Raw genomic sequence first — 144179 nt, forward strand, 5'->3', positions numbered from 1 at the left:
CCTTTAGTTTGAATTAGGAGGAACTCCGAAAGTTTAAATGTTTTTCTCCAATATTTTTTTCAATTTCATCAATTGCTAGGCTGTTCGCTATCTGATCTCTGTGCACATTAGTTCTTTTAATGTCTTCCCACTGCATCACTGACAGTTTTCTTAAATGTCTTCTAACAACCCTTTGCTTATCTATTCTGCTTTGGAACATCCTGAGGTCATAAAAGATGCTGCATTAATGCAAATTCTTTCTTTAAATCAGTTCATCACAGATGCCAGCCTGCAACATAGTAACAATGACAACAACTTCTTGCATTAAAATAGCACCTTTAACATAGTAAAACATCCAAAGGTGCTTCACAGGAGTGTTCTTAAACAAAATTTGACACTGTGCCGCATAAGGAGATATTAGGACAGTTTATGAAAAGCTTGGTCAAAGAGGTAGGTTTTAAGGAGCGAGGAAGACCGAGAGATAGAGAAGAGGAGAGGTTTTAAGAGGAAATTCTGGAGCTTAGCGCTTTGGCAGCTGAAGGCATGGCTGCCAATGGTGGAACGATAAAAATCAGGGATGTGCAAGTGGCCAGAATTGAAGAGTACAGAGATCTCTGAGGGTTGTAGAGCTCGAAGAGGTTACAGAGATAAGGAGGGCCAGGCCATGGAGGGATTTGAAAAGAGGATCAGAATTTTAATTGCTATAATTCTGTTCTAATTGGCACCGAGTTAGTTTTATAGGAAACAGAACTGATTAGCAGAACTCATCCCAAAACATCTGGACCCATCTTTGTTGATAATACTTTGTATTTCCAGCATTTTCTGTTTCTGGTACAGTAGGGGCTGTTCTTTTGAAGGTGGAGTTGAGGCAGATTGTTGTGACCTTGTTAGGGTAAATGAAGCACAGCAGAAGTGTTTTTTTTTTTTTATTTCCAAAATATACTTTATTCATAAAAATCTGTAAAAATTACATTGCCAAACAGTTTCCAAACAGCACGAAAAAATACAAACATTACAAAAGAGATCAGTTTCTTTCAATAATGTCATGAGTTTCTTCCCAACCCTTCCGTTTCACAATTGTCATGTCAATTACAGTTTTACATTTACAGCAATTGAGAATATTAACAATACAGTTCGAGGGGTTTCCCATGGTTCCAGCCCCTCAGTCCAGCTTGGTGGGGGAACCTTACACTGTGGTCTTTCCCCATTGAGCCTTTGCTGCGGCTGCCCCAAGCTTTAGTGCGTCCCTCAGCACGTAGTCCTGGACCTTGGAATGTGCCAGTCTGCAACATTCGGTGGTGGACAACTCTTTGCGCTGGAAGACCAGCAAGTTTCGGGCAGACCAAAGGGCGTCTTTCACCGAATTGATAGTCCTCCAGCAGCAGTTGATGTTTGTCTCTGTGTGCGTCCCTGGGAACAGCCCGTAGAGCACAGACTCCTGTGTTACAGAGCTGCTTGGGATGAACCTTGACAAAACCCACTGCATCTCTTTCCACACCTGCTTTGCAAAGGCACATTCCAGGAGGAGGTGGGCGACCGTCTCTTCCCCACCACAGCCAACACGGGGGCACTGTGCGGAGGGGGCGAGACTTCGGGTGTGCATGAAGGATCTGACGGGGAGGGCCCTTCTCACCACCAGCCAAGCTACGTCTTGGTGCTTGTTTGAAAGTTCTGGTGATGAGGCATTCCGCCAAATGACTTTGACGGTCTGCTCGGGGAACCATCCGACAGGATCCACCGTTTCCTTTTCCCGTAGGGCCTTCACAGCAGAAGTGTACCAATCAAAGTATTCCCATGTTATCACTGTGCAATGTGGGGAGTTGTGTTTAATGTTTTTGTCCTGATGTTCCTACCACCTCTTGGAAATTCTGTCTCAGGATTAGCAAGTGTGAAGCAAAGTATTGTTTTTTTGTGTGAAATCTTGTTGAGCTTGTTAAGAGGCTGTGAAAAGTCTATTAAGAATCCCTCTTCATATTTCAGGAGTCTTTTTGATCTGTCTCTTTTTAATGTTCATTCTACATAAAAGCTGCCATTGGTTCAACTGTTTGATCCTTTATTATGTCTCAGTGGCAGCACTGGTCCCACTCCAGAGACTAGAGTGCAAAATCTAGTCTGACATTCCCAGAGCAGTACTGAGGGAAGGCTGCACTCTCTGGGGTACCCTTTTTCAGATGAGAGGTTAAATCAAGGCCCCGGCTGCTATCTCAGGTGAATGTAAACAATCCCATGGCAGTATTTCAAAGAAGAGCAGGGGAGTTATCCCTGGTGTCCTGGCCAATATTTATCCTTCAATCAACATCACAAAAAATAGATTATCCAGTCATTATCACATTGCTGTTTGTGGGAGCTTACTATGTGCAAATTGGCTGCAGTGTTTCCTACTTTACAACAGTGACTACACTTCAAAAGTACTTCATTGTCTGTAATGTGCTTTGTGAGGTTGTGAAAGACACTATATAAATACAACTCTTTCGTTTTCTTTCTTGCTTCCTTTTCCCTCTTTCTTTCTCCTTTCTTTCTCTTTTTCACTCTTTCTTTCACTCCTCTTTCTCTCCCTCTCTTTTTCCCTTTACTTCTTCCCTTTTCTCTCTTTCGCTTTTTTCCCTTTCCTCAAAATCCAATTTCAGCAGACTTTTCCCCCCCACAGATGCTACAATATGGTTCGCTCAGATAATCTGAATATGAAGTTTCTGCTGAGCTAGTGCGGTTGAGACTTACTTACGAGGAAGAAGAACATGGGAGGAGTACTTCCTTCTATTGCTGACAAGTACAGTTTCAACATATCTGCTTTTATATTCTTAACCTGTGTGGTCTGTTTGATGCTGACATTGGATACAAAAAAAAACCCGGAAAATTATATCATCATCCAATGTTAACATCCCTAGAAAGCCTAAAAATACAATACATTCATTTGTGTAGTAACTTATCATATTGTCAATATATCGTAAAGCTTTTCACATAATTAGTTACTTTGGAGTGTAGTGACTGTTGTTATGTAGCCAAATACAGTGTCTATTCTATGCCAGCAGCATCCTACAAACAAGAATGAGAGGAAAGGACTATTTAACCTTTTTTTTTAGTGGTTAGTTGAGGGAGAACCTTAGTTGGTGATATTGGTTGAGGGCAGAATGATTGGCGATGTTGGTTGAACAATGAATAGTTTTGTACTCTGTAATAATTTGGGGTAGAATTTTAGCTGTATCACCAGGAGAAATCCAGGCATATCTCCTGGCAATGCAACGGTAACTTTGTTTGTCAGCCGGGATTATGGGCTCAAGTCTTGGTGTGAGACTCAAACCCACAATCTTCTAACTAGGAGGTGTGAGTAGTACCAACTGAGCCAAGTAGACACATCAGTTATACTTACAAAATAAAAGTAGCAGTACTATTTTAAGGAGCACAGCCAATTCCAACTCAGCTGTAGGTTGTGTAGAATATGCCTTGATCAACAAACGACTCCATAACTTTCATTGGCTGTTTGTAGTACTTTTAAAAGTTTTATTCAGTTCATGATTTTCTTGTACAATTACTTCTAACCTTAAAAAAACTGATGGAAAGGGGTGGGGGTGGGTGGGAATCAAACACTGCAGGGTGACAACAGGGTCAGTGTAAACTGAGTGATAAAGTCTGAGGGAAGGACTATTTAACCTTTTTTTTTAGTGGTTAGTTGAGGGAGAACCCTAGTTGGTGATATTGGTTGAGGGCTGAATGATTGGCGATGTTGGTTGAACAATGAATAGTTTTGTACTCGGTAATAATTTGGGGTAGAATTTTAGCTGTATCACCAGGAGAAATCCAGGCAAAATCTATTTCAGTCAACAAGAACTATCAATCAATAGATTTAATGAGGAAAACAACCATTTACAAGGCTAAAGAAATTCTCCTGAGTGAGGAGAGATTATACAATTAATACCCATTATTAGAAAAGAAATCTCTGCCGAGCATTATCCTCTCCTGAAAACAGATTACTTCCGGAGTCCTGGATGACTGAATTCCATTGTTGCTGAGAGAGAAGTTGGATAAGATCAATGTGGATAAGAAGAACTAATTTACTGGTCCCTCATACACTGGTATTAAATGTGATCTGCCCCTACGTGGGAGAGAATGAGGCTACAGAATTCATGCTTTAATTGTTTTGCTATGATCGCTATTGTAAGTACCAGACTTAATCCGGCAGCAGGCAGGGAATATTTCAATCTCCGTCGTCTTCCTATTTTATCTTTCAGAAAATAAATAAGCTGCTGAAACAATTACAGGAAATTAGCTGCTTGTGTGTACCCAGGGCATATCTGCTAACGTAATAGAAAGAGCCAATGATTGCAGTCCAATGACTTTAATGAGTAAATGCACCAAATAGTGAGGTACACAAACTAGAATTTCTCAAGTTCAATCTGTGCTAAGCTAGCTGATCTCAGCAGTTTCAACATTACAATTTGCACCTGGGCTAGGAAGTGGAAAATTCAGTGAGGATTTCCACTCTGAATCAGTACCTACTGGGAAGTACATGTGAAAGAAAGACTTACACTTATATAGCACCTTTCACATCATCAGGACATCCCAAAGCGCTTTATAGTCAATGAAGTACTTTTTGAAGTGCAGTCACTGTTGTAATGTAGGAAATACAGTCGCCAATTTGCACAAAAACAGCAATATAAGATGGTCAGATAATCATTTTTTTGTGTGATGTTGGTTTAAGGGCCAGGTCACTGGGGATAACTTCCCTGCCCTTCTTCAAAGTAGTGTGACAGAATCTTTCACTTTCACCTGAGAGAACAGACAGACACACGTTTGACAGTGCAGCACTCCCTCAGTACTGGAGTGTTCAACCTGGAAGTTTTTGGAGTAGGACTTGAACTCCCAATCTTCTGATTTAGAGCCAACAGTGCTACCAACCAAGGCACAGCTGAGAGTTGTGGGAAACAGGTGTCAGGTAAGGACAGGATTGGCTTTGGCTGTGTCACTCTCCACAGTCAAATAGTTTCTTGACACTCACTGAATAATGCTGAGGCACGAAAGGGTTGGCTGGCAATCATTGAACTATAATGAATACAAGAGTATTCCTTCAGGAGAAGTGGAAAAACGTGTGAAAATCCAAAGACAAAATAGGGTTTAGAGCAGTGTCCTTAGCAGACGTACTACAAAGAAACAGAAAGATTTATGGCACAGAAGGAGGCCATTCAGCCCATTTTGTCTGTGCCGGCTGAGAAAGAGCTATCCAGTCAGCTCCTGGTCCGTAGCCTTGGAGTTTATGACACTTTAACTGCATATCAAAGTGTCTTTTTTAAATGCGTTGAGGGTTTCTGCCTCTAACACCCTTTCAGGCAATGAGTTCCAGACCCTCACTACACTCTGGGTGAAAAATATCCTCCTTAACGCCCCTCTAATCCTTCCAACAATTATTTTAAATCAATGCTGCCTGGAATATTGACCTCTCTGCAAAGGGAACGAGGTCGATCATGTCCACTCTATCTAGGCCCCTCATAATTATATACACCTCAACTAAATTTGAAACAAACCCAGTCTATCCTGTGTAAAATTCTGCTCACTGCTATAATATGGATATCTTTACTTTGGAAAGAGGACAACGTGCAGTTAAATCAATAGCTTGGATTGTGCACCTGAACTACGGAAATTGGTAATGTTTATACTCACTGAACAATCACCAGGAACAGTGCATTAATTAAAATGTTAATTATTTTCCACCTTCATTACTTGTCACTTTCATTCATGAAAGATTAAAATTTCCTAACGTTACACTTAATGTTTCAAGTATTCTTATGAATCTGTAGAGTGCATGTATTAAACTTGGCACTGAAAAGGTTATTTATTGATATGATACTCATCCTAGTTTCAAATGCTAATGCTTTAATTAGTATGAATCGTGCTGTAGTAGCATCGTAAAGAACATCATGGGACAGGATGTCAGAAATGCTCCATCCATCAATATTGGTGACCACGCTCTGGAAGTGGTTCAAGAGTTCACCTACCTAGGCTCAACTATCACCAGTAACCTGTCTCTCGATGCAGAAATCAACAAGCGCATGGGAAAGGCGTTCGTTGCTATGTCCAGACTGGCCAAGAGGGTGTGGGAAAATGGCGCACTGACACGGAACACAAAAGTCCGAGTGTATCAAGCCTGTGTCCTCAGTACCTTGCTCTACAGCAGAGAGGCTTGGACAACGCATGTCAGCCAAGAGTGACGTCTCAATTCATTCCATCTTCGCTGCCTCTGGAGAATCCTTGGCAGCAGGTGGCAGGACCTTATCTCTAACGCAGAAGTCCTCGAGGTGGCATATATCCCCAGCATATACACCCTACAGAGCCAGCGGTGCTTGAGATGGCTTGGCCATGTGAGCCGCATGGAAGATGGCAGGATCCCCAAAGACACATTGTACAGCGAGCTCGTCACTGATATCAGACCCACCGGCCGTCCATGTCTCCGCTTTAAAGACGTCTGCAAATGTGACATGAAGTCCTGTGACATTGACCACAAGTCGTGGGAGTCAGTTGCCAGTGATCACCAGAGCTGGCGAACAGCCATAAAGGCGGGGCTAAAGAGTGGCGAGTCGAAGAGACTTAGCAGTTGGCAGGAAAAAAGACAGAAGTGCAAGGAAAGAGCCAACTGTATAACAGCCCTGACAACCAATTTTATCTGCAGCGCCTGTGGAAGAGTCTGTCACTCTAGAATTGGCCTTTATCGCCACTCCAGGTGCTGCTCCACAAACCACTGACCACCTCTAGGCGCTCACCCATTGTCTCTCGAGACAAGGAGGCCAAAGAAGAAGTGTAAAGAACTATACAAAGCCATTGGAAATGCCATCAACTGTAAACTACCCAATTCCTTGATAGTTCCTAAATAAAAACAAGAAATGCTGGAACCACTCAGCAGGTCTGGCAGCATCTGTGAAAAGAGAAGCAGAGTTAACATTTCGGGTCAGTGACCCTTCTTCGGAACCTTGATAGTTCAATTGCTGAACACACAGCCTAGTGTGGAACTGACACAGCTATGCCCTAAATGTAATTCCCAATCTGTGCTGAGTTAATTAATCTCAGATGGATTCAGGACCACTTGAAGGGGTAAGCGTAAATATCAGTTGAATATGCTGCTCTTGATACCATCCAGTGACTTCTTTATTTAGAGATACAGCATTGAAACAGGCCCTTCGGCCCACTGAGTCTGTGCCGACCAACAACCACCCATTTATACTAACCCTCCAGTAATCTCATATTCCCTACCACCTACCTACACTAGGGGCAATTTATAACGGCCAATTTACCTATCACCTGCAAGTCTTTGGCTGTGGGAGGAAACCGGAGCACCCGGCAAAAACCCACACGGTCACTTGCAAACTCCGCACAGGCAGTACCCAGAATTTAACCTAGGTCCCTGGAGCTGTGAGGCTGTGATGCTAACCACTGCACCATTGTGCCTTGAGTGTTGGGCACCAAACCTCAGGAAAGACATATTGACCTTGGAGAGAGTACAACGTGAATTCACAAGACTGGTAGCATGGCTTAAAGGGTTACATTATGAGGACAGGTTGCATAAACTTGGTTTGTTTGCCCTTGGGTTTAGAAGGTTAAGTGATCTAATTAAGTTGTTTCAACTTTTTTTATTCTTTCATGGGAGCTAGGTCAGCATTTATTGGCCATTCCCAATTGCTCTTGAGAAGGTGATGATGAGCCACCTTCTTGAACTGCTGCAGGCCACGTGGTGTCGGTACACCCACAGTGCTGTTAGGAAGGGAGTTCCAGGATTTTGACCCAGCGACAGTGAAGGAACGGCGATATATTTCCAAGTCAGGATGGTGTGTGACTTGGAGGGGAACTTGCAGATGATGGTGTTCCCATGCATCTGCTGCCCTTGTCCTTCTAGTTGGTAGCGGTCGGGGGTTTGGAAGGTGCTGTCGAATCTGATAAAGGAATTCAATAGGGTAAATACAGAGAAAGTATTTTCTCTGGCAGGGGAATCCGGACAAGATGACATAATCTTAAATTTAGAGTTAGACCATCCAGGAGCAAAATCAGGAGGAACTTTTATCACAAAAGGTCATGGAAATCTAGAACTCTCCTCTCCCAAAAGGCTGTGGATGCTGGGTCAATTGAAATTTCTGACACAGATTGTTGAGGTAAGGGTATCAAGGAAAATGAACCGAAGGCGGTTAAATGGAGTTGAGGTACAGATCACTCATGATATAATTAAATGGCAGAGCAGGCATGAGGGCCTGAATGGCCTGCTCCTGTTGCTGGGTTCCAAATTCTCTGATGATTAGCTCCTTAATGAGCTAAATGAAATACTGATTAAGCGCAACACTGAAGGATATAAGGAGAAGTATAGACAAGGAGGATCAAGTCCTGTGTGGATCCAGTGATTCCTGTCACGTTGGAATAGCAGTAGTGTTGTCTGTGGAATACAACTGCAGACAATAAAGATTTCTATCCAGCATAGTAAAATGATATATTCCAGAGCAGCACTTAAATTGAATAAACTTGCAAAGTTCTTGTACCATATCTTGTCAAATTGGTCCGTATCTGCATTGCTCAAGGTGTATAAGTACTTTGAGATGATGTTGACTTCCAGCAGTATTTTACAAATCACTTCATTCACAAGACTATCACCATAATTAGAGCTATTCATCAAAGTGATCTTTTTTGTGCCAGTTCCCAGTAATACAGCATGAAAAATAAGTACACATGAATAGATGGAATTGAGGAAATGATAGAAATCAAGCTTTTGCTTTCAAAGCAGGTGCCTGCAAACTCATTTTGATATTTCAGATAGCTTTCATATATTTCAGAGAGGCATAGATGTTCTCTAAGATCAGAGCATGTTTACTGCCAATTTCTTGTATAAAACATAACTGATGATAATGGCTAGTCGTTGTAATGTGGTTCCCCTCCCCCACTCTAGTTACATGGCGAGGAGTCGGTAGTTAATGATGATGGATGGATGAGATAGGAGCAAAATACTGCTGATGCTGGAAATCTAAAATAAAATCAGAAGGTGTTGGAAATGCTCAGCAGGTCAGGCAGCATCTGTGGAGAGTGAAACAGTTAATGTTTCAGATCTGTGACCTTTCACAGAACTAATGAAAGGCCACAGACCTGAAAAATACGAATATACGAATTAGGAGCAGAAGTAGGCCATTCGACCCTCCTAGCCTGCTCCGCCATTCAATAAGATCATAGTTGATCTGGTTGCGTCTCGAATTCCACACTCCCATCAACCCTGATAATCCTTGATTCCCTTGCCGAACAAGAATCTATCTAACCTCACCCTAAAAATATTCAATGACCCCGCCTCCACCACATTCTGAGGCAAAGAGTTCCAAAGTCGCACAACCCTCTGAGAGAAAAAAATTCTCCTCATCTCTGTCCTAAAAGGGTGACCCTTAATTTTAAGACAGTGCCCCCTAATTCTGGACTCCCCTACAGGAGGAAACGTCCTTTCCACATCCACCTTGTCAAGACCGTTCAGGATCTTATGTACTTCAATCAAGTCTCCCCTCACTCTTCTAAACTCCAGTGAAAACAAGCCCAGTCTGACCAACCTTTCCTCATAAGACAACCCATTCATTCCAGTCATCAATCTAGTAAATCTTCTCTGAACTGCCTCCAACGCATTCACATCCTTCCTTAAATAAGGAGACCAAAACTGCACACGGTATTCAAGATGTGGTCTCACCAATGCCCTGTATAACTGAAGCATAACATTCTTACTTTCATTTTGAATTCCTCTCATAATAAAGGATAGCATTCCATTAGCCTTCTTTATTACTTTCTGTACCAGTATACTAACTTTTTGTGACTCATGCACTAGAACGTCTAGATCCCTCTGCACCTCGGAGCTCTGCGGTTGTTCTCTGCTTTTTGTGTTCTTCCTGCCAAAGTGAACAACTTCGCATTTTCCCACATTATACTCCATCTGCCAGATACTTGCCCATTCACTCAACTTATCTATCCGTTGAAGAGGCATTGCGACTAATAACCAGAAAATCATTTTATTTACTGATGTTGGTTTACTGATAAATGTTGACCTGCCCGCTCGGACATTTCCCCTGCTTTTTTCTGAATAGTGCCAATGGATTTTGTACATCCAACTGAGAGGGCAGATGGGCCTCAGTTTAAAGTCTTGTCTGAAAGATAGCACTTCTGACAGTGTAAATCGAAAGTTTCAGCACAGCATGGGCCCACAACAGCATTGAAAGTTATGACCAAATGATCTGTTTTTTTGATGTTGAGGAATAAATATTGGCCAGGACACTGAGGAGAATTCCCTTACTCTTTGTCCAATACCATGTGCTCTGAATGTAGTACTCCCTCAGCCAATGTCACTGAAGCAATTTAATTGGTTGTCTATCACATTGCTCTTTTTGGGACCTTTCTGTGTGCAAATTTACTGCTCTGTTTCCAATTACAACAGTGACTACACTTCAAAAAGTATTTCATTGGTTGTGAAGTGCTTTAGGACATCCTTGGGTCAGGAAAGGCGCTACACCAATGCAGGTTTGTTCTTTTTCTATGCTAACTATCATCACTAAGGTATCAATTATGTATTCAGTAGCTTTAGAATCATGTTTAAACTGGAAAGAGGTGAGAAGTTATTTCAGACAGGCAATGGAAAGACAAAATGGAATAAAAGAAGCTCGGAATTTAGCTCTTGTTACATCTGACCGTGGAGTGCTTGTAAGTGATTGAAAATGCGTATAAGTGCAATGTTTCTGCCAAAGTTACAACAGGAGATCAGATGAACCCTTCCCCACAAAAATCCATCTGGGACAGATAGGATGGTGCTCCCATCCTGTGGCTTTTAAGGGTTCAAAGCATTTCTTTAACATCATTTGAGCTACCAGTAATCATGAAGGAACTAAAAAATAACTATCTGGAAGTTGAGAATAATTCACCAGTATCTTTCTTAAAGTCAGTTTTAGATTAGATTAGAGATACAGCACTGAAACAGGCCCTTCGGCCCACCGAGTCTGTGCCGACCATCAACCACCCATTTATACTAATCCTACACTAATCCCATATTCCTACCGAACATCCCCACCTGTCCCTATATTTCCCTACCACCTACCTATACTAGTGACAATTTATAATGGCCAATTTACCTATCACCCTGCAAGTCTTTTGGCTTGTGGGAGGAAACCGGAGCACCCGGAGAAAACCCACGCAGACACAGGGAGAACTTGCAAACTCCACACAGGCAGTACCCAGAATCGAACCCGGGTCCCTGGAGCTGTGAGGCTGCAGTGCTAACCACTGCGCCACTGTTTTGAATTGTGAAATTACACATTGTTGCAATCAGAGGTTATTTTCTGCAGATGAGTTGGTTTGGATTAAGGCTGAGAATTGGAGAAGGGTAAAGGAGCAACTGAATTCTATGTAACCCTTATTTGGGTTGAGTTCCCTTTGGGTGGATTTTTAACGTCGGTGCATATTCTCGCATAAGCTTCCCTGTTTACGGCATTGTAAAGCAGTCATTTCAATTTAGATTAACCACTGTGTTAAAATGACACAGGAAGGTACTTAATGCAAACAAGTTAACCTAGAATGAGGAGTAAGTTCTTCTTTGGCCTCCTTGTCTCGAAAGACAATGGGTAAGCGCCTGGAGGTGGTCAGTGGTTTGTGAAGGAGCGGCTATAAAGGTCAATTCTAGAGTGACAGACTCTTCCACAGGTGCTGCAGATAAAATTTGTTGTCGGGGCTGTTACGCAGTTGGCTCTCCCCTTGCACTTCTGACTTTTTTCAAGCCAACTGCTAAGTCTCTTCGATTCGCCACACTTTAGCCCGCCTTTATGGCTGTCCACCAGCTCTGGCGATGACTGGCAACTGACTCCCACGACTTGTGATCAATGTCACAGGACTTCATGTCGCGTTTGCAGACGTCTTCAAAGCGGAGACATGGACGGCCGGTGGGTCTGTTACCAGTGACGAGCTCGCTGTACAATGTGTCCATGGGGATCCTGCCATCTTCCATGCGGCACACATGGCCAAGCCATCTCAAGCGCCGCTGGCTCAGTATGGTGTATATGCTGGGGATGTTGGCCGCCTCCAGGACTTCTGTGTTGGAGATATGATCCTGCCACCTGATGCCAAGGATTCTCCGGAGGCAGCGAAGATGGAATGAATTGAAACGTCGCTCTTGGCTGACATACGTTGTCCAGGCCTCACTGCCGTAGGGCAAGGTACTGAGGACACAGGCTTGATACACACGGACTTTTGTGTTCCGTGTCAGTGCGTCATTTTCCCACACTCTTTTGGCCAGTCTGGACATAGCAGTGGAAGCCTTTCCAATGCGCTTGTTGATTTCTGCATCGAGAGACAGGTTACTGGTGATAGTTGTCATAGAGCGATACAACACTGAAACAGGCCCTTCGGCCCACCGAGTCTGTGCCGACCAACAACCACCTATTTATACTAATCCTACATTAACCCCATATTCCCTACTACATTCCCACAATTCTCCTACCACCTACCTACACTAGGGGCAATTTACCACGGCCAATTTACCTATCCACCTGCAAGTCTTTGGCTCTGGGAGGAAACTGGAGCACTCGGCGGAAACCCACGCGGTCACACAGGGAGAACTTGCAAACTCTGCACAGACAGTACCCAGAACTGAACCCGGGTCGGTGGAGTTGTGAGGCTGCAGTGCTGACCACTGTGCAGCCTTGGTAGGTGAACTCTTGAACCACTTCCAGAGCATGGTCGCCGATATTGATGGATGGAGCATTTCTGACGTCCTGTCCCATGATGTTCGCTTTCTTGAGCCTGATGGTTAGGCCAAATTCGTTGCTGGCAGCTGCAATCCTGTCAATGAGTCTCTGCAGACACTCTTCAGTGTGAGATGTTAATGCAGCATTGTCACCAAAGAGGAGTTCCCTGATGAGGACTTTCCATACTTTGGTCTTCGCTCTTAGGCGGGCAAGGTTGAACAACCTGCCACCAGATCTTGTGTGGAGGAAAGTTCCTTCTTCTGAAGACTTGAACGCATGTAAGAGCAGCAGGGAGAAGAAGATCCCAAACAGTGTAGGTGCGAGAACACAACCCTGTTTCACGCCACTCAGGATAGGCAAGGGGTCTGATGAGGCGCTGCTATGCTGAATTGTGCCTTTCATATTGTCATGGAATGAGGTGATGATACTTAGTAGCTTTGGAGGACATCTGATCTTTGCTAGTAGGGTCTGAAGAGACCACGTCTGCTGACGAGGTCAAAGGTTTTGGTGAGATCAATGAAAGCAATGTAGAGGGGCATCTGTTGCTCGCGGCATTTCTCCTGTAGCTGGCAAAGGGAGAACAGCATGTCAATGGTGGATCTCTCTGCTCGAAAGCCACACTGTGCCTCAGGGTAGACACGCTCAGCCAACTTCTGGAGCCTGTTTAAAGCAACTCGAGCGAAGACTTTCCCCACTATGCTGAGCAGGGAGATTCCACGGTAGTTGTTGCAGTCACCGCGGTCACCCTTGTTCTTCTAGAGGGTGATGATATTGGCATTGTGCATGTCCTGTGGTACTGCTCCCTCATCCCAGCACAGGCAAAGCAGTTCGTAGAGTGCTGAAAGTATAGCAGGCTTGGCACTCTTGATTATTTCAGGGGTAATGCCATCCTTCCCAGGGGCTTTTCCACTGTGAGTGAGTGCTGCCGTTATTAATGGTAAAATCAAAAAGGTATCATCCTAGATATGTCGAGTCTGATTGGATGCATTCCTGGTGGTTTCATCACATGATCTCCCATCTCTGACTGCCCTGCCCCACAGCCCCGCTATTGGTTGCCCGGCGTGTCCACCCTTGCAGCCCACTGCCTTCCCACGCCAATTGGAAAGTGAATGGACTTTCATTATCTGTTTGGATTATTTTTGACTGTTGAGCAATCTTTCTTCCCATCTGTAATATTTTTATGACCAATAAACAAATGTGTTATTCTTTTATGCCCCTATGATTTTTCTCTCTGGTTGGCCTAGGCAGTATCATAGAGATTAATCTTTCATTCCTGCCTCAGCTCATCTGCTGCTGAAACACTCATCCATGCCTTTGTTACCTCGAGACATGACTATTCCAATGCATTCCTGGACAGCTTTTCATCTTCCACTCTGCTTCTTCATCTTAGGCAGTCCTTTGGGACCAAGGATAACTTGCTTCCACTCTGGCTCAGTGTGTTCTAACATGGCTAAAGCATTTGATGTGTGAACCGCAGACTATCACATGTGGGGCAGATGATGTTTGAAGAGTTGGATAGGTGAATTACTTCGGGGGGAGTGGGGGTGGGGGAACTGTGCGCTCCTTCCGCTGCCTGGACCTGGCTTTCACGTGCTCCCGTTAAAATCTCACAAGGTGCTTGGTACCTTCCCGAATGCAGTTTCTCCACTTTAAGCGGTCAAGGGACAGGGAGTCCCATGAGTCGGTGGGTATGTTGGATTTCTTCAGGGATGCATTGAGAATGTCCCTGAAGTGTTTCCTCCGTCCTCCTCGGAGTCCTTGTTTTCAAATCCCTCCATGGCCTCACCCCACCCTATCTTTGTAACCTCTTCCAGCCCTACAACCCTCCGAGATATCTGCACTCCTCCAATTCTGGACTCTTGCCCATTCCCAAATGTAATCATTCTACCATTGGCAGCCTTCAACAGTGTCTTCAAGTGTCGCGGCCCTAAGCTCTGGAATTCCCTCCCTAATCCTCTCCGCCTCGCTATCTCTCGTTCCTCCTTTGAGACGTTCCTTAAAACCTACCTTATTGATCAAGTTTTTGGTCATATGCATCTGCTAAACTGTCTCGGTGGGTATTTTATTTGATAACATTTCTGTAATGTGCCCTGGGACATTTTACTATGTTCAAGCTGTTATGCAAATGCAAGTTGTTGTTGTTGTTGTTGTTGTTGTTGGGGAATCCAGACCAATTCATAATCCTGGAGGGTTGGCAACCCTGTGTCATCCCTCATGACAATTCACATATGAAACAGAGATGCTGTTTGCTAGCTGTGTTTGCCCTCTAGTGGTGTGTATTTATGTGTAGTTCAAACTGAAATTAAATGAAGTGTTGAAAGTGAAAGCCTGAAAATCCCCTCTAAAAGATGGCATTCATTTTTAATGGACTGAGGATGAGTTTGATGCAGCATCGCAACAATGATTTGTACATTTTAACTGTTCAGTCATGCGCAGGCCTGAGAAATGAGTGGCAAATGGCTAACCAGGGAAATTTCACTGACTTCACAAACTACCTCGTACCAGTCTTGAACCCCAGGTTGCACTATAGGCTTTTGAGACCTGATTTTAACTCACTCAAAACCCATTCAGTTAGACAGAGTTCTGAGGGTGTGGGAGCATAGTAATTACTTATGGCATTGGACTAACACCCCTGTAGTTTTGAGTTTCAACCCATCATGACAACAACACAAAACCGAAATACTGCGGATGCCAGAAATCTGAAACAAAAACAGAAAACGCTGGAAATACTCAGCAGGTCTGGCAGCATCTGTGGAGAGAAAAGCAGAGTTAACGTTTCGGGTCAGCGACCTTTCATCATGATATGCTCTGGAACCAGATCCAATAACTCTGCCAATTTGTGTTCTGGCCACAGGACAATTACCCATGAAAGCTGCTAGCCTCAACTAATAATGTCGCTCTGCAGGAAAGAGGCTGCCAAAGAGACCCGCACCATGTGGTAAACTCTTAATAGCCTCCAAAGTGGTCAAGCAGGGTGAGGAGGTGTAAAGAATCTCCTTTAATTATTTAAAAGATTCCTCAAAGTTCAGGCTCGAGTGTGTTGTCCAAATGCAAGTTCATTATTCAGACACAAATTACAGTAATTATTAGTTACACAATAAATGTGTAAAGAATGTACCCTGGGTGGGGGACTTCAATGTCCATCACCAAGAGTGACTGGGTAGCACCACTACTGACCAAGCTGGCCGAGGTATGTCCTGTACACAAAAAAACAGGACAAATTCAACCCGGCCAATTACCGCCCCATCTCAATCATCAGTAAAGTGATGGAACGTGTCATCAACAGTGCCATCAGGTGACACTTGCTTAGCAATAACCTGCTCAGGCACGCTCAGTTTGGGTTCCGCCAGGGCCACTCAGCTCCTGACCTCATTACAGCTTTGGTTCAAATATGGACAAAAGAGCTGGATTCAAGAGGTGAGGTGAGAGTGACTGATCTTGACATCAAGGCAGAATTTGACCGAGTATGGCATCAAGGAGCCCTAGCAAAACGAAGGTCAATGGGAATCAGGGAGAAAACCCTCTGCTGGCTGGAGTCACACCTAGCGCAAAGTAAGATGATTGTGGTTGTTGGAGGTCAATCATCTGAGCTCCAGGACATCACTGCAGGAGTTCCTCAGGGTAGTGTCCCAGACCCAACCATCTTCAGCTGCTTCCTTCAATCATAAGGTCAGAAGTGGGGATGTTCGTTGATGATTGTACAATGTTCAGTACCATTCATGACTCCTCAGATACTGAAGCAGTCCATGTAGAAATGCAACAAGACTTGGACAATATCCAGGTTTGGGCTGATAAGTGGCAAGTAACATTCGTGCCACACAAGTGTCAGGCAATTACCATCTCCAATAAGAGAGAATCTAACCATCTCCCCTTGATCTTCAATGGCATTACCATTGCTGAATCCCCCACTATCAACATTCTAGGGACTACCATTGACCAGAAACTGAACTGGAGTAGCCGTATATATACCGTGGCTACAAGAGCAGGTCGGAGGCTAGGAATCCTGCGGCGAGTAACTCACCTCCTGACTCTCCAAGCCATGGACACACCATCTACAAGGCACAAGTCAGGAGTGTGATGGAATATTCTCCACTTTCCTGGATGGGTGCAGCTCCAACAACACTCAGAAAGCTCGACACCATCCAGGACAAAGCAGCCCGCTTTATTGGCACCCCATCTACAAACATTCATTCCCTCCACCACTGATGCACAGTGGCAGCAGTGTGTACCATCTACAAGATGCACTGCAGCAACGCACCCAAGGCTCCTTAGACAGCACCTTCCACACCGGTGACCTTTACCAACTAGAAGGACAAGGGCAGCAAATGCATGGGAACACCACCACCTGCAAGTTCCCCTCCAAGTCACACATCATCCTGACTTGGAACTATATCACCGTTCCTTCACTGTCGCTGGGTCAAAATCCTGGATCTCCCTTCCTAACAGCACCGTGGGTATACCTACCCCACTTGGACTGCAGTGGTTCAAGAAGGCAGCTCACCACCACCTTCTCAAGGGCAATTAGGGATGGGCAATAAATGCTGGCCTGGCCAGCGATGCCCACATCCCATGAATGAATAAAAAATAAATAACCTGGCTTCCTGCAGACCTAAGGTGATCAAGGCTTGGCTTCTGTAGGCTGGACTTCTTTTGACTGCCTGTGAGCTCGCCTCACTGTTCTAGGAAAACCCTTACTTATCCCTCCCTCTAGAGTCCAGAAACTTCTCCTTTGATGTCAAGTCATGTCACCTGATAATCAGCTCTGTGTACTGAAGTGAGGTTCTTTCTCACCAAACCTCCAGACACTGATATAATGGCCATCCTGATAGTTTGATTGCTAATCAGTTTAACCCAATGTTTCCTGTCTGGCAATACAAAGGGACAGGAGATGCCCTGGGTATCCCAGATAGATCATGTGATGACTGGCTGGCTGTAACTAAACTCCATTATTCAAGTTAGGCTTCGATGTTAACACAAATCCTTATCTTATCACCACATCGAGATGTGATTAACTTCGTTGGGACACAAAGCAAATTCCAACGGGAGAGGGTTGAAGAAATGTTGCTGTTGGATTTTACTGCAGCATCATGCAATACGGGGCTTGGAAATCTTGAATCATAGAATTGTATGGCACAGAATGAGGGCATTCGGCACATCGTGTCTATGCCAGCTCTTTGAAACACCTCTCCAATTATTCCAATATAGGGTCTAGAGTATTTTCATAGCTTAACTCTATGGTTAAATATTTGTGTAAGAACAATGGGGGGGATAAGTCTTTACGGTAGAAACAAGGTCAGAGAGTGACGGAACCATCTGTGAGGGTCTATGTACTAAACTATCATGAGACTAGGTGCAATCATGTTGGCTGAATTAGATCATGGCCTAATATTGCAAGACAGAGGCTCTCTAGGAGATATAAAAAGAGGAGGGTTTTTGGACGTTGGTGGCACACCTAAAAGAAGAAGATTGACTACGGTCAACAGAACACAGCAAGAGGAGAAGAAGAAGCGAAGACCACGACCCAGTGGATTCAGAAGCAAGAACTATCAGTGCTGAGTTGCAACTGCACACCTATTGCTTTGGCTAAGTATTAACCAAAATACTGGGGATGCTGGAAATCTGAAATATAAACAGAAAGTGCTGGAAATACGCAGCAGGTCTGGCAGCATCTGTGGAGAGAGAAGCAGAGTTAACGTTTCAGGTCTGTGACCTTTCATCACAGACCTGAAACGTTAACACTGCTTCTCTCTCAATCGATGCTGCCAGACCTGCTGAGTACTTCTAGCACTTTCTGTTTTTATTAACTTTGTAAATCTTAATTAAGCTTAATAAACTCTCTGCCTTGATTAAAGAATGTGAATCTGTACCTAGTAGGTCTATCTTGGTCAAGAATCCCAAGAAAGACAAATGGGCAGTCCTCTGTTTCACCTTTAGTTAAGTAAAATTCACATGCAAATTTACACCAATGCCCCGTTCTTTCCCCATCGCCCTGAAAAATTTCCTTTCAAGTATATATCCAGTTCCCTTTTGAAAGTTACTATTGAATTTGCTTCCTTCACCACTGTACTTGCTCACCTAGATTGGATCCCTGCCCTTGTTTTCAAATCTCTCCCTATCTCTGTAACCTGCTCCAGCAACTGGAGCTTTGCTGCTAGAAAGGAATTTCATAGCTTTTGTCATTTCTAACAGCGTGAGAAGGTCATCAAGAAAACAGTCGATGGCAACCTGTAGCAGCCTGTTGGTTGCCTCTTCAGTGATGGATGATGAGCGATTGAGGATGTGGTTAAGGTGCTCTGCCCATCTTTCCAGAATTTGGGCTTTTTCTGTGGGCAGTGCTGCAACGAAGATTGGTGATGAACTGGTAAACTGGAGCCCATTGAAAGATTTCAGAGCATCATAAAATCTCTTCCAGCCTTTCTGGTTGGCATATACTGGAGTTTGTCTACTTTCTGATTCAGTCAAGTGTCTCACTGAGCATGCATTGGACAGTCCCGCTGATGTTTCGGTGGCATCGTGCTTGGTGCCCGTGATTTTCATCCAGGGATGAAGTATTAGTGGTGTTACCATTACAGGGGAACTATTAAAAAAACAGTTCAGTGGCCCATATAGAGTGATTAGAAGAGTGGGGAAGGTAGATTACTTGTTTACTTGATTACCCCTGATCGCCGAAGGAAGAACCGGTTGTGTCACATCAATATGTTAAAGCAATATTATTGCAGGGAGGAGGATAAGCCAGTACAGGTATGTCAGGTAATCGGGACTGTTGAGAAGGAAAAGGATAGTGAGGATGAGGCAGAAGGAGGCCTAGATCATTCTCAGATTGAACCTCCAACTATCAGACTAGTGAATACAGAATGGGTAGGAAAATTGGACAACATGCTTTGAGAATTAGAGGCAAAACAATGTGAAGACCTAACCAGGCTTTTCACAACATTTAAAAGAGTCTGTAGGGATAAGCCAGGATTGTACAACCTTAGCCACACATGATGTGGATGTAGGGGAGACTGTTCCTTCAAAACAACATCCTTACCGCCCAAGTCCAGACAGACAGGCCCAAGTGGAAGCAGAGATCCAATGCATGCTGGAGGGCAGCTTAGCTGAGCCTAGTCAGAACAGCTGGAATTTGCCGTTGGTCTTGATGCCTAAACCTGGTGGGTCTGCCCAACTTTGCATAGACTACAGAAAAGTCAATGCGGTAACAAAGGCAGACTCCTACCCAATTTCTCAATGAGAAGACTGTACGGACAGAGTGGGTAACACCATGGGCTGAATTTTAGCAGTCCCTCGGTGCCATGGGTGGTGGCGGAGCTTCCTGCCTCGACCCACGAAGCCAGGAAGGCCCCGCGGTGACAAGGCCTTGGTGCGGCCCCACTCGCTGCTTGGTGGCGGGACCTTCATTAAAATATTGAAATGAATTAAATTAAAATGCACATTATCTTACCTGCCACCGGTGGCTGTCCCACGCCGATTTTACGGCCAAGCGGCCACAACTCGCACACCTTCCGAGGCGACCCACTGGTGGGGAGGGGGGAGGGAAATTATCAGGGTGGGAGGTGCAGGGAGCAGGGAAAACTATTCCTATTGGTTGTGGGGATCGTGGGAAGGGGTTGAAGGTCAGAGATACTGAGGTTCGGGGGGGAAAGTTCAGAATTTCATAAAGTGTATTTGTGGGAGGATAGTTCAATTCATGTCTTTAAGACTCAGTGGGGGGCGGGGGTTGTGGAAAAGAGGATTCAATGTTAAATTAAAAGTTTATTAATTTGTTTAAACTCGCCAGCACCTTTAAATATTTACATATATCCTGAAGGTCTTGAAGCCTTTTAAAAATGGCGCAGTGCCTGCGCGGTGGCGCTGGATGCCGTTGTCATGGATGCAGTGGCTGCATCATCTCTGCATCATCGGGGGGGCTACTCCGCCCCCTCCCTTTAAATCAGTCCCAACGCATAATATCGCGGGGGCTGTGCAGCAGAACCTCCTTGTCGAAAGACCACCAACTTCACAGTGTGCCACTGCGGGAAACACAGTGTTATCGCAGACGCTTTGTCACAAATTTAACCGTGTTATGTTACATGGATGCCGATGGTTCAAAGAAAATGCTGTAAATTATCAGTAGAGTGAATGGGTGCATGAATGTGAAAAAAAAAGTTAGTTTTTTCCCCAGTTTCTTTTAATTTTTTTACAGGGTAATGAAACGCATTTTAAAAATTGCATTACATTTCGCCAAGGGTGGAGGTGTCACGGAACTATTTATTTTCTCCTCTGTTTAAAACTGTGTGCCTTTAAAAACTAAGAGGCACAGTGTGCCTCAGCTACACCTGTTACCTAGGCAACAGCAGGAGAGTGAGGAGGTCACATGGTTATAATGTTTCAATTGGACTGTGTAAAAACCAACGAAAACCAGTTTTGAGAAACACCAGCGAAGCATGCTTGCCTTGAAAAATGACAATTCTCTCAGCAGAAATTCTACAATGAGCCACTGGCTCAGTTAATTGCATAAGGAGAAAAAACCCTTTTTGAAGAGAACATTCGTATTGCTGGAGGTAGCAAAATTCCTTTTCCTTTACTTCCAACCTAAGAGTCTTTGCTTCAATATAAACACAAGAAATGCTGGAAATACTCAGCAGGTCTGGCAGCTTCTGTGGAGAAAGAAGCAGAGTTAACATTTCAGGTCAGTGACCCTTCTTCAGAACTAGCAAATATTAGAAATGTAAAAGGTTATAAGCAAGTAATGCGGGGCTGGGGCAAGAGATAACAAAGGAGGTGTAAATAACAAAGAACAAAGAACAGTACAGCACAGGAACAGGCCATTCGGCCCTCCAAGCCTGCGCCGATCTTGATACCTGCCTAAACTAAAACCTTCTGCACTTCCGGGGACCCTATTCCTCTATTCCCATCCTATTCATGTATTTGTCAAGATGCCTCTTAAACGTCGCTATCGTACCTGCTTCCACCACCTCCCCCAGCAGCAAGTTCCAGGCACTCACCACCCTCTGTGTAAAGAACTTGCCTCGCACATCCCCTCTAAATTTTGCCCCTCTCACCTTAAACCAATGTCCCCTAGTAACTGACTCTTCCACCCTGGGAAAAAGCTCTGACTATCCACTCTGTCCATGCCGCTCATAACTTTGTAAACCTCTATCATGTCACCCCTCCACCTTCGTCGTTCCAGTGAAAACAATCCGAGTTTATCCAACCTATCCTCATAGCTTATGCCCTCCAGACCAGGGAACATCCTGGGAAATCTCTTCTGTACCCTCTCCAAAGCCTCCATGTTCTTCTGGTAGCGTGGCGACTAGAATTGCACGCAATATTCCAAGTGTGGCCTAACTAAAGTTCTGTACAGCTGCAGCATGACTTGCCAATTTTTATACTCTATGCCCCGACCGATGAAGGCAAGCATGGCGTATGCGTTCTTGACTACCTTATCCACCTGCGTTGCCACTTTCAGTGACCTGTGGACCTGTATGCCCAGATCTCTCTGCCTGTCAATACTCCTAAGGGTTCTGCCATTTACTGTATACTTACCACCTGCATTAGACCTTCCAAAATGCATTACCTCACATTTGGCCGGATTAAACTCCATCTGCCATTTCTCCGCCCAAGTCTCCAACCAATCTATATCCTGCTGTATCCTCTGACAATCCTCATCACTATCCGCAACACCACCAACATTTGTGTCGTCTGCAAACTTACTAATCAGACCAGCTATATTTTCCTCCAAATCATTTATATATACTACAAAGAGCAAAGGTCCCAGCACTGATCCCTGCGGAACACCACTAGTCACATCCCTCCATTCAGAAAAGCACCCTTCTACTGCTACCCTCTGTCTTCTATGACTGAGCCAGTTCTGTATCTATCTTGCCAGCTCACCTCTGATCCTGTGTGACTTCACCTTTTGTACCAGTCTGCCATGAGGGACCTTGTCAAAGGCTTTACTGAAGTCCATATAGATAACATCCACTGCCCTTCCTTCATCAATCATCTTTGTCACTTCCTCAAAAAACTCAATCAAATTAGTGAGACACGACTCCCCCTTCACAAAACCATGCTGCCTCTCGCAAATAGGTTCATTTGTTTCCAAATGGGTGTAAATCCTGTCCCGAAGAATCCTCTCTGATAATTTCCCTACTACTGATGTAAGGCTCACCGGCCCATAATTTCCTGGATTATCCTTGCTACCCTTCTTAAACAAAGGAACAACATTGGCTATTCTCCAGTCCTCTGGGACCTCACCTGTAGCCAATGAGGATACAAAGATTTCTGTCAAGGCCCCAGCAATTTCCTCCCTTGCCTCCCTCAGTATTCTGGGATAGATCCCATTAGGCCCTGGGGACTTATCTACCTTAATGCTTTGCAAGACACCCAACACCTCCTCCTTTTTGATAATGAGATGACTGAGACTATCTACACTCCCTTCCCTAGGCTCATCATCCACCAAGTCCTTCTCTTTGGTGAATACTGATGCAAAGTACTCATTTAGTACCTCGCCCATTTCCTCTGGCTCCACACATAGATTCCCTTCTCTGTCCTTGAGTGGGCCAACCCTTTCCCTAGTTACCCTCTTGCTCTTTATATACGTATAAAAAGCCTTGGGATTATCCTTAATCCTGTTTGCCAATGACTTTTCATGACCCCTTTTAGCACTCCTGACTCCTTGCTTAAGTTAAATAGGACAAGGTTACAGAATTGCTGACCAGAAGGTCATGGAGCAAAGGCAAACAATATGTTAATGGTGTGTTGAAAGATAAAGCATTCGTACAGATGGGGTGTTACTGGACTGTATATTGAACAGCCTCAAGTACAAACATGAATAAAAAAGTGGGTAAGCAAACTGAACAAACTTAAATGAAATAAAATAAAACAAACACAAAAAAAAATTTAAAAACGGAAGAAGAAAAAAAAATAACTAAAAATAATAGTAAAATGGGGGGCCCGTCACGCTCTGAAATTATTGAACTCAATGTTTAGTCCGACAGGCTATAGTGTGCCTAGTCGGTAAATGAGATGCTGTTCCTCAAGCTTGCATTGATGTTCTAAGGGGACGCAGGTGTGCCGGGTCGTGATAGGCCGCTCAGCTATAGCTGCCAGCCTTTCCACACCCTGGGGGGGGGGGGGCCTGGCAATCGGGCACAGGGTGCCCAATTGAGGGCCACGCCCGTCTCCCAAACCAAATCCGGGATCCAAGACGCCCTCCCAAACAACCACACTAGCCTCACCAGGGCATGACCGATTTCCCCTGGTGAGGCAACCCAAACTTACCTTCAGTAACGGTTCCTTGGTATCCCCCTCGGTCGGCTGGGCTGCAGTCCTAGCAGTGGCCACCGCTCCTGGTGGTGCTGCTGAGACTAAGAGCTGCCGGCCCGCTGATTGGCCGGCAAATCACTGAGGCGGGACCTCCTCCCTCAAGTGGGTGGAAGTCCTGCCTCGGGCCAATTAAAGCCTGGGGATCCGTAAAATATGGGACGGACCCCCAGGCTGGGCGGAAGCGAGCTCGGCACCAGTATTTATGTCGGAGTCCGGCTCCCGTCCGCCCACTGTAACATTCCGGCCATACACTCAAATCAATAGTTAACTGTTTTTTTAAAATTCTGTTTTAAAAGTTTTCTGCTTCTTAAGAATTCGTTACGTTCCTGATGGGTAAGGTACCCTAGTGTAAAAATAATCAAATGTCACTCGAAGTCTCCACATGGATTTGATGAAACAGTCTTTTCTTGACCGACATTCGAAGCACCTTGGCTGCAGCAGGCATCCAACTGTTCTTTCAACACCATTGATTTGAGTGTACAGAGTTTGTACCTTGTGGATCAAAAGCTAGTCAACATCCCACCTAAACATACAAAAATCTTACAACAGCCATCAATGGTGGAGTGATTAAAATTCAGAATTGGAGGAGTGCAGAGATTTCAGAGTGTTGTCGGGCCAGACGAAGTTACAGAGATATAAAGGAATGAGACCACGGAGAGAAAACAAGGACCCAAATCCAACGTAGGTCAGCAAGCACAGTGGAGGTGGAAGTAGATTCAATCGTATCTTTCAAAAGGGGATTGGCTATGTACTTGAAAATGATAATTTTCAGGGCTATGGGGAAAGAGCAGAAGTGTGGGAATAATTGACTAGCTCTTTCAAAGAGCCAGCCCAGGCATGATGGGCTGAATGGCCTCCTTTTGGGCTGTATATTTCTATAATTCCCGCACCCACAGTACATGATGCTGCAGTGAACTGCCACAGAGGCATTTCATCACCACACCCTCCCTGTCCCCCTCCTTCAGGAGAGTGCCCCAATTGCCCTGGCTGCCTGCCCAAGATATGTAAGCAGAGTTTCCGACAGTGCAACAGACTGACAACAGAGGTGCAGAAGCAGCTCGGAGGAATTTCCTGGCCAAAGATTGCCCTACCTGCTCTCACTGGACATGAGCAGTTTCCTGCTTCATTTCCAATGTAAATGACAACAGAAATGGCCCAGTTTCAGACGTTGGCACCAGCAAAGAAGGACAAGGAGTTGACACAGTCAGAAAATCTATGGAAAAATAAAGCTCAGCCCCGAAATGATCCCATTTATAACCCACCTCCCCTGCTCTTCCAAAAGAATAGTCAAACAAGGTAAGTTATTGGCAAGCTAATTTATTCTGCTAATAGAAAGACAGAAAATGAACTTGGATTAATTAGTCTCACAAAAGTCCTCAGAACCTCCCAAAACAATAATGGATAATGAATAATTTTTGAACTGCTGTCATTGTCGTGAAGTAGGGAAACGTGGAAGATAATTTATGTAAAACAAAATCCCACAAAAAAGCAGTGAAATGAATGAACGGGCCATTTGCTTTTGGTGGTATTGGCTGACAGATCATTTGACAAGGAATATAAAGACAGTAGGAAGGAACATAAGCAAGGAGTCAGGAGGGCTAAAAGGGGTCATGAAAAGTCATTGGCAAACAAGATTAAGGACAATCCCAAGGCTTTTTATACGTATATAAAGAGCAAGAGGGTAACTAGGGAAAGGGTTGGCCCACTCAAGGACAGAGAAGGGAATCTACGTGTGGAGCCAGAGGAAATGGGCGAGGTACTAAATGAGTACTTTGCATCTGTATTCACCAAAGAGAAGGACTTGGTGGATGATGAGCCTAGGGAAGGGAGTGTAGATAGTCTCAGTCATCTCATTATCAAAAAGGAGGAGGTGTTGGGTGTCTTGCAAAGCATTAAGGTAGATAAGTCCCCAGGGCCTGATGAGATCTACCCCAGAATACTGAGGGAGGCAAGGGAAGAAATTGCTGGGGCCTTGACAGCAATCTTTGTATCCTCATTGGCTACAGGTGAGGTCCCAGAGGACTGGTGAATAGCCAATGCTGTTCCTTTGTTTAAGAAGGGTAGCAAGGCTAATCCAGGAAATTATAGGCCGGTGAGCCTTACATCAGTGGTAGGGAAATTATTGGAGAGGATTCTTCGGGACAGGATTTACTCCCATTTGGAAACAAACGAACTTATTAGCGAGAGGCAGCATGGTTTTGTGAAAGGGAAGTCGTGTCTCACTAATTTGATTGAGTTTTTTGAGGAAGTGACGAAGATGATTGATGAAGGAAGGGCAGTGGATGTTATCTATATGGACTTCAGTAAAGGCTTTGACAAGGTACAAAAGGTGAAGTCACACGGGATCAGAGGGGAGCTGGCAAGGTGGATACAGAGCTGGGTCGGTCACAGAAGACAGAGGGTAGCAGTAGAAGGGTGCTTTTCTGAATGGAGGGATGTGACTAGTGGTGTTCCGCAGGCATCAGTGCTGGGACCTTTGCTCTTTGTAGTATATATAAATGATTTGGAGGAAAATGTAACTGGTCTGATTAGTAAGTTTGCAGACGACACAAAGGTTGGTGGAGTTGCGGATAGTGATGAGGATTGTCAGAGGATACAGCAGGATATAGATCGGTTGGAGACTTGGGCAGAGAAATGGCAGATGGAGTTTAATCCGGACAAATGTGAGATAATGCATTTTGGAAGATCTAATGCAGGTGGGAAGTATACAGTAAATGGCAGAACCCTTAGGAGTATTGACAGGCAGAGAGATCTGGGCGTACAGGTCCACAGGTCACTGAAAGTGGCAACGCAGGTGGATAAGGTAGTCAAGAAGGCATACTGCATGCTTGCCTTCATCGGTCGGGGCATAGAGTATAAAAATTGGCAAGTCATGCTGCAGCTGTACTGAACTTTAGTTAGGCCACACTTAGAATATTGCGTGCAATTCTGGTTGCCACACTACCAGAAGGACGTGGAGGCTTTGGAGAGGGTACAGAAGAGGTTTACCAGGATGTTGCCTGTTCTGGAGGGCATTAGCTATGAGGAGAGGTTGAATAAACTCGGATTGTTTTCACTGGAACGACGGAGGTGGAGGGGTGACATGATAGAGGTTTACAATTTTATGAGCGGCATGGACAGAGTGGATAGTCAGAAGTTTTTTCCCAGGGTGGAAGAGTCAGTTACTAGGGGACATCGGTTTAAGGTGAGAGGGACAAAGTTTAGAGGGAATGTGTGAGGCAAGTTCTTTACACAGAGGGTGGTGAGTGCCTGGAACGTGCTGCTGGGGGAGGTGGTGGAAGCAGGTACGATAATGACATTTAAGAGGCATCTTGACAAATATCTGAATAGGATGGGAATAGAGGGATACGGTCCCCGGAAGTGCAGAAGGTTTTATAGTTTAGGCAGGCTTCAAGGTCGGCGCAGGATTGGAGGGCCGAATGGCCTGTTCCTGTGCTGTACTGTTCTTTGTTCTTTTTGACAGCCCGTGCTCTTTTTCATATTGTACTTAAATCTTTAATGTCCACCTGAATAAGCAGATGTCAGTTTAATGTCTCATCTGAAAGACAGCACCACTGACAGAGCAGCACTTGATCAGTGCTGCACTGAAGTGGATAATGCTTCCTGACCCATGTAGCAATGATATACACTTGTGTCAGGCAAGCCCCGCCCACCTGCCAAGAATGCGAAAAATTAAAGTGAATTAATGGTGAAGAAAGCACTTACTTTAAAAAAACAATTGGAGACTTTGACTGGAGAGAGACATTAGCATGTCAACAGACAGTACTTCAAAGGACAAAGGGACTTGCTCTAATTTAATCCACAATGGACTTTTGATTACGTGATGTTGAAGGGGGAAAGGCTAGCATTCAAAGTTAACTGCTAAGATGGCTGAATACACAAACAGATGTGATCGGACCGGTTTGGGTCACAAGGTTAACTGACTGTTGGAGTTTTTTTGAATTTGAACTTCAAACAAGGAATTTGAAATCAGAAAAGCTGTTTGCTCCTGGACTAAGAACGCCTCGCTCCTGTCTGCTCTCATCTCACTCTCACTAGCTTCGGAAACTATTGAAGACATATGAACCCCAAGACAGAAAAGTCTCCTACAGAGAACAAGGTTTTAGAAGAATACTGGACCCCAACGAAAAGCAAGACTACCTACAATCAAGGACCCTACAGCGAGTTCGAAGCACAGTAAAAAAAAACCTCTTCAGAGATTGTCTCAAACCTCTCCATTTTATTTTTCTTCTGCTCTTTTCTGTTCCTATTTGCATGTGTGTATCCTGTATGCATGCTAGCCTGGGCATGTCGTATATCTGTAGGTGCTAACCATATTAGAGTTTAAGTTTAATAAATTTCACTTTTCTTCTTTAAACCTAAGAAAACCTGGTGTGCTCATTTCTTTGCCTCATAATTGGAAAGCTGTGAACAAGGATTCACCAAAGGGGGAGCTCAAAACACAGTGTGTTTAAAATTAAACCCTGTTACAATAAAACCAAGTGTAGACAGTAAAAGACCTCTAAACATCTTTCTTACCTGGTTGTAACAAAAATTTGGGTGCTTGCATCCAGAATTGTACCCATAGCCAAACAAGAGAAATTGGAAGTGGGAAGCCAAATTGTTCCCAATCAAAATAAAGAGCAAGTTTAATACAGGTTTTCTTGTGGTTGTGTGCCATTGAATACTAACATGTTTGCAACTGAAGCGAGTAGCTCTCCAAGCCAGGGTGAAGTAACTTGGGATAAGTTAAAAGCACTGTCTATGGAGTAGTTGAGAAAAATGCTGAGCAGAATGGGATCACTAGTATGTGGCAAGGCTAGGAAGTCTGAACTCCTAAGACTGGTGGCCCACCATTTTTCTCTTGAATCTGAAGAAGCAGAGGCAGTGTTAGAAGTAGACCCATCGAGGGTACTTCTAGCAAAGATACAATTGGAGCAAAGAAAACTTGAATTAGAAGACAGGGAAAGAGAGAGAAAGAGAGACAGGAGAGGAAGAAAGAGAGCCTTCCAAAAGGAACAGGAAGAGAAAGAAGGAGCCTTCCAGAAGGAACGGGAAGAAATAGAGAGAGAAGAGAGAGAGAAAGAAAGACAGGAGAAGGAAACAGTGAAAGAGAGGAGAGAGAGAAAAAGAATATTCGAGGAAGAATCCGAACAGAGAGAGCTGAAGCGGCTTGAGTTAGCTAGGGGGTGACAGAGTAACCCCACTGAAATCATGGCCAATATGGAGGAGCATAATTCAGGATTGGGTACAAAATTGCTAAAACTCGCTCAATTAATTCCAAAATTCAATGAGGACTATGTGGAAGAATTTTTTGTGTCTTTTGAGAAACTGGCAAGGCAGCAAAAATGGCCAGCTGAGACCTGGTCTCTTTTAAAACAAAGCAAGCTAATTGGAAAAGTCCATGAGGTTTATTCCTTCTTGCCAGATGAGAGTTCATCAAATTATGAACTGACCAAAAATGCTATCCTCTGGGCATATGAATTAGTACCCGAAGCCTTTCGCCAAAAGTTTAGAACCCTCAAAAAGCAAACTTATCTGGAGTTTGAAAGAAGTAAGCAGCTGGCTTTTGACCAGTGGCTGAGGGCTCTTAAAATATAGCTCAGCTATGAGACTCTCAGAGAAGTAATTCTGTTAGAGGAATTTAAAAACTCTCTCCCATTCTCAAAAAAGACCCATGTAGAGGAGCAGCGGGTTCAGGGAGCTCGGCAAGCGGCCTCTTGCCGATGAGTTTGCTTTAATTTATGTCAGTTTCCCAGGGGACAACCTTTCCTAATCACTCCCACAAATCCAAAATGGACAAAGGGTGGGAAGGTGATAGAAGCCCAGGCAGTCCTGGGAGAGAAAGGAAAGCAGGAGACACAGGGGGCCCTCCTCCAGCCAAAAAGGAAGGTGCTGTGAGGAAGAGCGAGACCCGGAGACCATTGTAATAAAGCAAGGCAGTTAAAAGCTGACTGCTGGAAACTAAAGGGAAAACCGGTAGGGTTAATCAGGGCACATCCGCTTAGTGAAGATGGGACCCTGATGGAAAACACAGAGCAGGCTGTGGCTTTAACTGCAGGAAGATGGCAACCCAGGAAGCTTACTCCGGCCAGTGCAGGAAAGTTTAATAGGATTCCTGAAGGTTATCAGGGTTTTGTGTCTGAAGGAAAAGTAACCCCATACCCCTCGAGTGGGGCAAGCAAGCCCACAGTGATTCTCAGGGACCCAGGGGCCACTAGATCCATTTTACTGGGAAAAGGCCTGACCTTTCCCCCAGAGAGTGCAGTGAACACTAAAATGGTAATGAATGGTATTGGAGGGCAGTATATGCCTGTACCTGTACACCGGGTGCACCTGGAGTGCGACCTAGTTTCGGGACTGGTGACCGTAGGGATTGTCCCTAGTTTGCCTGTGGACGGGGTTGACCTGCTCCTAGGTAATGATCTGGTGGGGGTGAAGGTGGTAGCACCACCCCCCCCCCTCCCCCAGTGAAAGAAAGACTGCAGGAGGTCAGGGAGACAGGGCAGTGGCAGGAGATGGTTCCTTGCAGTGTCCCTGAATGTGTAGTGGATCAGGCCATGATCAAACCAGCTCCCCCAGAGGAGACTGCATTGGCACTGCAGGCAGATGACCATGAAGTTTGCCTGACTGAGACTTTCTTTGGAAAGTTAGGAGACCCAGGGAATGAATTAAATGGATTTTCCCTAGCTGAGGCTCAGTGAGCTGACCCAGTATTGCAAGCGTTAGCACAGTCTGAACGTGAAGCAGAGAGAGTCCCTAATTGCTACTATTTAAAGAATGAGGTACTGATGAGGAAATTGAGTTCTCCTCACAGACCTGAGGGCAAGGAGTGGACAGTGGTTCACCAGTTAGTGGTGCCACAGAGGTACTGGAGAGAAATATTAAGAAGGGCCCACGAGACTACAGTGGCTGTACATGCCAGTAAACAAAAGACCAAAGCCCACATAAGACAGCAGTTTAACTGGACAAAACTCCACAAAGATGTGGTGGAGTACTGCAGGAGTTGCTACATGTGCCAGGTTGAGGGGAAACCCAACCTACAGTGAAACCTGCATCCCTTAGTCCTGTACCAGTGTTAGGAGGACCCTCCAGCAGAGGGCTGGTGAACTGCAAGGGGTTCTCGCCGAGAACAAAAGGGGACAGGCAGGTACACGGCTGGCAAACATTTAGAGAGAGAAGGGGGAAAAGTGACCAAGAGGGTAGGTTTAAGGAATTCCAGGAGGAATCATGGATGAAAGCCCCTACTGTCTGGTCAGCCAACCCCAAACAATTTGAAAAATTCGACCCCACATCGTCTGACATAAATGCAGACCCTAGAGGCACCCCACCAAAGTTGCTAACAGCATTTACAGGAATCTGCAGCGACAAAGAGAAACCTCTAGGGGGCACAGAAACCATGACGGTGGTGCCTCACTGAGTCGAAGTGTCACAGGAGAGTGCAGTCAAGTCTGCACAAATACCTGCAGGTAGGAGTGTCCTAGAGAACAAAGGGGAGGGTAACAAAGAATCCTCCCCCACTGTCAAAGGAAAAGGGAACAACCCATCCCCTGAAGTCAAAGGTCTTTGCATGACTCTGAGAGTTCAGGATAGACCTGCTCACTACTAACTCTCCTGAAAAAAAGGGGGGAAAATTAAAGTAGCATTGGCACCCAGAAAAAAACATTTTTAATAAGCTTTAATATTGGTGAATGAATGGAAATGAATGAGAGAAGTGCATGGTTTTTCTTTCTGTATCTTATATTTCTCTCACACCCTGTAATGAAATACGCCTTTTTTTTTTCAAATCACATTTCATTCCCCTGGGTATGGAGGTGTCAGGCATATTAGAATTATTAGAATTAGAACATTACAGCGCAGTACAGGCCCTTCGGCCCTCGATGTTGCGCCGACCATCTGACCTACACTATTCCATTTTCATCCATATGTCTATCCAATGACCACTTAAATGCCCTTAAAGTTGGCGAGTCTACTACTGTTGCAGGCAGGGCGTTCCACGCCCCTACTACTCTCTGCGTAAAGAAACTACCTCTGACATCTGTCCTATATCTTTCACCCCTCAACTTAAAGCTATGTCCCCTCGTGTTTGCCATCATCATCCGAGGAAAAAGACTCTCACTATCCACCCTATCTAACCCTCTGATTATCTTGTATGTCTCTATTAAGTCACCTCTCCTCCTCCTTCTCTCTAACGAAAACAACCCCAAGTCCCTCAGCCTTTCCTCGTAAGACCTTCCCTCCATACCAGGCAACATCCTAGTAAATCTCCTCTGCACCCTTTCCAAAGCTTCCACATCCTTCCTATAATGCGGTGACCAGAACTGCACGCAATACTCAAGGTGCGGCCTCACCAGAGTTTTGTACAGCTGCATCATGACCTCGTGGCTCCGAAACTCGATCCCCCTACTAATAAAAGCTAACACACCATATGCCTTCTTAACAGCCCTATTAACCTGGGTAGCAACTTTCAGGGATTTATGTACCTGGACACCAAGATCTCTCTGCTCATCTACACTACCAAGAATCTTCCCATTAGCCCAGTACTCTGCATTGCTGTTACTCCTTCCAAAGTGAATCACCTCACACTTCTCCGCATTAAACTCCATTTGCCATCTCTCAGCCCAGCTCTGCAGCCTATCTATGTCCCTCTGTACCCTACAACACCCTTCGACACTATCCACAACTCCACCGACCTTCGTGTCATCCGCAAATTTACTAACCCACCCTTCTACACCCTCATCCAGGTCATTTATAAAAATGACAAACAGCAGTGGCCCCAAAACAGAACCTTGCGGTACACCACTAGTAACTAAACTCCAGGATGAACATTTGCCATCAACCACCACCCTCTTTCAGCTAGCCAATTTCTGATCCAAAGCTCTAAATCACCTTCAACCCCATACTTCCGTATTTTCTGCAATAGCCTACCGTGGGGAACCTTATCAAACGCCTTACTGAAATCCATATACACCACATCCACGGCTTTTCCGTATTATTTTCCATATTATATAAGCCCCACCATCTGCTAAGAATGAGGAAAATTAATTTTGCCACATGAACATTGATTTTAAACTGTTGATGGTGAAGAAAGAACTTGCTTTAAAAAACAATTGGAGACTTTGGCTAGAGGGAGACATTAGCATATCAACAGACAGTACGTCAAAGGACAAAGGGGCTATTCCCTGCTCCGATTTAATCCACAATAGACTTTTGATTACCACGTTGAAGGTGGAAAGGCTAGCAGTCAAAGTTAACTGCTAAGATGGCCGAATACACAAACAGACATGGTCAGACTGGTTTGGGTCACAAGACTAACTGACTGTTGGAATTTTTTGAATTTGAACTTCCAACAAGGAATTTGAAATCAGAAAAGCTGTTTGCTCCTGGACTGAGCACACCTCTCTCCTGTCTGTTCTCATCTCGCTCTCATCAGCTTTGGAAACCACTGAAGACATATGAACCCCAAGAGAGAATATTCTCCTACAGTGAACAAGGTTTAAGAAGAATACTGAGCCCCAACAAGAGCCCCTACAATCAAGGACCCTACAGCGAGCTTGAAGCACAGTAAAAATCCCACTTCAGAGACTGCCTCAAACCTCTCCATTTTATTTTTCTTCTGCTCTTTTCTGTCCCTATTTGCATGTGTGTATCATGTGTGCATGCTAGTGTGGGCATGTTCTATATCCATAGGCGTTAACCGTATTAGAGTTAAAGTTTAAGGTTTAATAAAAGGTTTAAAAAACTGGCGTGCTGATTTCTTTGCCTCATAATTGGAAAGCTGTGAACAAGGATTCACCAAAGGCAAAGCTCAAAACACATTGTGTTTAAAATTAAACCATGTTACAATAAGATCAAGTGAGGATAGTAAAAGACCCCTAGACACCTTTTTCACCTGGTTGTAACACTTGGGTATTGAAATCATTATATTTTCCACTCTAACCTTTTTCTAATATTGATGCAAGAAAGGTTAGGGGAAGGAAATTCCAGACGAACATAATCTTATTCAAAGTACTTCTTCATTCTTTATGAAGAAAATATAACCTCGGAATTACTATTGTAGGTATTAGTGGACAGAAGTTTAATGCCTTCACATGGAATTCCTGTGTCCATTATTTGAGCCCATTTACTTTAAATGGTTTGAAACCTCCACTGAAATCACAGACGGGAATATTGTGCAAATGCATGTCCGCTAATATTGCCAACTGTAATTTCTGTCATGTCAACAAATATATTTATGAACATATATGCCATGAAATTATGGTTGATTATACTAGCTGGTCAACATTAAACAAAATATGTCTTTTCAGCCCAAAAAAGGAGAATATATTGGAGGGAATGCTTCTGCTAGATTTATTTTCCCCTTCAGAGTAACTCTACATTTTTTGCTTCAACAATCATACCCAATAGACATGGCATTTCACTTCCTTCCTAGGATGGCATCGTACAGTTTCCCTGTTCTTTGGACTTGCACATCCTTAAATCCGGTTGATTCCAGAAGGCTGACATACTCTGAGGCCATTCGTTCTTTCCCCTCCGTCTGCACCAGCATATTCAGAGAGTACAACTGAGAGGTGAGAGGGCCTCTTCGGTCCTCGTTCAACACCGTTTCAATCAGCAGCACTCCACTGCCTAATTAAAAGTGACAAATGTCACAAAATATGTTAATGGATCACAGGATTTTTCACAATTAATGTTCAATGAAATTAGCAAGTAGCTCTCGCACATTTCAACTCCCCAGCCGGAATTTTCCAATTGGAACATAGTAACATTACATACAGGAGCAATGACCCAGTGTATGTGGATCCTGACCTAGTTTTCAGCAATTCCAGCAGACTCCTTACTCCCAAAAAGTATGGCAGGAGTACGCTGAAACAGTTTGGGATTGTCAGCCTTAAATGAAACATCAAAGATGTGCAAGGCCACATTTTCTTCAGAATATGAAGAATATCTGTTAATTCTACACATTGTTCTGGGTACACATACCCGGTTTACAAGCTTTGTTAACTCTGGTAAGCAGCTCCAGGCACCTATCCTCAGACCAGTCATGAATTATTCTAGCCAGAATGTAGAGGTCAGCCTCAGGTATGGGGTCTTTGAAGAAGTCTCCTGTATTTGAAGAGAATGTGGTGTTAGGACAGCAATGCGGTAGGTACCATTTTTTAAAAAAAAGCTTCTACAGTGGCTTTTTTCTTGAAGGCATTGACTCTTATCTGTATCTGGATCCATTGATTTTTTAAAAATTCATTTACAGGATGTGGGCATTACTGGTAAGGCCAGCATTTATTATCCATCTCTATTTGCCCTCGAGAAGGTGGTGGTGAGCCACTTTCTTGAATACACCTGAATGGCCTGCTAGGCCATTTCAGAGGGCAGTTAAGAGTGTGGGTCTGTAGTCACATATAGGACAGCCTGCATAAGGACAGCAGAATTCTTTCCTTAGAGGACATAAGTGAGCCAGATAGATTTTTACAAGTCACCAATTTTATAGTTAGTATTACTGACAACAGCTTTTTAATCCGGATTTTTTTAAATAACTAAATTGTTATGGTGGGATTTCAACTCTTGTCTTTGGATTATTAGTCCAGGCCTCTGGATTACTAGCCCAGTAACATAACCATTATGCCACTGCACCCCTGGGGACAGTTACGATAAGGATAGACTCTGAAGAACATGTTGGCTATGTGACCTCTTGGACTGGTTTCTATCACCTGAGGGGGTTGAAGAGGAATTTTCCAGCATATTTTTGTCCCTTATTGACCCTGTTTTCTTGTCTCTCCCAGGAGATTGTATGGGGTTCGATGATCGGAAGTATCTGGTCATGATGGCCCAGGCATCCTGAATGTGTGGCAGGCACGATGGATGGACCAGCCAGTCTTTCCCTGTGTGTAATATTCATAAGTCTTGCATCTTCTTTAATAGACATTCTTCGGGGGTGAATTCCTGCTGTCCTTTCTGCAGTTAATCAGGAGAACCAACACCACCCTCCCACAAATGAAATTCCAGCATTTCTGCCTAAGCATAGACTGTAAGCACGAGCGGGTATCACAGCTGACTTCAACTCCACACTAGCATACATTTACTTTCCAGCAAAGATTCATCACATAGAGTGGTAACGCTGACTAATTTTGCTTTTCTTTAACAAGGGACACCGAGATCAACTGTAGCTCCCTCTCCTTCCACTTTGGGACTCCCTGTGGATGTGAAAAATGCCATATAACAACAGGTTCTTTCTTCTTCTTCCTTTCACAGATATATTTAATATCAACAGCAAAAAGCATTTGCATTTATATAGCGGCTTAACAGTAGTAAAACTACCCAAGGTGCTTCATGTGAGCGGAAAATTTGACATACAAAAAGCAGTCAGAGAAAATCTTCTCCTTTAATAACTTCCACTGACAATGCAATAGATTGAATCCTGGCAAAGCTTTTTGCATAAAAGGGGAAACCATCCTTTTAGGGCACCTGGCGATGGGCAATAAATTCCAGCATTCCCAGCAAAGCCACATCCCGAGAAAGGTGCAAAAAAAAAAATAGGCTTAAGCTTGCAAACCGGAATAAAGGAAATAAACCCTTTAAGTATTTGAAATATCCCAGATGACATTTCACTGAGAGTCTGGGAAATTCAGGTCGCTACCTACTGGCAATCAGGTAGGTGGGAACAGGGTACTGAAGGTGGGATGGGACAGTCACGCAGTTCAGAGTGGGGGAGGGGGGTCCAGGACAGGAAAGGCCTAAATTAGCTACAGGTGGGCGACCTGGTCATCTGCTGAGAAGAGCAGGTTAAAATTGAAGAGGTTGGGAACCAGGCAGGACATAGGTGGTACTTGTAGATGCCACATTAAGGCCCTAGAACATCATCAACGCTGTCTTAGAAGGATCCTGTGAATCAAGTGGGAGGACAAAAGAACAAACATAAGTGCCCTCTGAGACACAGACATGGCATGTGTAGTGGCCATGATAATCTCATCTGCTAAGGTGGATGGGACATGTCATCAGAATGCCCGACACAAGTAGCCCAAACAGGTGCTCTGCTTAGAGCTACGCCAGGGACCCCGGTCACACAGGGACCAAAGGAAACATTTCAAACACAATCTCAAAGCTTCCATGAAGGTCTGCTCTATTAACATCGACACATCGGAAGCAGATGCACAATCACGACCAAAATGGCGACCCATCATCAAAAAATGGCGTCATGACCTTCCAATCAACAAGAGCAGCCACTGAGAGAGAAAGGTGAGAGAGATAGAAAGAGAGGGCAACTGCTATACTGGCCAACAACCGATGTCCTCATTGTTGAAGAGCCTGCAAGGCTAAGACTGGGCTCATAAGCCATCTGCGAACCCACAGCCAACACTTCCACCAGTCATCCGCAATGAAGAATCATCCTCAACACGAAGGATTGTTGGTGATGATGAGTTGACTGGTCGGTTTTAATTGCTTATCCGCCAAGTATCCACCCAGTATTGTCCAAAATAAAGCAATGTTAACATTGTAGAAAACATTTTGGTAGTATACGGAGTTCGAAATAACATACTAGGAAGTCAGAAAATACAGAAAAATATTTCAAGGTAATAAGCTTCCACTGATGGATGTAAATTGATGACCTTGCAGGCCACTAGAAACCCATTTATTAGTGGAAAGACCCAGTAGCAACAAAAGTTTACATTTATTTGGCAGATATCACTTAAAAAAAATGGTCTCGGGCAGATTTCATGACTAAAGGTGGGGGCAGGGGGTGGGTCAATGTTATATGTGACTACATTATGTCTGGATGAGGTGGGTTTGATGGACTGGATAATCTTTTATTTTATCATATGTAGTTTGCAAGGGGATACATGGATATAGGACAGGAATGCAATGTGGGAGACCAAATGCACAAATGGGATAGATCTTTAGTAGCCTTTGGAAGGTTTGGAGGGTTGAGTTTTTGTGTTCTAATGCAAACCAGAAGGCTCAATGGTGTGCTGCTGGATACAGGATTTGCTTCTCTCGGAGGGGGGGTGGGGGAGGACTTACATTGTCAATGGAAATTCCGAAAAGGAATTTCAACCCCTTGCACCCAATTTCTCAATTACCCAACTCCACTACTTTATGCGATAGATTCCAGATTTAGTGGCTCACCTTTTACTGAAAGTGAATAGTCTAAGTAAAGACTGCTAATACTCATAGAACTGAATGATGCAGAGCTTGGTAGAACTTAATGTAGTTATCACACAAGCCATTTGAGACCGTCTTAATCAACTTGTCCCTAATAACCAAAATAGTATATGAGTAATTTGACACATGACATGTGCTAAGTGTATCATTGCTTGGGAGGAACTGGTGATTTTGGAGCTATGGTTCCCAAAACTCTCCATCAATTTTTTTTTCTCATCTCATGTCTGGGTCTGTTGTAGACTAATTGATTGAGATTGATGGCTATAGTTAGACAACAACTCCAATATCATTGTACCATGCGCCTACTAGGATGGTAAAAGGCAAAACAGATTTACAGTGGTCTTTTCTGCCATCCAGCAATTCCTATGGTCCTATTACCTTCATGAAATGTAATCCGTTTTTCATCTGGTGGCACAAAGTGTTTTCTTGCCATTTCCAGGACTTTAGGAAGGTCGTAGATAGTTACCCTTGACTCCGGATATGCGGAGATACATTGCTTTGCAATTGCACCAGTACATCCTTTAAAACAGACAGAAGAATAACACCATCTGAAGCTTTCCCTTTTAGAGTTTAAATTGGTAATATTTCATAGATTTATTTGAATCAAGTCATTAGGCAACTGGCAGTAATGAAGCAATTACACGAATAAAGTTATGACAAGCTCAGGAAGAATAGCTTTATCAGTATAATAGTAAGCAGATATAAAAAAAACTACAACTGTCCATTTTGGCCAATCCCGCCCCTCCAAGCTCACTGTCCATTTTGGCCAATCCCGCCCCTCCATGCTCACTGTCCATTTTGGCCAATCCCGTCCCTCCATGCTCACTGTCCATTTTGGCCAATCCCGCCCCTCCAAGCTCACTGTCCATTTTGGCCAATCCCGTCCCTCCATGTTCACTGTCCATTTTGGCCAATCCCGCCCCTCCATGCTCACTGTCCATTTTGGTCAATCCCGCCCCTCCATGCTCACTGTCCATTTTGGCCAATCCCGCCCCACCATGCTCACTGTCCATTTTGGCCAATCCCGCCCCTCCATGCTCACTGTCCATTTTGGCCAATCCCGCCCGTCCATGCTCACTGTCCATTTTGGCTTTAAAAAATGTTCCATTTGTAGTTGGCTATTAAATGGCTCTGATGGCAAAGACCTGAGTGATTGACTGACGTGATCCAGTCAACCTTTGGCATATCTTGCAATGCCACAACCTGGAAGAGAATTGCTGAGGCAGGGACTCCTCAGTGGGCATTGTGGTCAAAAAGTAACAAAAATAAGTTGCATTTATAAAGCGCCTTTAACATAGTAAATGCCCCTAGGCATTTCACAGGAGCATTATGAAACAAAATTTGATACCAAGCTACATAAAGAGATATTAGGACAGGCTTGGTCAAAGACGTAGGTTTTAAGGAGCGACTTAAAGGAGAGAGAGGTAGAGAGATTTAGGAAAGGAATTTCAGAGCGAAGGGCCTTGGCAGTTGAAGGCATGACCGCCAATGGGGTGTGAGAAGGAGCGAAAGAAATTGGGGATGTGCAAGTGGCCAGAATTGGAGGTGCAGAGATTTTGGTGGGTTGAAGGACATGAGATAGATAGGCAGGGCGAGGACATGGAGAAACTTGAACACAAATGTGACAATTTTAAAACTGAGGTTTCATCAGACTGGGAGTCAATGTAGGTCAGTGAGCACTCACATCACTAAACTAACACAAAAATATTCAGGGAGAAGATGATACAAGGGAACCAAACCCCTCTTAATTGCTGGCCATAGATTGGCACCAGCAGAAGGCTGGGAATGAAAGGAAGGTGTCATTGACAGTGCCATCAAGCAGCACTTGCTTAGCAATTACCTGCTCAGGGACGCTCAGTTTGGGCTCTGCTCAGCTCCTGACCTTACAGCCTTGGTCCAAACATGGACAAAAGAGCTGAACTCAAGAAGTGAGGTGAGACTGACTGCCCATGACATCAAGGCAGCAGTTGACCAAGTATGGCATCAAGGAGCCTTAGCAAAACAAGAGTTAATGGGAATCAGGGGGAAACTCTCCGCTCGTTGGAGTTGTACCTAGCGCAAAGGAAGATGGTTGTGGTTGGTGAAGGTCAATCATCTCAGCTCCAGGACATCACTGCAGGGGTTTCTCAGGGTAGTGTCCTAGGCCCAACCATCTTCAGATGTTTTATCAATGACCTTCCTTCAATCATAAGGCCAGAAGTGGGGATGTTCACTGAAGATTGCACAATGTTCAGCACCATTCGTGACTCCTCAGCTACTGAAGCAGTCCGTGCAGAAATGCAGCAAGACCTAGACAATATCCAGGCTTGGGCTGATAAGTGGCAAGTAACATCCGCGTCACACAAGTGCCAGGCAATGACCATCTCCAGCAAGAGAGAATCTAACCATGGACTGCAGCAGTTCAAGAAGGCAGCTCACCACCACCTTCACATGGGCAATTAGGGATGGGTAATAAATGCTGGCCTGGCCAGCGATGCCCACATCCCATGAAAACAAAAACATGATTGATGGGGCATGATGATGCTAACAAAGAGAAAGAAACTAATTATTTATAAAAATAATATTTAATTACATTTTTTTCAAAAGTTCCTTAAAGACAAGCATTTTGGGAAAAGCATGTGTGGCCAGTTACTTACCGCCAAGATCAAAAATGTTGGTAAAAGTTGAAAGGTCAAAGACCGTCACCACATCCTTTCCACAAATATTCCAGACTGAATTCATCAGCTGCATGAACTTCAACATTTCCTCCTCGGACCTATGGTATCACAGCATTAAGATGTTGATATACATTGGAAATTTTAGTGTGATTATGTGTAACTCATTCATATGCTATTCTTTTTTTCTGTTACTTTAACGGAGATGATAACCCAACACCTCAGTTAAAATAACAGGCAAGGAAATTGCCTAAATGGGGTAAGATAATATGCCCACTGCATAGTAGCAGTGTGAAACGGCTAGCTTCACCTGTTGCTCAAATTTTTGAGATACCTTACCCTTCCAGGGTAATTTGAGGCAGACTGGGCACTTTTCAAGTCCAAAAGTGGCAGCCCTAGGCCCATTTCTGACTATGCGTGATACACAGTGAGCAATGATCCGATCGGAGAAGACATTATCGTGCAGAATAGCTTTGCTGTGCCCTATTTCAGCATCAAGCGTGCATGGTGAGCAAATAGCTAGAATCGTATTTACGAGATTGCCGATAAGGCCAATCTTACTCCGCTTGGAGCTGTAATCGGCTCGACCTTTGAGAAAAAAAGTAAAGTGTACTGTACCTCCCAATGACTGGCGGATTGTATTAAACAGCATGTCCCTTCAGCTGCTCACAATAGGCAGAGTACTGACCGTACTAAACCAGCCCATACTTGCAAAACTCAGAACACAATATCGAACGTTAGCTGTGATTCCGCGATTGGACAGCACCTCCTGAGTGTGTTAAGAATTACACTAACAACTATTTTAAGATTATCAGTACAGCTCGCAATGTGGCTCACTTACACTTGCAAGAAACCACATATATTCATACACAGGGACCTGTCCTCTGCAGGCAAAAGTAACATGTCCAGGCTTTGTGCCTTTTTTGAATTGAAAAAAAGCATGGGGGACAATAGTTCCCTGGCACATTCGCCACAGCAATGCCTCGACCAATCAGAGCCGACTTGCCAACCAATCAATACCCTTTGCTCATGCAGTATGAATTGTTGCTCCCCTTTAAAATTTGGCATTCTTGTGTCTGTCCTGATGAGTGCAAGATGAAAAACTTTGACAGCATGTCTCTTTTTTCAGCAATCCTCAAGTTCTGTACTATCAAGTGACTACTAGGCGAGTGTATTATGTGATACCGAAAAAAGGCAGGTAAATAGAGTTGAGATGCAGATCAGCCATGATCCAATTGAATGGTGGAACATGCTTCAGACGTTGACTGCATTATACCTGTTCCTAACCATCTGGGCCACTGTAACCTTTCAAGACTTACTAGTCTCTGAGAGGTGATGGCAGTACTAGCCCAGGAAATCCCAGAAGATCTGTGAAGAAATTACGGGCTGTGATAGCATAATGGTTATGTTATTGGGCTAGTAATCCAGAGGCCTGGATTGATTAGCTATGAGGAGAGGTTGGAAAAACTCGAATTGTTTTCACTGGAACGACGGAGGTGGAGGGGCGACATGATAGAGGTTTACAAAGTTATGAGCGGCATGGACAGAGTGGATAGTCAGAAGCTTTTCCCAGGGTGGAAAAGTCAGTTACTAGGGGACACAGGTTTAAGGTGCGAGGGGCAAAGTTTAGAGGGGATGTGCGAGGCAAGTTCTTTACACAAAGGGTGGTGAGTGCCTGGAACTTGCTGCCAGGGGAGGTGGTGGAAGCAGATACGATAGTGACGTTTAAGAGACATCTTGACAAATATATGAATAGGAAGGGACTAGAGGGATAAGGGCCCCGGAAGTGCAGAAGGTGTTAGTTTCGGCAGGCATCAAGATCGGCGCAGGCTTACAGGGCCGAATGGCCTGTTCCTGTGCTGTACTGTTCTTTGTTCTTTGATTACCTGGGAATGTAGCAGTTTTTTAAAATTTGCTCAAGGGATGTGGATGTCCCTAATTGCCCTTGAGAAACTGAGTGGCTTGCTCGGCCATTTCAGAGAGCATTTAAGAGTCAACCACATTGCTGTGGGTCTGGGCCAGACCAGGTAAGGACAACAGATTTCCTTTCCTAAAGGACATCAGTGAACCAGATGGGTTTTTACAACAATCGACAGTGGTTTCATGGTCACCATTAGACCAGCTATTAAATTCCAGATTTTTTTATTAATTGAGCTCAAATTTCACCATCTGTCATGGTGGGATTTGAACCCTTGTCCCCCAAGACTTTAGCCTGGGCCTCTGGATTACTAGTCCAGTGACATTACCGCTACACCACCACCTCCCCTATAAGGAATTTAAATTCAGTTAACTAAATAAATCTGGAATAAAAAGCTAGTAACAGTAATGGTTACAATGAAACTACCGAAATGTCATAAAAATCCAACAGGTCTTTTAAAAACAGTTCTTTTACAGGCGGCGTTGAAAAGCAATTTAGCAGGCCTTCTCAAAATGCAGGAACAAGATGAAATCACACAATGAAATTCACCAATTCTTTAAGAGAATTGTGAGAAAACGAGATGAGGTTGTAGTCTTCTGCACTTCCTTGGAATTCTCTCCTTTTTCTGTCCTTCTTTGGCACTTCAGCAGCACTTGACTTTTCTCCTTCCATACTTGATGCATGCAGACTCTAACAGCCGAACAACTTGGCAGTTTTCCACCCAGACATTCTGTGCCTCCTGCTGGGCTTGTCCAATCAAAGGAGAGTTGTCAATTTTTCTGCTCCTGTTGTCATGGTTTTTGCCTTAAGCTCAGCCCGAACCAGGTTGCAAACCATTATACTATTGCGAATCAGCCCTCACTGTCCCCTTGATTAGACATTTATTAAGCTTACTAAAAATCCCTTTTTTAAAATTTTTTTTTAACAGAAGAGTCACTTTCATAATACTTGTCAAGGGCAATGATGGATGAACAATAACTAATGGCCTTGCCAGTGATGCTCACATCTCGTGAATGAACAAATTTACATTTTGTCAATTAAAAGATTTTCCACTGAGAATTTTTAGCAGGTGAGCCTAGTGTACAGATGGTGTTATGAAATTATTAGTAATTTTAACATCAATATAGAATGTCTGCACTCATTCCAACTGCCAGTCCACTCCGTGGGGGAATTTGATCCTGGTGGCGGGGATCTTGATGCGCAGAGAAACTGTACTGGGATCCGCGTGTCACCTCTTCTACAGAAGACGCGTCGAATTTCGTGCCAATCAGACACTTAAGTGGACAGCGACGGGCCTTCCATGTGATCAAGGACCCATCTCCAGAAGTCTCGCCCATGCAAAGCTGTCGGCCAATCAGAGGCCAGCAGTTGCAACACCACTGAGGAGGCAATGGCTGCTGCTGCAGGTTCACCCACCGAAGGCCCTGGAATGTCATTGGAACCAAGTCTCAGGTAGGTCAGAGCGGGAGTGGTCTTGCGGGGTGGGGGTCGTGGAGGAAGGGTTGGGGGGTCGACAGCAAGGGCAGGAGGTTGGCCCTCAGTGGGCCCTCCCTTCCCGATGCCGGATCCCTCATTCAGGCACTTTTAATGAGGGAACGCCCCCCCTTCCTCCCAGAACAGGGAAGCAGCCCACACAGTTTTCTATGCTGTGCTTCCCATGCGTCGACAGGGCTGCCCTTCGCACAGCCAATTGCGGCTGCGGCAGTAAGAGACCCTTAATTGGCAATTAACTGCCCAGTCAAGGGTCACAATAGGTGGCAAAACGGGAAGGCCATTCACAGGTCTTCCCACCCCAGACTAAGTTTTGGCGGAGGCAGACCCCCTGCCACCATCCCACGCAATTTTATGCTCTCCCCGCCTCCAAGTATAAAATTTCACCCCCTCCTCGCATCCCACCGCCCCCCCACCCCACCGAGTGTTAGAACTGTCAGAAACTTACATGAATGTTTCATGAGATCAATACTGTAGTCTATCTTAAAATAATTGGTAAAATAAAAGCAAAATACTCCGGATGCTGGAAATCTGAAATAAAAACAAGAAATGCTGGAACCACTCAGCAGGTCTGGCAGCATCTGTGGAAAGAGAAGCAGAGTTAACGTTTCGGGTCAGTGACCCTTCTTCGGAACTGACAAATATTAGAAAAATCACAGGTTATAAGCAAGTGAGGTGGGGGTGGGGCAAGAAATAACAAAGGAGAAGGTGTAGATTGGACAAGGCCACTTAGCTGACCAAAAGGTCATGGAGCAAAGGCAAACATATATGTTAATGGTGTGTTGAAAGACAAAGCATCAGTACAGATAAGGTGTTAACAGACTGAATATTGAACAGCAGCAAGTGCAAACATGAAAAAAAACAGTGCGTAAGCAAACTGAACAAACTAAGATGAAATGAAATGAATGCAAAAAAAAAGATTGTAAAAAATGTAAAAAAAGAAAAAAAGAAAAAATAACTAAAAATGAAAGTAAAATGGGGGGCTGTCATGTTCTGAAATTATTGAACTCAATGTTCAGTCCGGCAGGCTGGAGTGTGCCTAATCGGGAGATGAGATGATCCTCAAGCTTGCGTTGATGTTCACTGGAACACTGCAGCAATCCCAGGACAGAGATGTGAGCATGAGAGCAGAGAGGAGTGTTGAAATGGCAAGCAACCGGAAGCTCAGGGTCCTGTTTGCAGACTGAGCGGAGGTGTTCCGCAAAGCGGTCACCCAGTCTGCGCTTGGTCTCCCCAATGTAGAGGAGACCACATTGTGAGCAGCGAATACAGTATACTACATTGAAAGAAGTACAAGTAAATCGCTACTTCGCCTGAAAGGAGTGTTTGGGGCCTGGGATAGTGAGGAGAGAGGAGGTAAATGGGCAGGTATTACACCTCCTGCGATTGCAGGGGAAGGTGCCATGGGACGGGGACGAGGTGGTGAGCGTAATGGAGGAGTGGACCAGGGTGTCGCGGAGGGAACGATCCCTTCGGAATGCTGACAGGGGAAGGGAGGGGAAGATGCGTTTGGTAGTGGCATCACGCTGGAGGTGGCGGAAATGGCGGAGGATGATCCTTTGGATATGGAGGCTGACGGGGTGGAAAGTGAGGACAAGGGGAACCCTGTCATGGTTCTGGGAGGGAGGGGAAGGGTTGAGGGCAGAGGTGCGGGAAATGGGCCGGACACAGTTGAGGGCCCTGTCAACAACCGTTATGGAAGGTAGCATCATCAGAGCAGGTGCGTCGGAGACAGAGAAACTGGGAGAATGGAATGGAGTCCTTACAGGTGGTAGGGTGTGAAGAAGTGTAGTCGAGGTAGCTGTGGGAGTCGGTGGGCATATAATGGATATTAGTAGACAGCCTATCCCTAGAGACGGAGACAGAGAAGTCGAGGAAGGGAAGGGAAGTGTCAGAGATGGATCATGTAAAGGTGAGAGAAGGGTGGAAATTGGAAGCAAAGTTGATAAAGTTTTCCAGTTCAGGGCAGGAGCAGGAAACGGCACCGATACAGTCATCAATGTACCGGAAAAAGAGTTGGGGGAGGGGGCCTGAGTAGAACTGGAACAAAGAATGCTCGACATATCCCACAAAAAGACAGGCATAACTAGGACCCATGCGGGTACCCATAGCGACACCTTTTACTTGAAGGAAGTGCGTGGAGTTGAAGGAGAAGTTGTTCAATGTGAGAACAAGTTCAGCCAGGCGGAAGAGGGTGGTGGTGGATGGGGACTGGTTGGGCCTCTGTTCCAGGAAGAAGCGGAGAGCCCTCAAACCATCCTGGTGGGGGATGGAGGTGTAGAGCGATTGGACGTCCATAGTGAAGAGGAGGCAGTTAGGACCAGGAAACTGGAAATTGTCAAAATGACGTAGGGCGTCTGAAGAGTCACGGATGGAGGTGGGACCAGACTGGATCAGCGGAGAAAAGATCGAGTCAAGATAGGAAGAAATAAGTTCAGTGGGGCAGGAGCAGGCTGACACAGTGGGTCTGCTGGGACAGTCCCATTTGTGGATTTTGGGAAGGAGGTAGAAGCGGGCTGTCCGCGGTTGCGGGACTGTGAGGTTGGAAGCTGTGGAGGGAAGATCTTCAGAGGAGATGAGGTCTCCTTGGTAGTTAATTCATGGAAATTTCTTCAATACATGTAAAAGCAATGTGACAGAAAGGTAAAGCAAAGTCATTCTTAGATTGTAATGAAAGAAAATTCTGCCCATTTTCTATTTGCCCATTTGAATTTCAGTTGTCAAGGAGTTTAAAAAGTAGCACAGAAAGCTATAATAACCTACCTATACAGAGATTCAAAGAGTTCCTTGGGGGAAATGCCAAATGTCCTCTCATGTTGCCTTTTCCCTTCCCTGAAGCAAAACATTAAAAGATAAACTATATTGCTGAAATAAAAGGTGTGAGATCAAACCTTAAGAATTTTCATGTACAAAAAGCTTTTAAGTTCATTGGGAGAAGTCCAACTTCTATCTCACTTTTTTTTGGACACAGGATCACAACAACACAAGACTTAGGACCAGGAGCAGACCATATATTTTTTTTGATTTAGAGATACAACACTGAAACAGGCCCTTCGGCCCACCGAGTCTGTGCCTACCAACAACCACCCATTTATACTAATCCTACATTAATCCCATATTCCCTACCACATCCCCACCATTCTACACTAGGGGCAATTTACAATGGCCAATTTACCTATCAACCTGCAAGTCTTTGGCTGTGGGAGGAAACCGGAGCACCCGGCGGAAACCCACGGGTCACAGGGAGAACTTGCAAACTCCGCACAGGCAGTAACCAGAACTGAACCCGGGTCACTGGAGCTATGAGGCTGTGGTGCTAACCACTGCGCCACCCAGAGAATCATAGAGTCTTACAACACAGAAAGAGGCTGTTCAGCCTGTCATGTCTGTGCCAGCTCTCTGCAACAGCAACTCAGCTAGTCCAACTCCTTTTCTCCCCATAGCCCTGCAAATATTTTCTCTTCAGATAATCATCCAATTCTTTGAAAGTCATGATTGTATCTGACAGTCTCAGGCAGTGCATTCCAGATCCCAACCACTCGCTGTGCAAAAAAGTTTTTCCACATGTAATCTTTGGTTCTTTTGCCATTCGCTTTAAATAAGTAAGTGTCATCTGGTTCTCAACCTTTCCAACAATGGGAACAGTTTCTGCCTATCTGTCAATCAAGACCCCTCATGATTTTGAACACCTCTATCAAATCTCCTAACCTTCTCTTCTCCAAGGAGAACAGCCCCAGATTCACAAATCTATCTTCATTACTGAAGTCTCTCATCTCCAGAACCATTCTCAGAAATCTTATCTGTATCATCTCTAGTGCCTTCACATCCTTCCTAAATGGCGGTGCCCAGAAATGGACACAATACTCAAGTTGAGGCCGAACTAGTGTTTTGTAACGGTTGACCATAACTTCTTTGTTTTTGTACTCTATGTCCTATTTATAAAGCTTAGGATCCTGTTTGACTTATTAACCACTTTCTCAACCTGCCCTGCAACCTTCAACAATTTGTGCACATACACCCTGTGGTCCCTCTGTTCCTGCACCTCCATTATAATTGTACTCTTTGATATTGCCTCTCCTTGTTCTTCCAACCAAGATATATCACTTCACACTTCTCTGACTTAAATGTCTGTCCTTTCCACCAGCCTGTCTATGTCCTTTTGAAGTTTATCATTCTCCTCCTCACAGTTCACAATATTTCCAAGTTTTGTATCATCTGCAAATTTTGAAATTGTGGCCCGCACATCCAAGTCTAGGTTATTAATATAGATCAAGAAAAGCAGGGTTCCTAATACCTACCATCCCCACAGCTCTGCATTTTTTTCCCTTTTCAAGTATTTATCCAATTCCCTTTTGACAATTACTGAATCTGCTTTCATCGTCTTTCAGGCAGTGCATTCCAGATCATCATAACTCACTGTATAAAAAAGTTTCCTCATCTCTTTAAGGCAGACTAGCTCTCACTACTGCCCTGCGTGTTACCAAATAATTCTGGGCAAGTACACATTACTGGAATGGAAATTGCATCCCTTGGGCAGAATTCAGCATGATATTGATAGCTGCACTGTTGGGCTGCAATGTGCTCTGATTGTAATTCAGAAATTGCTTCATTATACAAATTAAGTAAAGTTTACCGGATAAAATATAAACATTTTCTTTTTTGTCCAGGCTACTAAATATTTTACTTTCATCACCCCTCGTAGAGTAACACTTCTCCTCCGAGAAGGGTGGGCGGGTCGCCCAAAGCTAAGCTTCTGCCCCCAATGAACCAGCTGCAATGAAGTGTGTGAAGGTGGCATAAATTTCTCTCCCTCTCTGTTGGCAGACAGCTCAGCTGGGCATTACCATCCCACCATCCTAGCTGTGATTGTCTACACAGGAGTTGCCAATGCTCAATGCAAATCCATATTGTTTTAAAGAACCTTAATAAATGATCTGAACTGCAACAGAAAAGGTATTGTGTAACCACAGCAAAAAAACCCTAAGTCTTTCTTACCTGATGGCATCAGTCAGGAAGGCAAAGGATTGGTAGGTGGTCTGTGAATAGTATGCGACTGAAAAATAGAGTGTTCTGGGACTTGCCTTGGTCAGGTAAATCCTGGACAGATCTGTATTACTGTACAAGACTGTAAATTGGAGAATTAAAATGTCATATTTATTCACTATCAGTTTTCTGTGCAGTGTATGACAAAGCAGAGACCTGAATTTCTTTTTCAGGCAGAATGTTTCACTTTGATTCTCATTATAACAACAAAATAGGTTTCAATTCTATCCAAGACTAATATGTTCGCTCTCAGGCATCCTGTTGGGAGGTTGGGGATGGTCCAGGTTGTCTAGGTGACGTCCCATTCTGGCATCACTCAACCACTCCCGTGGTGAGTAAATGTAAGGGACACTATTGATAGCATCTGTGCTAGAGATGCAGATAGGCTGGTCGCCACCTCCGACCTAACAAGAATGATGTGAAGGCAGAGGGGCGAGCATGGAAAGAGGAGAGCCTGAGGGGAAAAATGGAAAATTACTCACTTATTCAAAGGTCATATATGGTTATGAAACTTCTAATGTCCTTTAGCGAAGGGAATCTGCTGTCCTTACCTGAAATAAAAGCAAAATACTGCAGATGCTGGAAATCTGAAATAAAAACAAGAAATGCTGGAAATATCCAACAGGTCTGGCAGCATCTGTGGAGGGAGAAGCAGAGTTAACATTTCAGATCAGTGACCCTTCTTCAGAATCAGCAAATTTATTTATTTTTATTTAGAGATACAGCTCTGAAACAGGCCCTTTGGCCCACCGAGTCTGTGCCAACCAACAACCACCCATTTATAGATTAATCCCATATTCCCTACTACATCCCCACCATTCTCCTACCCCCTACCTACACTAGGGGCAATTTACAATGGCCAATTTACCTATCAACCTGCAAGTCATAGAGTCGTACAGTATAGAAACAGGCCCTTCGGCCTACCGCGTCCATACCGACCATAATGCAGATCTATACTAATCCCACCTGCCTGCATTAATTCCATATCCCTCTATGCCTTGCTCATTCAAGTATCTGTACAGATGCGTCTTAAATGTCGCTACTGTTCCTGCCTCCACCACCTCCTCAGGCAGCTCATTCCAGATACCCACTATTCTTTGTGTGAAAAATTTACCCCTTTGATCCCCTTTAAACCTCCTCCCTCTCACCTTAAATCTATGCCCTCTAGTTTTAGTCACCCCTACCATGGGAAACAGAGTCTGGCTATCTACCCCTCTCATAATTTTATATACCTCTATCATGTCCCCTCTCAGCCTCCTTCGCTCCAGGGAAAACAGACCCAGCCTATCCAATCTCTCTTTATAACTCAAGCCCTCCAAACCAGGCAACATCCTTGTGAATTTTTTCTGCACTCTCTCTAGCTTAATCACATCTTTCCCGTAGTGCAGCGACCACAACTGCACACAGTACTCCAAATGTGGCCTAACCAACGTTATGTACAACTGTAACATGACGTCCCAGCTCTTGTACTCAATGCCTCGGCTGATGAAGGCAAGCATGCCATACGCCTTCTTCACCACCCTGTCTACCTGTGTTGCCACTTTCAGGGAACTATGTACTTGCACCCCAAGGTCTCTCTGCTCAACAACACTCCCCAGGACCCTGCCATTCACTGTATATGTCCTGCCCTGGTTTAACTTTCCAAAATGCATCACTCCACACTTGTCTGCGTTAAATTCCATTTGCCACTCCCTTGCCCACTTTTCCAGTAGATCTTTTTCCTGTTGTAACCTTAGATAACCTCTTCACTGTCCACTATACCACCAATTTCGGTGTCATCTGCAAACTTACTAATCATGCCTCTTACATTCACATCCAAGTCATTAATATATATGACAAACAACAGAGGGCCCAGCACCGGTCCCTGCGGCACACCACTGGTCACCGGCCTCTAATCTGAAAAACAACCCTCCACTACCACCCTCTGCCTCCTATCACCAAGTCAATCTTGTATCCAATTTGTTAGCTCATCCTGGATTCCATGTGTTCGAACCTTCTGGACCAGCCTACCATGCGGAACCTTGTCAAAGGCCTTGCTAAAATCCAATTAGACAACATCCTCATTTCCTAATAGGAGGTCGAGTGTAGCCCCTTCTCTCGTAGGGCCATCCACATACTGTTTCAGAAAACTATCCTGGACACACTTAACAAATTCTTCCCCATCTGATCCCTTAGCGGTAAGGCAGTCCCAGTCAATATTAGGGAAGTTAAAGTCACCTACTATTACAACCCTATAATTTCTACACCGATCTGTCTTTGGCTGTGGGAGAAAACTGGAGCACCCGGCGGAAACCCACGTGGTCACAAGGAGAACTTGCAGACTCCACACAGGCAGGACCCAGAACTGAACCCGGGTCGCTGGAGCTGTGAGGCTGCAGTGCTAACCACTGTGCCACACAAGGACAACTTCACCCCACCAGCCTCCATATCCAAAGGATCATCCTCCGCCATTTCGACCACGTCCAGCGTGATGCCACTACCAAACGCACCTTCCCCTTCCCTCCCGTCAGCATTCCGAAGGGATCATTTCCTTTGCGACACCCTGGTCCACTCCTCCATTACCCCCAACACCTCGTCCTCTTCCCATAGCACCTTCCCCTGCAATCGCAGGAGGTGTAATACCTGCCCATTTATCTCCTCTCTCCTCACTATCCAAAACCCCAAACACTCCTTTCAAGTGAAGCAGAGGTTTACTTGTACTTCTTTCAATTTAGCATACTGTCTTCGCTGCTCACAATGTGGTCTCCTCTACACTGGGGAGACCAAACGCAGATTGAGTGACCACTTTGTGGAACACCTCCGCTCAGTCCGAAAGCATGACCCCGAACTTCCGGTTGCTGGCCATTTCAACAGCTCCCCCTGCAGTCATGCCCACATCTCTGTCCCGGGATTGCTACAGTGTTCCAGTGAACATCACGCAAGCTCGAGGAACAGCATCTCATTTACCAATTAGGCAGCCTGCCAGACTGAACATTGAGTTCAATAATTTCAGAGCATGATGGGCCCACCTTTTTATTATTATTTTTTATTTTTCATTTGTTTATTTTATTTTAGTTTGTTTTATAATTTTTATTTTACCATGTGCCTACCATGTTTTTTCATGTTTGTGCTTGGGGCCAGGATCATTTTTCTATCAATTAACAGTGTCTTTCAGCACACCATTAACATACCATTTACTTTATGACCTTCTGGTCAGTTATTGTCTGTGACCTTGTCCTATCAACACCTTCTCTTTTGTTATCTCTTGCCCCAACCCCCGCTTTATTTGCTAAAAACCTATTACATTTCTAACATTTGCCAGTTCTGATGAAGGGTCACTGACCTGAAATGTTAACTCTGCTTCTCTGTCCACAGATGCTGTCAGACCTGCTGGGTATTTCGAGCATTTCTTGTTTTTATTGATGTCCTTACCTGGTCTGGCCTATATGTGACTCCAGACCCACTGCAATGTGGCTGACTCTTAACTGCCCTCTGAAATGGCCTAGCAATCCGCTCAGTTCAAGGGCAATTAGTGATGGGCAACAAACGCTGGCTTGCCAGCGACACCCAAATCTCATGAAAGAATAAAAAAAACATTTAAAACATCACCACATTTTTCTTCCACTCAGCCTACTGACTTTGTGAGAAAAGTGGGATCTCCAAGGATGCAAAGTCACTGCCAATTGGATAACATAGTTTTGGAGGAGTGGAGGGGAAATTAAGCCTTTAATTAGTAAGTTCAATTTTCATCTGTGCACTATTTTTAGTACAAACTAATGCATTTGTGTAAACCTCTGTCTGTGCTATTTTTAACACAGACATTAATCCATTAGTTTGAAACTGGTTGATATCTACATTAAAACAGCACAGGCAGGAATTTGTGAGAATGAGGTCATGCATGTACTAATAATGCACCGAGGGAATTAAATCTAAAATAGTTTAAACGCACGCGCTTTCATTACTTGAAACAAAAAAAAATTAGAGTCCTACAAACTAGTCCCCTACCCCTGCCACCAATGCATAGATAAAATGCTTTGATAACTAAAACATGTGTATAATTTGATTACCTTCAGCTTGGTGCTCATTGACATCCAGCAGTTGGAGTCCGACACATGCAGTGAGTAGTCTGTCCATGCCATCAGCACTGGTGCCAAGCCTCTCTGCAATGGCATTGGCAGAGAGTGGATGCCCATGCTCCAGCAGAAGATCAAATACTCCCAGCTCACAGGCCGTAAACATTGCCTACAACGAAAATGGTTTGGAAGGGCATGTCAGCAATATTTCAGTTAGTTTCTTTACTACTCCATTGTACTTTGTGTCTCATGGTTTTCTTCTAGATGAGTCGTTAAACTGAGCCCGTGTCATTCTCTCAAGTGGACGTAAAAGTTTTCTTGGCTCTATTCGATGAACAGCAGGGGAGTCTCCCCTGGAGTTTTGGCCAATACCTACCCCTCACCTAAATACCAAAAAACAGATTAGCTGGTCATTACCAGATTGCTATTTGTGGGATCTTGCTGTTTGCAAATTGGTTGCCTTGTTTCCTACATTAAAACATTGACTACACTTCAAAGTACTTCATTAGTTGTAAAGCACTATGGGGGCGACTGAGATCATGAGTGGCGCAAAAGAAAGGCAAGTCTTTCTTTTTTCGTTCTGTTGAGGGAGATTGGTGGGACTGTCAAGATTTGTGGAGGCTCCATGGCTAATTCATTGACTCACTGAAATCTTCTTGTAATTTGTACAATATTATGCAGAATTCCAGCCATTCTTACCAAGAAGTTTGAATTTTACATTTTTGTTGTCAGTTTAGCTCAGTTGATGGCACTCTGGGTCAGGAGGCTGTGGGTTCAGGCCTATAGAAAGAGTACGGCATTTTCAAAGGTGCCATCCTTTGGATGAGATCAACCTGTTGTGGCGGATGTTAAATGCCTCGTGATACTGCAAGGAGTTCTTCAGGAACCGTGACCAACAATGCAACAACGCAACACCACACACTCCCTGTTCCCCTCCCACCACCACCCCCCCCATACCCCCTCTTCCCCCTCCCACACTCCCTGTTTCCCCTCCCACACTCCCTGTTCCTCCCTCCCCACTCTCCCTCTTCCTCCCCACTCTCCCTCACTCTCTTCCCCCCACTATCTCTCACTCTCCTCCCCCCCACTCTCTTCCGCCCTCACAGTCTTCCCCCTACTCTCTCACTCCCCCTCCCTACTCTCTCTCTCTCTCTCCCACTCCCTACTCTATCTCTCTCTCTCTCTCCCACTCCCTACTCTATCTCTCTCTCTCTCTCCCACTCCCTACTCTATCTCTCTCTCTCCCACTCCCTACTCTATCTCTCTCTCTCCCACTCCCTACTCTATCTCTCTCTCTCCCACTCCCTACTCTATCTCTCTCTCTCCCACTCCCTACTCTATCTCTCTCTCTCCCACTTCCTACTCTATCTCTCTCTCTCCCACTCCCGACTCTATCTCTCTCTCTCCCACTCCCTACTCTCTCTCTCTCTTTCCCCCTCCCTACTCTCTCTCTCTCTCTCTTTCCCCCTCCCTACTCTCTCTCTCTCTCTCTTTCCCCCTCCCTACTCTCTCTCTCTTTCCCCCTCCCTACTCTCTCTCTCTCTCTTTCCCCCTCCCTACTCTCTCTCTCTCTTTCCCCCTCCCTACTCTCTCTCTCTCTCTCTTTCCCCCTCCCTACTCTCTCTCTCTCTTTCCCCCTCCCTACTCTCTCTCTCTCTCTCTTTCCCCCTCCCTACTCTCTCTCTCTCTCTCTTTCCCCCTCTCTCTCTCTCTCTTTCCCCCTCCCTCTCTCTCTCTTTCCCCCTCCCTACTCTCTCTCTCTTTCCCCCTCCCTACTCTCTCTCTCTTTCCCCCTCCCTACTCTCTCTCTCTCTTTCCCCCTCCCTACTCTCTCTTTCCCCCTCCCTACTCTCTCTCTCTCTTTCCCCCTCCCTACTCTCTCTCTCTCTCTTTCCCCCTCCCTGCTCTCTCTCTCTCTCTCTCTTTCCCCCTCCCTGCTCTCTCTCTCTCTTTTTCCCCCTCCCTGCTCTCTCTCTCTCTCTTTCCCCCTCCCTACTCTCTCTCTCTCTTTCCCCCTCCCTACTCTCTCTCTCTCTTTCCCCCTCCCTACTCTCTCTCTCTCTTTCCCCCTCCCTACTCTCTCTCTCTTTCCCCCTCCCTACTCTCTCTCTCTTTCCCCCTCCCTACTCTCTCTCTCTTTCCCCCTCCTTACTCTCGCTTTCTCTTCCTGCTCACTACTCTCTCTCTTTCCCCATTCTCTCTCTCTCTTCCCCCTCACTCTCCCCTTCTCTCCTCCTCCCCCCTACTCTCTCTCTCCACTCACTCTCTCTCCCCCCTCACTCTCTCCCTGCCCTCTCCCTCTCTCCCCCATCCCTCCCTCTCTCCCCCGCAGCCCCCCCCCCCTCACCCCTTCCCTCCCTCAGCATGGAGAGAGGGCTGAGCCACAGGACTAATATCTGTCAACTGTGAAACTGAGAGGGAGGTTTTTTTTTACAGCTGACCTGTAAAGAAGAAGGGACACAATACTGACCCCTGGTCAGAATAACCCTCTCCCCATCTAAACAATTAAATCTAACAGTTAAATCTAAGTGATTGGTAAACGTACATTAGAAGAAATGTTGTTTGCTATGGGGACCAGATTACCTTCCTCTTATCCATTGGCTTACCTTAGAAATGATAAATCCATACATATAATTCAGCAGCTTCTCTGGATATTCGAGCTCATATTTAGAGAGTTCCATTTTACAACATCCACCAATTTAATCTATCGCCACTCAATGCTTCAGAGTTAAATATTGGCAAGAATATAAACAGCACGTGTTTTGAGAAACTCCAATGTCATAAATCGAACAGAACCATTTGTGCCACTGGCAGTTTGTCTGCTAAAGTGCTTATAACACGTGTTTTCTAGTCATATAAGGGGATTATGACAGCAGGAGAACTGACGTTAACACTTTGATTCTTACTCCGCTTAAACTAACAGAACTTAAACTGGACAAAAGAAGTTGCATTTAAGGCAGTCTTTCATACCCCTCATAGCCTGAGCTAGATTAAAGATTCTTGGGGTCCCAGGCACTAGGAACATTTGTGGCCACCCCACTAGCCCTCATTAAAAACAAAAATCATATCAAAACATGTCGCTGGTCTGATTAGTAAGTTTGCAGACGACACAAAGGTTGGTGGAGTTGCGGATAATGATGAGGATTGTCAGAGGATACAGCAGGATATAGATCGGTTGGAGACTTGGGCGGAGAAATGGCAGATGGAGTTTAATCCAGACAAATGTGAGGTAATGCATTTTGGAAGATCTAATGCAGGTGGGAGGTATACAGTAAATGGCAGAACCCTTAGGAGGATTGACAGGCAGAGAGATCAGGGCGTACAGGTCCACAGGTCACTGAAAGTGGCAACGCAGGTGGATAAGGTAGTCAAGAAGGCATACGGCATGCTTGCCTTCATCGGTCGGGGCATAGAGTATAAAAATTAGCAAGTCATGTTGCAGCTTTACAGAACCTTAGTTAGGCCACACTTAGAATATTGCGTGCAATTCTGGTCGCCACTACCAGAAGGACGTGGAGGCTTTGGAGAAGGTACAGAAGAGGTTTACCAGGATGTTTCCTGTTCTGGAGGGCATTAGCTATGAGGAGAGGTTGGAAAAACTCAGATTGGTTTCACTGGAACGACGGAGGTGGAGGGGCAACATGATAGAGGTTTACAAAGTTATGAGCGGCATGGACAGAGTGGATAGTCAGAAGCGTTTTCCCAGGGTGGAAGAGTCAGTTACTAGGGGACAACAGTTTAAGGTGCGAGGGGCAAAGTTTAGAGGGGATGTGCGAGGCATGTTTTTACACAGAGGGTGGTGAGTGCCTGGAACTTGCTGCCAGGGGAGGTGGTGGAAGCAGATACGATAGCGACGTTTAAGAGACTTCTTGACAAATACATGAATAGGAAGGGAATAGAGGGATATGGGCCCCGGAAGTGCAGAAGCTGTTAGTTTAGGCAGGCATCAAGATCGGCGCAGGCTTGGAGGGCCGAATGGCCTGTTCCTGTGCTGTACTGTTCTTTGTTCTTTATTCCTTGGAACACTGCAATGGCCCAGAATGCAGTTTATCTACACTGTGGAGAGTTTTACCTGGGGACTCATAGTTGGCGTGTTTTGGCACCATACTTCCCAATCAAAGGATCACTCTTACAGTGATGTAAGAAAATTGAGTAATTTGCCAATTTGAGCACAGCAACATAAACAAATTCTATCAACTAAAACTATGTGCTGTGAGTTGATGCCCATTAGGTTCAGATGAGCTGAGGAGGGGCAGGCAGAATCGGGCCATGTTATAGAGATGGAAATAAGTCGTCTTAGTGATGGTGCAGATATGTGGTCAGAAGCACATCTTGGTGTCAAATATGAGGTTGTAAACAGTCTAGTTCAATCGCAGACATTTGCCAGAGACAGGGATGGAGTCAGAAGCTAGAGTTTTGTAGCAGGGGCCGAAGACAATGGCTTCAGTCTTCCCAATATTTAATTGGAGGAAATTTCTATTCATCCAGTATGAGAGGTCAGATAAGGGGTGTGACAACTTAGCAACAGTGGAGGAGTCAAGCGAGGTAGAGGTGAAGTAGTGCTGGGTATAGTCAGCGTACATGTGAAAATTAATGCTATATTTTTGAATAATGTTGCTGAGGGGCAGCAGGTCGATGAGAAATAGGAGGGGGCCAAGGATAGATCCTTGGGGAACTCCAGAGGTAGTGATGAAGGAGTGGGAAGAGAAGCCATTGCAAGTGATACTCTGGCTATGATTAGATGGATAAGAATGGAACCAGGCGAGTGCAGTCCCACCCAGCTGGATAATAGTGGAGAGGTATTGGAGAAGGATGGTGCTGTCAACCGTGTCAAAGGGCTGCAGACAGGTCAGGAAAGAGAAAGAACAAAGTACAGGATAGGAACAGGCCATTCAGCCCTCTAAGCCTGCGCCGATCTTGATGCCTGTCCAAACTAAAACCTTCTGCACTTCCGGGGACCGTATCCCTCTATTCCCATCCTATTCATGTATTTGTCAAGATGCCTCTTAAACATCGCTGTCGTACCTGCTTCCACCACCTCCCCCGGCAGCAAGTTCCAGGCACTCACCACCCTCTGTGTAAAGAACTTAGGGTGGCACAGTGGCAAGCACCGCAGCCTCACAGCTCCAGCGACCCGGGTTCAATTCTGGGTACTGCCTGTGTGGAGTTTGCAAGTTCTCCCTGTGTCTGTGTGGGTTTCCTCCGGGTGCTCTGGTTTCCTCCCACATGCCAAAGACTTGCAGGTTGATAGGTAAATTGGCCATTATAAATTGCCCCTAGTATAGGTAGGTGGTAGGGGAATATAGGGACAGGTGAGGATGTGGTAGGAATAGGGGATTAATGTAGGATTAGTATAAATGGGTGGTTAATGGTCGGCACAAACTCGGTGGGCCGAAGGGCCTGTTTCAGTGCTGTATCTCTAAATCTAAAAAAAAAATCTAAAAACTTGCCACGCACATCCCCTCTAAACTTTTCCCCTCACACCTTAAACCTATGTCCCCGAGTAACTGACTCTTCCACCCTGGGAAAAAGCTTCTGACTATCCACTCTGTCCATGCCGCTCATAACTTTGCAAACCTCTATCATGTCGCCCCTCCACCTCCATCGTTCCAGTGAAAGCAATCCGAGTTTATCCAACCTCTCCTCATAGCTAATGCCCTCCAGACCAGGCAACATCCTGGTAAACCTCTTCTGTACCCTCTCCAAAGCCTCCACGTCCTTCTGGTAGGTAGTGTGGCGACCAGAATTGCACGCAATATTCTAAGTGTGGCCTAACTAAAGTTCTGTACAGCTGCAGCATGACTTGCCAATTTTTATACTCTATGCCCCGACCGATGAAGGCAAGCATGCTGTATGCCTTCTTGACTACCCTATCCACCTGCGTTGCCACTTTCAGTGATTTGTGGACCTGTATGCCCAGATCTCTCTGCCTGTCAATACTCCTAAGGGTTCTGCCATTTGCTGTATACTTTCCACCTGTATTAGATCTTCCAAAATGCATTACCTTACATTTGTCCGGATTAAACTCCATCTGCCATTTCTCCACCCAATTCTCCAACCGATCTATATCCTGCTGCATCTTCTGACAATCCTCATCACTATCCGCAACTCCACCAACCTTTGTGTCGTCCGCAAACTTACTAATCAGACCAGCTACATTTTCCTCCAAATCATTTATATATACTACAAACAGCAAAGGTCCCAGCACTGATCCCTGCGGAATAGCCCTCCATTCAGAAAAGCACCCTTCCACTGCTACCCTCTGTCTTCTATGACTGAGCCAGTTCTGTATCCATCTTGCCAGCTCCCCTCTGATCCCATGTGACTTCACCTTTTGTACCAGTCTGCCATGAGGGACCTTGTCAAAAGCTTTACTGAAGTCCATATAGACAACATCCACTGCCCTTCCTTCATCAATCATCTTCGTCACTTCCTCAAAAAACTCAATCAAGTTAGTGAGACACGACCTCCCCTTCACAAAACTATGCTGCCTCTCGCTAATAAGTTCACTTGTTTCCAAATGGGAGTAAATCCTGTCCCGAAGAATCCTCTCTAATAATTTCCCTACCACTGATGTAAGGCTCATCGGCCTATAATTTCCTGGATTATCCTTGCTACCTTTCTTAAACAAAGGAACAAAATTGGCTATTTTCCAGTTCTCTGGGACCTCACCTGTAGCCAATGAGGATACGAAGATATCTGTCAAGGCCCGAACAATTTCTTCCCTTGCCTCCCTCAGTATTCTGGGGTAGATCCCATCAGGCCCTGGGGACTTATCTACTTTAATGCTTTTCAAGACGCCCAACACCTCCTCCTTTTTGATAACGACGTGACCCAGACTATCTACACTCCCTTCCCTAGACTCATCATCCACCAAGTCCTTCTCTTTGGTGAATACTGATGTAAAGTACTCATTTAGCACCTTGCCCATTTCCTCTGGCTCCACACATAGATTCCCTCCTCTGTCCTTGAGTGGGCCAATATGGAATTAGTGTAGGATTAGTATAAATGGGTGGTTGATGGTCGGCACAGACTCGGTGGGCCGAAGGGCCTGTTTCAGTGCTGTATCACTAAACTAAGCAGTGCCAGCCGTGGTGCCACTACTCTGGCTGCTGCTGTTGTTTTCCCCTGATAGGCCACCCCCCCCAACAGTATCCAAAACGGTATACTTGTTAGAGAGGGGGATAGCCACGAGGAGGGATCGTTTACCTTTGTCACAGTCATATGGGAAGGGCAGGGAATCTAGTTGCTTTGTTTCTCTATACAGGCCAGGGAGAAAGAAAGGCCAATTATAGGATCCCTAACATACCCCTAAGTGAAATGAACAAACTTGGTCTATACTAATGATTGAACCTGGGACCTTTACGTGTCTTTCTTATTACAACATCATATGATGACTGTGCTTATACTGAGTCACTATTATTCACATTTAAATTGGATGGATGTCAGTAATTTCTCAGTGGCTTGCAGTGGTGGGGTGAGATGGCTGAAGATTCTACCACTGACAATGGAAGGGAAGAGAAGGAAGCATACAAGGAAGTCCAAAGTTAGAACAACAGTGTCAAATGGATGAGGTTGCAGAATAGGGTGCGCCAAGATGGTAAAGTGATTTGTAAGTAAGGACTTTGAATTCAAAGTTTTGGGACTGAGAGCCAAAGGAGATTGGCAAAAAGAAGAGGGGAGAAGAACTTAGTATGAGAGAAAACCTGAGCTTGGGAGATTTGGATAAGATGTGAGTTTAAGCAAGATGGGGCTTGAAATGTCAAAGAGGAAAATGTTAGAAAAATCATAGAATATTACAACCCATAAACAGGCCATTTGATCTATCAAGACAGTGTTGATGTAAAAACAAGAAATGCTGGAATCACTCAGCAGGTCTGGCAGCATCTGTGGAAAGAGAAGCAGAGTTAACGTTTCGGGTCAGTGACCCTTCAACGGAAGTGTTGATGTTTTTCTTCACGAGCTACTAATTCCACTCTCCTGTTCCTTCCTCATAATTAATCACATTCTTCTTCGTCTTCACACTCTATAATATTCTTCTTTTCAAGCAATCAATTCCCATTAAAAATAATCATCAACTCTGCTTTAAAAATGGGTTCTAGCAGAGAATTCCACATTCTAACCACCGTGTAAAGAATATTTTTTGTTATTATCTTAAATTTTTGCACATTATTGCAGCTTTGTTGACTGAAGGGAAGAATCTCTCATCACTTACCCAACCATAATTCTTTAGGAAATCAAAGCCATAATAATGTTCACACCCACGTGAGAGAGAGATCTTATTAAGTTTGCAATTAGTTGTCACTAGTGGTTTTTCAAATAGCTGTACACATGACAGGGAGCTTTCAATGGTTCAATCGAAATTTTATGAGCCTGAGGTGGATCAGGTGTGAAAAGAACCAGATTAGGTACCCAAGAGGATACTTTAATTGGGCTATTCTGTTCCGGATGCAGTGAAGCAAGAAATGAATTTTAAAGGAGTACATTTTTGCTTCATGCAAGTTCAACACATGTTCATTCATTCACAAAGAACCTACAGTTCTCCTCTCCTCACTCCATCCCATTTAAAAGTCCCACATTCCCACCATTGCAGCATCTAAGTAAATCCAAGGTTTTCAGCCCCACTGTTTTATCTGGCAGCTTAATCCATGTATTGATTATTCTTTGTGTGAAACACTTTCTGATTTCCGTGCCAAATTTACCTTTTACTTGTTTGAATTGGTGCCCTCTCATCTTACTTCTGAAATTTAACTTAAGTAGCAGCAGCCTGGATTTATCTTATATACCTCTTTAGCTCCAATGACAAGCTAGAATCTGAGTGAGATTATCCTCACACACATTACCTAATTTATTAACTCATTTCTAATTCAATGTTTTTCATGTTATGTGATTTTACGTAATGTTCTTCTAATTGCAGGCCAGAAGTGATTTGATAATGCCGCTTAAGATATTGCAAGTACAGGTTTGTGTATTCTTTAGACTTTTATAAGGTTATTATTGTTGCAGTTTTTAATTGAAACCACACTGCTGCCTGTCTTTCAACTCCTCCCCCCCCAATCACTCCATGACCCCTTTTGAGCAGTCAGTACTCCCATCCCCCACCGCATCTCCCCACCCATCAGTCCTCTCTGCCTTAAAGCACCATGTCTGTTTGCTGATTTATAGACTGTAGTGCAAATTACCACTTAAAATACTCCAATGTTTATCACTTATGCAGTTTCCAAGTTTTTATAAGAGATTTACTTTTAAGCCATAGAATAGATTCACTTTCTTTCTCAAAAAAAGAACATTTTAACAGAACTTGGAGTCAAAATGGAGCAAAGGGACATAGACAGCAGCCAATCAGGAGCCCGTTCCATTGAAATTCATCTTCCAGCTAGATTTAGATCATTTGAAAGAACAAATTGGAATCATTTTCAACTTGTCCTCTTAGAAAAAGGAATCTGTTCTTTATAAAACATCTTTAATTTACAAATGCCAAGAGAAACCAGAGATGCTGCTAATTATCAGTGTTGTTAATCAAAGCAGTATTTGTCTGGGAGGTTAGATCAACATCTTGTATTTATTTAGGGTCTTTAATATAGAATATTGGTTACTGTTTGGGATTTTCTTGTCCCTGCTGCTCTCACATGCATTCAAGTCTTCAGAAGAAGGAATTTTCCTCCACACAAGATCAGGTAGCAGGTTATTCAACCTTGCCCGTCTAAAAGCGAAGACCAAAGTACGAAAAGTCCTGATCAGGGAACTCCTCTTTGCTGACGATGCTGCATTAACATCTCACACTGAAGAGTGTCTGCAGAGACTCATCGACAGGTTTGTGGCTGCCTGCAATGAATTTGGCCTAACCATCAGCCTCAAGAAAACAAACATCATGGGGCAGGACGTCAGAAATGCCCCATCTATCAATATCGGCGATCAGACTCTGGAAGTGGTTCAAGAGTTCACCTACCTAGGCTCAACTATCACCAGTAACCTGTCTCTCGATGCAGAATTAAACAAGCGCATGGGAAAGGCTTCCTCTGCTATGTCCAGACTGGCCAAGAGAGTGTGGGAAAATGGCGCACTGACACAGAACACAAAAGTCCAAGTGTATCAAGCCTGTGTCCTCAGTGCCTTGCTCTACGGCAGCGAGGCCTGGACAATGTACGTCAGCCAAGAGCGACGTCTCAATTCATTCCATCTTCGCTGCCTCCGGAGAATCATTGGCATCAGGTGGCAGGACCGTATCTCCAACACAGAAGTCCTCGAGGTGGCCAACATCCCCAGCATATATACCCTACTAAGCCAGCGGCGCCTGAGATGGCTTGGCCACGTGAGCCGCATGGAAGATGGCAGGATCCCCAAGGACACATTGTACAGCGAGCTCGTCACTGGTACCAGACCCACCGGCCGTCCATGGCTCCGCTTTAAAAACGTCTGCAAACGCGACATGAAGTCCTGTGACATTGATCACAAGTCGTTGGAGTCAGTTGCCAGCGATCACCAAAGCAGGTGGAGCTAAGGCGTGGCGAGTCGAAGAGACTTAGCAGTTGGCAGGAAAAAAGACAGAAGTGCAAGGAGAGAACCAACTGTGTAACAGCCCTGACAACCAATTTTATCTGCAGCACCTGTGGAAGAGTCTGTCACTGTAGAATTGGCCTTTATAGCCACTCCAGGTGCTGCTCCATAAACCACGGACCACCTCCAGGCACTTACCCATTGTCTCTCGAGACAAGGAGGCCAAAGAAGAATTGGTTACTGAGCACATGGGCGATGGGTGACAAGACTTGTTGCAAGTTAGGATATGGTCAGCAGTGTTTTGGATGATGCCAAGTTAATGGAAGTGTTATGACCAGGTGAGAAAGGTGTCTAGGGGTCCCTCTCAGCCTTCACCTGTCTTACTGTAACAGGATTTAACCTTAAACGCACCATGTTTTGAGCTCCCACTTTGGTGAATCCTTGTTCACCGCTTTCCAAATTAAAGGCAAAGAAATGAGGACAAACAGACTTTCTTAGGTTTAAAGATGGAAAGTGGAATTTATTAAACTTAAAACTCTAATTCGGTTAATGCCTACGGCTACACGCCGTGCCCCACGCTAGCATGCACACGCAATATGCATATGCAAATAGAGACATAAAAAAGAAAAGAAAAATAAAGTGGAAAAGGTTGAGGCAATCTCTGAAGAGGGTTTTTTTGTTACTGTGCTTCGAGCTTGCTGTAGAGTCCTTTTGTAGTTGATCTGACTTTGTGTTGGGGCCCAGTATTCTTCTTTAACCTTGTTCAATGTGGGAGACTTTTCCCACTTGGGATTCATGTATCTTGAGTGGGTTTCAGTTCCATGAGAAAGAGGTGGAAACAGACAGGAGAGGCTGCAGCGAGCCAGCCACGAGAGGTCTTTTCAGTCCAGGAGCAAACAGCTTTCTGTCTTCAAACACTGTTTCTCCAATTTAAAACTCTCAGTTCAAAACTCTGCAACAGCCAGTTAGTCATGTGACTAAACTGGTCTGACCACGTCTGTTTTGTGTATTGGGAGCAGGGGATAGCTCCTTTGTTCCAACACTGTCTGCTAGTATGCACAAATGTCTTCCCAACCAGGGGCCTGCAACCCTAGTAATAGGCCTTTTCTTCTTCCCAGCACAATTTGAGATTTAATGTCCATTTGGCAAAATTAATGAGCCTCACTCTTGGTAGGTGGGGGCCTGCATGACAGAAGGTAGAATGTGGGAGGCTACACAAGAGGTAAAACGATCAGAAAAAGAATAGTGGTTTTAAAAATGTGAAACTTGCCTGGAATAAAACTTTGAAAATTCATTCCCCAGTTGTTCTGAAGTCTTTTGAAAAGACAAAGAAACTTGGATATCCTTACAGAATAAACTGGGCGCTCAGGAAACCTCCTGATATAACAAAAACTTACCTTTATATAGTGCCTGAACAGAAAAACATCACAAGTCGCTCCACAGGAGAGTTACCAAACAAAATTTGGCACTGAGCCACATAAGGAGATATTAGGGAAGATTGCCAAAAGTTTGGTTAAAGAGATAGGTTTTAGGGAACAGCTGAAAATGAGGTAGAAAGAATAAGGTCCAAAGCTTAGGGCCCAGGTAGCTGAAGGCACAGCCGCCGATGGTTAAAATTCTGCAATCCAAGATGCTCACCATGTACAGATGTGGTTGGTGCTTCCCTTCAAGTTTTAAGACAGACTGAAACCTCAGTCAAAAACTTTTGTGAATATATTTAAAAGGCACAGAAATGCAAGTATGTTATGAGAAGTATCGTTTTTGATACAGTCATGCAGACCCTCACCTGCCAAGAATGAGGCATATTAATTTTGTCATATGAACACTGATTTTAAACCATTGCTGAAGTGAAGAAATTACTTGTTAAAGAAATCACCAGACTTTTGACTGGAGGACATTTGCATACTAAGAGATGGTGCTTGTGGAGACAAAGAACCCAATTAACCCAAGTGGATTTTTGATTACCAGACATTGAAAGTGTAAGGAAGCACATTCCAGGGACTGCAAAGATGATACAATCGACAAAGACAGGACTGGTCACATGACTAACCAGCTGGTCCAGATTTTTGAAGGAGGCACAGGACAGTTTGAATTCAGAAGTCAGTTTGCAACTGAAGTTGGAACAAGGAAGCCTCTCTCTCGCTTTCTCCCAAGCTACTGGACCATGGAAGACACATAAACTTCAAGAGAGAAAAGACTCAGACATCAAAACAAGTTGAGTGTGCACTGGGCCCCAATGAATGCAGGACTTACCGGCAACCAAAGACTCCACATTGAACTTAAAGGACTGTAATTATAATCCTGATATCGCTTCAAACTTTTCCCCTTTATTCTTTTCTACATTTTCTGTCTATCTACGTGTGTTTATCGCATATGCATGCTAGCGTGGTCATGTTGCATATTCGTAGCCGTTAACCGGAGTAGAGTTGAATACAACTTTCACTTTTCTTGTTTAAATCTAAGGAAACCTGAATGTTTTATTTGCCTTACAATTGGAGCAGTGAACAAGGATTCACTGAGGGGGGAAGATAAAAGCACGGTGTTTCTAAAATTAAACCCTGTTATGGTTAAACCAGGCAAAGGCTGAGAGGGAACCCCTAAACCCCTTCTCACCTGGTCGTAACAATACTTTTGTCTTTAAATGATCTTGGAAATGTGAAATTTCAGTTAGAGAAAAACAGTTGAAAATATCAAAATGTGCTTCAGTGTTTTGATTCATCTGCTTCCTCCTAGAAGTTCCCTTGATTGATTGTTTTCATAAGTTCTTAATAGTTTTTCATTGGTAATTTTCTAGCTGTTTTCTTTGCTATTGATTCCACCTTTCTTACCTCTGTAGGGGTTCAGTAGATGATGTGGTTATGTTACTGGACTAAATGATCTGGAAGACATGAATTTAAATTCAATTAATTAAATTGGGAATAAAAAACTGATTAGTTATGGTGATTATGAAACTACCAGATTGGCATAAAAACCCATCTGGTTCACCAATGCTCTTTAGGGAAGGAAGTCTGGCCTGTATGTGGCATCAGTCCGACAATAATGTGGTTGACTCTCAAGTGCCCTCTGAAATGGCCTAACAAGGCACTCGGTTGTATTCAAGAAAGTGGTTCACTGTTACCTTCAAGAGCAGTTAAGGATGGGCAATAAATACTGGCCTTGCCAACAATACCCACATCGCATGAGCGAATAAAAAGTTCTAATTTGCTGCCTTTACTATGAGCCAAACAAGATGTGAAAGGGAAATAGGACAGGAAGTGGATGCTACACATGAGATAGTGATAATATACACAGTTCATTTTAGATATATGAATTTTAATCAATTAGTACTCTGAACATTTTCAAGATGGTGGCCAATCACATTGGAATAAGAGTTGAAAGTTGTTACACATACTTGGCCTTTCATCTAGGTTTCTCAATTTTAAAAAAGACAAATGAGAAAGACATTCCAAAAAAACATTTGTTTACTGGAGGTTACAAACCATTGACAATCATGTGTGGAAAAAACACAAAATAAATACAAGACAATTTCAAACAAGTTGGTGGAACCAAACAAGAAACATTTGGAATTCGGCAATAGATGGTTAAGAGTCAACTGGAAGCAAAACAGCATTTATTCCCACAGCTTCAAATGAAGAGTTTTATATTGGGCAGAACATGCACAACACTGAAAAAGAGATGTTGCACTACAGCGTTTTGCCAAGGTTGCCATACAAAATAAAAACAGAGAGTTGCTTATTTTTAAAAACTTAATACTCATTATATTATTTTGCTCCCAAAGATTTTCATAGGATATACTACAGAAACAGGCCATTTGGCCCCACCAGTCCATGCCAGGATTATTGAAAACACTTTTAAAGTGTAATCTCTGATGCAACCAGGGACAACTGCCATCAGGAATTTTGTTGTGACCTTCTTGCCCACTAACTGTACCAAATTAACTTTTCTTTTTCTGCACCTTATTTGCTTCAGATTTCTACATGTTCTGAGCCATTTTGACAGATAGTAATATGTAGTTTATTTAAGCTCTTCAGAAATTCCAATAGCGAAACTTCAGAATGATCTAATTAGTTACTGATATTTCTACAGTGCATTTGTGTAAAAGTAAGGATTTTAATGTTTCAAAGCTGTCTAAGGGTGACTTTTTCTTTAATACATGTTTGAAGAATGGAGTTAAACTTATCCACACTGCAGCTCTCTTCATTCTTTGAATGAAGTTGGTCTCCATATACCAGAGGGAAGTAAACAAGAATTACAGCAACTGAAGCACAGGAATTCATCAATTTGGGTGGTGTAGCTGGAGACCAGAGGGACGAGATAGACATTTGTGCTCCATCCCGTCTGACCCACCACACGCAGTAATGGATCTCAGCCATATGGCAATTTTATTTTATTTATTTTGAGGTACAGCACTGAAACAAACCCTTCGGCCCACCGAGTCTGTGCCAACCAAGAACCACCCATTTATACTAACCCTACAGTAATCCCATATTCCCTACCACCTACCTACACTAGGGGCAATTTACAATGGCCAATTTACCTATCACCTGCAAGTCTTTGGCGGTGGGAGGAAACCGGAGCACTCGGCGAAAACCCAAGCGGTCACAGGGAGAACTTGCAAACTCCGCACAGGCAGTACCCAGAATTGAACCCGGGTCCCTGGAGCTGTGAGGCTGCGGTGCTAACCACTGGGCCACTGTGCCGCCCGCAATGGGGAAGTAAACAATTAGAGGGAAAGCTCGAGGAAGTCATTTCGGGTCATTCTTGTAGAGCTTGTGTTGATTTACAGAGAGGCATTGGTAGAATCAAAGCAGCTATAAGAATATGGGTTTGAGAGTGTTTTGATGGATTAGGTATTCCAAGAGTTAAATGACACTGCTTTAATCTGCTGCCTTCTGGTAGGTGCATTACAAGTGCCTTGTTACGGCAAAACTGATTATTGGTAGGACAGAGGGGAAAAGAACAGAGTGAGACTCAACTGTCTACTGCCTTCTCTCTTTCTATGTCTGTGAGAATGCACAAACCTACGCAATTTGTTAAAATGGTATCAAAACAGATCATCTAGTATTTTTCAGCATTAAACTAGATTGCAGGCTAATATTAAAGGTTGCTAATCTATAGGTTTATTACTTTTCTCATCTTTTAGAATTGGCATGTTAAAAATCGAGATTTTATTTTCAGTTGCCAGAAATCAGCAGAAAATCCAAAGCAGTGTATTTTTCCTGAACTTGTAGGGTCTTGCAATGACTAATCCCTCAAAGTACCCTTATAAGCTTATATTGAGATTATTCACCACCTTGGATATGGATGGTATTGGGAGATCAAGATGTAGCAAGGAAAAAATACTTTAAAAAGCTCGCATCTGATCTCAGTTTAGGTCAGTTACCATGGCTGCTCCTTGCAGTTTCAAGTCCCCATGACCATTTGCAGTTCTTCCTGACTAGACGATACTTATACCAATTACATTGCAGGTCCACTTTCTTGATGTTAACACCAGACTCATGGCACATCATCTACCAGTAGTTATTCCAATGATTTTCATATACCATACAATATGTTGCCTATAGAAGTGAAAACTATTAGGGAGAGCGATGATCCACTTTTTAAGTAGCAGAGGTATCTAGAATTGTTTGCTGTAAGCTGAAAAATTTGTGACAAGGTTGACATGGTAATAATAATGATTTAGAAATGTTTGGGGCTACTCCATGGGATCGTCTTGTATACAACAGAAAGCTGAATCATTAGATCACATGGAGACATCAGTTGTAGCAAACCAAAATCTACTGCACCAAATAGTGATTGGCTCACGTTCAGCTCTATTTGTGTAAGATATACATTTTAAAGAGGATGTCCTGCTGGTTTTGGGCCCATTAATGCAGAACTAGAGAGTTTCACTGAAATTATGTTCTCTCAAAATTACACAGTATGAATTAGAAACCAAGTTACTGATGGACATACAGCTGGAATTTAGATACTTTGAAAAAAAATCAGAACTTCAAGTGGCCTAACATACCAGACACACATTTGAAATTAGCACATGCAACACCACTCTCGTAGTCAGCACCAGATTAGCAACCCAAAGCATTCTCAAATGTACTTGCACAATGCCCAAGCCTTCGAATAATGTTTTTTTTTGAGGCTGCAATATGTTCGAAACCATGTGGACTCAGCAACTGGAAGCCAAGAGCAAGAGTTCATTTCATGGTTACCTTAGATGCTAGATCTCCCTTTCTCCTGTAGTAGTTATTCCAGCAGAAAATGCAAACAGCCTCACTCCCAAGTGAACACAACAGGAATTGGATTGGCCATTCCCACTATGCCTTTCCCATTACTCTATCTATAGCGCATGAATGACTATTCATCCTGAGCGATGCCACACAAAGTCATACTTGTCTCTTTTCTTGGCAACGTGCATTGACTCCCAATCCGTCAATTTTGAAATCTAGGTAGAATCTTTTCAAGCCTTCTACAGCCCTATTATCCTGCCCCAATCCTCTGTTCTACCAACTCTAATACACTGCTCCACCCCCAAATTCCTGGCCTACCACTGATAGTAGATTCTTCAACCATCTTTCCGCCATGTTACTTAATCCCCCTAAATCCGCTTTGCTACTTACGTTCCAACCTTCTGAAGCCTCCTTAAAATCTAATTCTGACAGCATGTAGTTAACTCCTTCCTAAATGATGAGGGGCTGTTTCTCCTGGGCAGACAGTCTAGAACTAGGGGTCAGTGTCAGGATAAAGGATCAGCCATTTAGGATTATTAGGAGAAATTCCTTCACTCAGAGGGTTGCAATTCTTTGGAATTTTCTGTTTCAGAGGGCTTTGGATGCTCAGTCGTTGAGTATATTCAAATGGAGATCGACAGATTTTTGGGCACCAAGGGAATCAAGTGAGGGATATAGGGATAGGGCAGGCAAGTGGATTTGAGGTAAAGATTAGCCATGACCTTACTTAGTGGAACAGTAATCACCAGTAATTTGTTCCTTGATGCCAAAATCAACACTAGGATTGCCAAGGCTGCAGCTGAGAAGACGAGTGCGGACCAACAGCAAACTAACCGAAAATACAGAGCTCCGCGCGTACCAGACTTGCGTTCTCAGCACCCTCCTTTCTAGCAGTGAAGCAGCAATAACTTATGCAAGCCAAGAAAAGCAGATGAACAGCTTCCATCTCTGCTGTCTCAAACGGATACTGGGCATCTCCAGAAAGACAGAGTGCCAAAAATAGAAGTACACCAGTGTGCAGGGATCCCCAGCAGTGTCTCCTTTGGCTGGGTCATGTGTGCCAAATGGATGACAGCACATCCCCAAAGACATGATCTACGGCGAGCTTGCTATTGGCATAAGACCAAAAGGTCACCTACGTCTGTAATACAAAGATGTCTGCAAGCGAGAACTCAAGCTGACTGGGATTACAGTCGATACATGGGAAGTCCTTGCTGCTGACCGGAGTGCCTGGAGACAAGCAGTCAGGAAGGGCGTGAAAAAAGCAGAGGACAAAAGAAATGAAAGAGTGCCCGGTGGAAGGGATGGCCACTCATGAGATGCCCTCTACAGCCACAACAGGCAATGTTCAACTCAGAAGTGACATACACCCCGGGCGCAGTCTTGAGACAGATGTCATTACTATTACTAATGGCAGAGAAAGCTCGAAGGACTCTTTGGTCGACCCCTGCTCCTATTTATGTTATTAATTTTCATTGGGTCCTCCAATTGTGAAATGACTCGAGACTGTTAAAGGTTTTTATGAAGAATATTCCTGTTAATGGAAAGTAAAAAAAATTCAGTAATTTGAATTAAGTGATTTCAATAACAGCACTGGAGTCGTTTTTGCACAATTTCAATTTGAATTAACATAACTCAAATTAAGCAACTATGAGTTCAGATGAGACTATAAATAAAAGTTTTGGTTTCTCATGAGTACATGAGTCTGTGAACTCTGCAGATAGTTTTCACATTCCACTATTGATGAAGCCAAGAAAACAAATGTCAATCTTGCCATCAGGCAGATTCAGCATACAGATATCAATATGCCGTACAGTGGGAGGCAGGGGAACATCAAATTGCACTTAAAACTGATGTAACTCAAATTTGCGCAATAAACTTGTGCAATATTCTTAATTCACCAAGTATTCTGGGGTTAGGCAAGTGGCTTTCCTTGGGGTAAAGTTAGCTTTAAGATAGCACATGTGCTAGAGAGAATTCTCTGGCAGACGGAGACACCATGATTGACCAGTCAGCCTGGCTCACTGGTGGGCCTTGCAGAGGTGATCAGTTTTCTCGACACTGGAATTCTTCTTAGCCGGTACCAGATAACTGCAATGAAATACTCTAATGAACAAAGTAGTCACAGCTGCACATTATGTGCAAGATGCATAGCTGCTTTTCAAGAGTTCAGCCACATAGTCTTGCATCATGCGCAGAACTGCTTTGGTCACAACACAAAAGATGTGCCCAAACGCTGGGTGTTTCAGGCTTCTACTGTACTAAACAGATGCAATAGGCTTCTAGGACATCACCTGGCAATGTCCCTTTCATGGAGATGATCTGGAGTTTTCCCAAACCATGTGAAGTTACAGAACTATGGATTCACTAGAAGTGTTGATAAAAGCTGACGAACCAGGGTCCCCATCAAGCCTGTCTATTCCGAAACACCATTTTTTCCTCTCAACATCCACTATCCCAAAAGAAAAATCAGAAAAGTTTGCATCGGAAACCTCAGAACATTTCCCGGTTTCTTTGACTTTGTGATGGGCAGTCCTTATAGGCATTAAATTTGTTAAAGTGCATTTTGCTCTATAAAGGATCCAAATCAACCTCTACACCTTCCCATTGCAGCCTCTTCTTCCAATTCAACTTCAGGAGGTTGCCCATGCACGAATGGGTCTTCGTTGGGGCTACTATATCATCCAGGGGGTGGCCAAACTATTATGATCAAGTCGACAACTGGCAGTAATGCCTACTGAAGGAAGTCAGGGAAGTTAGAACTCGTAGTTTTTGTGAGGAGTTGCAGGTCCTCCAATCATAAAATTCTAGCACCAATATTACCAAAGAGAAGCTCCAAATATCAGCTTCCAAAAATTCCAAGAACAAAGTCTCTTGAAACAAGCATTTCATGATGCTCCCGTTGCATATTTAGAATATCCACGGTATGTGGTGTACAACCAATGAGGAACTGCATTTTAAAATGTGGGTAGAGTATGTCATGGCTAGCAGTACGTGACATGATAAACCTCTCTATGTATAGCACTGACAAATTCACCAGGAGATGATTGGCATAACCAACTGCTCGCCACAACATATTCATTATATGCATTTCCTTAATTCTGCCTTACAATAATAATCAGCAGTCAAAACATAAAAAATTGTTGCATACATTAAAAAGTGTTTTGGGGAAATTATTAGGAAATGTAGTATTGAAAACAACAATCATTTTATATGTTAAACAATGGTGTAATCATGCCCAGGCTCCAAGAAGTATAGTGCCTTCTGGTGGTGCCAAACATTAGAATCCAATTTTCAGTATCTTTTGATTGTTTGCTTTCCTATGTTTCTCCCCTTTCCACCAGAAATAGGACACTCCTTCAACATAAACTTTCTAAAGAGAGTAATATTTGTCTTCCTGTCTAAATTTGAATTGTTACACTGGGAATTTGGTATGGTTATGTTTGCTAACTGAGCTGTTCTCGAGAGATGTGTGAACCACTGAATTGACTTTGTTGTTGACTCTGCTGCTCTGGTGTCACCTGTGATGATAGCCAGCCACGTGGCGGGCTGGACTACCTCCGATGACGGCTGTGTCCTTTGCTGGATTCCCTGTAATGACTGTGCTCCCTGCTCGAGTCTCTACAGTGGCGGCTGCGCTCCTTGCTCGAGCTTTTCCGACAACGGTTCCGCTCGCCACTCGATCCACGACGGCGCCGGCTCCGCTCCCTGCTCGGATTCCGCTGGCGGCTCCGCTCCCTGCTGGAGCGCTGCTGGACACGGGCCTGCTCCCTGCTCGTGTCCCTCCGGTACCGCTTCCGCTCACGGCTCACGTCTCGCCGGCTGCGGCTCTGCTCATTGCTGGAGTCTCGCCAGTTGCGGCTCTGCTCCCTACTTGAGTCCCTACCATGCCGGGCACTATCCTTTCTTGAGCGGCCCTGGTGTCGGCTCCATTCCCTTTGATGGCAGCTGCCATCACTACTCGAGTCCCTCCAGTTTCTACTATGTTCGCTGCTTGTACTGCTTTTACGGGAATTGCGTACCCTGTTCAAGTCCTTTTGGATTTGGTTGCTTTCAACATTGATGGGCTTGGTTTTAAGCTCTTTTTCTTCATGGCTGGGGCCATTTTGATATTTACTTTTTTTACTACAGCACTCTGGCAGAGAACACCCTTGAATATTCGCTACCTCAGTTATGCGCTGTTCATTCTGGACACACTTGCACACTTGAAGAGCAGCAGTGCTTATATCACTTTGTGCTTGCATCTGGTCCAACTCACTGGTGACTCTTTCAGGTGCATCTGGCTTCCCATTTATGTCCTGAACAAGCGACACTTTCTTGGCATGAGCAAGAGTACCAGGGCATGCAGGCTGATTGGCAGAAGCCTGCACAGAGGTGAGGGTGGCTGTTCCCAACACTGGACACACACTCACAGTTGACTTCACGGCTATCTGGTCTCCGGGACATGACTTTGGCTCCACTCTGACCTGCTGGCTCTCACCTTCTTCCTTTCGCTTCAGGTTTTCCAGCAGTTTCTCCCTCAATTCCTTCTCCTTCTGCTGGAGTTCTACAACTCGCTCTTTCTCCTCCTCCACCCGCCTGAGCTCGGCCTCTTGTTGACGACGCTTTTCTTCCATTTGATGCAGCCGGGCTGCTTCTGCTTCACGTGCCTCCAGTTCCTGCTGTTTCCCAACCTGCGGACAGCAGCCACAGTGAATAAAAGTTAAATGAAAACAGTCGCTTTGAAAACGAAAAAGTCGCAAATTTTGTAAAAAAAAAAGTCCTTTCAAATGTCACAAAAGGCTTATGAAAATAATTCAAGTATAAAAATAATGACAATATTTCTATTTTTGACCTCCCAGATGTTTTGGTGAATGAAACTTCTAAGCATCAAGCACTTTCAGATCGTGTACAGTCTTACTCTTATTATTCAATGTTACTTCAATTCAATGTTACTTCTTGTGTTAAACTTTGTATTATTCAGTAATTCAAATCGAGCAATTGGAATAAAACACAAGTGGCTTTTTTCGTGCAACACCAATTATCAAGCAATTCACATTATAAGACAATGAAGTAAGAGGAGTAAACTTGTAGCATGAATTAAATGTTACAAAAATTGTTTGCTAACCCATCCTAATATTATGTTTCAACCCTGGGGCAAATCACTATAATTCCAAGTAGTGATATGCTGGTGGACAGTTCTAATTTGCAGAATTACAAAATTATTATAGCACAGGAGAGTGGCCATTCGGCCCATCGTATCTGCACTGGCTCTCTGAAACAGCAACTTACTTCGTGCCACTCACCAGCCTTCTCCCCTGCACCTTCTTCCTTTTCAGATAACAATCCAATTCCCTCTTGAATTCCTCGAGTGAACCTGCCTCCACCACACTCTCAAACAGTGAATTCCAGATCCCAACCACTCGCTGTGTGAAAAAAAATTCCATGTCGCCATTGCTTCTTTTGCCAATTACTTTAAATCTGTGCCCCCTTCTTCTCGATCCTTCTACCAATGTGAACAGTTTTTCCCTATCTACTTTCCATAGACCCAAGATGTTGAGCACCTCTATTAAATCTCCTCTCAATCTTCTCTTCTCCGAGGAAAACAGTCCCAATTTCTCCTATCTACCTATATAATTGAAGTTCTTCATCCCTGGAACCATTCTCAAATCTTTTCTGCACTCTCTCAAATGCCTTCACATCTTTCCTAAAGTGTGGCGCCCAGAACTGGATGCAATACTCCAGTTGAGGCCAAACCAGTTTTCTATGCAAGTTTAACAAATTCCTTACTTTTGTACTCTATGCCCCTATTAATGAAGTTCAGGATGCTGTATGTTCTATTAATGTGCTCTCAAGCTGTCCTGCCACCTTCAATGATTTATGCACATATACACCCAGGTCCCTCTACTCCTGAACCCCATTTAGAATTGCACCCTTTATTTTATATTGTCTCTCTGCATTCTTCCTACCAAAATGAATGACTTCGCACTTCTCTGCATTAAATTACATCTGCCCATTCCACCAACCTGCCTGTGTCATTTTGAAGTTCTACACCATCCTCCTCACAGCTCACAATGTTTCACATCATCTGCAAAGTAAGTTTCAAAGTACCATAAAGCAAGTTTCTTTAAGAAATATTTCTCCATCTCCCAGCACCCACTTCTTGTTAAATCAAATTTAAGCAGCGGCCCAGCCATGATTTATTTATTTAGAGATACAGCACTGAAACAGGCCCTTCAGCCCACTGAGTCTGTGCCGACCATCAACCACCCATTTATACTAATCCTACATTAATCCCATATTCCTACCACATCTCCACCTTCCCTCAATTCCCCTACCACCTACCTATACCAGGGGCAATTTACAATGGCAAATTTACCTATCAACCTGCAAGTCTTTGGCTGTGGGAGGAAACCGGAGCACCCGACGACAGGGAGTACTTGCAAACTCCAGTTGTAAGCAAGAGTCATTTCCAGCACTTACTGTTTTTATTAAAAACAAGCTGGTTCAGGGCAATGCACTCTGCAAAGACTGAGCTACAATTAGAAATAGGGCGACTCAAGCAGTGGAGGAGAGGAGACTGGAGGGAAAAGGGCAAAGCATGTCCATGGATGGATGTCGAAGACAGAGATGTTCAGAAAGCTGTCAGCCTCGAAGCACCGTCTTAATATACTTCTGTTGAAAGCACTGACTCCTTGACTGGAGTACAATTCCTTCACTGCTGAACATACTCCAGAACTTAGCACAGCTATCCATTATATAACTGAGAGGCAGCAAGCCATTTGGCTGCAGAAGTACGACAGGTCAGCCTTCTTCTGTAACTCCTCAATCTCCACAACAATCAAACCTGGATGATTTGCTAATCCCTACCGGAAGGATACTGAGACTAGCTGCAGTGGGAGGAGGTGGCGTAGTGGTACTGTCACTGGACTAGTAATCCAGAGTCCTTAGCTAATGCTCTTGGGACATGGGTGCGAATCCTACCACGGCAGACAGTGAAATTTGAATTCAAGTATTATATCTGGAATTAAAAGCTAGTGTAATGGTGACCATGAAACCATTGTCAATTATTGTAAAAACCCATCTGGTTCACGAATATCCTTTAGGGAAGAAAATCTGCCATCCTTACCCGATCTGGCCTACATGCAACTCCAGACCCATAGCAATGTGGTTAACTCTTAACTGCCCTCTGAAATGGCCTGGCAAGCCACTTAATTGTCAAGGACAATTAGGAATGGGCAATAAATGCTGGTCTTGACAGCAACGCCCACATCCCATAAAAGAATAAAAAAAACTTTCACCAAACAGACTGAAGGCGGCTCACCAAATTCTTCTCATGGGCAACTAGGGATGGGCAATAAATACTGGTCTCGTCAGCAACACCACTACATTTTCAAGAATTACTCACTAGGTAAACTCACTGAACTGACAGGAGAGCTGCAATGGCATTTTCATATGAATAATTTTAACACAAACTCATTCTTTCCATACCGGCAGCAATAGAGACTTCTGTCCAAGAACAGACTTTTCTTGAAATTTTTGGGTTATTTCTCAACCTTTTACACTTTGAAAATACTGGCGTTGAAGGTCTACGTAAAATTAGTTGATCCTCTGCACATGAAGGGAAAATCCTTGGTGAAAAGTCGAAGGGAGTGGCCATTGCCTCATGCTCAGCTATACAACAATCTCCTTTAGGTGAGGAGCCCGGGAGAATACTGGGACTGTGCTGGCCTGGCAACATTCCCAGTTTTTGTTTGTTGTAATTTCACAGAACTGTTATCACAGTAAAGAAAAATGAAGAATCCACACATTCTTGAATGTGTTCATCTCCTCCGAAAGGTTAAGGACTTGCTGAAAATGGTTCAGCCTACTAGTTCAGCATTCATACTGAGCAGCCATAATTTGGTGATCCTGTCTCCTTTGTGCTTTGCGAATTTATGATACAGTGCTTCCAAAATCAACCAGTGCCATCCATGGCAAAATAGTGCACTTAAAAAAAATGTTTTCTTTTACAATATCATGTGCTATTGGTATAGTTGCCATCCCAATAAAAAAAATCCCTGGAAATGTCTACCCATTACCGTGTGTTTTTTAAACTCTTCATGGGATGGGAGTGTCATTATTTGTCCGTGAGAAGGTGGTGGTGAGCCACCTTCTTGAACCGCTTAAGTCAATGTGGGGTAGCTTCACCCACAGTGCTGTTAGGGAGTTCCAGGATTTTGACCCAGTGACAGTGAAGGAACAGTAATATAGTTCCATGTTAGGACAGTGTATGGCTTGGAAGGGAACTTGCAAGTGGTGGTGTTCCCATGCATCTGCTGCCCTTGTCCTTGTAGAAGTTATGGGTTTGAAAGGTACTGCCAAAGGAGGCTTGGCGAGTTGCTGCAGTACTTCTGTGCACTGGCGGTGGAGGGAGTGAATGGTTAAGGTGGTAAATGGGGTGCCAATCACGCGAACTGCTTTGTCATGGATGGCGTTGAACTTCTTGAGTGTTGTTGGAGCTGCGCCCATCTCCAACAAGAGAGCCCCCTGAATCTCTTGCCCAAAACTTTCAATCTGTTTTCCCTCGTCCTTGTACCATTTGTTAATGGAAACAGTTTATCCTTGTCTAACTTATCAAAGCCTGTCATAATCTTATACAGTTCTACTAAACCTCCCTCAATCTCCTTTGTCTTAAGTAGAACAAACCCAGCTTCTCGAACCTAACCATGTAAATAAAACCCCCATCCCTGGAACCATTCTGATAAATCTCCTCTGTACCCTCTCAAAGGCCCTCACATCCTTCCTCATGTGTGGTGACCAGAATTGGACACAATACTCCAACCAGAACTTTATAAAGGTTCAGCATAACTTCCTTGCTTTTGTACTCAATGCCTTTCTTCATAAAGTTCAAGACCCTATATGCCTTACCAACCACTCTCTCAATATGTCCCACCACCTTCAAAGATCTATGCACATGCACCTCCAGGTCCCTCTGTTCCTGGACACTCTTTCGAACAGTGCCATTAAGTATATATCGCCTCCCCCTACTCCTTCTGTCAAAACGCATCATCTCACACTTGTCAGTATTAAATTCCATCTGCCACCTGTCTGCTCATTCTGCTAGCCTATCTATGTCCTATTGCAGGTGGTTCATATCATTCTCACTGTTTGCCTCACCTCCAAGTTTGGTTTTGTCAGCAAATTTTACAGAATCAAGCTGGGTAGATGGAATTAAGATACAGATCAAGATTGGGGCGGCACAGTGGCGCAATGGTTAGCACCACAGCCTCACAGCTCCAGCGACCCGGGTGCGATTCTGGGTACTGCCTGTGCGGAGTTTGCAACTTCTCCCTGTGACCGCGTGGGTTTCCTCCCACAGCCAAAGACTTGCAGGTTGATAGGTAAATTGGCCATTATAAATTGCCCCTAGTATAGGTAGGTGGTAGGGGAATTGAGGGAAGGTGGGGATATGATGGGGTAATGGGATTAATGTAGGATTAGTACAAATGGGGTGGTTGATGGTCGGCACAGACTCAGTGGACCGAAGGGCCTGTTTCAGTGCTGTATCTCTAAATAAATAAATATCAGCCATAATCTAAAAAGACTTGCATTTATATGGTACCTTTCATGACCTCAGCACATCGCGAAGCATTTTACAGCCAATTTTGTTTTCATTCGTTCATGGGATGTGGACTCTGCTGGCTAGCCCAGCATTTGTTACCCATCCCTAAATGCCCTGGAGAAGGTGGTGGTAAGCTGCCTTCTTGAACTGCTACAGTCCTTGGGGTGTAGGTACACCCACAGCGCTGTAAGGGAGTTCCAGAATTTTGGCCCAGCGACAGTGAAGTAATGGTGATATAGCTCCAAGTCAGGATTGTCTGTGCCTTGGAGGGGAACTTGCAGGTATCGGTGTTCCCATGCATCTGCTGCCCTTGTCCTTCTAGGTGGTAGAGGTCATGGATTTGGAAGGTGCTGTAGATGGCGCTGCTGCCTCTGTGCGTCAGTGGTGAGTGAATGATAAAGGTGCTGTATGGGGTGCCAATCGCGCGAGCTACTTTGTCCTGGATGGTGTCAAGCTTCTCGAGTGGTGTTGGAGCTGCACCCATCCAGGCAGGTGGAGAGTATTCCATCACACTCCTGACTTGTGCCTTGTAGATGGTGGACAGGCTTTGGGAAGACAGGTGGTGAGTTACTCACTGCAGAATTCCTAGCCTCTGACCTGCTCTTGTAACTACAGTATTTATGCGGCTGGTTCAGTTCAGTTTCTGGTCAATGGTAACACCCAGGATGTTGATACTGGGGGATTCAGCGATAGTAATGTCATGAACATCAAGGGGAGATGGTTAGATTCTCTCTTGTTTGAGATGGTCATTGCCTGGCACTTGTGTGGCACAAATGCAACTTGCCACTTATCAGCCCAAGTCTGAATGTTGCTGCTTCTGGACACAGGCTGCTTCAGTATCTGAGTCGTCGCGAATGGTGAACATTGTGCAATAATCCCAGCGAGCATCCCCACTTTTGACCTTATGATGGAGGGAAGGTCATTGATGAAATAGCTGAAGATAGTTGGGCCTAAGATACTACCCTGAGGAACTCCTGCAGTGAATCCTGGGACTGAGATGAGCATTTCTGAAGTGTAGTCACAGGCTCCAGGGACTGCACAGTCTACTCCTGTTCCTTTATTCAGAGCACCAGATGAGAAGCGTTTTCAGGGATGGCAACACAACCTCAAGGCCCTGGCAACTTACATAAGACTACAGAGACCTGGTAGCTGTAAACAATGTACAATATCACCAGCCATCTATGTGCATCATCTTAACCTGCTGATTTGGCAGAACTTGCACTGTCTCACCTTGGCTCTGCTGAGCAGCTCTGCAATAAGTCGGATGGACTGCAGGTTCCTCTGAGCCAACAGGAGTTTTCTTTCCTCCAGAGCGATTTTCTCCTGCAGCCTTTTCTGCTCCTCCCTTTGCAGTTTCCGCATATTACGTCGCTCCTCGCGCTCCTTCTGCTTCTGTTCCCTCTTTCTAACTTTTTCTTCTCTCTTCTTCTCTCGCTCCTGCTCTTCTAACTCTCTCTGCTTTCTGGGGAAAAACAGTAAAGAATCCAATTAGCAGCAGCAAATTCTACAATTTTGGAAAAGTTAAGACATCATGTTGGCTGACGGATTGACAAATATTAGGGTCTGAGGTGAACGAAGTGGGACTTCTACATTTGGATTAAATACTTGAGATAAAATGTCTCGGTCAATGGCAAATTCAAGTTATTACCTTTTATTGTTAAATGGGATTATATCCATCATTGAACTTACTAAAGGTATTGAACACAACATACTGCAGTCAATGCTGCATGTAGTCTTGTGTCCTTTAATAGTGCAGGACTCCTACAACTCATGTAAGGTCAATGAAGGTAATGCTTATCTATATGGCTCATTGGGTGTAAAAAAAACTTATAAACACATTTTAAATGGGTCCAGGCCTACACTAGACAAATGTCATACTACACTGCATATATCCGTTCACTAATATCACCAACCGTAATCTCTAGGCTAGAGTGAATTCTAAAGTGGTTGAGTGAGATTGTGATTCTTGAAAGGAAAATGTTTAGTTAAATTAGTTAAGCTAAGGAAAGATAAAGCTACAGGGCCCAACGGAATACACGAGAGGAGATGGTCAATGATGCATTAAACTGAATATAGGTGCATTCTGGAGAACTGGATGACAGGTAGAGATTTAAGAGATGTTGACCCAAAGGTGACAAATATTCAAATCAGAATGATGAGGAACTAGAAAGGAATGGTGGTCCCATGATATTGCTTCCCTTGCCCTTCTCTGGAGCAGACGACATGGGGCTGAAAGATACTATCAAAGTAAGAAATTTCAAATGGCATGCCTTTATTCAGTGGAGTAACTGTAGTTAACAACGCTACGTGAAGAAAGTTTATAATCAGGAGCTGTAGATTTTGTCTCCACGCTTTACAAATTTAATGCATCTCATTTCCCCATGAAGGAAATGAGGAGATATGTTGTTGAAAAATACATTGAAGGACTTAGAGTAGACGGATTCCCTAATAAAACCAATCCGAGTTGGCTCCACCTTATGCCAAGTCAGATGGAATGATGGATGTGGTAGAGAACCTATGACATTGATTAATTGTAACCTGAGTGGCCAGGAGCAGAACGTAAGTAGATGGGGGAATTTCAGCTGCAGTCAGCTCAATTCAGCCATTTGTCAAATGGCAACCGCTGCAGGAGAATTACCCAGTGGTTAATTCATTTATTTAGTATATTTTCCGGCTATTAGTGATGTAATACTATTAACCCAATTAAATTGTGTCACACCTTTAGAATTGGTGTATATTTAAAAGATAATCTCCCTCACGCTGGAGCGAGTGTCAGACCTCATATCCCTTTGTGTGTATCTGGTGGAAAATCTTGCTATTTAAAAGCTGACTTCATCCAGTCAAGCCAACATACCTTTCTTCCTCCTTTCTTCGCTCTTCTTCCTCTTTCTCCCGACGTTTCTGCTCTTCTCGTTGCAGCTCCAGCTCCTGCAGCTTCTGTCTCTCCATTTGTCTCCTCCTGATAGACGCATCACTCAGGTGCTTTGTTGTGTCAAATGTCACCTGAAATACAAGAATTACTTTTGAACACTTTTACAACCCTGCTTTATTTTCTTCCTTTTGGAGTACAGACTCACTTTCTCTGCAGCCTTTTGCTACTTCAGCCAAGTGTTCATTATTCATCACTGGGCCAATACAATGGGGCTAACAATGCAACACCCAACACCTTTTTCATGGACATGCATTGGGCACCAACTCACTGCATCATCAACTACAAAGGCCTGATGTCTACTCCACATCTGATGTCCTTGCATATCCCAATGCAACCAGCTAGCATACAAAGCTCATTAAGGCCCCAAAATGTTATGGCTAATAGGGGACCTCCCAATGATGCAACCAGAGCAACTATTCCAAACAGATGCCGAAGGGGAAAGTGAGCAGAGAAAAACCTTCTTGGCTCAAGGTGGCCCTTAGCTTGAAATAAGGTCAACCTTCTCTACCCACTCTTGCTTTCGCATGGTACCCTCCAATGGCTAAAGAAAGGGGTTACCATGACCAAGCGCTACATTGACCAATAGAAAAATAGCCAGCTGAACCCACATGATATATAGCGAATGATATGGCAAGAGCGCCAACAGTACCCTCAACTTATGTACATGAAAGGACCTCAAATTATGGTTAGCACTGCAGGAGCAGTAGTCCCAATTAGAATAGTTTCATAATTCTGAATACTTCTTAATCTTTCCTCTGCCAGTTAATACAGTCTTGTCTCCTAATGCCCTCTCCTAGCTCATCTTGTCCATGAGACCCAAATCCTGCTCCCTCGGCCCTATTCTCATTGAGCTGATCATCCAACTTCCCCTCCTAGTCCCCAGGTTAGCTGATGTTGTTAATGATTCTCTTCAGATGTTGCATCTCTCTCCTTTAAATCTTCCATCTCAAGAACCAACACTGGACCCCACCATCTTTGAAAACTGCCCCATCTCCAACCTCCCTTTGTTCTCCAAAGTCCTTGAATGTTGCGTCACCTCCCAAATCTGTGCCCATCTTTCCCAAACCTCCATGTTTAAGTCCCTCCGATCAGGTTTCCAACCTTGCCACAGTACCAAAACAGCTCTTATCAAGGTCACAAATGACAACCTATGTGACTGTGACAAAGGTAAACTATTCCTCCTTGTCCTTCTCGACCTATCTGCAGCCTTTGACATGGCTGACCACGCCATCCTCCTCCAACGCCTCTCCATAGTCTGGTTGGGTGGGACTACTCTCACATGGCTCTATTCCTATATATCTAATCATAGCTGGAGTATAACTTGCAATGGCTTTTCTTCCTGCTCCTACACAGTGACCTCTGGTGTCCCTCAAGGATCTGTCCGTGGCCCCCTCCAATTTCTCATCTACATGCAGCCCCTCGACGACATCATTCAAAAATAGTGTCAGTTTTCGCATGTACACTGTCGACACCCAGCTCTACTTCGCCACCACCTCTCAACTCCTCCACTGTTGCTAAATTATCAGACTGCTTATCTGATTAGCAGAAATTTCCTCCACTTAAGTATTGTTTTTGGTCCTGTTCTAAATTCCATTCCCTAGCTACCAACTCCATCCCTCTCCCTGGCAAGAGTCTGAGACTAAACCGGTCTGTTTGCAACCTTGGTGTCATATTTGACCAAGGTGAGCTTCTGACCACATATTTGCACCATTATTAAAACCACGTATTTCCACCTCCATAACATTAACTGACCGCCCCATCTCCCCATCTGCTGCTGAAACCCTCATTTATGCCTTTGTTTCCTCTAAACGGGACTATTCCATCGAACGAATGGCTGGTTTCCCACATTCTACTCACCATAAACTTGAGCTCTGCTAAGCTATCTTAAATCATACCAAGTCCGATTCCCCCATCACCCCTGTGCTCGCTGACCTACATTGGCTCCTGGTCAAGCAACGCCTGATTTTAAGTTCTTATCCTTGTTTTCAAATCTCTCCATGGCCTTGCCCACTAGTCCCACATCTCTGTCATCTCCTCCAGCCACAAATCTCCGAGATATGTGCGCTCCTCTAATTCTGGCCTCTTAAGCATTGCTGATTTTCATCACACCATATTGTTGGCCACACCTTCAGTTGTGTAAGACGTAAGCTCTGGAGTATCCTCGCTTCACCTCACTTTCCTCTTTTAAGATGCTCCTTAAAGCCTACCTCTTTGACCAAGCCCCTGGTCGGTTCACCTAATACCTCAAGTGGCTTGGCATCATATTTTGTTTTATCGTGCTCTTGTGAAGTTTCTTGGGATGTTTTATTATATTTTTATAGTACCTTTAATGTACGTTGTTGTTTTAGAAAAAAGCTACATCATTAACTATATCCCATGCATCATGCTAATGAATCCAACTTGCACTTTTTCCATTGCTCTTGTATCCTTTCTCTAATGGAGTGCCCAAAATGGCACAGAATGCATGAAGCACTCACCTTTAAGCTGCAGGCCACTGCCTTTGCATCATCACCTTTGTACAACAGTTTCATTCCCCTCAGGGCATCCATTGCCTTCACAAACCCTATGTACTCTTGGTACTGCACGTATGCTTCAAAGTTCAAGTGGCCTCCGAAGGTGAAGGTGTGAAAGTTCTTCCCAGTCATCTCCTCTCTGTAAGGGTCCAGCATTGGAATGTCCACATTTCGGATCTGCCCGAAGGTTTCAAATACCTTGCGCAGAATGAAATCACTTGGCTTCTCTGAACTGGAGTTCTTCAGAGCGAACCACTTGCATGGCAGTCCTTCCAAATGTATAGTATCCGGCCTCTCACCTGGTAAAGTCTCATTTATGTCTTTGGCATCCCGGAAGAAAGAATCCCAGTCATGACGGGTCGGGAAGTCTATTTTAACCTCGGCAGCTCGCACTTTTAAAGTGTCTGTGAAGCCACTGAGTTTAATGGTCTTGCCGTCCAGTTTGGACAGGAAGGCTTTCACCATGTTCTTGTTTTCAACTTCCCCTTCGAAGCGAACAAAATCCATTGTGCTCTTGGACACACGAAGTGTAGCGAACTGCTCGGGGTGAACCATGTACTTGAGTCTCTCCATCACCTCCCAGTTTGATATGGATTTTCCTGGCTGTTTCAGCTGAGGGAGTGACACGCTAAGAGTCAGTTTAGCGATTGGCTTCAGGAATAAACCCTGTGGGGCAAAAAGCTCTACAGCCTCTGAAGTATCATGCACTATTGTAGCTGCCATCGTAACAGTGGCCAGGAATCTATCTGGAAAAGGAAAGAATGTGTGTTAATTGGAGTAAGATAGCACTTTGCTGCAGTCAAGAGATAACGGGACCCTTGCCCATATCCATACCAGCTCACTCGAATCTCAGACTGTTCTTCTGGATTGGGTGGATTTTCTAAAAAGGTGATAAACCAGATCCAGGGGACTATAGGCCCAGTAAGCTTGTCAGTTATAGAGAAGATGCTTGAACAGATCATGAATATTCTCTTTCGCTGGATAAAGGAGTCATCAGACATTCAACATAGCTTCTGGAAAATAAGGCCGTGTTAATTACTAATTAGCAGGAATCTTTTATACAAATTCCAAGGGTATTGGTTCAATCTATTGAAGTAAACACTGCCTTGGATTTTCATAAAGCTTTTGATAAGGCACCTCATAACATGTAACTCTGCAAAACAGGATCTTTTGGAATCAGTGGGAAGTTGACAAATTTTAGGATTTGGCTGCACTGCTCTAGGTAGAAAGTTGTTCTTAACAGCCTGGATTTACTTGGAGACCAGTGATGTCTCACAAGGATCAGTGTTAGTAAAAGGCAGTGACCCTAACGGTATAAATAACTCAGATATAAATGTCAGGGGAATGATCCACAGGTTCATGTATAGCACAAAAATTTGTGCGAGTGTTAAGAGAATGCAGAAGAGAAGAAATTTCTGTAAGCAGATTTAAAACGCTGGGAGGAGTAACTCTGGAAAATTGTATTTAATCTAGCTAAGGGTAGCATTATACATTTGGACAGGACCAGCACAAATACTTCAATTTTACATGGAACTGAATTGAAAGCAGTTGAAAGAAAAGGATCTTTGCATTAATAATTTATAATTTCCTAAACATTCAGGACCAGTGTTGAGAAGTGATAGTCAAATAGGGTATTAAATTGTATTAACAGAATTATTCAATATAAAATAATACACACCATTTTGTCCCGTACAACACCTTGGCTAGACCTCATTCAATAAGATTGTGGCTGATCTTCAACCTCAACTCCACTTTCCTGCCCGATCACCATATCAATTCTCTCAGTGTCCAAAAATTTAATCGATCTCAGTCTTGAATATATGCAATGAATATACACAATGTCAAGCATCACAACTATGTAGGACAAGCATGATGGACCATATGGCATTTGTCTGCTCATAATTTTTGTATGTACATAAAAATGTATTTTACTTGTCCATTTACCTTTAGTTCCCCTTATGGCTTAGAAACATAGAATGATACAGCGCATAAGGAAGCCGTTCAGACCATCATGTCTGGGCCAGGTGGAGTTATCCAATGAATCTCAATCCCTACCCTTTCCCATAGTCCTGTGAATTTTTTTCCCAAATTTTTATCCCGTTCTCTTTTAAAAATTAATATTGAATTTGTTTCCATCACACTTTCAGGCAGGACATTCCAGATCACAACAACTTGCTGCCATAGAGTCATTTATTGCACATAAGGAGGCCATTTGGCCCATCAAGTCTATGCTGGTGCTGTGTAGAACAATCTAGTCATTCTCATTCCCTTGCTCTATTCCCGTAGCCCTGCAAGTTTATTTCCAAGTGGCCATCCAATTTCCTTTTGAAATCATTGATCGTCTCTGTTTCCACCACCTTCGTGGGCAGCGAGTTCCAGGTCATTACCATTTGCTGCGTTAAAAAGTCCTGCCTCACATCTTCCCTGCATCTCTTGCCCAAAACCTTAAATCTAGATCTCCTAGTACTAGTCCCTAGTTTTTCTTTGTCGACCTTATCCCAACCTATAATAACCTTGCACGCCTCTATCAAATCTCGCGTCAATCTTTTTTCCTCCAAGGAGAACAATAAAGGTCTCAAGTCACCTCTGGTTCTTTTGCCAATCACAAATCTGTGTTCTCTAGTTAACGACCCACCCTTATGCCAGTGTAAACAGTTTCTCCTCATTTACTCTTACCCAAACCATTCATGATTTGGAAAACCTCTACGAAATCTCTTCTCAAACTTCTCTGCTCTAAGACGAGCAACACCAGCTTCTCCAGAGAAATGAAGTCCCTCATTGCTGGTACCATTCTAGAAGATCTTCTCTGCAACTTTGCCCAGGCCTCAACATCCTTCCTACAGTGAGGTGTCCAGAACTGAACACACTACTCCAGCTGAGGCCTAACCAGTGATTTTTTATAAAGGATCAGCATAACTTCCTTGCTTTTATACTCTATGTCCCTATTAATAAAGCCAAGGATCACTTTTTTTAAAAAGCCTAAAAAAAACTTGCACTGCCACCTTCAAATATCCGTGTAAAGCCACCCCCAGGTTCCTCTGTTCCTGCATTCTCTTTAAAATATCATTTAGTTCGTATTGCTGCTCCTCGTTCTTCCTGCCAAAATGTACCACTTCAGACTTCTCTGTGTTAAGTTTCATGTGTCTGCCATTTTACCAGCCTATGTCCTCCTGAGGTCTGTTACTATCCTCCTCATTATTTTCGATGATTCGGAGTTTTGGATCATCTGCAAACTTTGAAATTATGCCCTGTATACCCAAGTCCATTTATTAATTAGTACAGTGGGTAAACAATGCGAGTGAAAGAGGCCATAAAGGACCCAAATCCATCTTTAGTTTCTCATGACAGCTGATCTCAGCTGGCCCAATACAAGTGACCTGAAGGCTAGGGAGAGGGCAGAGAAAAATATTTCTAACAGCTTGTTACTTTAGTCCCTGTACCTCCACTATAGCCCTGAACTTACCCCTCTCTTTATTAGTTTTGTTCCAATTTCCCCATATACCGCTGCCAAGCTCAACTCCACCATGAGACACCTCTTGCCCCCCTGACCCCACTCTCACTATCATGCTGACCACCCAACTTCCCTCCTTGGCCCTCCTGCTAGCTGATCTTTTAAATGTTCTCCTCTTCTCTGATACAGTCCTGTTCCCTTTCCAAATTGCCACCATCACCCCCGTACTCAGAAAGAACCCATCATCAACTCTGGTCAGCTCTTCTCTGAGCTTTCGTTCTGCGTTACAAAGGCCCCAACTTACAAATGGCTCCTTTTTCTGTGAAGCTGGAATTGAGTCTCATCTTACTACCTACTACAACAATGGGGTGAAGGGAGCTTAGCAGGGGCACATGAGGAAAGAGAGAGAGTGAGTGCGTCCATGTAAGGCTATGGTGGAGGTGCAGGGGCTAATGCTAAAATCTGTTATAAATATCTCACAACATTTTGTCCTTTTCAGGATCTCAAACTCCACAAACTCTATCAGCCTCGGTCTCCTCTTCCCCCTGCAATCCAGCAAGGACCCACTGGGATCGGTTTTGGGACCTCTCGTTTAATATCTTCATTAATGCGCTGGAGATAGGAATCACAAGCATTATGGCTAAATCTACAGGTGATACAAAAGCTAACAAAAGTGGATGCCAAAATCCTATTATAAATATATTTTTAAAATATATTCATAGGTCAAAAGTGTCTACTCCAGGGAATAAAACAAATAGTCTTAGAAGCCTTTCAATAGGAGCAAGACTCAAGGTGTTACACCTGTTTCAGCACAATGAGACACAGATTCCTCTTCCACTTCCAAATACCCCTGTCCTTTAACTGTTCAGCATGCAACCCTTTAAATCTTTTCCCATGAAAATAGCAACAACTAGGGAGTGAAATGTTGACAGTTTAATCCAGGGAAGATATGAAAAGCATTCCAAGATATGACAATCCAAAGCATGGGAGCAGATTTGCATCCAATTGCATGCGTTTCTCTCCCATGCAGATTACTTATGGAATTGATCTCAGTGGCATAAAGTACAACTTCCAGCCAGCAATTTACACCCATGCAATCAGGTCAGACTGTGATTAAGCAGCAATGCACTTGGATTATAACCTATAAGCTCTAGAAACTTGCAAGTGAACAGCTGTGGGATCTATTAGCTTAAACCTTAAGAACTACATTTATTCTTTTGACACCTATTACTGCAATTAGCATTCTTGGCAGAAAGAAAAAAAAACAAATTATCACTGGAACCACAGCATATAACAAAGTAGTTTTAAAGTCAGTCTTTACAGCCAATTTAAAAACCCAGGCTTTACAGGCACTGTTTATTTTGTGTTTAAAAATAAAAACTGAAGAGAAAAGCTTAAAAAGCCAGGATAAATTCAGCTAAAATCAGTATTTATTTTGAACATCACTGAATTTCAAGAAAATAGGAGACCAACAAGGCACAGTTGAACTAAAGGACAACCCAGGATTATTTACATCGCTCACAGACAATACTTCTAGCACCTCCATGGCTATTCCAAGAATTCTGCTGTTAAGGTACTTTTGCCTCTTCTTTAGATCACCTCCCCCTTACACCTCAAGTACTGGACAACACTTCCATTGCTCATACTTCAGCTGATGATGGCCTCAAGGTCACACTTTGCTTCTGCTCTCAGCTACTTAAGAGAGAGCTTATTAAACAGACTTTAAGCGATCTGACAAGTAATATCAGTAAGTGAATTTACCTCAGCTGATTTCACCTCCAGAAACATCCCAGCACTTATAACCATCGGACGATACAGCACCAGACTACATTTAAAAAAAAATTACAAACATGCTAAAAGCTGCAATACTTTCAATGTACATTTGCCAGGGGCCAATCATACTCAAGTGAACGGGCAGCACAGAAAATATGGAACACATACGAGAACTGTGAGGTAATACCTATCAGGAAAGGATGAACAGACTGGGTCTCCTTTCTCTTGAAAATAGACGGCTGAGGAATGTTAGAGGTCTTTACAATTATGAAAGGTTTTGATACAGTAGATACAAGAGTGTTTGTGTTCATTTGTGGTTAAGAGGAAAACTAGAGGCCATCAATGATAGTCACCAAGAAATCCACAAGGGAATTCAGAAGGAACTTTTTTACCAAGAAAGTTGCAAGAATGTGGAACTCGCTACCACAGGGAGTAATTTAGCAGAATAGCATAGATGCATTTAAGGGGAAGCTAGATAAGCACATGAGGGATAAAGGAATTGAGGGTTATGTTGATAGTTAGATGAGGATGAGGGGAGGCTTGAGTGGAGCATAAAGGCCAGAAGGGACTGGCTGGAGCAAATGCCCTGTTTCTGTGTTGTATACTCTATGTATAGAGTATACATACTTTCTGGCAGGCAGCCATAAAGACGGGGCTAAAGTGTGGCGAGTCGAAAAGACTTAGCAGTTGGCAGGAAAAAAGACAGAGGCGCAAGGGGAGAGCCAACTGTGTAACAGCCCCGACAAACAAATTTCTCTGCAGCACCTGTGGAAGAGCCTGTCACTCTAGAATTGGCCTTTATAGCCACTCCAGGCGCTGCTTCACAAACCACTGACCACCTCCAGGCGCTTATCCATTGTCTCTCGAAATAAGGAGGCCAAAGAAGAAGAACTCTATGTAATTTTAGAGGGATGGGGAATGAAAGAAATAAGGGGAAAAAAAAAAAATCATACATGGATGGGGAGACAAAGCGATGAAAGAAACTGAAGGAAAAGGAGGCCACATTCGAAACAGCTCAGTTACAAAGGAGACCCATGAACAGGCAAAACAACTCTCTAACAATATTTGGTTGTCCCAAACCAAGGGACCCACACTGTGTTGATAAAACTTTATTATGGGTTAAATTGTAGCTGGTATGTGATTCTCTGGTATTTTCTTTAGCTTTTATTCCACAGTACACGTCATATGAATGTAACTCGGTGTTTGTTAGGGATTTAAATCTGTGCACCTCATTACTTCTGGGCAGCCTCTGCACTCAGTATTAACTCCAGGAAAATTTAGATCCCAAGTTTTAGCATGTTCAGTGTTTTCTCAAAAACTCAGTTCTGCTGGATTTGTACATTTGTTATTATGTAATAATTTTAAAAAGCACTTAAAACAACTTGCATTTATATAGCATCTTGAACATGGTAAACTATCCCAAGGTGCTCCACAGCAGCTTTATCAAACCAAAAAAAGAGATATAAGGACAGGTGGCATTTTAAAGAGTGTTTTAAAGACAAAGAAATTTAGGAATGGAATTCCAGAGCTTAAGATCTAGGCCGTTGAAGACATGGTTGCCAACAGTGGGGAAATTAAAAGCAGGGATTCACAAAAGACCATAACTGGAGTGCAGAAATTGTGGCGGGTTGTACAGCTGGAGGTCATTAGAGATAGGGAGGGCTGAAGCCGTGGAAGGTTTTGAAAACAAGAATGAGAATTTCAAAATTGAGACATTGCCAGACCGGGAGCCAATATAGGTGAGCAAGAACTTGGTGCGTGAATACAGATAGGCAAGACATGGGATATAATCTCCAGAGTTTGGCTTATTTACTTGAGGGACAGACATGATCAAGTTGCAGTGTCTTACTGATTCTCAAATGGCCAGTGATTATCTAGACCTACAGATGGATGTGTCTGGCATGATTTACCACAAACACACACAAGCAACGCAGATGAATTTTCAGGCAAAGTGCATAAGTACATGTTTCCTTTAGGTTTACATTTCTTACATTGAAGAGTTGCTGCAACATTGAGTTTTTTGCTACAGGGAACAGCAGAAGCATAGACCACTGCACCTTAAGTGAAAATTCAATAATTTAAGTAGAGGATGCTACAAATTATTTGGCCTATCCCTCACACCCTTTTAAAACAATGGTATAATGTTCACAGACCTGCAATCCTCTGGCACTGCGTTGGCATCCAGTGAGGATTTGAAGATGATCCGCAGCACATTCGCTATTTCCTCCCTGGCTTCCTTTAACAACCTGGGATGCAATCCATCCGGCCCTGGCGATTTATCCTCTTTCAAGGATGTCAGGAGAGAAGCAGCGGGAGAGGAGAGTATTTAAAAAGCGCGCCAGAACCTCGGAGACTCGGAGAGCAGCAGCGGGAGAGGAGCAGGAGGATCGGAGGCAAATCAAAAAGTGATTTCACAATCAACAGAGCGCGCGGGGAAACAGAAAGCAGGCCGGGGTGGGTATAAAATCACAGAATAATACAGTGCAAAAGAGGCCCTTCGGCCCATCGAGTCTGCACCAATGCATTAAAGACAACTGACCTGTCTACCTAATCCCATTTGCCAGCACTTGGCCCATATCCTTGAATGTTATGACGTGCCAAGTGCTCATCCAGGTACTTATTAAAGGATGCGAGGCAACCCGCCTCTACCACCCTCCCAGGCAGGGCATTCCAGACCGTCACCACCCACTGGGTAAAAAAGTTCTTCCTCAAATCCCCCTTAAACCTCCTGCCCCTCACCTTAAACTTGTGACCACTCGTAACTGACCCTTCAACTAAGGGGAACAGCTGCTCCCTATCCACCCTGTCCATGCCCCTCATAATCTTGTACACCTCGATCAGGTCACCCCTCAGTCTTCTCTGCTCCAGCGAAAACAACCCAAGCCTATCCAACCTCTCTTCATAGCTTAAATGTTCCATCTCAGGCAACATCCTGGTGAATCGCCTCTGCACCCCCTCCAGTGCAATCACATCCTTCCTATAATGTGACGACCAGAATTGCACACAGTACTCCAGCTGTGGCCTTACCAAAGTTCTGTACAACTCCAACATGACCTCCCTGCTTTTGTAATCTATGCCTTGATTGATAAAGGCAAGTGTCCCATATGCCTTTCTCACCATCCTATTAACCTGCCCTTCTGCCTTCAGAGATCTATGGACAAACACGCCAAGGTCCCATTGTTCCTCAGAACTTCCCAGTGTCAGGCCATTCATTGAATACTTCCGTGTCACGTTACTCCTTCCAAAGTGCATCACCTCACACTTTTCAGCGTTAAATTCCATCTGCCACTTTTCCGCCCATTTGACCATCCCGTCTATATTTTCCTGTAACCTAAGACACTCCACCTCACTGTTAACCACTCGGCCAATCTTTGTGTCATCCGCGAACTTACTGATCCTACCCCCCACATAGTCATCTATGTCATTTATATAAATGACAAACGATAGGGGACCCAGCACAGATCCCTGTGGTACGCCACTGGCTTTCAGTCACTAAAACAGCCGTCTGTCATCACTCTCTGTCTCCTACAGCTAAGCCAATTTTGAATCCACCTTATCAAGTTACCTTGTATCCCACGTGCATTTGTTTTCTTGATAAGTCTCCCATGTCGGACCTTGTCAAAGGCTTTGCTGAAATCCATGAAAACATCAACTGCACTACCCTCATCTACACACCTGGTCACATGCTCAAAAAATTCAATCAAATTTGTTAGGCATGACCTCCCTCTGACAAAGCCATGCTGACTATTCCTAATCAAATTTTGCCTCTCCAAGTGGAGATAGATTCTCTCCTTCAGAATTTTCTCCAGTAGTTTCCCTACCACTGACGTGAGATTCACTGGCCTGTAGTTCCCTGGCTTATCACTATAACCTTTCTTAAATAGTGGGACCACATTAGGTGTTCTCCAGTCCTCTGGCACCTCCCCCGTGGCCAGAGAGGAATTAAAAATTTGGGTCAGAGCCCCTGCAATCTCCACCCTCGCCTCCCACAGCATCCTGGGACACAAATTGTCCGGAGCTGGAGATTTGTCCACTTTTAAGTCTTCCAAAACCTCCAATACCTTGTCTCTCCCTATGACAATTTGCTCAAGAACCTCAGTCCCTCTCTCTAAGTTCCATATCTACATCCTCATTCTCTTGAGTGAAGACAGATGTGAAGTATTCATTCAACACCCTACCAATGTCCTCTGGCTCCACCCACAAATTTCCCCCTTGGTCCCTAATGGGTCCTACTCTTTCCCTGGTTATCCTCTTCCCATTGATATACTAAGAGAATATCTTGGGATTTTCCCTACTAATAGTATACCAGTAAGCTTTTAATTTAAACTAAGTTAATCGAATATAAAATAAGACTTGAACAATTCATTAGCATAAAAACTAAGGCGTATTTCATAATTTATTATAATATAGAGAGAGAGGGGGGGACCAGTCGGGGGGTATTGGTTCAAATTAGGAGCTGGGTAATTAAAATGTTTTCAATCATAGCAGTGTAACAGTAAGTTTTATAAAAGAGTATAAGCACAGAGCACGACTAGAAGTATTAATTACAATTGATTGTTTTAACAGGTACTTTTAATTTAATTTAAATCAAACATAGCATCAAACATCCAAATAGTTAACATTTGAATTAATTAATTAAATAGAATAGAGATGGCTGGGCAGGCGATGTGTTGCAGCTGTAGTATGTGGGAGCTGGTGGACGCCGGTACGATCCATGGTGGCCACATCTGCAGCAAGTGTTGGCTGCCCGAGGACCTTCAACTCAGTTGATGAGCTGGAGTCCGAGCTATGGACACTGCGACACATCAGGGTGGGGGAGAGTTACCCAGACACTGTGCTTCAGGAGACAGTCACACCCCTTAGATTAATTACATCAAATTTGGACCGTGGTCAGGGAAAGGAGGGTGTGACTGCGAGTGAGGCAGGTATGGAGATCCAGAATTTAGGAGGAGCCTCAGCCAGTGCCCTTATCCAAGGTTCTTGCTGAGCACAGCACTGTGGTTCAAAGCGCCATTCAAGTGGGGGGGAGAAAAGAGAAATGTAGTAGTAATAGGGGATAACATAGTTAGAAGACTTGATACTGTTCTCTGTAGCAAAGACAGAGAGTCCTGAAGGTTATGTTGCCTACCCGGTGCCAAGGTTAAGGGCATCTCTTCTGGGTTGGAGAGAAACTTGGAGTGGGAGGGGAAGGATCCAGTTGTCCTGGTCCATATAGGTACTAATGACACAGGTAGGAGTAGGAAAGCAATTCTGCTGAGGGACTATGAGCAGCTCGGGGCTAAATTAAAAAGCAGAACCTCAAAGGTAATAATCTCCGGATAACTATCGAAGCCACGTGCGAATTGGTGTAGGGTAAATAAGATTAGAGAGGTAAACGAGTGGCTCAAAGATTCGTGTGGGAGAAACAGGTTCCAATTTATGGGGCACTGGCACCAGTACTGGGGACGGGCTTCATTTGAACCATGCTGGGACCAGTATCCTGGCGAATCGTATAACTAGGGTTGTAGATAAGACTATAAACTAATTAGTTGGGATGGGGGGTGGGGGGTTCAAATGAAGGGAAGTCTGAAAATTCAAAAAGAAATGAGAGAGCAGAGGTGCAGGGTAGTGAAGAGGCAGATGGTAATCAAAGTGTGACAGGAAGGGGCAGAAAATATAAGCAGAAGAGTGCAGCAGAAATTAGAACCAGAATGAATAATAATGGTAAAAAGTCAAAGCTTAAGGCTCTTTATCTGAAAGCACGCAGCATTTGTAACAAGATAGACGAGCTAACGGCACAAATAGAAATAAATGAATATGACTTGATAGCTATTACAAAGATGTAGTTGCAGGGTGACCAAGACTGGGAACTCAATATTCAAGGGTATTCAACATTCCGGAAAAATAGGCAAAAAGGAAAAGGAGGTGGGGTAGCTTTGTTAATAAAGGAAGGTATTAGTGTGGTGGTGAGTAGTGATATAGATGCAATAGATCGTGATGTGGAATCAGTTTGGGTGCAAATAAGGAATAGCAAAGGGAATAAATCATGGGTGGGAGTCGTCTATAGGCCCCTGAAGAGTTGCTTCACTGTAGGACAAAGTATAAATTGGGAAATAATGGAGGCGTGTAAGAAGGGCGCTACAATTGTCATGGATGATTTTAATCTGCATATTGACTGGACAAATCAGATTGGCAGAGGTAACATGGAAGACGAATTTGTAGAGTGCATCAGGGATTGTTACTTTGAGCAATACGTTGCAGAACTTACCCGGAAACAGACTATTTTAGATCTAGTAATGTGTAATGAGGTAGGATTAATAAGAGATATCGTAGTTAAGGATCCTCTGGGGGGTAGTGATCACAACATGGTAGAACTTAAATTCAGTTTGAGCTCGAGCAACTCGGGTCTCAAACCAGTGTCCTCAACTTAAACAAGGGCAATTACGGAGGTATGAAGAAAGAGTTGTCTAAAGTGGGCAGAGAAAATAGACTAAGGGGAAGGTCACTGGATGAGCAGTGGCAGACATTTAAACAGATATTTCATAATGCTCAGCAAACATTTATCCCGGTCAAAAAGAAGGACTCGATGAGAAGGATGAAACATTTGTAGTTAACAAAGGCAGTCAAGGAGAGTATCCAATCAAAAACTAAGATATACAAAGCAGCGAAAACTACTGGTAGGCCAGAGGATCAGGAATTTTTTAGGAACCAACAGCAGATGACTAAAAAGCTAATAAAGAGGGAGAAAATTGATGAAAGTAATTTGGCAAGAAATATAAAAACAAACAGCAAGAGTTTCTATGGGTATATAAAAAGAGAGCAGCTAAAGTGAGTGTGGGACCATTGGAGGATGCGACTGGAGAATTGATAACGGGGAACAGGGAAATGGCAGACAATTTAAACCAATATTTTGCATTGGTCTTCACGGTGGAGAACACTATAAACATCCCACAGATATCAAATAAGCAAGGAGCTAACGGGAGGAAAAATCTTGTAACAGTCTCGATCACGAGGGACAAAGTATTTGACAAACTAATGGGACTTTTTTTTTAAATTCATTCATGGGATGTGGGCGTCACTGGCCAGGCCAGCATTTATTGCCCATTCCTAATTGCCCTTGAGAAGGTGATGGTGAGCTGCCTTCTTGAACCGCTGCAGTCCATGTGGGGTAGGTACACCCACAGTGCTGTTAGGAAGGGAGTTCCAGGATTTTGACCCAGCGACAGTGAAGGAACATTGATATAGTTCCAAGTCAGACAAGTCTCCAGGACCTGATGGCCTGCATCCAAGGGTTTTCAAAGAAGTGGCTGTAGAGATAGTGGAGGCATTGATCGAAATATTCCAGAGCTCACTGGATTCCGGGAGGGTCCCAGCAGATTGGAAAACCGCTAATATGATGCCCCTGTTCAAGAAGGGAGGGAGACAAAAAGCTGGAAACTATAGGCCAGTCAGCCTAACATCAGTCATTAGGAAAATGCTAGAGTCCATTATTAAGGAAGAAATAGCAGGACATTTAGAAAAGCTTAACACAATCAAACAGAGTCAACATGGTTTTGTGAAACGGAAATCATGTTGGACAAATTTGCTAGTTCTTTAAGGATATAACAAGCAGAGTTGATAAAGGGAAACTGGTAGACGTAGTGTATTTGGATTTCCAGAAGGCATTCGATAAGGTGCCACATAAAAGATTACTGCACAAGATAGGAGCTCACGGTATTGGGGGTAATGTATTAGCCTGGATCGAGGATTGGTTAACTCACAGGAGAGAGAGAGAGAGAAGAGTCAGGATTAATGGGTCTTTTTCAGGTTGGAAAGAAGTAACTAGTGGAGTGCCACAAGGATCAGTCCTAGGGCCTCAATTATTTACTATCTATATTAATGGCTTGGAGGAGGGGGCAGAGTGTAATGTTTTGCTGACAATACAAAAATAGGTGGATGGGCATGTTGTGATGAGGACATAAGGAATCTGTAAAGGGATATAGATAGGCTGAACGAGTGGGCAAAGACTTGGCAGATGGAATTAAATGTAGGAAAGTGTGAGGCCATGCACTTTGGTAGGAAGAATCAAAGGCAGACTATTATTTAAATGGAGAGAGACTCCAAAAAAGTGCACCAAGTAATTAAGAAGGCAAATGGAAATTTGGCCTTTATTGCTAGGAGATTGGAGTTTAAAAATAGGGAAGTCTTGTTACAACTGTACAGAGTGTTGGTGAGGCTGCACCTGGAGTACTGCATAGAGTTTTGGTCCCCATATTTTAAGAAAGGATATACTGGCATTGGAGGCAGTTCAAAAAAGATTCACTAGGCTGATTCCTGGGATGAAGAGGTTGACTTATCAAGAACAGCTAAACAGTTTAGGCCTTTATTCATTAGAGTTTAGAAGAATGAGGGGTGAAACATAAAAACATAGAAAATAGGAGTAGGCCCTTCGGGCCTGCTCCGCCATTCAAAAAAGATCATGGCTGATCGCCTAATTCAGTACCCAGTTCCCGCTTTCTCCCCACATCTCTTGTCCAGTCCTGTTAGAATTTTATAGGTTTCTATGAGATCCCCTCTCATTCTTCTAAACTCTAGTGAAAATAGGCCTCGTCAACCCCATCTCTCCTCATAAGTCAATCCTGCCAACCCAAGGGTCAGCCTAGTAAATCTTCTTTGCACTCCCTCCATGGCAAGAACATCCTTCCTCAGATAAGGAGACCAAAACAAATACCCCAGATGTGGTCTCACGAAGGCCCTGCAGTAAGACATCCTTGCTCCTGTACTCAAATCCTCTTGCAATGAAGGCCAACATACCATTCGTCTTCCTAACTGCTTGCTGCACCTGTATGATTGCTTTCTTATTGAAACGTACAAGTTTCTGAGGGGGCTTGACAGGGTAGATGTTGAGAAGATGTTTCCACTAGTGAGGGAATCTCTAACTAGGGGACATAGTTACAGAATAAGGGGACACTCATTTAAAACCAAGATGCGAAGGAATTTCTTCTCTCAAAGGGTAGTGAATGTCAGAAATTCTCTACCCCACAGAGTTGTGGAGGCTAGATCACAAAGTATTTAAAGAGGAGGCAGATAGATTTATGAAATATCAGGGAGTTGAGGGCTATGAAGAGCTGGCACGAAAGGGGAGTTGAGGTCTGGGGCAGATCAGCCATGATCTTATTGAATGGTGGGGCAGGTTTGAGGGGCCGAATGGCCTACTCCTGCTCCTATTTCTTATGTTCCGGTACTTGCTCTCTCATTATGCTTATCTTTCACACTCCTCTTATACCACAATGTGTGCATCAGCCCTCTCCTTTGTGAAGACAGACAAAAAATTAATTAAGAACCCTGCCCACATCTTCTGCATCCACACAAGTTCCCTTGTACATCCCTGATAGGCCCTACCCATTCCTTAGTTATCCCCTTGCTCTTAATGTACTGATTTCCTTTTTTACTTCGCCCCTGCACTTTTTATACTCCTCTCGGCTTTCTAAAGTATTACGTTTTTTGTGATCGTCATCAGCTTTCTTTTTCTGCTTTAACTTACCCTGTATGCTTCCAGATAACCAGGGGGCTCTAGATTTGGCTGTACCACCCTTTATCTTTGTGGGGACATGCCTACACTGCGTCTGGAGAATCTCACTTTTGAATGTCTCCCACTGGTTTACCACTGATTTTCCTTCAAGTAGCTGTATCCAGTCCACTTTCACCAGATCACCTCTCAGTTTTGTAAAATTTGCCTTCCCCCAATTTAATGAGTAGATTAGATTAGAGATACAGCACTGAAACAGGGCTTTCGGCCCACCGAGTCTGTGCCGAACATCAACCACCCATTTATACTAATCCTACACTAATCCCATATTCCTACCAAACATCCCCACCTGTCCCTATATATTTCCCTACCACCTACCTATATTAGTGACAATTTATCATGGTCAATTAATCCATCAACCTGCAAGTCTTTTGGCTTGAGAGAGGAAACCGGAGCACCCGGAGAAAACCCACGCAGACACAGGGAGAACTTGCAAACTCCACACAGGCAATACCCGGAATTGAACCCGGGTCCCTGGAGCTGTGAGGCTGCGGTGCTAACCACTGCGCCACTGTGCCGCCCCAAGTCTCTTGAGCCTGCCATTCAATAAAATCACTGCTGATTATCTACATCAACTCCACTTTCCTACCCGATCCCCATATCTCTCGATTCCCTTAATACTCAAAAATCCATTGCTCTCAGTCTAGAATATACTTAGCGACTGAGCATCCACAGTCCTCCGAGGTAGAGAATTCCAAAGGTAACTCTTTATCTTATCAAAAGACACAGCTTTTCCCCTTCTTCTCTAACATTTAGTGAAGTTATCACTAATTGATCAGAGCACTGAGTTCAGCAAATGGCCTTAAGCGAAAGTGATTCTGGTTGTAGGGTTAGAAGTTATGAGTTGGCTCCATTTCGTCAGAGGACATGATCTGCTTTCTATCCTCTGTCCATGCCACTCCAGTTGACTGCTCGAAGGCAGACAACATTGTCTTGGTGGTCACTTTTCCTTTAATCAAAGATCTTACTGTAATTTTGGAACACGTCACCACGGGGAATCAAACTTGCTTCCCTGTGTTACATGCTGCCACAGGTCACTGCTCCAGTATGACATCAGCAATCTATATTCCGTGTTGCCACCAGGTTTAATCAGCATCGTCATCTGAATTACACGCAAACCAAGTCACTATAAAATGCCAATATTCTTCCTGAGTGATGCTTTTAACTTATTACCTCAAAATTCTTCCACCATTAGTGCCAAACCTGTAACTACCAGCGCATCAGCCCAGTGGTACAGAGTTCAAAATGCTTTCTCAATGAAATCCAAGCTTGAGAAGAGATGTCCATAGCTTTACTACTGGGCTTTTTCTTTACAACTCAAATGGCCATAAAAAGGTCGCTTTTGCACCTCACTGAAATAGTTATTGAAAACATAGTACATGAAAAAGCTCAAGTATTCAAGATTACGTTTTTACTGAAGTACTGATGACAATACTTGATTATTTTTTCTGAAAATACGGTCATCAGTGGCATAGCTATGAGTGGTAAGAGAGCAGGAGATTATTTTCTGACTGGTGGAAAAAACAAAATAATTCACCAAAGCTATAAAATGTTACAATACAGGAACAGGTCATTCCAACAACAATTATTAATATTGCACTTTTAACTTCTAGCCATCAAATGTGTGCCAGTGTTTTTATTCCCCACCTGACCTATTATCACTCTCTTGCTTGAAGCCCATATTCCTCTTTTCAAACTAATTCCCCTTTTAAAGAATTTATGGTCCTACTTTAACAATGTGCGGCAGTGAATTTCAAATTCTAATCCCTTCACTGCAAAGAAACTTACAATTCTGTCAGCATCAATTTCTTGACTAGCAGTCATGCATTCCAGTGTCACTCGATAGTTTTGCATTGTGCATTGATCCAGGACACTTGTTATGTCTAATGATCTGGCCAAGAACAGGAAAAGTTCATTTCCAACAGTACGATGCCACCTGAATCTCTCGCTTTAGTTGCAGACTTCAAGCCTCGAGCGGATCATTTCTGCTGCTATTCGATCAGTTATTTCTTCTGCTCCTCTCACATAAGTGCCCATCCTTCACACGTGAGCCTAGATGGTACCTGGTTAACCATGGCCTGGGGGGTGGGTGGGTGGTTGTGGGTTGCCTTAACAGGCAACTGACATCCATACACATTCAGTTTCCAGAAACCATTCAATAACACCCTGATATACTTTCCCCTCCCTCAGCTGGAGCTGCCATGGACAACCAGAGTGCCACGCCACTCTATCTGAGTTCAGCACAAACAGGGATTATACCTAGGGCTCATCTCATCTACATAGCTCACCACTATACTAGACAGGATGCTTACCCACTGATCTATTGGTTTAGGTGTTGCTGCAATTAGTTGTAAATATTATTGAGTAGTATTTCTTGGCTAACACTGAACATTTTACAAAGCACAAGTGCCATTTAAAGGAAAGTACAAGCTGATGATCAGTTCCATCCAAAATCCAATTTTTAATCTGTCAGGGTCTTATTTGCACCTCAGTCTCTTCCCCAGGGAGACACAGAACATGTATTAAATGCCACACCTAAGATTATTTCATGTACAAGGTTAGTAAATTACAAGAGGAAAAAAAACTCATCAGGCTATCACAATCCAATCTGAAAAATTCCCTGACCATACAGCAAGTATGATCTTAAACTTTGTTCACTGAAATCAGTAAGACATTCTGGTCTCAAAGATACAGGTTAGCCCTCCCTCCTTTCCTGACAGAAAAGTACAGTGTAAATTATACAATCTAATTCTCTTAGCATTACAAAATAGTGTGGCTTCCAATTTATCAACAGCAAAACTACAGATCATGTATGACATTTATATAAATATTGTACAATGGCATATAACAATGTCCTTTGGCTTTGCCCATTGCATAAGGACTTAGTGATTTTCCCTTCAGTGCATCGGGGAGGCTGTAGGTACAGGTGTGGGACACTGCAGCTTTTTGAAGCTCCATCTAAATGGCAGATGTGTGCAGCTGCAGGCGTGAATGTGTCAAAGAATGGTAGTGCCCAAATAAGGAGTGTGCAACATATCAAAAATTTAGTATATGTAGATTAATGGTTATATAGAGGATTTATATATTTGTATTGTAGGATTATACAGCATACAAGGATGCCATTTGGCCCACTGTGTCTGTGCCAGCTCTTTGAAAGAGCTATTCAATTAGTCAAACTCTGTTGCTCTTTGCTAACATCTCTACACTTTTTTTTTTCCTTTTCAGATATATATACACAATTTCCTGTTGAAAGTTACTATTAAATATCCTTCAACTACACTTACAGGCAGTGTATTCCAGATTAGAACGCCTCACTGAATTAAAAGAAAATCTCATCTCCCCACTGGTTCATTTACCAATCATTTACTTAAGCATACATAAATAATCTGTCTTCTGGTTATTGACCCTCCTGCCGTTGGATATAGTTTAGAGTTATACAGCCATTTACAGCACCGAAGGAGGCCATGAGTCCATACTGTAAATCTAATCCATCAAAACCAGTCAAAATTTTGTACAGCTCTATTAAATATCCCCGTAACCTTGTCAGATTCAAGGAGAACAGCCCCAGCTTCTCCAATAACTGAAGTCCCACACCCTGGTGCCATTCTAGTAAATCTCCTCTGGACCCTCTCCAAGGCCTTGACACACTTCTGAAGATGCGATGCCCAGAACTGAACACAATGTTCCAGCTGAGACCTAACCAATGATTTATAAAAATTTAGCATAACTCGCTTGTTTTTGTACCCTATGTCTCTTATTAATAAAGCCAAGGCTCCCATATGCTACTTTAATTAGCCTTCTCAACTTGTCCTGCCACCTTCAAGGGTTTGTGTTCTTAGATTCCCAGGTCTCTCTGCTTTATCACCCCCTTTAGAATTGCACCATTTAGTTTATATTAACTCTGCCTATTCCTCCATCCAAAACGCACGTAGACATATGTGTGTGTGTATATATATATATATATATATCACTTTATTCCTACATGACTCCTAAATACGATTCAAAATAGGCTGAATTTCCACTTGAATAAAACTTAGACAGAATGCTGCAGCTCAGAGACTTGACGCCACAGCTTAATTGCTTTTATTTAAAACTGATTTCTCCCACTTACTATGTCATTAAGTTGCAGCTGACTTCGTTATACTGGGAGCCGGACTGTGGAAAAGGCCTCCTCACAACAGCAGCAATAGCGTCAGTGCGCCCGCTACGACTCAACTCAAGAAGGACCCCAACCTGCCAAAACGCCCGGCTAGCGCCTGATAAATTAATTTTTATAATTTTGCGTCAGTCTGTTCATGTATTTTTTTTGCATACTACTAACGGTGATGTTGCTTGGACGAGTTTCATCTGCTCATCCGAACGAACGCAGGCCAACATCTTAATTATAAGGAGATATTGCGTGACAGCTAAAAAAAAGCCCCAGAAGAGCGGGGCAAGCGCAGGACAGTGCGCATGCGTAATCACGCCTGGAGGATTGTTGTTGCCATCTTTTTGAGGGGCAGAATGCGGCCGGAAATAGCCGAGTGTACCCGAAGAGATGGTAGTCGAGCACTGCCACTGATGGGTTTGGGTAAACTGGAGTTCAATGGCATCAAAGTTGCAAAAATGTTTTCCATTCCACAGCAATACTATCTCTCAACAGCAGAGAAAACGAAATGAAACAAAATAGAAATTCCTGCTCAACACTGATGAATACAATTTTAGTAAACCACTTTTGCAGTTCAATTATAATTATTATTCACAACTTGCATTTATAGAGTGTCTTTAACATAGTAACGTGGCACAGCTGCAAAAGTTCCCCCAAGCACCAACAACAGCAATATGAACTGCCAGTTCTGAGGATGCCCGTACCAATCTCTTCAGTCATGCCAAGATCCACAGAAGACATACGCAAACAACGAAGAGCCCACCACGAGCAAAATGTCCAAAGGTGCTTCACAGGAGCATTATCAGACAGAATTTAGCATCGAGCCACATAAGGAGATACTAGGACTGGTGACCAAAACCTTGGTCAAAGAATTTTAAGCAGCAAATTAAAGCAGGAAAGAGAGTTGGAGAGGTTTAGTGATGGAATTCCAGAATTTAGGATCCAGGTGGCTGAAGGCATGGCCACCAATGGTGAAGCAATAAAAGTCAGGGATGGGCAAGAGGCCAGAATTAGAGGAGTGCAGAGTTCAGGAATAAAGGTGTCAAGGTTTAACATAAGTGTTTTCTTTATTATAATGTAATGGTCTCTTAAATAGCTCTTTTTCCTGCTTGGTTCTTATCAGCAAATGCTTTGCTGTATTCCAGCTCAATATGCAGGCAATATAGACAACTATTGCTGGAATTGTGCCTTCCCTCTGTTGCAGAGGCAAAGATGGGCACTCTTCTAAGATGGAAAACAAAAAACGAATTACTACAGGCGTTGGAAATCCAAAATGAAAACCGGAAACAGCATTATGATAATGACTAGATCATCTGTTTGAGTGATGATAGTTGAGAGATGAGTATTGGCCAGGACACAGAGGAGTGGTCCCCTGCTGTTCTTCAAAATATTGCACCGGTGAGGTAAAGCAGGGCCTCGGTTTAAAGTCTCACCAAAGAGCTGACATCTCTGTCAGTGTAAGGCAGTAATCAAAATCTCCAGTAAGCTCCTCTGATGGCTCAGCAGGCTCACACAGTGAGTAGCTAAGCAATGTAGACTTGAAAGGTCATGAGTTCAACGGTTGGACTCTTGTGTTGAGTGAACTGATGTCAGCCAAGTGAGCAGCAGGAGTACTACAATTGCAGCCAGTGCCCCAAGACAAAATAGGCAAAATTTGCCAGGAATTCTGCTCCTTTTGCTATCCGTTAGTGTCAGGTGAGTCCACGTTTGGCTCTGCTGTGATGCTTCTATCATTGAATGAAAGAGAAAAGGAAGAATCTTATTTATATAGCACTTTCATGATCATGACAACTCACAGTGCTTTACAGCCAGTTAAATATTTTGAAGAGTAGCCACAGTACGAAATGCAACATCAAATTTATGCACAGCAGGTCCCACAAACAGCAATGAGATTATGACCAATGAATCTGATTTTATCAATGTTAGAGGGATAATTGTCAGTTAGGACACTGGAGAGATCTCCCCGGTCTTCTGTGTAATAAGGGCAGATGGTGCCTCAGCTTAACGGCTCATCCAAAAAAACAACACCTCTGACAGTGCAGCACTCCTTCAGTACCGCAGTGAGAGATATCTGGATTATGCGCTCAAGTCTCTAGGGTGGGACTTGAACTTCTGACTCAGAGGAGTGAGTGCTACAAACAGAATCACAGCTGACACCTTGACAGGATGGCCTACTGACACTCACCCATGAAAAATGGACACTTGGGCGAGGTTTCATAAGCCCATCAGTAAGTCATTGTTTTCACAGAAGCGAGGAAAGAAAAATAGTAGAGAAAACTGAAGTAAGAAAGAGCTCCAATGACTTATTTTAAAAATCATCTTCCATTTTCAGAGTCTCTCCAAACTGAGGGTTCAGTCTTCTCAACTCTCTATTAATGCTGAAGTTCTGCAGGTGTTGTTGTTTGATACTGAGTGAAGAGGAACTGAGAAATGTTAAGTCGAGGAAAGAAAATTGTGTCATTATCCTTCAAAAATAATCAATGGCAACTGATCTTGCCTTGTTTTATCAGGTCAAGATTCACCTTAACTCATGTAGCAGGAAGATTTCTAAATGTGCTTTTTTGGAATAACGCTATGTGGAGAGATTGTTGAAGCTGGGATTGTTCTCCTTCGAGTAGAGAAGATTACGGGGAGATTTGATGGAGGTGTTCAAAATTATGAAAGGGTTTTGATAGAGTTAATGAAGAGAAACTGTATACACTAGCAGAAGGATTGATAAACAAAGGACGCAGATTTAAAATAATTGGCGAAAGAACTAGGAGAGAGACGAGGTGAATTTATCTTACACAGTGAGTTGTTATGATATGGAATGCAGTCCCTGAATGGGTGGTGGAAGGAGAATCAGCATGAACTTTCAAAATGGGAATTGAATAAAGGAAAATTTGCAGTGCTGTAGGGTCAGGGCAGGGGAATGGATTTAATTGGCTAGTTCTTTCAAAGGGCCAGCACAGGTGCAATGGGCTGAGTGACTGCCTGCTGTAATGTTAGATTCTGTGATTTTACTATTTAATTAGAAATAATGATTACAGGAAATTAAGTGATTGTATGAAGTACAAATGAAGTAATCTTGACCCCTTAACGAAAAGATCAGCCATGATCTTATTGAATGGCGGAGCAGGCTCGAGGGGCCGGACGGCCTACTCCTGCTCCTAGTTCTTATGTTCTTATGTATGTTCTTATAGGGACTAAACCAAATCAAGCATACATCCCTATAAGTCTCCTTTAATTAAGTTCAGACCAGGTAGATTCCTACAGACACTTGTTTGAATCCTGAAAAACTGAACTAGTCTTCCCTCAAAGAAAGAAAACCAACAAAGAATATGACTATCTTTCGGATAGCCTTTAAAAAAAAAAATTATAGCTAAGGCATAAATATCCCAGATATTATAAGGGTCTGGGAAACTCTCTTCAATACGTATCTCCCCACTTACGGAGACACTGAGAGGGGGTTCTTGTAGAAGTATACAGAATGCCACATGAGACAATTTATTAACTTTTATATATTTATTAAAGAGTTGAAGATGCAATACACTTTAAGTGACTAAGTATACTACAATATCAAAAATTACTAAGAGATGTAACACATAATCTTATTTCTAAAATAGAATCCAAAAGTTCAACCTTGATAATGTTCTCTCTTGGTCATACTGTTTCTGATTGATCATCTGACCTTTTAGAATGTAGCTATTACCTTTCTGTGTGTGTTTTTCCTGCTTTTGAGATCCAAAGATGACACAAAGCTGGGTGGGAGTGTGAGCTGTGAGGAGGATGCAGAGAAGCTCCAGTGTGATTTGGACAGGTTGAGTGAGTGGGCAAATACATGGCAGATGCAGTATAATGTGGATAAATGTCAGGTTATCCACTTTGGTGGCAAAAACAGAAAGGCAGATTATTATCTGAATGGCGATAGATTGGGAAAGGCAGAGGTGCAGCAAGACCTGGATGTCCTTGTGCACCAGTCGCTGAAAGTAAGCATGCAGGTGCAGCAGGCAGTTAAGAAAGCAAATGGTATGTTGGCCTTCATAGCGAGAGGATTCCAGTACAGAAGCAAGGATGTCTTGCTGCAATTATGCAAGGCCTTGGTGAGATCACATCTGGAGTATTATGTGCACTTTTGGTCTCCTTATCTGAGGAAGGATGTTCTTGCTATGGAAGGAGTGCAGCAAAGCTTCACCAGACTGATTCCTGGGATGGCGGGACTGACACATGAAGAGAGATTGGGTAGATTAGGCTTGTATTCACAAGAATTTAGAAGAATGAGAGGGGATCTCATAAAAACCTACAAAATTCTAACAGGATTGGACAGACCACATGCAGGAAGGATGTTCCTGATGGCAGGGGAGTCCAGGACCAGGGGTCACAGTCTAAGGATAAAGGGTAAGCCATTTAGGACTGAGATGAGGAGGGATTTCTTCACCCAGAGAGTGGTGAACCTGTGGAATTCTCTACCACGGAAAGCAGTTGAGGCCAAATCATTAAATATATTCAAGAAAGAGTTAGATATAGTTCTTAGGGCTAATGGGATCAAGGGATACAGGGAGAAAGCGGGAACAGGTTACTGAGTTTGGATGATCAGCCATGATCGTATTGAATGGCAGAGCAGGCTCGAAGGGCGAAATGGCCTACCCCTGCTCCTATTTTTCTATGTTTTCTATGTTTCTATATATGGTAATATTATTAGCTACTATCCCCACCTAATATATTTGCTGGAATTCCCCTGCTTTTAAAGTTGTGAGGTTTTATAGAGATTATAGAGAGATACAGCACTGAAACAGGCCCTTCGGCCCACTGAGTCTGTGCTGACCATCAACCATCCATTTATACTAATCCTACATTAATCCCATATTCCCTACAATTCTCCTACCTACATTAAGGGCAACTTACAATGGCCAATTTACCTATCAACCTGCAAGTCTTTGGCAGTCGGAGGAAACCAGAGCACCTGGCGGAAACCCACACGGTCACAAGGAGAACTTGCAAACTCCACACAGGCAGTACCCAGAACTGAACCCAGGTCGCTGGAGCTGTGAGGCTGCGGTGCTTACCACTGCCGCTCTTTTACTCCCAGTCAAAATGTTTATAATTGGGTTTACTTGGCATCTATTTTTGTAAGTACCATTTCATTTTGTAATTTATTATCTGTAAAATGTTTTTTTATGGTACCTGATACCATCCTGTAGTGTCAGTCTGTCTATATCACTAACACTATCAACTAATTAAGTTTATAGCCATCCTGTACTGACTTCACATAGGATGTTTCAATGTGTGTCATGTTCTAATTCCATTGTAGCAGAGACCTTGGAAGACCTTGAAATGGATTTTTTAACTCTACCCTTAAAGGGGAATTTCAGTGAGTCTTGAAAACTGACCATTTATTCAATCTTTAATTCTAAAAGGTATAATATATTAATTATAACTAAATTCTATCTAATTAAGCGTATTATACCTATGTTTCATCACAGACATACTCCCATGATATTTATGATGCTACTCAGCCATTGCAACCAAAGAAAGTATAATCCTGTAGCCTGTTTTACCAATAATCCATTTTTAAAAATATGTATTTTTAAACATCGCATTGGGCTCCGCAGATGGATTAATCATCTTTAAGATTTAATGATCCCTCCTTCAGATACCAGAACCTTCCACGTGCTAGTTTATTTTATTTCCCTCATATTTTGTCTCCTCTTCTCCTGTAAATGCTGACTCATGGTGAGGGTGGGGCGGGGAAGAGTATTTTTGACTTTGTGCTCTAGTGTAACACCTGTAATAGTGAATTGGAAGCCTGGCTTACATCTCTCATGCTTTTTATTCCAATGATGTCAGATACAGATCAGCCATTGACTAAGTTTCTTTATTAATCCACATTTATAGCCCACCCCTAATTGCCCTTGGGAAGGTGGTGGTGAGCTGCCTACCTGAACTGCTCCAGTCCATGTGGTGTTACGGAGGGAGTTCCAGGTTTTGATCCAGCGATTGTGAAGGAACGAAGTTCCAAATCAGCATAATGTGTGGTTGGAGGGGAACTTGCAGGAGGTGGTGTTCCCATGAGTCTGCTGTCCTTGCTCTTCTATGTCGTAGAGGTCACGGTTTTGAAAGGTGCTGTCAAAGGCGCCTTGTTGAGTTGTTGCAATGCATCTTGTAGATGGATTGAATGGCAAAACGGGCTCATTGGGCTGAATGGCCTTCACATGTTCCTATGTTCCCATGTAAAACAGACGTCCAGTTCTCTATTGCACAAGGTCAGAATTACCCGCCCAAATGTGGTTTACTAGATTAACAAGTGCTCATTGGTATCTTACTAAAGTGATAATTTTTTACACGTGAGCCAGTGATTGTTGGCAAACTATCTGTCCATTTGTGGCGTCACAGCTGGGTCCCATTTTATTTTAATCAGGCATCCACGCACACACACACACACACACACACTTTCCAATTAGTGATCAGAAGAAGGAATTGTTGTTGATTCTTCCTCTAGTTGTTCCTGGAACAATCGTAGTGGCCCTATCTCCATCCCAGCTGAGATTAACTGCAAAACAGAATGAAAACTGAATGGTTTCTGGGCACAGTTACAGGCACAAGACAATGTATGGTGGGTTTTTTCCCCATTGCAGATACTTACAGCGCTAAACCATTGGTTCTTGTGTAGGTTGCTAAGCGGAACCATTGGATAACCTGGTTATCCCCAGTCTGCATGTGACTGTGTCATTCAGATAAGAACGTGCCAGACTCAATGAGATCAACTGATCTCAAACCAGGTGCCAACAAAGATGCTGAAATTGACGTCAGGGAAGTACCAATTAGGAAATCTCTGGTCCGCAGCTTCTGATTTTCCAACCGTTTTGAATAATGGATGGAAATTTAGATGAAGTGAGACCGTGATTCCCCAACAGCACAGCTTTGTGCCAGGAACACCTTTTTTGGGGGAATAATCCCACATGACTTTAGTCATAGTCATAGTCATAGAGATACAGCACTGAAACAGGCCCTTCGGCCCACTGACTCCGTGCCGACCAACAACCACCCATTTATACTAATCCTACATTAATCCCATATTCCCTACCACGTCCCCACCATTCTCCTACCCCCTACTTACACTACGGAAAAAGGCGAAAAAATGCACTTTTTTTTATATAAGTGAAGGTATCGTAATATATTGCTGCAATATGTGGACATGTGCCTGTTAAATGTATATTAATTGTATTTAATTTTATACAGGTGGTGGGCATTAACTGTTTCCTTATATAAAGAAACAGGCTGCAACTGTGGTTGTTGGGTGAGGAGGTGCAAGTTTGTAATGTGTATCTCTGTAAATAAATGCTTCTAAAAGTGTGTAGAGATTGACTCCAATTCATCCTTCACCACCTGGCTTTCTGAAATATAACAGTGCCTGTGAAACTGTGCATGTGATTTTAAAATACACAACCCCCCCCCCCCCCCCCCCCGGCACCATTATCTTCCTATTGCCCTGGTGTTGTTTTAAAATCCACTTATTTAAGTTGTGTAATGCATTAATCTAGTGATGTATTTAACACCTAATGATTCAAGCAAAAGGTAGCAATGCAGAAATGAGTTGAAAATATTTTATATTCAGCCACTAGGTGCCAGCTTGTGCCTATGTCAGGTAATGGAACAGCCATCGTGAGTGCAGCACTTTTATGAAGAGAAATAAAAACAAGAAATGCTGGAAATAATCAGATCAGGTAGCATCTATGGAGAGAGAAAACAGAGTGAAATTTCCTCTCCGCGGATGCTGCCTGAGTTGCTGAGTGTTTTCCTGGCATTTTCTATTTTTAATTCAGATTCCCAACATCTGCAGTATTTTGCTCATGTTCATGAAGAGGGTGTGTTTGAATCTCCACAGCATCCTCCCACTGTAACTTCAGCAGAAGATCGTCAGGAAACCCCAAAGAAACTCTGGGGTTTTTACCAATGTTATGTTGGACATTTGGGACAACCCCCTGGGGAAATCCCAGGTGGCTATGCTCCACTTAATGTTAATGTAAAAGTTGACTCAGTAATGGAGAATTTGGAGACCCTGCCTCTCTGAAACAGGCCAATACGCCCAAGTGCCTGATTCACAAACTGCTGGATTCAGGAGGTCAAAATGATCTGAACATATTGGAGAACATTTGGCATGTTTCTGGCATGGAGCTGTCAATCTCTCCTTCACCCACACCCTGAATTGTTTCCACTTCAACTATTTGCATGGCTGTGTCCTCATGTTGAGACAATCACTCTAGGTTGCCCATCAGTTCTTCTTGTCTCACTGTGGTTGTGGGCAACCTTCCCCTTTGAAAGAGAAAAGAGAAAGCTGAGGGGTAACCTCATAGTGGTATTTAAGATCATGAAAGGGTTTGATAGAATAGAAGTAGTGACGATGTTTCCACTAGTGGGGAGACTAAAACTAGAGACTATAAATAGAAGATAGTCACTAATAAATCCAATAGGGAGTTCAGGAGAAACTTCTTTACCCATAGTGTGGTGACAATGCAGAACTCACTACCGCAAGGAGCACTTGAAGCAAATTGTATGGATACATTTGAAGGGAAGCTAGATGAACATATGACGGAGAAAGGAATAGAAGGATATGTTGAAAGGGATGGAAGGAGGCTTGTATTGAACGTAAACCCATTGGGTCGCTGGCCTGTTTCCGAGCTGTGGCTTCTATGTCATTCAGTTTTTAAAAATTTACCAATATGTAGAATTGTTCATCTTCGGAAGGGCTGAGTGTCTAACCTCAGTGCTCAGTCATATCCCACCTTGTGTGAACACACAACAAAGCAGTATAGTAGTTTTAGAAATTGATTTGAATTAATTCCATGACATTCAAAAGATGGTATGAGATGCCAAGCATCTTTAAATGTCAATCTCAAATTTCAACCTGCAGCATAGCTGACATGGAGGAGCAAGTGCGAAAGATTTGAACAGTGCCTCCCATTCTCCTTTACTAATTCTGCACCATTCTAAGAGAAAAGAAAGACTTTGATTTATACAACACAACCACCAGATGTCTCAAAGCCCTTTACAGCCAATGAAGTACTGTCTGAAGTGTAATATTGTTGTAGGAAACACAGCTACCATTCTGCACACAGCAAGATCCTACAAACAGCAATGTACTAATGACCAGATAATCTGTTTTTGTGACACAAAGAAGGGTCGCTGACCCGAAACGTTAACTCTGCTTCTCTTTCCACAGATGCTGCCAGACCTGCTGAGTGATTCCAGCATTTCTTGTTTTTGTTTCAGATTTCCAGCATCCGCAGTATTTTGCTTTTAATCTGTTTTTGTGATGTTGATTGAGGGATAAATATTGGCTGTTACACCAGCGATAACTACCCAGCTCTTCTTCAAATTAGTGCCACGGGATCTTTTACATTTCACACAGTGGCGCAGTGGTTAGCACCGCAGCCTCACAGCTCTAGCGACCTGGGTTCAGTTCTGGTTACTGCCTGTGCGGAGTTTGCAAGTTCTCGCTGTGACTGCGTGGGTTTCTGCCGGGTGCTCTGGTTTCCTCCCATACCCAAAGACTTGCCGGTTGATAGGTAAATTGGCCATTGTAAATTGCCCCCAGTATAGGTAGGTGGTAGGAGAATTGTGGGGATGTGGTAGGGAATATGGGATTAGTATAAATGGGTGGTTGATGGTTGGCACAGACTTGGTGGGCCGAAGGGCCTGTTTCAGTGCTGTATGACTCTATGATATCCATCCGAACTGACAGATGGGGTCTCGGCTTAACACTAAGAGCACAGTGCTTGTGGCGTACTTGCTGTGAAGGGAGATTCTGTGCAGGCATTGTTCCCACTGCTCAATTTGTGGGGCCGTTTGCTTAGGTGTCCCAAGTGAGTGCCTAAAACAGGCATTAGGCATCTTAAATATGTAAAGTAGGGGTTTAATTGCTGTTAAAGGGCCCTTTTAAAAATTTGTGGACACCAAGGACTTGTAAGTTTAAAAGCTTTTTTAAAAAAAACATCCCGTGCAGTCAGAGAAGTGGGAATAACCACATACTCTTCCTTAACTCGCACTCCCCCACCCCCCTTCTCCCATTCCACCTCCCATTCGACTTCCTCTCCCCATTCCCTTCCTCCTTCTCTCTCACTTCCACCGATCACCGAAGATGGGCCCAGCCTGCTTTCCAGGGCACTCCATTTATCTCTGAACTGTGACAACCCCCTCCACCCTCCTGGCTGTAAAAACAAACAAGGATATTGGCTGCCTCGAAATGCAATGGCCAAATAAAATAATCAAAAGCTGAAAACAAGGCTTATTCAATGGAAAATGAGGAGCTTGTGAGAAATAAAAAGCAAGTATTAGGTACTGATATTAGATTGCAATAAGGTGGTAAAGTGTAAAAGTTCACAAGATTGAGAGATAGGGTCAGGTGAAAAAAATACTTTCAACCTATTTGATCTTTTCCTTCCAAATATCAACTCTGCCTTCTTCCTATTGCAGCTTCTAGCTGTTTTTCAAATGAGGCCATTGTCCTAAGCTTAACCACACTTGCAGGCAACAAGCTCTTGCTGAAGCTCTTTCAGAAGTATGCCAGATGGTAAATACCTCTGACTGCACAATGCAATTGCCTAAAGCAGCAGGATGTTGTTTGAGCGGCAAACTGATTGTTCGTAAACTTATCTATGTAACAGTTATTGAGACAGAAAAATATGAAATAAGAAAAGGATGTTATTCCACAGTACTTATTGAAATACATGGTGCAGTCATGCGATAGCACTATAACCCTGTTGTGTTCAACAGCAAAAACAACTTGCATTTATATAGCACCTTTAACATAGAAAACCATCCCAAGGTGCTTCGCTGAAGCGTACTCAGACAAAAATGGACCCTGACCCAAAGAGATCCTGCATTACAGGAGTGATTACTCCTCAAAATGTATTGACTGTCTAGTGCTTTGGAATGTCCTGAGGTCATGAAAGGTGCTATATAAATGCAAGTCTTTCTTTATTAGGAGAAGTGATAAAATGACAAAGCGATGGGTCTTAAGGAGGGTCTTAAAGGAAGAAGCAAAAGTTATAATGGAGGGATTTATGGAGGGAACTCCAGTGTGCAGCCCAGATGGTTTTACGGCCGGGATGCTACACCTACAGTTAGAACAGAAGCAGAATGATGACAGCAGACAACAGAAAATTTGACAGGATATTTCAGGGTTGATTTTTAGGGATACAACATTTGAGGCACACAACTTTGCACATTGACACAGAAGGCCACACGTTGCAGGGCCTTCCCTCCATTCATTTTAATGACCTCGGCACACAAATCCCCAATATGTGCTCACAATGTGCAAAGCTCAACAAGAGGAGTGCAAATTCGAATTTTCTTTTTGTTTTTAACTATGCTTTCAAAAAAAAATCAAGTTGGGTTCATTTAAATGAATAGGCAATTTTGACAGACATAGGCACTCACGAGTCCAAGCAATTTGCTTTTCCTATCTGTCTGACTTTCTTTCCATTTTGTCACTTTTTATAAAACTAACACAGCAGGCTTCAAGATTAGAGCTAAAATAAAAGGAAAATACTGCAGATGCTGGAAATCTGAAATAAAAACAAGAAATGCTGGAAATACTCAACAGATCGGGCAGCATCTGTGGCGAGAGAAGCAAAGTTAACGTTTCAGGTCAGTGACCCTTCTTCAGAACTGGCAAATAGTCGAAATGTGAAAGGTTTTAAGCAAGTAGAGCGGGGGTGGGGCAAGAGATAACAAAGGAGAAGGTGTAGATAGGACAAGGTCACTGAGAATAACCGACCAGAAGGTCATGGAGCAAAGGCAAACAATATATTAATGGTGTGTTGAAATACAAAGCATTAGTACAGATAGGGTGTTAACGGACTGAACAGCCGCAAGTACAAACATGAAAAAAAACAGTGGGTAGGCAAACTGAACAAAATAAGATAAAATAAAATAAAATAAAATAAACACAAAAAAAGATTTAAAAAGAAAAAAGAAAAAATAACTAAAAATAAAAGTAAAATGGGGGCCCGTCATGTTCTGAAATTACTGAACTCAACGTTCAGTCCAGCAGGCTGAATGAGAGGCTGTTCCTCGAGCTTGCGTTGATGTTCACTGGAACACTGCAGCAATCCCAGGACAGAGATCTGAGCATGAGAGCAGGGGGGAGTGTTGAAATGGCAAGCAACCAGAAGCTGATCATGCTTTCGGACTGAGCGGAGGTGTTCCGCAAAGCGGTCACCCAATCTACGTTTGGTCTCCCCGATGTAGAGGAGATCACATTGTGAGCAGCGAATACAGTATACTAAATTGAAAGAAGTACAAGTAAATCACTGCTCCACCTGAAAGGAGTGTTTGAGGCCTGGGATAGTGAGGAGAGAGGAAGTAAAATGGCAGGTATTACACCTCCTGCGATTGAAGGGGAAGGTGCCGAGGTGGTGGGGGTAATGGAGTGGACCAGGGTGTTGCGGAGGGAACGATCCCTTTGGAATGCTGACAGGGGAAGGGAGGGGAAGATGCATTTGGAAGTGACATCACATTGGAGGTGGTGGAAAGGGTGGAGGATGATCCTTTGGATATGGAGGCTGATGGGCTGGAAAGTGAGGACAAATGGAACCCTGTTGCGGTTCGGGAAGGGAGGGGAAGGGGTGAGGGTAGAGAAGGGAATCTACGTGTGGAGCCAGAGGAAATGGGCGAGGTACTAAATGAATACTTTGCATCAGTATTCACCAAGGAGAAGGAAGGGAGTGTAGATAGTCTCAGTCATCTCATTATCAAAAAGGACAAGGTGTTGGGTGTCTTGCAAAGCATTAAGGTAGATAAGTCCCCAGGGCCTGATGGGATCTACCCCAGAATACTGAGGGAGGCAAGGGAAGAAATTGCTGGGGCCTTGACAGAAATCTTTGCATCCTCATTGGCTACAGGTGAGCTCCCAGAGGACTGGAGAATAGCCAATGTTGCTCCTTTGTTTAAGAAGGGTAGCAAGGATAATCCAGGAAATTATAGGCCGGTGAGCCTTACGCCAGTGGTAGGGAAATTATTCGAGAGGATTCTCCGGGACAGAATTTACTCCCATTTGGAAACAAATGGACTTATTAGCGAGAGGCAGCATGGTTTTGTGAAGGGGAGGTCGTGTCTCACTAATTTGATTGAGTTTTTTGAGGAAGTGACGAAGATGATTGATGAAGAAAGGGCAGTGGATGTTGTCTATATGGACTTCAGTAAAGCCTTTGACAAGGTCCCTCATGGCAGACTGATACAAAAGGTGAAGTCACATGGGATCAGAGGGGAGCTGGCAAGATGGATACAGAACTGGCTCGGTCATAGAAGACAGAGGGTAGCAGTGGAAGGGTGCTTTTCTGAATGGAGGGATGTGACTAGTGGTGTTCCACAGGGATCAGTGCTGGGACCTTTGCTCTTTGTAGTATATATAAATGATTTGGAGGAAAATGTAGCTGGTCTGATTAGTAAGTTTGCGGACGACACAAAGGTTGGTGGAGTTGCGGACAGTGATGAGGATTGTCAGAGGATACAGCAGGATATAGATCGATTGGAGACTTGGGCGGAGAAATGGCAGATGGAGTTTAATTCGGACAAATGTGAGGTAATGCATTTTGGAAGATCTAATGCAGGTGGGAAGTATACAGTAAATGGCAGAACCCTTAGGAGTATTGACAGGCAGAGAGATCTGGGCGTACAGGTCCACAGGTCACTGAAAGTGGCAACGCAGGTGGATAAGGTAGTCAAGAAGGCTTACAGCATGCTTGCCTTCATCGGTTGGGGCATAGAGTATAAAAATAGGCAAGTCATGCTGCAGCTGTACAGAACTTTAGTTCGGCCACACTTAGAATATTGCGTGAAATTCTGGTCGCCACACTACCAGAAGGATGTGGAGGCTTTGGAGAGGGTACAGAAGAGGTTTACCAGGATGTTGCCTGTACTGGAGGGCATTAGCTATGAGGAGAGGTTGGATAAACTTGGATTGCTTTCACTGGAACGATGGAGGTGGAGGGGCGACATGATAGAGGTTTACAAAGTTATAAGCAGCATGGACAGAGTGGATAGTCAGAAGATTTTTCCCAGGGTGGAAGAGTCAGTTACTAGGGGACATAGGTTTAAGGTGAGAGGGGCAAAGTTTAGAGGGGATGTGCGAGGCAAGTTCTTTACACAGAGGGTGGTGAGTGTCTGGAACTTGTTGCCGGGGGAGGTGGTGGAAGCAGGTACCATGGAGACGTTTAAGAGGCATCTTGACAAATACATGAATAGGATGGGAATAGAGGGATACGGACCCCGGAAGTGCAGAAGGTTTTAGTTTAGGCAGGCATCAAGATCGACGCAGGCTTGGAGGGCTGAATGGCCTGTTCCTGTGCTGTACTGTTCTTTGTTCTTTGTTCTTTGAAGGAAGAAAATTGTAGTCTGTTTATTATTATCTCTCAAAATTCTAAGAAAAAGTCAAGCCAAAACAGAGATCTCTGGTAATTTAAATTGAAGAAAGGGAAGTTAGACTGTGACAATCTTTTATCCCTCAAAAACTCTAAAGTCAGCTTGATCCCATTGAAAGAATTTACAAGTCGTTAATTATTGAAATTCACTGGAGAAAGCAACATTCCATGAGGACTTCAAGCAACAAACATCCTGTGAGGACTTCGAGCAACATCTTATGAGGACTGCAAGCAATATTGGACTGTAAATTTGCAAGGACTCTAAATTTTTCTATTTTAAATATTTTTTATATCTTCATAGTATTTAAGAATTTAATTCTTCTTATTAAAAAGTTAATTTATTGATTTAAAGACACCTGGTTAGGTTAGCCTCATTTTGGGGTTAATAGATGGTACAATTTGGCTGGGTCTTTCTTTAATTTGGAAAGTTTTCAATGATATGTTAGCTGATCTGTGGAGCGATGGGATTGAATTAACAGTGCGTTGGTCCCACCACAATCAGAATCGTATATTTTGATTGGGGGCTTTGACCAGGAGCGGTCTGTCATAACATATTTATTGGGTTTCTTGTCTGGGATTTGAATAACACATTAATTGGGGGCTCACTCAAGATTTGAATCACATATTAATTGGGTTTCTGGATTTGAATCATATCTTAATTGGAGGTTCGCTCGCAGTTGAATCATATTTAATTCGGTGGCTTGCGTCTGGGATCAGAATCAGACTAATTTGGAGGGCTCGCATTTGGAATCACAGTAATTACTCGTGTCTAGGATAACATATTTAAATTGGGGTCTTGCGATTGGCATCATATTAATTGCTCTCGAGTCTGGGATCTTATCAATTGGAAACTTGATTGTTGGGATCTAAATCTGACATGAATTACAAAGAAATTAAAAGAACCAGGTCTCTTGTATAATAAGGTATAGTCTATACCATTGTTATGGCATTAGTGGTTGTAGCAGAGTTTTTGGGAAAGCAGAATGTTTCCCTGAGTGACTTGATAATTTTAAATAAGAACAAATTAAAAGAATTGGCAGCGAAATTGAGGTTGGAATTGAAATCAGATGCCAAAGAAAAGCAGCGATAATTGAAATAATAGCCGAACATCTGGAATTGGTAGAAGAAGATGATGATGATAATACAGATGAAGGGCAATACGAGGAACAAGAAATGGAATATGAAAGACATGAAGGTAGTAGGTCCGAGAGTGTTGCAGTGGAATTGGCTAGGATCCAATTAGAAATGAAAAGACTGGAGCTTCAGCAGGAAAAAGAAAAAGCAATAGCAATAAGAAAACTTGAACTTCAGAGAGAGAGTGAAAGAGAAGAGAGGGAATTTAGGCTAAAAGAGATGGAACTAAGACAAAGGGGTAGTCTTAAATCCAGGGAAATTTCAGATCAGGAAGAATCTGAATTTAGATCGGGACCCAGCGAGAAGTTGTTTAAATTTATACAGGCTCTTTCTAAGTTCGAGGAAAGGGACGGAGAGACATTTTTCATATCTTTTGAAAAAATAGCCAAACAGATGAAATGGCTGAAAGAAAGCTGGACATTGCTCATGCAGGGCAGGCTGGTAGGCAGAGCTAATGAAGCTTATGCCATACTTTCTGAAGAGGCTTCTGGAGATTATGAGATAGCAAAAAAGGCTATTCTCACTGCATTAGTCCCTGAAGCTTACCATCAGAATTTTAGGAACTTATGGAGATTGACTGGACAGACATATTTAGAATTTGAGAGGGTGAAGCAAATGAATTTTGACCGTTGGATACGGGCATTGAAGATAGAAACCACATATGAGAAACTTCGAGAATTGATTTTCTTAGAAGAGTTTAAAAATTCCATTCCTTCAGTAGTGAGAACTCATATAGATAACCTGAAAGTTTTGAAAGCTAGGCAAGCAGCAGAGATTGCTGATGATTTTGAGCTTGTGAATAAGCCAACCTACTTTGTCCGTCACCCCCATAAACCCGAGAAGGATAGAAAGTGGGAGAGTGAAAGGAAGACAAGTAACCAGGGATAAGAAGGAACAGCTGGGAATGCCCCAGGATTACCTCCTCAGGTCAGAAAGGAAGGTGCTGAGGGTAGAAATGAGGTTCGCAAGCAAAAGTGTTATCATTGCATCAAAATGAGTCATCTTCGTTCAGAGTGCTGGAAATCGCGAGGTAAACCCATAGGACTTGTTGGGGTACACATAGTTAGTGTAGAGGAAAAGACTCTGACTGCGTGTATAGCAGACCAGACTATAGCTTTAATGACAGCTGTGAATGTGAAACCAGATACCAACACTAAGAGGAGTGTAGAGGTTAAGAATAAAATACCTGAGTGTTATAATGATTTTTTGTCAAAGGGGAGAGTAACTCCGTAAGTGAGGCAGGAAAATCTGTCATTATACTCAGGGATACAGGAGCGACCCAAACACTCTTGCTGGGGAAAGATATGAGGTTTCCACCAGAGAGGGCCTTGAACGCTAAAGTTTTAGTAAGTGGAATTGGCGGGGTGTGTATACCCGCACCTTTGTATTAAGTATGCCCAGAGAGTGACTTAATAACTGGGGTAGTATCTGTAGGTGTTGTCCACAGTTTACCAGTAAAGGGAATTGATCTACTCCTAGGAAATGATTTGGCAGGATCAAAACTATCAGTTTCTCCTACGGTTACAGAGGAACCATGTGAAGTTAAGGAAATGGAGCAATTACAGGAACAAGTTCCAGGAATATTTCCTGTGTGTGTAGTTACCCGAGCAATGGCTAAACAGGATCCATTATTGGAGGTAAAAGGGGCACCACAAATAGATAATCAGGCATCTGAAACCTTATTTGGGGATTTAGATAATTCAAATGAGATGTTTAACAGATTGTCTATCATTGCAGCACAGCAAGCTGATCCAGAGATCTACCAAATTGCACAGACAGCTCTGTCAGAAACTGAGGTGAAAGGAGTTCCGGAAGGCTATTAATGGCAAATGGGGTTTTGAGGAGGAAATAGAGACTGCCTCATAGGCCTGCCAACAAAGACTGGACAGTTGTTGAACAGATAGTGGTACCACCTAAATATCGACAAGGACTATTAAGGTTAGCACACAACATTCCTTTTTCTGGACATAGGGGAATTTGTAAGACCAACTCACACATAAGCAAACATTATCACTGGCCAGGTCTTACAAAGGACGTGAGACAATTTTGTAGGGCATGCCACACCTGTCAAACGGTGGGAAAACCACATCCTACCATAAAACCAGGGGATGAGGTATTAGTGTTGTTACTGTCACAGGGAGAACCAGTGAAAGCACGGTTCAGTGGCCCATATAGAGTGATCAAAAGAGTGGGTAAGGTAGATTACTTGATTGACACCCCTGATCGCCGGGAGAAGAACCGGTTGTGTCACGTTAATTTGCTCAAACCATATTGCCGCAAGGAGGAGGATAAGCCAGTGCAGGAATGTCAGGTAATCGAGACTGTGGAAAAGGAAAAGAATAGTGAGGATGAGGCAGAAGTAGGCCTAGGGAATTCTCAGATTGAACCTCCAACTATCCCATTAGCAAATGCAGAATGGCTAGGAAAATTAAACAATAGGCTTTTACACTTAGAGGCAAAACAGCGTGAAGTCCTAACCAGGGTTTTCACAATGTTTCAAAACGTTTGTAGGGATAAGCCAAGATGTACAACCTTAGCCACACATGATGTGGGTATAGGGGGAGCCAGTCCTTTAAAACAACATCCTTGTTGCTTAGGTCAATACAGACAGGCCCAAGTGGAAGCAGAGGTACAATGCATGCTGAAGGGCAGCTTAGATGAACCTAGTCAGGACAGCTGGAATTTGCAGATGGTCTTGATGACTGAAACTTGTGGGACGGCTCAACTTGCAAACACTCCAGAAAAGTCACTGTGGTAAAGAAGGCAGACTCCTACCCAAATTCTCATTTAAAGGACTGTATGGACAGAGTGGGCAACACAATGTGTCTTAGAAAGATAAATGTGTTGGAGGAAATCTGTCAAATTCCTTTGACACGCCAGGGTGAGAAAAATCAGCTTCTGTTACACCGGACAGGGTTTTCCACTGTCAAGTGTTGCCACATAGATTAAGGGATACTCAAGAAACTTCTCAGAGAATAGTGAACCCAGTAGTGGTCAGTGCTCCTAGCTGTGCAGCTCACCTGTCTGAGGTGAAGGACAATAGGGACACTTGGAAGGAAAACACGAAACAATTGGAAGACTATGCTTGTAAATTTGAAATGGGTTAACTGGAACAACCTTTTGAAAATTTAAATCTGAAATGTTCTGGTGGAACTTGTTGCTATAGTCTAAACATTTTTTTTGTAAATGCATGGAAAAAAAAGTTAGCATTTTTTCAATTTGCAATTTTTTTACCCATTGTAATGAAATGCATTTCAGGAATGGCGTTTCATTCCGCTAGGGGCGGAGGTGTCATGGTCCTGTAGTTTGTTTTTCGGAATATGCGTAATTAATTATTGAAATTCACTGGAGAAGGAAAGCAACATTCAATGAGGACTTCAAGCAACAAACATCCTGTGAGGACTGCGAGTAACATCCTGTGAGGACTTTGAGCAACATTTGCAAGGACTCTAATTTTTTCTATTTTAAATGTTTTGATACCTTCATAGTGTTTAAGAATTTAGTTCTTCTAATTAAAGAGTTAATTTATTGATTTAAAGACACCTGGTTAGGTTAGCCTCATTCGGCGGTTGATAGATGGTACAATTTGGCTGGGTCTTTCTTTAATTTGGAAAGTTTTCAATGATATGTTAGCCAATCTGTGGAGCGATGGGGTTGAATTAACAGTGCATTGGTCCCACCACAATCAGAATTATATATTTTGATTGGGGGCTTTGACCAAGAGCGGTCGGTCATAATATATTTATTGGGATGCTGTTTGTAGTGTACATTAATGATTCGACGTGAATATGGGAGGTATGATCAGTAAGTTAGCAGATGACACAAAAATTGGTGGTGTTGTAAATAGTGAGGAGGAAAGCCTTAGATTACAGGACGAGAGATGGGCTGGTAAGATGGGCGGAGCAGTGGCAAATGGAATTTAATCTTGAGAAGTGTAAGGTGATGCATTTTGGGAGGACTAACAAGGCAAGGAAATATACAATGGATGGTAGGACCATAGGTAGTACAGAGAGTCAGAGGGACCTTGGTGTACTTGCCAATAGATCACTGAAGGCAGCAGCACTGGTAGATAAGGTGGTGAAGAAGGTGTATGGGATACTTGCCTTTATTAGACGAGGCATAGAATATAAGAGCAGGGAGGTTATGATGGAGCTGTATAAAATGCTGGTTAGGCCACAGTTGGAGTACTGTGTACAGTTCTGGTCGCCACACTATAGGAAGGATGTGATTGCACTGGAGAGGTGCAGAGGAGATTCACCAGGATGTTGCCTGGGCTGGAACATTTCAGCTATGAAGAGAGACTGGATTGGCTAGGGTTGTTTTCCTTAGGCTGAGGGGAGACCTGATAAATGTAGATAAGATGAAACATTTTCCCTTACCAGAGGTGTCAATAACCAGGGGGCATAGATTTAAGGTAAGGGGCAGGATGTTTAGAGGGGATTTGGGGAAAAATGTTTTCACCCAGAGAGTGGTTGGAATCTGGAACATACTGCCTGAAGGGTTGGTAGAGGCAGGAACCCTCACAACATTTAAGAAGTATCTAGATGAGCATTTGAAACGCTATAGCATACAAAGATACGGGCCAAGTGCTGGAAAATGGGATTAGAATAGATAGGTGCTTGATGGCTGGCACAGACACGATGGGCTAAAGGGCCTGTTTCTGTGCTGTATAGCTCTATGACTCGATGACTCTCACCTCACCTCTTGAGTTCAGCTCTTTTGTCCATGTTTGGATCAAGGCTGTAATGGGGTCAGGAGCTGAGTGGCCCTGTCAAAACCCAAACTGAGCATCAGTGAGCAGGTTATTGCTGAGCAAGTGCCACTTGATAGCACTGTCGATGGTCAAGGGCGATAATTGGCCGGGTTGGATTTGTCCTGCTTTTTGTGGACAGGACATAGCTGGGCAATTTTCCACATTGTCGGGCAGATGCCAGTGTTGTAGCTGTAACTGGAACAGCTTGGCTAGGGGTTCGGCTAGTTCTGGAGCACGTCTTCAGTACTATGGCCAGAATGTTGTCAGGGCCTATAGCCTTTTCTGTATCCACTGCCTTCAGCCATTTCTTGATTTCACGTTGAGTGAATTGGATTGGCTGAAGATTGGCATCTGTGATGCTGGGGACCTCAGAAATATTGAATTTCACAAGTAATGCTTCTTTTGAAAGTCCCGAGCATCCTTTCTGAGATTGCTAAATAAATTACACTCTTCCTGCTGCTAAGGTCACTTAAAGAGCTTTTCAGATATTCTTGTTGAATTTGGCAATGCTAACATGTATTGTTGTTTTGCAATACAACAGCTCATTATCCTGGTACCTGCAGATATACAATGTTGAGGAGGCCAAATGTTTCCACACATTCTACATACCTGATACATGTTGGTAGCTCTTAGGTCAACTTGTTGGTCACTAGATATGGGTAAGGCCAGGCTTATTTGTTGACCCTGGGGTATTCATGAGCATTGGGGAACTTCTCCCCCAACCTCTTGCTTACTGTTGCTCTTTTACTAAGAACCTAGGAACACACCAACAGTCAAAGATAACAAAAAGACAAAACTAAAGGCTCTGTATCTGAATGCATGTAGCATTCATAACAAAGTAGGCGACCTGATAGCGCACATTGAAGTAAATAAATATGATCTGATAGCCATTACGGAGACGTGGCTGTAGGATGACATTGGGTCCTCAATATTGAGGGGTATATAACATTCAAGAAGAATAGGAAGCTAGGTAAAGGTGGAGAGGTAGCACTGTTAATCAAGGATAGCATTGGTGCAATTGTTAGAGATGACCTTGGTTCAGGAGATCAGGATGTAGAATTGGTTTGGGTGGAGATGAAGAATATAAGGGGAAAGAACTCACTAGTGGAAGCAGTCTACGGGCCCCCTAACAGTAACCACAATGTTGGACCAAGTATACAAGAAGAAATATTGTGAAGAAGACGTAAGGAGGTTGCAGACCGACATAGATAGGTTGAGTGAGTGGGCAAAAATCTGGCAGATGGAGTATAATGTGGGAAAATGTGAAGTTGTTCACTTTGGCAGGAAGAATAAAAAAGCAGAATGTTACTTAAATGGAGAACGACTGCAGAATTCTGGGGTGCAGAGGGATCTAGGTGTTCTAGGTGTTCTAATGCATGAGTCACAAAATCCACTATCCTCTATTATGAGAGGAATTGAAAATAAAAGTAAGGATGTTATGCTTCAGTTATACAAGGCATTGTTGAGACCACATCTTGAATACTGTGTGCAGTTTTGGTTTCCTTATTTAAGGATGTATATGCATTGGAGGCGGTTCAAAGGAGGCTTGCTAGATTGACAACTGGAATGAATGGGTTGTCTTATGAGGAAAGGTTGAACAGACTGGGCTTGTTTTCACTGGAGTTTAGAAGAGTGAAGGGACGCTTGATTGAAGTTTATAAGATCCTTAAATGTCTTGACAAGGTGGATGTGGAAAGGATGTTTTCTCTTGTGAGGGAGTCCAGAACTAGGGGGCACTGTTTTAATAGTAGGGGGTCGCCCTTTTAGGACACAGCTGAGGAGAAATTTTTTCTCTCAGAGAGTTGTGCGACTTTGGAACTCTCTGCCTCAGAATGTGGTGGAAGCGGGGTCATGAATATTTTTAAGGTGGAGGTAGATAGATTCTTGTAAGGCAAGGGAACCAAAGATTATCGGAGGTAGACGTCAGTGTGGAATTCGAGACACAAACAGATCAGCCATAATCTTATTGAATGGTGAAGCAGACTAGAGGGGCCAAATGGCCGACTTCTGCTCCTAATACATATGTTCGTATGTACTGTGTGCATATGATTTTGGTGCGGATGTTGGGGTAATGGGTGATATTTTACTAAACTCCAAATTCAGCCTGTGAAACACCCAGATTGCCATTTTAGCTCCTATTTGGGTGCAGGGGGTGATGTAATGGGGTGGGGTGGGGTGTTTGGGGCTTTAGTAGTTGGTGGGTGGCGAGAGGAAAGGAGGAGGGTGAGTGGTGGGTGGGGGGCAACTTAGAAGCAAGAACTGAGAAAGCCTATGAAGTGCAGGGACCCATGTTGTATTGGTAGAATTTCAAGTAATCAAAGAGCTGTGTCCGTATGATGGTCTGTTCGATGGTCAGGTTGTCAGTAACCTTCAGGGTTTGGATCCAAAAGGGCTGTACGTGGAGGTTTGACTGGACAGAATGTGGGTAATTTTAGGCATTTATGGCCACTGTTTTATTTGAACTCGACTGTCAGAGTTAGATGGAACTGTGGTGGCGGTAGAGGGTGGATTCCCAATGCATCTCTCCAGTTCCCTCTGGGTGGATAGGCTAGATTCCTTTCTGACATCAGTAAACACTAGGGCCATGCAAAGCTATAGCCCTTCTGGCATAACTTAAGTTGGAGTATGATGGAAGAGCTGGAAGTTAGGCCAGGTCCCAGATATGCCAAGTCTTGGCCTTTCACTGAGTTTTCAAAGTTTGCAGATGACTCTAAGTTAGAAAGCACAGGATTTTCTGTAGATGAGAGTAGGAAATTACAAAGGGACACAGACACATTTCGTGAATGGGGCAAAACTATGACAGATGAAGCTCAATATAGGGTGACCCATTCACTTTAGATCTGAGAAAGACAAATTGGAATATTTTCTTAATGGTGAGAGACCAGAAACTGTGGAAGAACAAAGCTTTAGGTGTCCATTGACACAGAACAGTAAAAGCTATTGCACAGAAACAGCTATTGTCCATCCAGCAAACCCCACACCTTTCACCCCACATACATGATGCTCCAGTTAAGAGTACAGAACAACGAATGGATCAGTGACTTTCCAGATCTGCATGGCTTGGCACCATGCAGTACCACCGAATTACTAATGATTGAATGAAAAGGAATTCGCTGAAATTTATCCAGTTGTTTTTATTACAAACAATTCCTCCTATTTCCACAGTCAGTTTCCTTGTAACAGTTACAGTTACCTGCACTCAACGTTTTGGTTTTCTTCCCTTTTATAGAGGAGACATAAAATCATAGACTGTTACAGCATAGAAAGAGGCCATTTGGCCCATCATGTCTATGCCAGCTCGTTGGTAGAGCTAACCAATTTGTCTCAGTCCCCTGCAATTTCTCCATAGCCCTGCATTTCTCCCCTTCGGTATTTATCCAATTCCCTTTGAATCTGCTACCGCTGCCCTTTCAGCCAGTGCATTCCAGATCACAACTCATGTAAAAAAATAGTTCCTCCTGTCACCTCTGGCTCTTTCACCAATCACCTTCTTGTGTTGCATTTATAAACATAGCGATTATGAGCCAATCCTGCATCAGTGTGTGTAGAGAAGATGTAAATGTTCAACAACTCCTCCCAAACCTGTGACCTCTACCACCTAGAAGGAGAAGGCAGCAGGCATGTGTGAACACCATCACCTCAAAGTTCCCGTCAAGTCACACACCATTCTGACTTGGCAATATATCACTGTTCCTTCACTGTCACTGAGTTGAATCCTGGACTCCCTACCTAACAGCACTGTGGCAACACCTTCACTGCATGAACTGCAGATGTTCAAGAAGAAGTCTCACCACCACCTTCTCAAGTGCAACCAAGGATGGGCAATAAATGCTGGCCTTTCTTGAGACTCTCATAATCCCAGGAATGAATATAAAAAAATGTTTTCTGGCTAATTTTTCCAGCAAAATCAGAAGCATGAGGAAAAGCAATTCTTGCCCGCCACCGTCATCTCAAATATCTGGGGTATTAAAGGTGAATGAGACAGAATCACTTGCTTTCAAGAGCGCTCATAACACATGATGCAAAGCTGGTATGAGAATGAGGGTACATTGAAAGCAAGTGTTAGAGCACTCATAGGCAGAACACAGGAAGCAAAGAGACCTGAATTTTGTCAGGAAATTATTCTATTCAGAGCTGCAGTTTTTAAATGAGTGTGGATGTGGCTCAACATGAATTGTCATCTACCCAGTTAAGCTATTCATGGTTATCAGCAATATTGATGGAACTGTTTTATGGTTAATACATCGAGTCCAGTCAGTGGAGCAACTCCAAGTATTTGAGCTACTTTTTTTTTAAAAGGCTAGAGATGTAATATCTCTTGCTGTGGAGAAATATAAGAATATAAAACAGAAGTGTTTGGAATTATGAAAGTGCTGAGAGAGTTAACAGTGAAAGCTTATTTCTGCTGTTTAGTGAATCAATAACAAGGTTAGTATTAGAAACTAGGCAGATTTGTTTTCACACAAATGTTTATTAGACTATACAGCATATTACTATAAGTGGCGAATGAAACCGAGCCGATCCCAACATTTAAGAGGGAAGCTGAATTTATATTATGATGTTGCTATGAAGTTAGATTCAGCTTAATGTGGTGCATCTTTAAGTAGGTGTGGCTATGATCGACGTACAACACTAGATAGGAATTGATGTATGGTACCACATGACAAGTATTGCAGACTGGCTCATACCAAGGACCAGGACTATGTGCTGAGGGACACACTAAAGCTTGGGGAAACCACTGCAAAGGCTCAGTGGGGAAAGGCCACTGTATAAGGTCCTGTCACCTAAGTGAACTGAGGGGCTGGACCCATGAGAAACCTCTCAGGCTCTATACACCAAATATGGTTTTGCTGTAAAATGTACATGGCTGGTAAAATGGAATGGAAGGGTTGTGAGGCAACTAATTCCTGTATTAAAGAAAACTGATTTCCTTTGCACTTTTTGGAATGTCAACTTGGTGCTGTTTTGAACTCTTTTGTAATATAATTTTGACAGATTTTTATGAATAAAGTATAGTTTGGGGGGAAAAAAGTGTGTCGTCATCCAGGTAAGATGTGTTATAAAGAGCTCTCCAAGACTGTGCATGTGCTACTTAATCTTCATGAATAAAGAAGCAACATTTACGTTTACCAATCCCATCAGAGTTGGTGTGTGTTTGCGTTCGGCAGCAAGGAAAGGAAACACAACACAGCTCACAAAGGATTAACTTCCAAAGAGGCACAAACTGCCTGGGAGGTTATTGAGGACAATTTCATAGAATCACAGAATCACAGAATAATACAGTGCAGAAGAGGCCCTTCGTCCCATCGAGTCTGCACCAATTCATTAAAGACACCTGACCTGTCTACCAAATCCCATTTGCCAGCACTTGGCCCATAACCTTGAATGTTATGACGTGCCAAGTGCTCATCCAGGTACTTTTTAAAGGATGTGAGGCAACCCGCCTCTACCACCCTCTCAGGCAGGGCATTCCAGACCGTCACCACCCTCTGGGTAAAAACGTTCTTCCTCAAATCCCCCTTAAACCTCCCGCCCCTCACCTTAAACCTGTGACCCCTTGTAACTGACCCTTCAACTAAGGGGAACAACTGCTCCCTATCCACCCTGTCCATGCCCCTCATAATCTTGTACACCTCAATCAGGTCATCCCTCAGTCTTGTCTGCTCCAGCGAAAACTACCCAAGCCTATCCAACCTCTCTTCATAGCTTAAATGTTCCATCTCAGGCAACATCCTGGTGAATCTCCTCTGCACCTCCTCCAGTGCAATCACATCCTTCCTATAATGTGGCGACCAGAATTGCACACAGTACTCCAACTGTGGCCTTGCCAAAGTTCTGTACAATTCCAACATGACCTCCCTGCTTTTGTAATCTATGCCTTGATTAATAAAGGCAAGTGTCCCATATGCTTTTTTCACCACCCTATTAACCTGCCCCTCTGCCTTTAGAGATCTATGGACAAACACGCCAAGGTCCCTTTGTTCCTCGGAACTACCCAGTGTCAGGCCATTCATTGAATACTTCCGTGTCACATTACTCCTTCCAAAGTGTATCACCTCACACTTTTCAGCATTAAATTCCATTTGCCACTTTTCTGCCCATTTGACCATCCCGTCTATATCTTCCTGTAACCCAAGACACTCCAGTTCACTGTTAACCACTCAGCCAATCTTTGTGTCATCCACAAACCTACTGATCCTACCCCCCACATAGTCATCTATGTCGTTTACATAAATGACAAACAATGGTGGACCCAGCACAGATCCCTGTGGTACACCACTGGACACTGGCTTCCAGTCACTAAAACAGCTCTCTGTCTCCTACAGCTAAGCCAATTTTGAATCCACCTGATGGAACATCAATAATCTTGGAATTCTGTATTGTCACAAATCAGATTTGTTTGAGGCAACTAAAAGCATCCAATACCTCCAAGATATATTTGCATCTTGAATTTTTTTTTATTCGTTCATGGGATATGTGCGTCACTGGCTAGGACAGCATTTATTGTCCATCCCTAATTGCCCTTGAGAAGGTGGTGGTGAGCTGCCTTCTTGAACCGCTGCGGTCCATGTGGGGCAGGTATACCCATAGTGCTGTTAGGAAGGGAGTTCCAGGATTTTGACCCAGCGACAATGATGGAACGGTGATATAGTTCCAAGTCAGGATGTTGTGCGGCTTGGAGGGGAACTTGCAGGTGGTGGTGTTCCCTAGAACCTGCTGTCTTTGCCCTTCTAGGTGGTAGAAGTCGCTGTTTGGAAGGTGCTGTCTAAGGAGCCTTGGTGGTTGCTGCAATGCATTTTGTAGATGGTACACACTGCTGCTAGTGAGTTACTCACCGCAGCATTCCTCGCCTCTGACCTGCTCTTGTAGCCATGGTATTTATATGGCTGCTCCAGTTCAGTTTCTGGTTATGACCAGGTGAGAAAGGTGTCTACGGGTCTTTTACTGTTTTCACCTGGTCTTATTGTAACAGGGTTTAATTTTAAACACACTGGGCTGAATTTTACCAGCCTCTTGATGCTGCGGATCGTGGCGCAGGGGCGGGTAAAATGCTAAGGGGAGAGGCCTGCCTCAATCCGCGACGTCGAGAAGGGCCTGCTGCATATTACCGGTGGCAGCGAGACCTCGGTGCGGCTCACCCCCTACCCACGCACCACCACCACCACCCGCTCGCCGCATGGCGGCGTCATCACAATTACCATATGGTAAATGGTACTTACCTTTGCTGATTATGCAGCCCTTCACCGGTCCACTGACACTTCTGGATTTTTCGCTGAACGGGCGACCGTCACGCGCCATCAAGTTCACGATTTGAAAAGCCGGCAGGTCCTCACAGGCAGAAGTTGTCGCCAGTGAAAGTAATTTCTGTTATTCAGGCATCCCACTCTGCATGACGGAAGGGAGGAGGGAGGGGGGATATTCAGGGGTCTCACTGCATACTGGAAGGGAGGAGGGAGGGAGGGGGGATATTCAGGAGTCTCACTCTGCATACTGGAAGGAAGGGGGTTACACAGGGGCCTCACTGCATTCTTAAAGGGAGGGGGTCTAGGATTACTGGAGTAAAAGCTCTGCTGGCATGAAGGGAGATACCGTATACTCCCTCCGTTTACAGTGTATGCTCTGTGTGTGTGGACAGGGTGCCAGAAAGGGTAGGAGCATTAAGGTTATACGGATGGTGGGGACAATGGATTCAGCTGCTAGGATCTTGGTGTGGTCATGCTGTGCCACTCTGAGTGTTGGCCAAGATGGGTAAAGCCATGGCACGCCAGATCGTTGATCCAGGAAAGCAGCAGATGTACCCTTCAACACCAATACCTGCCCTGTTTGGAACCTTCGAATACATGATGGGTTGAACTTTATTTATCACATGGAAATAGATATGGCTCATCCTACATTGTGTGATCCGCTACACGTGAGGATCCATATGCGCCAGAGACAATACCAACAGGCAGGTCGATCCACGTAGAGGCCCCCGTTCGTGAGCAGCAGCCCCCAAGGGGAGCTCACCATTACGTTTGCCGTGCATCGACAGGACCCACATGACATGCCATTGGATGTCAGAGCACCAGTGTCAGAGGAGATTGCGCATATAGAGAGGCTGGTGACATGTCTCTGTGCCCTGATCATGGATGACCTGGAGCCCATGGGCTCCGGTGGACATTCCATGCCTTTGTTCCTCATAGTGTCAGTGGTTCACAAGCCTGACGCCTCTGCAACTTTTCAGGGGACCACCAGAGACCTTTGTGGGGTCACACAGTCAGCAGTGCACTATTGTATCAGGAAGGTCACCAATACCCTGCACCAGAGGGCCAGTGAGTATGTCCGCTTCAGGGCGGACTCTCACAGCCAGGTCCAGAGGGCCATTGGTTCAGGCAGCATTGCTGGAAAACCATAGGTTGTGATGTTCATAGACTGCACGCATGTGGCCATCAGGCCTCCCGCCAGGTTACTACCTGCAGACGTCACCATTTAAGGAGCCCTCTCAATCTAGGTGGAGCTGGTATGTGATCACTGGAGATGCTTACTACGAATGTCTGACCACTTCTCAGGCAGCTGCCATGACACCTAGATCTTGCGCCAGTCCCGGTTGCCACCGCTGTTCACTGAACTAGCTCAGATGGAGGGGTGGATTCTTGGAGATAAGGTCTATCCTTTGCAGACACCAGTGAGAGACCCCACCACTGCTGCAGAGGAGAGATACAATGCCAGCCACTGAGCTACATGAGCCACCATTGAGCAGGAGATCAGCATGCTGAAAGAGCGCTTCCAGTGCCTGGATGGATAGGGTGATGCCCTGTACTATGGGCCGAAAAGGCCAGCTCCTTTCTTTGCTGCTCTGCACAACTATGCACCCAATAGGGGCCAGGCCTGGCGTGATGAAGAGAGATGTCAACAGGAATCTTCCTTGGACTGTGAGGACGCTGAGAACCTACAACATGAAAGACGCATGGGAGGGCAGATGGCACCCTGGCTCTGCACGCAGGGCTAGCATTGAGCTAGGGATGTACAGCATCCTTATCAGACAAAGGCTCTCTGCTCCATAGGAACCGACATGAGCTCTGCAAGCCACACATCACCCTCGCTCACCTGCAGTGCACCAGTCCACATCTGCAGCATCCCTGTGTAAACCATTAGAGGCAGCAGCTGACTGAGCCAATGTCCATGTCACTGCATCCGTGGAGATGCTCATGAGTAAAGTTGGCATGGCAATGATGTTATTGCATATGTTGGCTCTCCTGAAGGGCCAAAGGTACAAAGGGATGTGACATTGGCACTACATGCTGGCACACATCATTCTCACAGAGAAAAGGACGCACATGTGGGTGAGAAATATTTAGTGAAAGATTTACTTACATTGCTGTGATACCCATGCATTCCCATTTGTGTCAGTGTGTTCTCTGTAAACCTCTGTAAACCTCTGTAATACCTTTTATGGTATATTTAAGTCTCACAATGTGCAAAATTAAGATTATTCACCCAAGTGTGGCACTCCTACAAGATAGAATGTTACACTTGAGTGGAAGAAGAGGATCATAGCTGCACAGGACACTGGGACACAGCAGGGTACGAAGGTGGCAGCAAAGCAGAAAGTGCTGGGGTAACTCAGCAGGTCAGGCAGCATGTTTGGAGAGAGAAGCAGAGTTAACTTTCAGGTCTGTGAACATGGACAAGTTAACTCTGCTTCTCTCTCCACAGATGCTGCCTGACCTGCTGGATTTCTGCAGCGCTTTCTGCTTTGCTGCCAGATTGACAGCATCCCCACTCTTCAGCAGTCAGGTAAGTATTCTTTGACAGCTGTAAGGATCCAGTTGCTGGGGCGCTTTAAATAGGGCCCCAGTACCTGCTGCACAGGCGTCAAAATATCTCTCACTGCACCGAATATCCAGCCTCTCCCCACGTAATATGGGGAGGGTGGCTCAGCACCGTGATTCTGATGAGCCCCCGTGCATAATATTGTGGGGGCTCTGCGGCTGCCGCTAAATGCAGGCACCCCGCTGAATTGAAAGGGCGCCACCGTGCAGCGCAGCACCCGAATAAAATTCAGCTTACTGTGTTTCGAGCTCCCCCTTTGGTGAATCCTTGTTCACCACTTTTCAATTATACGGCAAAGAAATGAGCACAAACAAGCTTTCTTAGGTTTAAAGAAGAAAAGCGAAATTTATTAAACCTTAAACTTAAACTCTAATACAGTTAATACCTACGGATATACAACGCACCCATGTTAGCATGCACACATGCAAATAGGGACAGAAAAGAGCAGAAGAAAAATAAAATGGAGAGGTTTGAGTCAATATCAGATGAGTTTCTTGTTTACTGTGCTTCGAGCTCACTGTAGTCCTTTTGTAAGTAGTCTTGCTTTTCGTTGGGGTCCAGTATTCTTCTTAAACCTTGTTCACTGCAGCAGACTTTTCTCTCTTGGGGTTCATATGTTTTCAATGGATTCCAAAGCTGGTGAGAGTGAGATGGAAGCAGACAGGAAAGAGGACAAAACAGGCTTCTGAGTTTTAACCCTGTGGCCAGTTCAAACTCAAAAAACTCCAACAGTCAGCCACTCATGTGACTAAACTGATCTGACCAGGTCTGTTTGTGTATTCGGCTATCTTATGTTTCAACGCCTGGTAATCAAAAGTCCATTGCAGATTAAATTGGAGCAGGGAATAGCCCCTTTGTCCTTTGAAGTATTGTCTGTTGATATGCTAATGTCTCTGTCCAGCCAAAGTCTCCAATTGTTTTTTAAGGCAAGTTATTTCTTCACCAACAACAGTTAAAATCAATGTTCATGTGGCGCAATTAATTTTTCTCATTCTTGGCAGGTGGGGGACTTGCCTGCCAATGGTAACCCCCAGGATGTTGATAGTGGGGGATTCACTGATCGTAATGCTATTGAATGCCAAGGGGAGATGGTTCGATTCTCTCTTGTTTGAGATAGTCATTACCTGGCACTTGTGCGGTGTGAATGTGACTTGCCACTTATCAGCCATACTGGGATGTTGTCCAGGTCTTGCTGCATCTGGGCATGGGCTGCTTCAATCTCTGAGGAGTAGTGAATGGTGCTGAACATTGTGCAATCATCAGTGAACATCCCCACTTCTGACCTTATGATTGAAGGAAGATCATGATGAAGCAGCTAAAGACGATTGGACCTAGGACACTACCCTGAGGAACTCCTGCAGTGATGTGCTGGGACCGAGATGATTGACCTCCAACAACCACAACCAATTTCCTTTTCACTAGGTATGACTCCAACCAGGGGAGAGTTTTCCCCCCGATTCCCATTGACTCCAGTTTTGCTAGGGCTCCTTGGTGCTATACTTGGTCAAATGCTGCCTTGATGTCAAGGGCAGTCACCCTCACCTCATCTCTTGAGTTCAACTCTTTTGTCCATGTTTGAACCAAGGCTGTAATGAGGTCAGGAGCTGAGTGGTCCTGGCAGAACCCAAACTAAGCGTCACTGAGCAGGTTATTGCTAAGCCAGTGCCACTTGATAGCACTGTCGACGACACCTTCCATCACTTTACTGATGATCGAGAGTAAACTGATGGGGCAGTAATTGGCTGGGTCACATTTGTCCTGCATTTTCTGTACAGGACATACCTGAGCAATTTTCCACATTGCCAGGTAAATGCCAGTGTTGTCACCGTCCCAGAACAGCTTGGCTAGGGGCACGGCCAGTTCTAGAGCACAGGTCTTCAGTACTATTGCCAGAATATTGTCAGGACCCATAGCCTTTGCAGTATTCAGTGCCTTCAGTTGTTTCTTGATTTCGCATGGACTGAATCGAATTGGCTGAAGACTGGAATCTGTGATGCTGGGGATTTCAGGAGGAGGCCGAGACGGATCATCAACTCGGTACTTCTGGATGAAGATTGTTGCAAATGCTTCAGCCTTATCTTTTGCACTGATGTGCTGGGCTCCCCCATCATTGAGGATGGGGATATTTGTGGAGCCACCTCCTCCAGTTAGTTGTTTAATTGTTCACCACCATTCACGGTTGGATGTGGCAGGACTGCAGAGCTTCGATCTGATCCATTGCTTGTTGGATCACTTAGCTCTGTCTATTGCATGCTGCTTACGCAGTTTGGCATGCAAGTAGTCTGTTGACACCTCATTTTGAGGTATGCCTGGTGCTGCTCCAAGCATGCTATCCTGCACTCTTCATTACCTACAGATAACCTATTTCTCCTGCTGGGAGAATCCAGAACAAGAGGGCACAATCTTAAAATTAGAACTCGGTGTTTTGGCGTGAAACCAGGAAGCAAACAACCGGCTGGATTTTGTATTTTTGCCACCGGGAACATGGTGGTTGTCATCAACAAGACCCGCGCCACCGCGCCGATGCAATTATGCGAAGGGTGCCCATTAAACATACACACAGGGGGCGGGGAGGTGGGGGGAGCGGGGAAGCGTCATATCCGGAGGTAAGGCATCAATCAGAAAGCCCGATGTTTTCTGGATTTTTCCAACAACAGCCAACACGATAGGAGGACATCACACATGGATGCAGTGGGGAGGTAATTAAGACAATTAATTGGCCAATTGAAAGGAATTTTATGGAAGTTTTTGAATTTTGCAAATGGTGCACTGGAACCACGGGGCTTCAGAGCCTCACCTGGTTCAAAGAGGCTGCTCGCAAGTGGGAGCTCGGTGCTGGCTCTCTCCGGCAGCCATCAAGAGAGCCAGCATGACGTGCCAGGGAGGGTGGAGCAGCGCAGGCACGGGCAAACGAAGCCTGGAGGTGGGGAAAAGCTGCTAGCACAGTGGGGGCATGAAGCAGAGTTCCATCTGGGCACTGCCACTTGAGCCGAAGAAAGGAGTGGGGTAAAGTGTTGGGAGAGCCTTTGGATAAGAGGCCTTGGAAAGTGAGAGGCCACCTGCCATGGGCCTCATTCACCCACATTTCGGGGTCTCTGGTGAGGAGGAGAAGCAGCAGAGAGGGAGGGAGATCCAGCCACAGGCAGTGGGGGTGCAGCAACCTCTGGGCCAGCAAGAGGGCCTGCTTCTGCAAGAGGGGGGCACAGGAAAAAGGTGCAGAGGTGCATGCGACCAGCCTCCTTAGCAAAGAGGCTACCCTCCGGAGAGAGTTTACCGTCTGAGGCGCAACTATCTGCAGATGTCCAAGTGGCAGTATCTCCGAAGACTGCACCTCTCCAATGAGGCCGTGATATATCTGCAGCGGTTCAAGAAGAAGGCTCAGCTGGAGGATGATCTGAGCACTGTCACTAACGTCGTCAGGCTACGCCAAGGTGTGCACATGCACAGATGGGCTCCTGCTCTCTGCGCGTGTGCTGCGTTCCGACTTGCTAGGACTTGTTAGCGCATGCGCCGATGACATCATCGCGTGACATGTGCATCTTCGGGCAATGCACCTGGTCAGCCTCTGCGCATGCGTTTTACGCGTACAGCAATGCAATGCAATGCGTCAAACCTCGCTCCCCCCCTTGCTGCTCTCTTAGGCCACTCCGCTCCTGCGGCCGCTTCACACCCCCCCTCTCTGCTCTTTCAGGCCGCTCTGCTCTTTCGGCTGCTCTGCTTCCCCCCTCGCTGCTCTCTCAGGCCGCTGCGCTCTGTCCAGCCTCTCCGTCACCCCACCACCCCCGTCCATGGCCCGCTTGCTCGCTTGCTCGCATCCACCCTGTCCCGCTCCGCTCCGGCCCGCTGCGCTCCGCTGCGCTCCGCTCCCCCCCCACCCCCCGGCCCGCTCCGCTCCCCCCAGCCCCTCTGGCCCCAGCCCCGGCCCACGCCGCTCCCCTTCACTCCCATCCCGGCCTGCTCGCTCGCTCTCTCCCTCCCACCATTGTGTGCTGCCATGTGTTTAGGTCAGGTTGCCTTCGTGTGATTATTTGAGCAGCGCCATCTTTAGTCCTGGCAGCTGCCTGAAGTCGCAGACTGTGACATGTTAGTGGCACATGCTGCATTTGCTCATGTGCCACTGCTGCGCCACCTAGTGGCAGCATTGTCAACAAAGGCAGCCTTTAGAAAAGTAGTGGTGCATTAATAATTCATAGCATGTGATATTAGTAAAGTTCAATATTTAAGTCTCATCTGGATAAGTTCAGACATTTTTCAAATGCATAATGGGAATCAGCATTTATGTTCCCTGCCTCTGTCTGTACTGTGATGAGTGAGGTGGGAGGAGTGCACTGTTTATTTTAGTTCCATTTCACCACAGGTCACAACATATATTTAAATTTTCCCACTTACCAATATGGTCAATCATAGACTCTATTTTTCTCAGAATAAAACACACCAACCAGGTTTCTTTAGTAGACAACAAAATTATCAGTTTATTATAAAACAAGTCTTAACCAGTAATGATGTAAAGGCTAAACACACAGATTGAAATATTAAAGTTCCCTTTTTACCTTAGCCCTTCACACTCACACACACACAAGCACATATACACCGTTTAACCAGTAATATAAAGGGATTTTCGTTTTAGAGCTTTATTACAGAAAAAACAAACCAAAAAACACTTGGTTAAATACTTGCTAATTCTTGAAGAAGAAAGAAAAGATATGGAAAGCTGTCCTTTATTTTGGTCTGGCATCCCAAATGCATATAGACGGCTGTCACTGGGATCTTTCTAGAACAGTTCTTTTCAGGTGGCGTTGAAGATCAGTTTGGGTAGGCTTTCCAGGAGAAATGCAGCAACAGAGGTTTCAGAGACAGGCCTTATAGGAGAAATGCAGCCACAGTTTCAGTCTACTTCTTACACTTGGTTTTCAGCTCCTCGAGAGATGGCAAACTGGCAGTCTTTTTCCAAACTACTGGAACAGATTGAGTTGGGGTGATTTGTTCTTCTTGGCAAGTTTTCTCCATCTCTGTCTTTTCAAACCATTGTCCATATCCCAACTCACTGTCCAAAGCAAAACCATAAACAATGTCACAAGGGACAAGCCTCCTGACCTCTATAAATCTTGACCTGTCACTTCTCAGTAAACATCTTCCCCAAGTCAAAAACAACGCCTGCTGGATAATTATTTGAAAACAGGTGTCTTCCAGTAACTGTTTGTTTTCAAAGCCAGGCCTCTCAGTGAACCTGGTAAAAACCCAGCCACGGAGTCTTTACAGTTTTCCCAAAATAAACCAATGTCCAGCTCTAAAATACACGAGTCCTCAAAAAAAAAACTTAAAATATTGAAGCACTCATAACAGTACAATAATGCCACTCACAAGATCACTTGAGAAATATAGATGAGGGAGGCTATTCAGCCAATCCTAGTTCATCCCGTCAGTCAGTAGCACTTTCCTTTGCCTCAGAAAATTGTGGGTTCAAGCCCCACTCCAGAAAGCTGAACACAAAACCTAGGCTGACATTCCAGTGCAGTGCTGAGGAAGTGCTGCATTGTTGAAGGTGCCACCCTTAAGATGAAATGTTAAACCAAGGCCCAATTTGCCCTCTCAGGTGAGCATAAAAGATGCCTTGGCACCCTATTTCAAAGAAGAAATGGGAATTCATCCCGGTGTCCTGGCCAATATTTATCACTCAACCAACATCACTAAAAAAAAACAAATTATCGGATCATTTATTTCATGAGGTCTTGATAGGTGCTATATAAATGCAAATCTTCAGCAAGAGTCTGCAGTTGCCCCATCACAGCATCAAATTGTTAATCCATTCCAGCATTGTGCAAAGGTGTTCCTGACATCAACTCCTAGCCAACTAGAATCAGTTGTTGGCAGCTTTTAAAGATAGTGGAACCATTTTCTTTCCCATAGTATTGTCATGGTCCTGTTGTTTTTTTTTTCGGAATATGCGGTTTGCCTTTAAGGTTTGCAAGGGATTAGCATTGCTTTAAGAGCCGGCAAGCCTTAGGAGTTATAGGTAGGTGGATTTTCATTGCCTTAGAAACAGCCATTTGGAGACTGCGATTCAAAGGGTGCATTCTCGATACTGTGAAAACAGCTACTGGGAGTGAGCCTGATGCGATACGTTTGTTGCAATTCAGTTTGAACTGGCAGTTAGTAAGATAGTTTGAACACACTGACAGAAAAGACACAGAGGACACAGCGGTGATGAGCACATCTGAAAAAAGAGCTCTCAACCATTTAAACTGAAGGAACAGGATTTTTAGTCTGTTTAATTATTATCTCTCAAAAAAAACATCAAGCCAAGACAGAGATCTCTGGTAATTTAAACTGAAGAAAGGGAAGTTAGACTTTGAAAATCTTTTATCCTTCAAAAACTCTAAAGTCAGATTGATTCTGTTATAAGTGTTTGCAAGTCATTAATTGTTGAAATTCGCTGGACTTCGAACAACATTCTGCAAGAACTTTGAACAACATTCTGCAAGAACTTCGAACAACATTGGACTGTAAATCTGCAAGGACTCTAATTTTTGTATTTTTAAATGTTCATAGTGTTTAAGAATTTAGTTCTTTTAATGAAAGAGTTAATTTGTTTATTTAAAGACACCTGGTTTGGTTAGCCTCATTCAGGGTTTAATAGATGGTACAATTTGGTGGGTCTTTTTTTAATTTGGAAAGTTTTTAAATGATTGAATTAACAGTGCGTTGGTCTCACCACATTCAGAATCGTATATTTTGAATGGGGGGCTTTGACAGGAGCAGTCGGTCATAACAGTACATTTTACTTATACTGTCAGCCCTGAAGACGTCCCACAGCTAGGACTGAAAGTGGGTGTGGCTGGGGCAGCATTTTGTTTGCTGTAGCCAGGCCGCCGTTCAATTGAGGATGGTGGCTTACCCCCTAGATGGCCGTCAGCTCAGTGGCCTCGGCAGCACCATCACTAGCAGGAGCCACTTCTGAGGCTGCAGCTGAAGGGAGAGGGTGACTCAATGCCAAGACGCCCTCAAAGACCAGGTAAGTTATTTTTGAGCAGCCGGGGCCAGACAGGCAGGGTGGGGCAGGGTTGTGGGGGGAGCAGGGGTGCTGGGGTTGTGCAGTGGGCCATGGTTCACCTGTGGCACTGTAGCCATTGCAGCTGGGCGGAGGGAGCACCCCCCCCCCCCCATCCATGGGCTATGGAACGCCCATCAAGGAAGGCCCCCAGGGAAGCCACCAAGGTTTAACTGGTGGTCTCCTCACACCACAGTGGACCCTCCCAAAGTGGGTAAAATGCCTATGGGGGCGACGAGTGGCCGCAGTGCTAGGTTACCGCTGCTGGCAATATTCCATGGTGGCAGGAAGACATCAGGCTCCCCTTCTTATGCTTCCCCTGCCGTATTGCCAGCCCTCCCACCTCCCAGCCTGTCTCCAATGGGCGGGGAAAATTCAGCCCACTACTATTTTTTCAGTTTTTGGAGGCCTGTCACTTATCTCCCTGCTCTCCTCCTAAGCTACTCCAGTTACATAGATTAGGAGACATTCTGTCTGGATCCAGGAGTCGTCCTAATCATCTCAGAGCAGACTGGTGCCTCAGACTGTTTGGAAGCTACCTGAACTGGTTAAGGACATGAACGGCTGAGTATACAAAGCCAACACGCTCCAAGAACAATAACTTTGAATATCAATAGCAACATAACGCAAATAAAAACCTCGGACTATAGCTAAGTATCAGAACCCTTTTGGACACGATCAATTATTGTATGCTGCCAGTCTAATGGACTGGTGTTTACAATAATCCATTAATGGTACTGAACAAACTAACAGTCCATTCAGCCATTAATACAAAAGTAAATTATTGCAGTGCTGGAAATATAAAATAAAAGCAGAAAATGCTGGAAATATCTAGTTAGTCAGGCAGCAACTACAACAACAACTTATATTTATATAAAATCTTTAACATTGTAAAATGTCCCAATGTGCTTCACAGGAGCGTCATGAAGCAAAATTTGACACCGAGCCACATAAGGCGATATTAGGTTAGATGTCCAAAAGCTTGGGCATGAAGGTAGGTTTTAAGGAACATCTTAAAGGAGGAAAGCAAGGTAGAGAGGCAGAGAGGAAGAGAGGAAATTCCAGCACTTAGGGCCTAGGCAGCTGAAGGCACGGCCACCAATGGTAGTGAATGAAATTGAGGATGCTCAAGAAGCCAGAATTAGAGGAGCACAAATAGCTAGGAGGGTTGTGGGATTGGAGGAGATTAGAGTTAGGGAGGGGCCAGGACATTGTAGGATTTAGATCGGGAAGGTGGCGGGGGGGTGGGGTGGGGGTATAAAATGGAGCGGGAGGCTTGGGGAGCCCTTCCCGACCTGCTCCCTCCTCCGCCCCCATTTTATGCAGGGCGGTGGCTGTGAAAAATGGCCCGCCCACCCCAGGCCAATCAAGGCCCTTAAGTGGCCAGTTAACAGCCACTTAAGAGCCTCCACTCACCACCACAGGGATTTTACCCTAGGCCGGTTGGGCGCTCCAGGCCCGAGAAAAGCTGCCTGACAAAAGCAGGCGGCTTTCTGACAGGCTGGGAGCTGGGGGGGAGGGGCTCATGATCAGGCACCCTGTGCCCAACATAGGGCTGCCCCCGATTCCCATCCACCCCCAAAATCCAACACGTCCCCCATCCTACCAATCAACCACTTTGCCTCACTGGGGCCTGACCAATCACCCATGGTGAGGCCCCAAAATCTTACCTTTTCCCGGGGCCATCCTTCATCTTCTTTCCGATGGCTGGGCTGCAGTCCCAGCAGTGGCCACCACTCCTGGTGGCGCTGCTGGGACAGAGAGCCGCTGTCCCACCTCAGACCCATTAAAGGCCAGGGGACTGTAAAATGCGGGGCGGATCCCCAGGCTCGGCGGAGGCGAGTTCGCCACTGACCTTTCAGTTGATGGATGGCTCCCGTCTGTCAAGGGTAAAATTCAGCCCAATGTTTCAGGTCTTGCTTCACAGATGCTGCCTGAGCTGCTGAGTATATCAGCATTTTCTGTTGTGCTGGCAATTTTGGCTAATGAATGAGAAGTATTTGGAGGGTATCCTCTATATCTTGCCTTCAACCCAATAAGGGCCTATGCTTTGTTTCTAACCAACTGAAGTATGAAGTATTTAAGGGGAAGAAAGTTGCGTCAGATAATATCTAGTTTTGCAAATTAATCGGTTATAATATTTAAACCCACAATAAAGCCCACAAATTAATGGCTTCATTTAAATCTTAACAAATCACAAAATCACAGAATTGTTACAGCACAGAGGAGGCCATTCAGTCCATCGTGTCTGCATTGGCTAAAGGAAAAGATCTGTCACCTGAACGTTCTGATGAAAGGTCACAGACCTGAAACCACAGAACTCTACTTCTCTCTCCACAGATGCTGTCTGACCTGCTGTGCATTTCCAGCACTTACTGTTTTCATTTTAGATTTCCAGCATCTGCAGTATTTTGCTTTTATTTATCTGTTTTAGTGACGCTGTTGAAGGATAAATATTGGCCATTGGGCCCTATTTCAAAATAATGTCCAAGGGTCTTTTATGTTATGTGGCTGGGTTTTCCTAATCCTGGTGTGTCAGCAACTTCCCGCCACCCTGGCCCAGTTTCCTCCCTCAAGCCTGTTTAACTATGTAGGGCGGGCACCTGGCTGTAAAAAATAATAGAACTAGAGTTACCTTTAGTTAGCCAAAGACAGTAGCTTACCTGTGCCAAGTAGAGATGACAGCTGGTTTGGTTAAAATAAGTTGGTCTGTTGGGTTGGAAACACTGAAGGTGTCGAGCGGCTAAAAATGGCTGTTGCCCACATACAGAATTTTGGGGCTGACATCCAAGTCAGGTGCTGGGAGTAGGTCGGGTGTGTTCCAGGCTCGTAACCAAGCTTCTGGTGAGTGTCAGAGGAAAGTAGGTTGCAGGCAAATATCTCGATAGCCCATGAAATTTACAACAACAACAACTTGCATTTATAAAGCACCCTGACATAGTAAAATGTCTCAAGGTGCTTCACGGTAGCGTTATCAAAAAAAAAATTGTCACTGTGCCACTTCAGGGGATTTTAGAGCAGATAAGGGCTTGATCAAAGACATACGTTTTAAGAAGCGCCTTA

General features: G+C 44.0%; 2 protein-coding genes across 4 annotated transcripts; both read right to left on the bottom strand.

Annotated features, from left to right (window-relative positions):
- Positions 1–34360: 34360 nt before the first annotated feature.
- LOC137371151 (acetylserotonin O-methyltransferase-like) lies at positions 34361–104020 on the bottom strand. Of its 2 annotated transcripts, XM_068033184.1 has the most exons (8): positions 103931–104020; positions 53294–53468; positions 49200–49329; positions 46968–47036; positions 40778–40896; positions 38520–38660; positions 34968–35090; positions 34361–34613 (listed from the first exon to the last, which is right to left on the bottom strand). In XM_068033184.1, exons 2-8 carry the CDS (start codon positions 53463–53465, stop codon positions 34402–34404), a joined length of 966 nt encoding a protein of 321 aa, XP_067889285.1. In that variant the 5' UTR covers positions 53466–53468; positions 103931–104020; the 3' UTR covers positions 34361–34401. The 2 variants fall into 2 exon arrangements, with proteins under 2 accessions (XP_067889285.1, XP_067889286.1); XM_068033185.1 differs by lacking the exons at positions 46968–47036; positions 49200–49329; positions 53294–53468; positions 103931–104020 and having other exon boundaries at positions 40778–40963.
- LOC137371150 (A-kinase anchor protein 17A-like) lies at positions 67124–104015 on the bottom strand. 2 transcript variants are annotated; one of them, XM_068033181.1, is made up of 6 exons: positions 103931–104015; positions 85013–85794; positions 82458–82606; positions 80834–81065; positions 75306–75425; positions 67124–74693 (listed from the first exon to the last, which is right to left on the bottom strand). In XM_068033181.1, the coding sequence occupies exons 2-6, from the start codon at positions 85769–85771 to the stop codon at positions 73575–73577; spliced, it is 2379 nt and encodes a 792-aa protein (XP_067889282.1). In that variant the 5' UTR covers positions 85772–85794; positions 103931–104015; the 3' UTR covers positions 67124–73574. The 2 variants fall into 2 exon arrangements, with proteins under 2 accessions (XP_067889282.1, XP_067889283.1); XM_068033182.1 differs by lacking the exon at positions 75306–75425.
- Positions 104021–144179: the final 40159 nt, after the last annotated feature.

The sequence above is a fragment of the Heterodontus francisci genome, chromosome 6 (assembly GCF_036365525.1).
Source record: "Heterodontus francisci isolate sHetFra1 chromosome 6, sHetFra1.hap1, whole genome shotgun sequence".
Taxonomy (NCBI): Eukaryota; Metazoa; Chordata; class Chondrichthyes; order Heterodontiformes; family Heterodontidae; genus Heterodontus; species Heterodontus francisci.

Excerpts from the sequence above, each read along its gene's own strand:
- LOC137371151 (XM_068033184.1), bottom strand. The coding sequence starts at position 53,465 with ATGTTTACGGCCTGTGAGCTGGGAGTATTTGATCTTCTGCTGGAGCAT. Across the intron at positions 38,661-40,777 it reads CAACATTTTTGATCTTGGCG|GATGTACTGGTGCAATTGCA; the intron begins GTAAGTAACTGG and ends TCTGTTTTAAAG. Across the intron at positions 35,091-38,519 it reads ACGGATTACATTTCATGAAG|GAGACTTCTTCAAAGACCCC; the intron begins GTAATAGGACCA and ends CTTCAAATACAG.
- LOC137371150 (XM_068033181.1), bottom strand. The coding sequence starts at position 85,771 with ATGGCAGCTACAATAGTGCATGATACTTCAGAGGCTGTAGAGCTTTTT. Across the intron at positions 81,066-82,457 it reads CGAAGAAAGGAGGAAGAAAG|AAAGCAGAGAGAGTTAGAAG; the intron begins GTATGTTGGCTT and ends GTTTTTCCCCAG. Across the intron at positions 74,694-75,305 it reads AGGTGCAGGGGAGAAGGCTG|GTTGGGAAACAGCAGGAACT; the intron begins GTGAGTGGCACG and ends TGCTGTCCGCAG.